At 44.0% G+C, this 144,179-nt stretch overlaps 1 long non-coding RNA gene and 2 other non-coding genes across 3 annotated transcripts; 1 reads left to right on the forward strand and 2 right to left on the reverse strand.

Annotated features, from left to right (window-relative positions):
• Positions 1-43,091: 43,091 nt before the first annotated feature.
• LOC116279565 (uncharacterized) lies at positions 43,092-91,695 on the reverse strand. Its single transcript, XR_012077794.1, has 4 exons — positions 91,527-91,695; positions 80,326-80,520; positions 62,707-62,841; positions 43,092-43,336 (listed from the first exon to the last, which is right to left on the reverse strand). It is a non-coding gene; the product is annotated as an uncharacterized lncRNA (long non-coding RNA).
• TRNAD-AUC (transfer RNA aspartic acid (anticodon AUC)) lies at positions 43,672-43,743 on the forward strand. The gene has a single exon. It is a non-coding gene; the product is annotated as a tRNA-Asp (tRNA).
• An 11,966-nt stretch (positions 91,696-103,661) lies between the features above and the next one.
• On the reverse strand, positions 103,662-103,734 carry TRNAP-AGG (transfer RNA proline (anticodon AGG)). The gene has a single exon. It is a non-coding gene; the product is annotated as a tRNA-Pro (tRNA).
• Positions 103,735-144,179: the final 40,445 nt, after the last annotated feature.

The following is a 144,179-nucleotide window of genomic DNA, read 5'->3' on the forward strand; positions in this document are numbered from 1 at the left end:
GATAAGTGTGTGTGAAAGCCGTCCTTCACCTAGCTTGAAGGGAACACAAAGTTTCTTTTCAGTTGCCAACTCCACTCCATACATATATATGGGGAGGTACAAGCTCCAACTCGGTTTTACAGTGAAAACGGGAGGCACTTCCAACCGGCACTAGGAAACAGACTGAGAAACCAGAGTAAGTGTTTCTCCTCCAAACCGTTCCCTTTGTGCTGGATGAACGAACGTCTCTCCACATGCTCAGTTCTGAGAGATAATTGTGTGTGAAAGCCGTCCTTCACCTAGCTTGAAGGGAACACAAAGTTTCTTTTCAGTTGCCAACTCCACTCCATACATATATATGGGGAGGTACAAGCTCCAACTCGGTGTTACAGTGAAAACGGCAGGCACTTCAAACCGGCACTAGGAAACAGACTGCGAAACCAGAGTAAGTGTTTCTCCTGCAACCCTTTCCCTTTTTGTTGGATGAATGAACTTCTATCCACATGCTCAGTTCTGAGAGATAAGTGTGTGTGAAAGCCGTCCTTCACCTAGCTTGAAGGGAACACAAATGTTTCTTTTCAGTTGCCAACTCCACTCCATACATATATATGGGGAGGTACAAGCTCCAACTCGGTGTTACAGTGAAAACGGCAGGCACTTCAAACCGGCACTAGGGAAGAGAATGATAAACCAGAGCAAGTGTTTCTCCTGCAACCCGTTCCCTTTGTGCTGGATGAACGAACGTCTCTCCACATGCTCAGTTCTGAGAGATAAGTGTGTGTGAAAGCCGTCCTTCACCTAGCTTGAAGGGAACACAAAGTTTCTTTTCAGTTGCCAACTCCAATCCATACATATATATGGAGAGGTACAAGCTCAAACTCGGTGTTACAGTGAAAACGGCAGGCACTTCAAACCGGCACTATGAAACAGACTGAGAATCCAGAGTAAGTGTTTCTCCTGCAACCCGTTCCCTTTGTGCTGGATGAACGAACGTCTCTCCACATGCTCAGTTCTGAGAGATAAGTGTGTGTGAAAGCCGTCCTTCACCTAGCTTGAAGGGAACACAAAGTTTCTTTTCAGTTGCCAACTCCAATCCATACATATATATGGAGAGGTACAAGCTCAAACTCGGTGTTACAGTGAAAACGGCAGGCACTTCAAACCGGCACTAGGAAACAGACTGAGAAACCAGAGTAAGTGTTTCTCCTGCAACCCGTTCCCTTGGTGCTGGATGAACGAACGTCTCTCCACATGCTCAGTTCTGAGAGATAAGTGTGTGTGAAAGCCGTCCTTCACCTAGCTTGAAGGGAACACAAAGTTTCTTTTCAGTTGCCAACTCCACTCCATACATATATATGGGGAGGTACAAGCTCCAACTCGGTTTTACAGTGAAAACGGCAGGCACTTCCAACCGGCACTAGGAAACAGACTGAGAAACCAGAGTAAGAGTTTCTCCTGCAACCCGTTCCCTTTGTGCTGGATGAACGAACGTCTCTCCACATGCTCAGTTCTGAGAGATAAGTGTGTGTGAAAGCCGTCCTTCACCTAGCTTGAAGGGAACACAAAGTTTCTTTTCAGTTGCCAACTCCACTCCATACATATATATGGGGAGGTAAAAGTTCTAACTCGGTTTTACAGTGAAAACGGCAGGCACTTCCACCGGTACTAGGAAACAGACAGAGAAACCAGAGTAAGTGTTTCTCCTGCAACCCGTTCCCTTTGTGCTGGATGAACGAACGTCTCTCCACATGCTCAGTTCTGAGAGATAAGTGTGTGTGAAAGCCGTCCTTCACCTAGCTTGAAGGGAACACCAAGTTTCTTTTCAGTTGCCAGCTCCATTCCATACATATATATGGGGAGGTACAAGCTCCAACTCGGTTTTACATTGAAAACGGCAGGCACTTCAAACCGGCACTAGGAAACAGACTGAGAAACCAGAGTAAGTGTTTCTCCTGCAACCCGTTCCCTTTGTGCTGGATGAACGAACGTCTCTCCACATGCTCAGTTCTGAGAGATAAGTGTGTGTGAAAGCCGTCCTTCACCTAGCTTGAAGGGAACACAAAGTTTCTTTTCAGTTGCCAACTCCACTCCATACATATATATAGGGCTGTACAAGCCCCAACTCGGTTTTACAGTGAAAACGGCAGGCACTTCAAACCGGCACTAGGAAACAGACTGAGAAACCAGAGTAAGTGTTTCTCCTGCAACCCGTTCCCTTTGTGCTGGATGAACGAACGTCTCTCCACATGCTCAGTTCTGAGAGATAAGTGTGTGTGAAAGCTGTCCTTCACCTAGCTTGAAGGGAACACAAAGTTTCTTTTCAGTTGCCAACTCCACTCCATACATATATATGGGGAGGTACAAGCTCCAACTCGGTGTTACAGTGAAAACGGCAGGCACTTCAAACCAGCACTAGGAAACAGACTGAGAAACCAGAGTAAGTGTTTCTCCTGCAACCCTTTCCCTTTTTGTTGGATGAATGAACGTCTATCCACATGCTCAGTTCTGAGAGATAAGTGTGTGTGAAAGCCGTCCTTCACCTAGCTTGAAGGGAACACAAAGTTTCTTTTCAGTTGCCAACTCCACTCCATACATATATATGGGGCTGTACAAGCCCCAACTCTGTGTTACAGTGAAAACGGCAGGCACTTCAAACCGGCACTAGGAAACAGACTGAGAAACCAGAGGAAGTATTTCTCCTACAACCCGTTTCCTTTGTGCTGGATGAATGAACGTCTCTCCACATGCTCAGTTCTGAGAGATAAGTGTGTGTGAAAGCCGTCCTTCACCTAGCTTGAAGGGAACACAAAGTTTCTTTTCAGTTGCCAACTCCACTTCATACATATATATCGGGAGGTACAAGCTCCAACTGGGTTTTACAGGGAAAACGGCAGGCACTTCAAACCGGCACTAGGAAACAGACTGAGAAACCAGAGTAAGTGTTTCTCCTGCAACCCGTTCCCTTTGTGCTGGATGAACGAACGTCTCTCCACATGCTCAGTTCTGAGAGATAAGTGTGTGTGAAAGCCGTCCTTCACCTAGCTTGAAGGGAACACAAAGTTTCTTTTCAGTTGCCAACTCCACTCCATACATATATATGGGGAGGTACAAGCTCCAACTCGGTTTTACAGTGAAAACGGGAGGCACTTCCAACCGGCACTAGGAAACAGACTGAGAAACCAGAGTAAGTGTTTCTCCTGCAACCCGTTCCCTTTGTGCTGGATGAACGAACGTCTCTCCACATGCTCAGTTCTGAGAGATAAGTGTGTGTGAAAGCTGTCCTTCACCTAGCTTGAAGGGAACACAAAGTTTCTTTTCAGTTGCCAACTCCACTCCATACATATATATGGGGCTGTACAAGCCCCAACTCGGTTTTACAGTGAAAAAGGCAGGCACTTCATACCGGCACAAGGAAACAGACTGAGAAACCAGAGTAAGTGTTTCTCCTGCAACCAGTTCCCTTTGTGCTGGATGAACGAACGTCTCTCCACATGCTCAGTTCTGAGAGACAAGTGTGTGTGAAAGCCGTCCTTCACCTAGCTTGAAGGGAACACAAATTTTCTTTTCAGTTGCCAACTCCACTCCATACATATATATGGGGAGGTACAAGCTCCAACTCGGTGTTACAGTGAAAACGGCAGGCACTTCAAACCGGCACTAGGAAACAGACTGAGAAACCAGAGTAAGTGTTTCTCCTGCAACCCTTTCCCTTTTTGTTGGATGAATGAACTTCTATCCACATGCTCAGTTCTGAGAGATAAGTGTGTGTGAAAGCCGTCCTTCACCTAGCTTGAAGGGAACACAAAAGTTTCTTTTCAGTTGCCAACTCCACTCCATACATATATATGGGGAGGTACAAGATCCAACTCGGTGTTACAGTGAAAACGGCAGGCAATTCAAACCGGCACTAGGGAAGAGAATGATAAACCAGAGCAAGTGTTTCTCCTGCAACCCGTTCCCTTTGTGCTGGATGAACGAACGTCTCTTCACATGCTCAGTTCTGAGAGATAAGTGTGTGTGAAAGCCGTCCTTCACCTAGCTTGAAGGGAACACAAAGTTTCTTTTCAGTTGCCAACTCCAATCCATACATATATATGGAGAGGTACAAGCTCAAACTCGGTGTTACAGTGAAAACGGCAGGCACTTCAAACCGGCACTAGGAAACAGACTGAGAAACCAGAGTAACTGTTTCTCCTGCAACCCGTTCCCTTGGTGCTGGATGAACGAACGTCTCTCCACATGCTCAGTTCTGAGAGATAAGTGTGTGTGAAAGCCGTCCTTCACCTAGCTTGAAGGGAACACAAAGTTTCTTTTCAGTTGCCAAATCCACTCCATACATATAAATGGGGAGGTACAAGCTCCAACTCGGTTTTACAGTGAAAACGGCAGGCACTTCCAACCGGCACTAGGAAACAGACTGAGAAACCAGAGTAAGTGTTTCTCCTGCAACCCGTTCCCTTTGTGCTGGATGAACGAACGTCTCTCCACATGCTCAGTTCTGAGAGATAAGTGTGTGTGAAAGCCGTCCTTCACCTAGCTTGAAGGGAACACAAAGTTTCTTTTCAGTTGCCAACTCCACTCCATACATATATATGGGGAGGTACAAGCTCCAACTCGGTTTTACAGTGAAAACGGGAGGCACTTCCAACCGGCACTAGGAAACAGACTGAGAAACCAGAGTAAGTGTTTCTCCTCCAAACCGTTCCCTTTGTGCTGGATGAACGAACGTCTCTCCACATGCTCAGTTCTGAGAGATAATTGTGTGTGAAAGCCGTCCTTCACCTAGCTTGAAGGGAACACAAAGTTTCTTTTCAGTTGCCAACTCCACTCCATACATATATATGGGGAGGTACAAGCTCCAACTCGGTGTTACAGTGAAAACGGCAGGCACTTCAAACCGGCACTAGGAAACAGACTGCGAAACCAGAGTAAGTGTTTCTCCTGCAACCCTTTCCCTTTTTGTTGGATGAATGAACTTCTATCCACATGCCCAGTTCTGAGAGATAAGTGTGTGTGAAAGCCGTCCTTCACCTAGCTTGAAGGGAACACAAAAGTTTCTTTTCAGTTGCCAACTCCACTCCATACATATATATGGGGAGGTACAAGCTCCAACTCGGTGTTACAGTGAAAACGGCAGGCACTTCAAACCGGCACTAGGGAAGAGAATGATAAACCAGAGCAAGTGTTTCTCCTGCAACCCGTTCCCTTTGTGCTGGATGAACGAACGTCTCTCCACATGCTCAGTTCTGAGAGATAAGTGTGTGTGAAAGCCGTCCTTCACCTAGCTTGAAGGGAACACAAAGTTTCTTTTCAGTTGCCAACTCCACTCCATACATATATATGGAGAGGTACAAGCTCAAACTCGGTGTTACAGTGAAAACGGCAGGCACTTCAAACCGGCACTAGGAAACAGACTGAGAAACCAGAGTAAGAGTTTCTCCTGCAACCCGTTCCCTTTGTGCTGGATGAACGAACGTCTCTCCACATGCTCAGTTCTGAGAGATAAGTGTGTGTGAAAGCCGTCCTTCACCTAGCTTGAAGGGAACACAAAGTTTCTTTTCAGTTGCCAACTCCACTCCATACATATAAATGGGGAGGTACAAGCTCCAACTCGGTTTTACAGTGAAAACGGGAGGCACTTCCAACCGGCACTAGGAAACAGACTGAGAAACCAGAGTAAGTGTTTCTCCTGCAAACCGTTCCCTTTGTGCTGGATGAACGAACGTCTCTCCACATGCTCAGTTCTGAGAGATAATTGTGTGTGAAAGCCGTCCTTCACCTAGCTTGAAGGGAACACAAAGTTTCTTTTCAGTTGCCAACTCCACTCCATACATATATATGGGGAGGTAAAAGTTCTAACTCGGTTTTACAGTGAAAACGGCAGGCACTTCCACCGGTACTAGGAAACAGACAGAGAAACCAGAGTAAGTGTTTCTCCTGCAACCCGTTCCCTTTGTGCTGGATGAACGAACGTCTCTCCACATGCTCAGTTCTGAGAGATAAGTGTGTGTGAAAGCCGTCCTTCACCTAGCTTGAAGGGAACACAAAGTTTCTTTTCAGTTGCCAGCTCCATTCCATACATATATATGGGGAGGTACAAGCTCCAACTCGGTTTTACATTGAAAACGGCAGGCACTTCAAACCGGCACTAGGAAACAGACTGAGAAACCAGAGTAAGTGTTTCTCCTGCAACCCGTTCCCTTTGTGCTGGATGAACGAACGTCTCTCCACATGCTCAGTTCTGAGAGATATGTGTGTGTGAAAGCCGTCCTTCACCTAGCTTGAAGGGAACACAAAGTTTCTTTTCAGTTGCCAACTCCACTCCATACATATATATAGGGCTGTACAAGCCCCAACTCGGTTTTACAGTGAAAACGGCAGGCACTTCAAACCGGCACTAGGAAACAGACTGAGAAACCAGAGTAAGTGTTTCTCCTGCAACCCGTTCCCTTTGTGCTGGATGAACGAACGTCTCTCCACATGCTCAGTTCTGAGAGATAAGTGTGTGTGAAAGCTGTCCTTCACCTAGCTTGAAGGGAACACAAAGTTTCTTTTCAGTTGCCAACTCCACTCCATACATATATATGGGGCTGTACAAGCCCCAACTCGGTTTTACAGTGAAAACGGCAGGCACTTCAAACCGGCACAAGGAAACAGACTGAGAAACCAGAGTAAGTGTTTCTCCTGCAACCAGTTCCCTTTGTGCTGTATGAACGAACGTCTCTCCACATGCTCAGTTCTGAGAGACAAGTGTGTGTGAAAGCCGTCCTTCACCTAGCTTGAAGGGAACACAAATTTTCTTTTCAGTTGCCAACTCCACTCCATACATATATATGGGGAGGTACAAGCTCCAACTCGGTGTTACAGTGAAAACGGCAGGCACTTCAAACCAGCACTAGGAAACAGACTGAGAAACCAGAGTAAGTGTTTCTCCTGCAACCCTTTCCCTTTTTGTTGGATGAATGAACGTCTATCCACATGCTCAGTTCTGAGAGATAAGTGTGTGTGAAAGCCGTCCTTCACCTAGCTTGAAGGGAACACAAAGTTTCTTTTCAGTTGCCAACTCCCCTCCATACATATATATGGGGAGGTACAAGCTCCAACTCGGTGTTACAGTGAAAACGGCAGGCACTTCAAACCGGCACTAGGGAAGAGAATGATAAACCAGAGCAAGTGTTTCTCCTGCAACCCGTTCCCTTTGTGCTGGATGAACGAACGTCTCTCCACATGCTCAGTTCTGAGAGATAAGTGTGTGTGAAAGCCGTCCTTCACCTAGCTTGAAGGGAACACAAAGTTTCTTTTCAGTTGCCAACTCCAATCCATACATATATATGGAGAGGTACAAGCTCAAACTCGGTGTTACAGTGAAAACGGCAGGCACTTCAAACCGGCAGTAGGAAACAGACTGAGAAACCAGAGTAAGTGTTTCTCCTGCAACCCGTTCCCTTGGTGCTGGATGAACGAACGTCTCTCCACATGCTCAGTTCTGAGAGATAAGTGTGTGTGAAAGCCGTCCTTCACCTAGCTTGAAGGGAACACAAAGTTTCTTTTCAGTTGCCAACTCCACTCCATACATATATATGGGGAGGTACAAGCTCCAACTCGGTTTTACAGTGAAAACGGCAGGCACTTCCAACCGGCACTAGGAAACAGACTGAGAAACCAGAGTAAGTGTTTCTCCTGCAACCCGTTCCTTTTGTGCTGGATGAACGAACGTCTCTCCACATGCTCATTTCTGAGAGATAAGTGTGTGTGAAAGCCGTCTTTCACCTAGCTTGAAGGGAACACAAAGTTTCTTTTCAGTTGCCAACTCCTCTCCATAAATATATATGGGGAGGTACAAACCCCAACTCGGTTTTACAGTGAAAACGGCAGGCACTTCAAACCGGCACTAGTAAACAGACTGAGAAACCAGAGTAAGTGTTTCTCCTGCCACCCGTTCCCTTTGTTCTGGATGAACGAACGTCTCTCCACATGCTCAGTTCTGAGAGATTTGTGTGTGTGAAAGCTGTCCTTCACCTAGCTTGAAGGGAACACAAAGTTTTTTTCAGTTGCCAACTCCACTCCATACATATATATGGGGAGGTACAAGCTCCAACTCGGTTTTACAGTGAAAACGGTACGCTCTTCCAACCGGCACTAGGAAACAGACTGAGAAACCAGAGTAAGTGTTTCCCCTGCAACCCTTTCCCTTTGTGCTGGATGAACGAACGTCTCTCCACATGCTCAGTTCTGAGAGATAAGTGTGTGTGAAAGCCGTCCTTCACCTAGCTTGAAGGGAACACAAAGTTTATTTTCAGTAGCCAACTCCACTCCATACATATATATGGGGAGGTACAAGTTCCAAATCGGTTTTACAGTGAAAACGGCAGGCACTTCAAACCGGCACTAGGAAACAGACTGAGAAACCAGAGTAAGTGTTTCTCCTGAAACCCGTTCCCTTTGTGCTGGATGAACGAACGTCTCTCCACATGCTCAGTTCTGAGAGATAAGTGTGTGTGAAATCCGTCCTTCACCTAGCTTGAAGGGAACACAAAGTTTCTTTTCAGTTGCCAACTCCACTCCATACATATATATGGGGCTGTACAAGCCCCAACTCGGTTTTACAGTGAAAACGGCAGGCACTTCAAACCGGCACTAGGAAACAGACTGAGAAACCAGAGTAAGTGTTTCTCCTGCAACCAGTTCCCTTTGTGCTGGATGAATGAACGTCTCTCCACATGCTCAGTTCTGAGAGATAAGTGTGTGTGAAAGCCGTCCTTCACCTAGTTTGAAGGGAACACAAAGTTTCTTTTCAGTTGTCAACTCCACTCCATACATATATATGGGGAGGTACAAGCTACAACTCGGTTTTACAGTGAAAACTGCAGGCACTTCCAACCGGCACTAGGAAACAGACTGAGAAACCAGAGAAAGTGTTCCTCCTGCAACCCGTTCCCTTTGTGCTGGATGAACGAACGTCTCTCCACATGCTCAGTTCTGAAAGATAAGTGTGTGTGAAAGCCGTCCTTCACCTAGCTTGAAGGGAACACAAAGTTTCTTTTCAGTTGCCAACTCCATTCCATACATATATATGGGGAGGTACAAGCTCCAACTCGGTTTTACAGTGAAAACGGCAGGCACTTCAAACCGGCACTAGGAAAGAGACTGAGAAACCAGAGTAAGTGTTTCTCCTGCAACCCGTTCCATTTGTCCTGGATGAACGTACGTCTATCCACAAGCTCAGATCTGAGAGATAAGTGTGTGTGAAAGCCGTCCTTCACCTAGCTTGAAGAGAACACAAAGTTTCTTTTTAGTTGACAACTCCACTCCATACATATATATGGGGAGGTACAAGCTCCAACTCGTTTATACAGTGAAAAGGGCAGGCACTTCAAAACGGTACTAGGAAACAGACTGAGAAACCAGAGTAAATGTTTCTCCTGCAACCCGTTCCCTTTGTGCTGGATGAACGAACATCTCTCCAAATGCTCAGTTCTGAGAGATAAGTGTGTGTGAAAGCCGTCCTTCACCTAGCTTGAAGGGAACACAAAGTTTCTTTTCATATATATGGGGAGGTACAAGCTCCAACTCGGTTTTACAGTGAAAACGGTAGGCACTTCAAACCGGCACTAGGAAACAGACTGAGAAACCAGATTAAATGTTTCTCCTGCAACCCGTTCCCTTTGTGCTGGATGAACGAACGTTTCTCCACATGTTCAGTTCTGAGAGATAAGTGTGTGTGAAAGCCGTCCTTCACCGAGCTTGAAGGGAACACAAAGTTTCTTTTCAGTTGCCAACTCCACTCCATACATATATATGGGGTGGTACAAGCTCCAACTCGGTTTTACAGTGAAACGGCAGGCACTTCCAACCGGCACTAGGAAACAGACTGAGAAACCAGAATAAGTGTTTCTCCTACAACCCGTTCCCTTGGTGCTGGATGAACGAACGTCTCTCCACATGCTCAGTTCTGAGAGATAAGTGTGTGTGAAAGCCATCCTTCTCCTAAGTTCCTGGGAACAGAAAATTTCTTTTGAGTTGACAGAAACACTATATAGTTATATATGGGGAAGTAGTAGGCCCAGTATGGTTTTGCAGTTAAAACTTCAGGAACTTAATTCCGGCACAGGAAATAGACTGAGGAACCAGAGTATTTGTTTCTCCTGCATTCCGTCCCGATTGTGCTAGATGAGCGATCGTCTCTCCACATGCTCAGTTCAGAGAGATAAGTGTGTGTGAATGCCGTCCTTCACCTAGCTTGTTGGCAACACAAAGTTTCTTTTGAATTGGAAATTACACTACATACATATGTATGAGGAGGTACTGGCTCCAACTCGTGTTTACAGTGAAAATTGCAGGAACATCTAACCGGCACTAGGAACCCGAATGAAAAACTAGAGAAAGTGTTTCTCCTGCAAACCGTTCCCTTTGTGTTAGATGAACGGACGTCTCTCCACATGCTTACCTCTGAGTTATAATTGTGTGTGAAAAAGCACTTCTGCTAGCTTGTTGGGAACACAAAATTTCTTTTCGGTTGGAAACTACACTACATGCATATATATGGGGTGGTAATAAATCCAAATCGGTTTACACTGAAAACTGCAGGGACTTAAACTCGGCACTAGGAAACACACTAAAAATCAGACTAAGTGTTTTTCCTGCAAACAATTCCCTTTTTTCAAGATGCTCTCTTCTTAGACATAATTGTGTGTGAAAGCCTTCCTTCAACTAGCTTGTTGGGAACACAAATATTCTTTTCAGTTGGCAGCTAAACTACATATATATATATATGGTGGAATACTAACTCCAAGTCGGTTTTACACTGAAAACTTCAGGGACTTGAAAGCGGCACTAGGAAACAGACTTAGAAACCAGAGTATTTGTTTGTCCTGCAACCCATTGCCTTTGGGCTAGATGAACGAATATCTATTCACATGCTCAGTTTTGAGGGATATATGTGTGTGAAAGCCTTCCTTCACCTAGCTTTTTGGGAACACAAAGTTTCTTTTCAGTTGGAAATTACACTACATACATATATATGGGGAAGTACTAGATCCAACTAGATTTATAGTGAAAACTGCAGGAACTTCAAACCGACACTAGGAAACAGACTGTGAAACCAGAGATGTGTTTCTCCTCCAAATAGTTCCCTTTGTTTTGGATGAACGAACGTCTCCCCACATGCTCAGTTCTGAGATATATGTGTGTGTGAAACCGTCCTTCACCTAGCTTGTTGGAAACACAAAGCTATTTTTCATTTAGGAGGTAAACTACATACATATATATGGGAATGACCTTGCTCCACCTAGGTTTTAAAGTGAAATCTGCTGGAACTTCAAACCCTCACTAGGAAACAAACTGAGAAACCAGAGTAAATATTTCTACTGCAAACCATTCCATTTATGCTAGATGAACGAATGTCTCTCCACATGTTCAACCCTGAGTGTTACGTGTGTGTGACATCCGTCTATCACCTTGCGTTTTGTTAAGACACAGATTTTTTCAGTGGAAACTGCACTACTTATCCTTTTTTCTTAGTATATTTAATAGTTCCTGTTTGAAGTTCATGCAGTTTTCATAGTTAAAAGTTTTGGGGCTTGTACCTCTGCATATATATTTATGTAGTTTTGTTGCCTACTGAGATCAAACTGGGTGTTTCCAGCAAGCAAGGTGATTGACAGCTTTCACACACACTTGACTCTAAGAACTGAAAATGTGGAGAGACATTAGTTCATCTAGCATTAAGGGAATGGTTTGTAGTAGAAACTCTTACTCTGGTTTCTCAGTATATTTCTTAGTGCCGGAATGACGTTCATGTAGTTTTTACAGTAAAAGAGTTTTGGAGCAATTACCCCCATTGTATATGTATGTAGTGTAATTTTCCGCTCAATATAACTGTGTTTTCCCATCAAGCTAGGTGATTGTCGCCTTTCACACAATCTTAACTCTCAGAATTGAGCATTTGGCGAGACGATTGTTCATCTAGCAAATAGGGAATGGCTTGCTCTATAAGCAGCTACTCTGCTTTCTCCTAATTTTTCCTAGTGCTTGTTTGAAGTTCATGCCGTTTTCACTGTAAAACCGAGTTTTAGCTAGTAAATCCTCATGTATATTTAAGTAGTGTACTTTCCGACTGAACACAAACTGTGTGTTCCCAACAAGCTAGATGATTGACGGCTTTCATACACACTTAAATCTAGAATTGAACATGTGGAGAGACACTCTTTCATTTAGCAGAAACGGAATGTGATGCAGTAGAAACAGTTACTCTTGTTTCTGAGTATATTTCCTAGTGCCGGTTGGATGTTCATGCTGTTTTCACTGTAAAACGTTGTTGGATCTACTACCTCCCCATATGTATATATAGAGAGAAGTTTCTCACTTAAAAGAAACTGTGTGCTCCCAAGGAGCTAGGTGATTGACGGCTTTCACACACACTGAACACTCAGATTTGAGCATGTAGAGAGACGTTCTTTCATCTAGCAGAAATGGAATGGTTTGAAGTAAAAGCTGTTACTCTGATTTCTCAGTATGTTTCCTGGTGCCTGTTTGAATTCCATGCAGCTTTCACTGTAAAGCCGAGTTGGAGCTAGTTCTTCCCCATATATATATATGTAGTGTAATGTCCCACTGAAAAGAATCTGTGTGTTTCCAACATGCTGGGTGATTGGTGGCTTTCACTCGCATTTAACACTCAGAAATGAGCACGTGGACAGAGTTTCGTTCATCTTGCATAAAGCTAATGGATTGCAATAAAAACGCTTACTGTGGTTTCTCAGTATTTTTCCTAGCGCCGGTTTGATTTTCATGCAATTTTTCCTCTAAAACTGAGTTGGAGCTCATACATCCCCAGGTATATGTAAGTAGTGTAGTTTCCCAGTGAAAAGAATCTGTGTGATCCCAACAAGCTAGGTGATTGACGGCTTTCACACACACTTAAATCTCAGAATTTAGCATGTGAAGGGATGTTTGTTCATCTAGCAAAGATGGAATGGTTTGCATTTGAAACACTTACTCTGGTTTCTCACTATTTTTCTTAGTGCTGGGTTTTAAGTTCTTGCAGTTTTCTATGTAACAACGAGTTGGGGCTAGTGCCACCCCACATATATGTATGTAATGTTTTTCCCACTGAAAGGAAACTGGGTGTTCCCAACAAACTAGGTGATTGACGGCATTCACACACACATAACACTCAGAATTGAGCATGTGCAAAGACGTTCGTTCATCTACCATATAGAAAATGGTTTGTAGTAGTAACATTTACTCAGGGTTCTCAGTATGTTTCCTAGTGCCAGTTTGAAGTTCATGCAGTTTTTACTGGAAAACCAATTTGGAGCTAGAATCTCCCCCTTATATATGTATGTAGTGTTATATACCATTGCAAAGAATTTGTGTGTTCCCCACTAGCAACCATAATGTCCACTTTCCCACACACTTATCTCTTAGAATCGAGCATGTGGAGTGATGTTCGTTCATCTAGCATAAAGGGAAAGGTTTGAAATTTAAACAATGCTCTGGTTTCTCAGTGTGTTTCCTTGTGCCGGTTTGAATCTCATGCAGATTTCACTGTAAAACAGAGTTGGAACTAGTACCTACCCATATATATGTATGTAGTGTATTTTCCCACTGAAAAGAATCTGTGTGTTCCGAACAAGATAGGTGATTGAAGACTTTCACACACACTTCATCTCAGAATTGAGCATGTGGAGAGACGTTCATTCATCTAGCATAAAGAGGATAGTTAGCACTGAAAATCCTTCCACTGCTTTCTCAGTATATTTTCTAGTGCCAGATTGAAGTTCATCTAGTTGTCACTGTAAAACCGACTTGGAGTCAGTACCTCCCCTTATATATGTATGTAGTGCAGTTTTTCTCTCAAAACAACAGTGTGTTCCAAATAAGCTAAGTGAAAGTTGGCTTTCACACACATTCATCTCTCAGATATGAGCATGTGGAGAGACGTTCGTTCATCTAGCACACAGGGAACGGATTGCAGGAGAAACACTGACTCTGCTTTCTAAGTTTATTTCCTACTGCCGGTTTGAAGTTCATGCCATTTTCACGGTAAAACCGAATTGGAGCTAGTCCCTCCCCATATAAAGTTATGTAGTCTATTTTCCCAATGTAAAGAAATTGTGTGTTCCCTACAAGCTAAATGATTGCCAGAAATCACACACACTTAACTCTCAGAATTAAACATGTGTAGAGACGTTTGTTCATCTAGCTTGAAGAGAATGGTTAGCACTACAAACACTTACTCTATTTTCTAAGTTTGTTTGCTTGTGCCAGTTAGAAGTTCATGCAGATTTCACTGTAAAACTTAGTTGGAGCTAGAACCTCCCCATATATATCTATGTAGTGTAGTATACAATTGAAAAGAAATTGTGTGATCCCAACAAGCTTCCAGAATGACTGCTTCCACACACAGTTAACTCTCAGAAATGTACATGTGGAGATACGTTCGTTCATCCAGCATAAAGGGAATGGTTTACGGTAGATACACTTACTCTGGTTTCTCAGGATGTTTCCTAGTGCCGGTCTGAAGTTCCTGCAGTTTTCACTGTAAAATAGTGTAGGAGCTAGTACCTCCCCATATATTTGTATGTCGTGTATTTACCCACTCAAAAAAACTGTGTGTTCCCTACATGCTAACTGATAGTTGGCTTTTGCGCACATTCAACATTCAAAACATACCATGCATAGAGGCGTTTGTTCATCAAGCATAAAGGGAATGGGATGAATTTGAAACACTTACTCTGGTTTCTCAGTATTTTTCTTGATGCTGGTTTGAAGTTCATGCAGTTTTCACTGTTAAATCGTGTTGGAGGTAGTACATCCCCATATGTATATTATTATTGTTTTTCCCACTGATAAGAAATTGTGTTTTCCCAATAAGCTATGTGATTGAGGTCTTTCACACACGCCTCTCAGAATTGAACATGTGGAGGGACATTTATTCATATAGCATAAACAGAACAGGTAGAACTAGAAACACTTACACTGGTTTCTCAGTATGTTTAATAATGCCAGTTTGAAGTTCTTGCAGTGTTCACTGTAAAAATTGGTTGGAGATATTACCTCCCCATATATATGTATGTAGTGTATTTTCCCACAGAAAATAAAATGTGAATCCCAACAAGCTAGGTTATTGACGTCTTTCACACATTTAACTCTCAGTATTAAGCACATGGAGAGACGTTCGTTCATCTAGCATAAATGGAATGGGTTGCTGTTGAAACACTTACTCTGGTTTCTCCGTATGTTTCCTAGCCGGTTTTAAGTTCATGACGTTTTCAGTGTAAAACCTAGTTGGAGCTAGTACCTCCCTATATATATATATATATGTAGTGTATCTCCCCACTCAAAAGAAACTGTGTGTTCCCTACAAGCTGAGTGATATATGGCTTTTGCACACATTCACTCTCAGAACTGAGCATGTGGAGAAGCGTTCGTTCATCTAGCATAAAGGGAATGAGTTGCAGTAGAAACACTTACTCTGGTTTCTCAGTTCCTTTCCTAGTGCCGGTTTGAATTTGATGCAGTTTTCACTGTAAAATCGAGTTGGAAATAATACCTTCACATATATATTCATGTAGTGTAGTTTCCAACTGAGAAGAAATGTGTGTTCCCAACAAGCTAGGTGATTGTCGGCTTTCACACACATTCAACCCTCCAATGTGCGCGTGTGTAGAGGCGTTCGTTCATGTAGTATAAAGAGAATGGGTAGCAGTAGAAACACCTACTGTGATTTCTCAATATGTTTCCTAGTACCAGGTTGCTGTTCATGCAGTTTTCACTGTAAAACCGAGTTGGAGTTAGTACCACCACATATATATGTATGTTGTGTATTTCTTCACCTAAAAGAAACTGTTTTTTCCCGACAAGATTAGTGATTGATGGCTATCACACACATTCAACTCTCCGAACTAAGAATATTCAGAGGCGTTCATTCATCTGGCATACAGGGTATGGTTAGCAGTGAAAAGACTTACTGTGATTTCTCAGTATGTTTCCTAGTGCGGGTATAAAACTCATGCAGTTTTCTATGTAAAACCGTTTGAAGCTAGTATCTCGCCATATATATGTATGTAGTGTATTTTTCCACTGAAAAGAAACTGTGTGTTCCCAACAATTTAGGTGATTGACGGCTTTCACACACATTCAACTCTCAGAATTGAGCATGTGTAGAGGCGTTCGTTCATCTAGCATAAAGGGAATGTGAAAGCAGTGGTCATGGCCTATGCTGGTAGGAAAACAGTAAAGGGAGTATTAATTTAGAACCTTTAAAGTTATGGTCAGCAGACATGACAGAATTTCATTTTCAGCAGTAGATTACTTTATTTAAAGTTCAGAAATCTTAATTGTTTCCTGTAACTGGATATATATAATGAATGTCTTAAAGTCGTTGAGCAACTACTTTAAAGTAGAATAATTACTTTGATTTTGATCTTTAACCTAAGGGAATATCCAGAATTCCAGTGACAGTTCAAAAGCAAGGGCCTGTACCTTGCCTATTACATTTTTTAAGTACAGTAAGAATAATTGAAGACTAGAGTACTGTGGATAACTGAAGAGCTGCTTGGATATGTTATATGTAAGATATATTTTCAAAAATTATAAATATCATGAAAAACAATCAACATTGGAGATCTATTTGGTATAATTTAATCTTTAATAATGTAGATTTAGACTGCCATTTTGTTTATGTAACATTTATGAAAATAAGTTGGCTTTATATAAATCCTTTGTAGATAAATGATTTAAAAATTTTTTTTATCATTTGCTTGTTAAAAATAGGATATTAATTTCACAATATGTAGTTTCCTTCAAGTTCATACTTTTTTCCCTATACTATCTTGACTTGTTTAGATAAGCTAAACAATAGTCTGATTTATTTTAAAAACTCAGTATGTGCTTCTGTCTGTTGCTTTGTTAGAGAGCAAGAATTATTTATTGTTTTTAATAAAATATACTTGCAGGAAACTATACTGGGATTCTTTCATTCACAGAGTCAAGCAATGATACCTGTTTTGTTAGATCAAGCGTCTAAGCCTCTCAACTTCCAAAAGATAACATGGACAAAGTTAAAAACGTCATAAATGATCAACTAACAAATTTATTGTGTTCCTTGATTAAAGGTATAAGTATGGGTCAGTCTTAAATTCGGATGTAAAGCTCTAATGTATTACATGAGTCTTCTGCAAAATTCTTTAATTTGGGGTTTTAAACCTCCAGGCAAAATACTGGTTTGAAGGAAGAAGAAAGTCGAGAATAGATTCAATCCAAATTCTATGGGAATAAACAAAGCTAAATGTTTCAGTCATTTTTTGAAGCTGAACAGATATGTTTTCTGCACCATATGATTTTAATAGTATTCATCTGAACATACGGTTTTGACACCATGAGACCACAGCCAACAAACAAGATCTCAGGCAAAGCAAGAAAAACAACTGAGGGGATTTTCTACTGCAAAATTTCCCCTAACTAGAACTGTAATAGAGAACAAATCTGACGCCATATTGGATCTGTTCCTTCAGTTTGAAGCACTGTGCCCTGTTTTCCAGGCTTAATCTTGCTGGCTCTGCATCTTTTGTAAAACAACATTGTCTTTATCGAAAAAACCTACAGGAAAGCCTATTCTCGGGGCTCTGACCTTTAAGGATGTTAGCACTTCTGCACTTATGCAGAGATGGCAAGTTGCAAAATAGAGAATAACCTTTGTTTTGTTGGAGGTTTACAGGGACACCATAGCCTGACCCACATGGACGACTGCAAGAACAAAGAATGCCTGCAGCAAGAAGTTTGTACAGTCAACCTCACCCCCTCCCCTCTTCAGTTTAAAAGGAGCCTGAATTCTGACTTGGGCAACATGATTCTCCAGAACATTTGTCTCCCAACTTCTTGGTCTGCCAGCTTTCTTAATAAACTTACTATTCCTTGCCCCAAAACCTTGACTCCTGATTTATTTATTTATCACTGTTGTGCCGTGAGCAGAACAAGTTTGGCCTTGGTAATAGAGCCAGCTTTGCATTCCCTCTGATGTGAAATCTCTTTGGGTGTACACGTGCTTGCCTGGTGATGGTGGTGGTGGTGGTGGTGGTGGTGGTAGGCAAAAATATTTCACTTCTCCTGATTTCAATAGGCTAAAATTTTCTGTTATTTAAGTCAACTCAAGAATTTTACAGAATCACCTGCAGATGTGCTTCTGGAAGCTACAAAAATTCCAACAATGAAAATAATTCTACTGTCTCCAGACAAGATACTTTTCCTCAAAACTGAGCAGCTCTGAGACACACTTCAGGAGTACAGATAGATGCAGTGTGCTTCATTTCCCATGCTGTTCCAACACAATTTTCCACTTATATCAAAGTAAATTAAAATCGGTCTTCAATAGCAGATGCTCTGGCATGATACAACAATGTCAATTCCACTTATTTATTGAGCCAGAGCAGCTTTAGAGTAAATGATTTTATACCAAACTCCTGCTTGATGTCCTGTCTTCTCCCTGGTGGCTACTTCCTTCTTCTTTCTTCCTAAAAGTTCTCCTGTTATGGGAAGTTAGCCTTTTCTGTGCACGTTCAATTGGGAAGACACAAATTAAATATGTGAGGGGATGACATGCATATTTAATTCTTACTTATACATATGTACAAGCACACAGGACCTGTGTCTTGGAAGACGTCACTTCCAAATGTGGGCAAAAGGATGGTCTATAGTTCAATCAATGATCTAAAAGCAGTTTTCTAGGGTATAATAAAGCAATGCTTGAGTTATAAGACAGAACAACTCCTGGATATGAATCAGTGGCACCAATCAGTGGGGGCACATGTGTGTATACACACGTCCATGCACACGGAGCAGCCTTGGAGACACTCCATCTGTGCTGATGGAGCAAAGTCATGCTGGGGAGATGAGGAAAAAGTGCCTAATGCAATCAAACCAGGACACCTGAGTAATGGGGAATAGGAGTCAATTGAATTTTCCCGTTAGCTGAAGGTCAAACCAAAACACTTTTAGTTTCAAACGTCATTGCTAAAAGTTTCCTTAAAGCACACGAGCCTGTTTTCCTGCCTTGCTTAGTGTCATATGGCATATTAAACATGACAGATTCATACTTCTCTGACTGTGGAACGGGAAAGGCCTTGCTGTCATATTCTGAACATTAGTCTATGTTTTGCAGCACAGTGGATACTGAAAATGGGGCAATTTGAGTGAATAAGAATGGACATAACCTAGCAGTCATTGACTGTGTGTGATTTGCCAACTTTCTCCAAAAAGTAGTGGAAGGAAGAAAATCAGATAAATTGAGGGTTCTTGGGGTGGGGAGTCGGGTGGGCTGACAGCTGGGTGGTCCCAGGTAGCTTGTTTTACTGTGTAAAATTGTGACTATGATCCAGAGAGTGACACATTGTCAAATTCTTGTGCCTGTAGCTTTGACACCTGGCCAAGTCTGTGCAGCCAATTTTATCAATGGAGCATAATGAAGATAACTAACATTCCGTGAGGACCAGGTTGTGTGAGTTCCATGCATTGACTCACTGAATTCCCTAAGCACACTTTGTGGTACATAACTGTCTTAAAATATGCAGCAGGGAATTATTCTGTTTGCAGGTGATAAAATGAAGCTCTGAACTGTTGAAGTCTGGCCCGAAATCATGCAGACGGGAAGACGCCGTGCTGGGAGCTAAGCTCGGGCCAGACTACAGAACCTGAAGGGCCCAGCAAGTCCCCTCACCCAGGAAACTGGCCCACAGCCACTGCCAGGCCCTGTTCTGTTTCTATGAGTGCTCATAGGAAAATGCCAAGTAATCAGGGTCAATGTGACTTGATTAAGAAATTCAAACTGGGATAGTCTTTTGTTGGGGACTGTAACCAGGGAGTGAAACTGGCAGTGAATTAAGGGAGGAAACAGCCCTGGTTGTAAGAATATTTCTAGGGAAGGAGGCTCCCTGATGGGCTGGCATGGGAATCGCTGTGGTTGTGAGCCCCCTGTTGCCCTGTGGGGGTGTGGGCAGGGTAGGAGAGAGACTGTTCAGACTGGTCATAGTCAATACAGTTTGTAAACAGCTGAGTTCTGTTCCCTCACAGCACAGACACATGCAGGACATAAGGATGCTTAGCTAATGACCAACAGTGGGTAGCAAAGTCCAAGAGTGGGGTGGGGAGGAGAGATGGGACCACCTTCTGGAAGAACCTCTGCCCCAGGGGACCAGGAAGGTAATGAATGATTGGGGATGCACAAATGGTTTATATGGCCTCATCAGGTAGTTCCTACTTTAAACTGATAGTTAGGAATATATGGTAAAATACGATGGAATGACTGCTCTTATTTTATGTTCTACAAACTCATAAAGGGATAAATTTCTATCTCCATTATACAAGCACTGCTGGATAACCTTTATAGTCATATGAGGATCAAAAGAGTGAGTACTGATTAATACTATTATCATGCTTCAACTGAATTAACACTTCAGCAACTGTATAATGGCCATGCTTCTTAACAACTGCCTCTGTAAGAGCTCTTGTAAGTCACAAATAATAAGTATAAAGAAAATATATTAAAAATAATAACAAATTACAGTTGCAACAACTATGTTGTTTATAACAATGATAGTGTTAGCATCTCTCTCTCATATTAATCAATACCCAACACTGGATTCCTTAGGAAGCAACGCCAATGCATTTTTGGACTCTTCAAGGTCTTCACCCTTTGAAGCCTTTTTACTCACATTGGTCAACCACAGCCAGAATTGTTGTTCCTTGCATGGTGGGCTGCCATGCTGTGATGTCCTGGGCTTTTTCTGGCACCATGTGTCTATACTGGGTAGTCAAGCTTCCACGTAATCACTCTGGTTTCCAATATATTGTTCTCCAGAGCCAACAGAGGGGCCACTGGAAAGAGGCCACAAATAAGGTGGTGAACCCAAACTGAATACCTGTTGAAGGAATGAACACACAAAATGGAGTGGTGGATGGATGGGAGGACAACATAAATTCCTTTACTCCTGTAAATAGAGAGGGGCAAACGGTGAACTAAATCCCAAAGAGAAAAGACATTTATGGTAATAATATGTTCAACAGTGAAAGAATCCAAACAAAAGGCAAATATAAAATCTCTGGGAAGAAGACTAATTACAACTTGTTCCTTTCACGTATATACCCTTAGTAGGAATAACATACTTAAAAATCTTTAACAAACCATAGTTATTTGCTGATAATAAACTTGGGAATTTTGAAGCATATTATTCACTCTCAGTGTTGAAATAATACAATCTTGGAAGATGATTTGTAATTGAGGATTAAAAAGAGAATATTGTGGATGTATCTAACAATTTAAATAGAAATAAGAAATGTGTCTTTGGGAAAGCTATGCATAGTGAACGTTGGAGGAAATACACTGAAAATAGACAAGCGAGAAAGCTCCCTTGAGTCTGGGAAGGTGAGTGCAGCATATTCAAAGGGTCTATGAAGTTATTACAAGTCACAGAAAGGTATGCAATTAAAGTGTATTCATAAGCAAAATATCCTTCTTCAGGAATTTTTATCTTGATATTTCTATGGTCTGTGTGGTCACAGGAACTCAAAGTTATGGTGGTGGCTTAGAAGTCCTTTTCTCACTGTCTGTAATTTACAGGGCGTTGCTACAGATGGGGCAGCAGAGATCTGTGGTAAGATGTTCCATGGGGTGGGGGAGTGGTTAGAAATGATAAGGCCAGAGATCTAAAAGACTTTTAGACCCTCCCCTCCTAACTGGCAGACCTTTAAAGTAAACTAGTACAGGTATGTAACTAAGACAGTGGATGAGAGGCAAAGTTATAGTCCCTTAGGTGTTACTGCTCAGTCAAGGGTTAGGGACCACTCTGGCCAGGAACGGCAAGACCGTGGATGGGGTGGATGGGTAGGAAGTACTTACATTTGCTTCTGACCTGAGAGGCAGGGGTGTGTTGCAGAAAAGCCGACAGTGCTGGACAGATGCAGCAGGTCCACAGCCCAAAAGGATCTGTCATATTCAGGGAGGTCAGAGAGCAAGAACCAGAGAAAGAGATGCCACAGAGTCAGCAGCATGGCAGCTGTGATGTCAGTATCTGTGTCAAAAACCCACCTAAGCCTACATGAACTCATCTGCCTACAGGGGGCATGTAAGTAGCAGAAATGTGTGGAGTGGGTGCAGCCACTGGCAAATTGGCAAGTGGACATGCTAATGAAACGCACTGCTCACAGTCACCATATTCGAAAGAGGGCCCCACACTGTCAGATCTCCTTCTTATTCAAGAGAAGCCAGAAATTAAGAGTTTATTAGCAATCAACGCAGTTCAAAACCCAGAAAAGATATCATTTAAAATGACAAAAAAGGCACAGACTATTCAGAAATAAATTGATGAAAAATGTTAAGATGATTCTGATAAATGACTTAAAAAAAGAAAAAAAATGATGATTGAATGGACATTAGAATGCACCATACTCTTCAGTGGGCAGACTAAAGTTTCGGGGACATACAACATTTTTTTCTCCAAAATAAATTTAGAATCTGAATGCAAATTTAGTTAATAATCCCAAATGGATTTAAGAAAAAATCTGAAAGGTGATCCTATAGTTCTTCCAGAAATATACACAAATATACAAATAAAATAATGAGGAGGGATGTTTGAATTTGTAGTATTAGGGACATTCTGGTAAAGGATAAAATAGGACCAACTCTAGGAGGTATTATTCTATGATCAAGGAAACAGTGTAGAAATAGTGTACTGAGAGTATGAATGAAATACAATTCATTTCAAGAATAGACGTGGATATTTTTGGGATATTAGTAATATTATAAAACTTACACTTCAAATCAGAGGGTTCAAGTACTGGAGTAATTAGCTAAATCACTGGAAGACCTGGCACAGTGTCCTCACTTTTGACATTAAAATAAATTCCAGATAATTTTTTAATTAAAAAATAAAACACCAGAAATAACCCAACATGGTTTAATCTGTTCAGATGTTCAAGCAAGAAGTACTCTCTAAAAAGCTTTTGGAACAAAGACCAACAAAAGCAAAGGCCTAGCAACTCAGCAAGGCCAGAAACGCCCACTGTAAAACAAAAGTAACCCTCGCCCAACCCTCTCTCACGGCCCTGTATTGCCCTCTGATAATTTCTACACTTTCTTCTTCCCTTTAAAGTTCAGTTTCTTGGAGAAGTACCTGCGCTGATGACTCCTCCAGGGCTCAGAGCCCTGCATCCCCCACGGACCTCACAGCGGCACTGAGACAGGATTTGCACTGACAGTGGCTGCGTGTTTCAAACCAGTGGGCATTTTCAGCTCCTGTTTATTTGATTACCAGGTAGCTTTTGCCATGGACAAATATTTTCCTCTCAGTGGAATGTTTTCCCCCCTTAATTTTTGTTTTACTTAAATAAATTTAAAAGGCCCAGGCAGAAAATTTTGTGTGCACATATGCACACACACAGATACACACAGATCTGTTTTTTAAAGGCTACCTAAGTATAGTCCTCCTCCTCCTTTTCCCCAGTCTCGGCAATTAAAGGTGGGCTTTAGCCCTTGCTTTTTTGCCCCACACACCCCCGTTTCTCACTATGCTTCTTTCAGTCAGTCTTTAAATCCCTCTTAAGCCAGGTTACAGCCTTCTCTGTGTTGCCTCAGCTAGTTTTCTCCCAACTGCTCTTCTATTCTTCTTTCTCTTGGTGGATTTCTCTTCTCCCATTTGCCATGTACATGGCCCTTTTCCCCAGGGCCTAGTCTTCAATCCTCCACTTGGCAGGACTGAATTGCCCCCACGGCCTCACCCACAGCTCCTCTGAGCTCCTGACTGGTGAATCCAGCTTAACAACGGACATCACCCCTCAGATGTCCCATAGACACTTCGCACTCAAAATGCCACACACAGATCCATCTCCTCGAAACCAGCTCCTCCCCTTACACTCCACCTACAGATCTGCTCTCCGGATGGGTCACTGGAAAGTAACCTCAGCAGCTCTGTGGCCCACTGCCCAGTCCCTGCAGTCACCTCTGCAGCAGTCACCACTTTTGCAGCCCAAGTCTCTATCCCTCTGCCCAGGGCCACTCTGCAGGCTTGGGCCACTTGTTGTCTGGGTTACCTGGGGTGGTCCCCAAAATATCCTTTCACTCCAAAATATGGGCCTCCCCCCAGAAATAGTATCTTCCTTTCTGCTGCCAGTATAACCAGATCTTCTTCAACATAAATATTATGCAGTTCTCTTGCTTACAAATATTCCCATATATCCCTGTTTCTTCAAGGATATATTCAAGTGTAAGCACACAAGACCCATCATGACAGAGGCCTTGTGCACCATATATTCCCACCTTGGATACTTTGTTCTAGCCCTACTTGTTGTTCTTCAGTCTGGCCAAGCTGCTTCATGCCGTGTACACTTATATGTCTCTACCTCTCTGCATGAAGTGTCCACTCCCTCTACCACATATTAGAGAGCTAACTTCCTTTCACCTTTCAAAATTCAGCTCAAATATTTTCAGCTCTAGGAAGTCCAACTTGTGTTCACCTGCTTAGCAAGCCATCAACTACTCTCCAAGTCTCGTCTGGCCTAGGGAGTGCAGACACCAAGTCTTACTGTTACAGAAATGACAGGCCAGCCAAGAAACAAGCACCACTCGGAGGGTTGGAGTACTCAGATTTATTTCACCGGCGGGCTCAGAGGGGCTTCTGCTCTGAAGCTCTGAGCACCTCCAAGATGTGCACATGAGGTTGTATAGTGTTAATTACAAGTATGGGCTATTAGCCAATAAGGCTCAAACAACAAAAAGCAAGGAATCAGTACACTGAAGCTTATCAATTCGGAACAGATCACATTACTGACACTTGTTGAGCTTGGATTTATGAGTTAGCTTGTTAGTCCAGTAAACTGACATTAAACTTCAGATTTATGAGTTAACCCAGCAGAACTTATATCAGTAAACTGACACTTATCACTCTTAGATTTGTGATTTAGCTCGTTCGCCCAATAGACTGACACTAAACTTCAGATTTATGAGTTAGCCCAGCAGAACTCAGATCAGTAATCCGACACTTGTTGCACTTAGATTTGTGACTTAGCTTGTTAGCCCAGCTGGGCTTTTCCTTCATATTACCTGTCTTGTCTCCCCAGCAGTTGATACAGTGTTTGGCATAGCAGGTGTTCAGTGTTTGTTGGATGGATAAATGAATAAATCAGTAAAGATATGAGAGGTTTACAATCCCCCCCAGTTACTCAGCTGCCATTTTGGAAAGTTCATTTTCTGGAGTTAAGGAAATGTCAATGCAGTTGGTGGGCAGACAGAACAGAGGTGAGGGCGTGGGGGAGACAGGCCTGGTCCTGGAAAGCGCAGGAAAGGCGTGGGTGGGACAGCACTGGAGAGAAAGGGAATGGAGGGGTGGGTGCAAGGAGATATTGAAGAACAACTAATATTAACTGCAGTAAATTAAATGGAGAACATAGTATATGAAGGGAAGATCAAGTTAACACAGCAAGGGTGGAAAAGGCAGTACCAGAGACAAAGAGCTGTCACTTCATCACACACTGCATTTCACTAATGGCACCCCCCCCTCTGGGAAGGCAGCGCCAAATTCTTGAGAGACTTGTGTTTGTGCTGTGGGTGCTCTAAGTACAAAACGGTATCATATGGCTTCCAGATTTTAAGACTGATAGATAATTTCTCTTATGTCCCATGTCTGAGTTCTCAGAAAGCAGGATCTTTCGCTGGTGGGGGGAGAGCTATTGTGGTTTACAACTCAGGGTTACTCTAATAATCTCAGAGGACAGTGGGGAATTCACTAAAACAAATAAAAGAGAAATTTCACTCAGAAAAATCATATGCCATATAGAACCTTTTGGGGGCCTTGGGGGCAATGTTACCGCCAACTCATCTAACAGTTGTATGTGAGTGTGTTGAAACTCCAAGCTCAAGTCACCTAAACACGTATGAGAACCAGGGTCCAGGCTGTGGTGCTCCTGACATGGACGGGAGGATGAAAAGCCTGACTACTGCCTCCGACAGGATCAGTCCAGCCGGGGAGCACAATGGACATGGACACGACCACGCACCATCAAGACAAGAATCAAGTGCAATTCATGCCTAAAGAGGAGAGCAGAAAATCTCTAAAATGTGGAGGGATTCCTGCCAAGGCTTGGCAAGAGCCCTAACAGGCAGAAAAGCAGAGAAAGACACTTCAGGTGAAAGAGACTAGGGATGGTGGCTGGGTGCGAAGCCTAACGAAGCACGGGTGGAGGGTTCCAGGGTCATCTGTCAGAAGGTGTTCCCTTTCAGCAGCTAAGAGGCATAATTAAAAAGGCAGGTGGGGTGTCATTAATGATTATGGGGAAATTGGTAGGAGGAAACTGAGATCAGGAGATCACAACCAAAGGCACTTTGTTTTAGAGGAACAAAAATAATTCTAAAAGCACTTGGAAATTCTATCTCCCATGAACGAAAAGAACACAAAATATGTTTCACTCCAGCGTTGAATACAGAATAACTGACTGCCTACTCTCAGAAATGGATTGAATTTTCTAATTCGTTAGGTATTATTTAGACAATAGGAAAATGAATAAATCTGAATAATCTTTCTAGAATAGCTGTTACTCCATCCTGTTTTGCAGGGCAGGGGGAGGCTGAATTATTTACCTCATATTTTAATGAGACTATAAAGTTCTTAAAGTCCTATCAATTTCTCCCAAAAGCATGCAACTTTTCCTTTCAATGACTTTATTTGACTTAACTAGAACAATAACTATTTTCCAAGGCTTTTTTCGTGTGTGTTAAAATACAAAATGATATGCTGCCCTCAGAATGTTGTTGTTATTATTAATGCTGATAATAGACCCAATAAGACATATTTACAATTATGACTCATTTTGGAATAACAAGTCATTGGCTTAAAGTCCTTTTTAAAATAAGCAGAATAAATGAACATAATTTCTACACCAGGGACAGCAGCTGCACCCTTAATGGAACCTGGTCACTAAACACAACAAAAGCAAAGATGAAACTCAAATCAGACACCAGGCCACAAAGAATAGCTGAATGAAGATGCCACAAAATTACCTTTCATTCACCGAGGGAACCAGATGCGTTTCCATGTATAATATATAATTTTAAAATCAATTATTTTATATATAGAATGTAATTTTGGAAAAAGAAAACTCCCACTATCTGTAGACTTATAAACAGGAAGGAAAAAGGGGTGCCTTTGCAGACATGAACCCGCATATAGAAATGCAAAGCCTATTGACCAAAATCCTTTCCTGTCTGCTAAGCTTAAAAAAATAAAAAATTAATTCAAGGCAGTGGTGAGCTGAAAAGGCTCAGATACAAAACGTGCACATCATCAGCCTTCTAGTAGACAAAAGTGTGCCATGCATAATAGAAAAGATATTTCCTATGGAAATCTATTTTGAGATGCAACCATTTAAAGGCAACCGAGAGCTCAAAACCAAGTTCAACCAAAGAGAAACAGAGCCCAGACAAATGTACAGAAATGGACAAAGACATTGGAGAAGGAGGGGATCTGTGCTCAACCGATATTCCAAGTCATCAAATTCATCCTAAATTCAAGCCAGTGATGAGCCAGGAGGTCATTCAAGGAACCAGGAAGAAACCATCGGTGAGAAGAAATAGGAAAAATGTGAAAGGCTGGTGTGAAATGTGGAAGGGGTGACCCTGTGAACCTTGCTGCCATAAGGCAGAATGCTCTTGTGGGCATTCTGCACAGTCTGGCTGGCTCACATGACTCTGTTTAGAAGGATATCAGCCAACAGCTGTGCCACATGGGCTACAGCCCGAGCTGAGTCACGTCTAGTAACGGTTCTGAGTTCATCCTTAGAAGACATGACCAGAAGGATCTGAGAATCAATGGTGGAGACGTACCTGAATGAGTATTCCATTTCATTCCTTGGCAGTAAATCTTCAGCTTTGTACAACATAAATATTGACAAAGATACACATGCACCCTGTTTGAAAGCCTGACTGCATAAATGCATCTAATTGAGAAAAGCGGGCTCCGTTTCGGTATGGTAGCTCATTGTTTGGCTCGGTAACCGATGCTTCTGAGACCCAAAACATACTCTAGTATAACCGAAAACACAGAAAGCTCCACTGATGACTTACTCATTTCAGGGTATTCATAAAATAACCCCAGTTTGCCCATGGGATACGGATGGTTGTCCCGTTCCCATCGTGGGGTGGTCTGTTCTGCTCCCGAAACTGTGGCACCATTAGATTCATGACCCAGCTGCCAAACAGATCAAATTACAAGGCAGGATATTATCAGACCAAGGTCATAAAGGTATTACTGACATTTTAAGATGAACACATCATCTTCCCAAGAATTCAATTTCTTGTTTTCAGGATAAATTTCTTTTTATTGCTGCCTCCCTACCCCCAAATAATGTGAAAACTAGTCCTGACTACGTACCTTGTGTTTACCAAAACTGTAACGACTACTGCTAATTTATCTCCCACCTCCTTTTCAGGTGGGCATTTTAGCTTTTAGAAGATAGCTTTCCTCAGTTGTCTTTTTTACCCCCATTTCTCTGCTACTATCCACCATGGCCTTTTCAGTCTGAAAATCGTCAGAGAAAATAAGTAAAAGAAAGTAATACAGGGTCTGTGAGTTGGTGATAAGTGCTGCGGAGGAAAATAAAGGAGGGAGAGGAATGTGTGTAGGGAGGAGTGGGGCTGGGGCAGTGACCTCTGAATAAGACAAAGATGGAGGCAAAGGGGTGGGCAGAGGGGGGGCAGAGGGAACAGTGGTCACAGGCCTGGAGGTCCCTCACGCTGGACAGACAGCATGGAGATTGGTGTGGGCCAGAGTGAATAGGAAATAAGTGGTGATTTGGGGGCTGGAGCCTAAGAGGCTGCAGTGAGGATGTGGGTATTTTTCCCTCTGAAGGATTTGCGGAGTCATGGAGGGTCACCGAGCAGAAAGTGATACTCTAACGTTGGATCAAACAGGTCCAAGACCCTAATTTAAGCTGAACAAATCAAGGGATGAAGAAGTGACATGCCACCTCACAGTCAGTGCAGAGCTTGAAAGAAACACATCCTCGACTAAGCCCAGTGCTCTGCCTGCTCCTGGATGCTGTCCCACAGAACTGTCTCTAAAGTTATATTTTTTCCTCACTCAGAGGCTTGTGGAAAAACTGAATGCTTCCCCCTTTTTCAAATGGTAATTTGTCCTGAAGGGAAATTGGAGTTGGCAGTGAAACAAGGCATGGACCTGTAGCCTACAGAGCTGTTGTCCCTGAAAGCAAGAGCTGGCTCATGGTTTACTCGTGGAGTTCAGTAGAAGAGACAGAGCAACAACAGACAACTTAGAGTCTGGCTGAGCTTCGTCTGACTGCACTGCACGTTTGGATGGATTTCAAATTTGGACAGTTAGGCGGCTTCACACGAAAGGCAGGTGTATACATCATATATGCCCACACGTCTTTATGCGTACACACGTGGGCACTCACAGAGTATATGATGTGACTTGTAAAGAGCTGTCCCTGCTTGGTTTCCCACTGCCTCTGATCTCAGCGTTAACCTTTCACTGGCCATGCTCCCAGGTTTGCTACGAGATTTCTTTGCAATGGAACATGCCCTTCGGTTCACAAACTTTCCCCACTTCTTTCAATGACATTAGGGGAAGAGAAGGGAGCTCTGGGAAGTGGTGGGGATATGAACTCAAGATACTCCTGAATCTGAATCCACACTTCAAGGCTTATTTGGTATTTAACTTTATTTACATTCAAAATGCAATTGTTGAAGATCTCAGAAGATGATTTACACTCACTGCTATGGCAGAATGTTGTGGTTAGTAGACCCACCAATGGATCCTCTTATTCAACACGTTCTTCCAATGATTCAGATACTAGTGTAACACAAATGCTGATTTCTATATTTTGATATCTGCTTTTCAGTATAATTATCTTCCTTCTTTATTCTCTAAATCTTATGATTATGAAACATTTTTCTGAGAAGTGGTCCAGAGGCTCTTTACTTATGATAGGTTGATAAAGAGATCCCGGAGATCAAAACCACATTTAAATCCTGAGATAAACTCAACTCTGTCATATACATGGCTAGGTTTGGTCTACAAATAGTTTGTTTAGTAATTTTTGCATCAAATAACAAGGTCCTACTGTATAGCACAGGGTACTACATTCAATAACTTTTAATAACCTATAGTGAAAAAGAATATGACAAGGAATATACATATATGTATGTATAACTGAATCACTATGCTGTACACCAAGAATTAACACAATATTGTAAACCAACTATACTTTCAACAAAAAAAGTTGAAATAAAATTGGGAGATGAAACTTCCACTGCCCAGGCTGCTGCCAGGATGAAAAGATTCAAAGCAGGCCAGTTATTAGCAACACCCCTGACACACCAAAGCCTCATGTGGGGCCTTCCTTTTGAGCAGCACAGGCTAAACGGCTGTGGTCACCTGTAAATAGGGTTGAAGTCAATTAGACCCTTGGCTTGGGAACACCGTGGCCACAGGGGTGGGGGTCACTGCAGCACCTACGAGAATTACGGGGACAGCCTGCTGCTGAAGCTGCTCCTCAGGCCACAGCCCAGAGCGCTGCAGGCAGGTCTGAGGTCCGGCAGGGGGCGCACAGCTCCACAGCCCCTCGGAGCCCTGTGGTGCGAGTGGCGGTGGGACCGCGCTCGTCCATCACCCTTCCTGGCACCCAGGCTCGGGAGTCTTCTGGGGGAATTTTTCTCTGCCTCATACTTCCTGTCTCAGCCTCTTGTGGAATCCGGTCCATGTCCCAGGGAAGCAGGTCTTTAACCCTCCAGGACCAAAATCCATCACGGTTTGGATCCAGGATGAAACTTGCATGTTAACTCAACTGGCGCTCACTTCTTGTGCTGAACTGCCCTCCTCCTGTCGATGGCATTAGGTCGTATTAGAAGTCTCAACTTGCTTGTCCTTAGCTAAGACTCTGAGCCTCTTGCTCAGTCTTCCTGAGTGGAACCACTCATCTGAGGCAGAAAAGTTTGGGCTGTAGTCAACCCATCATTGTCCTCGGTCTTTTGGGTTTTCTGTTGGGTTATGGTTCTCGTGCAGGGATATCAATTTTCACACGAGAAGCACCTGTAGACATTTTAAAAAATACAGACACTGGATCCCTCCCCCTCCCCAGCCAAGGCTGGAAGCTTTCTCCCTCTAGCAGGGGTCACGCAATCATTTGCTTGGGAATTGACCACACATATTGGCATAATCATAGTAAATTGCCTTTTACTCAGTGCTTGCCACGTGGCATTTTCTACTTCAAGTTGTCTTTGTACCTTCATTATCACATTTAATCCCTGAATTATAGATTATCACCATGTCTGTTGAGGACACTCCTTCTTGTTATTCTTGAATATAATATCTTTGATTCTCTTAATCTATTTCATTCCTGAGTTTCCTGTTCCTGAATTTAAAGAATGAATTATGGACACATGTATTTAAGATTGTCTTATTATTTGTTTCTGACCCATCATCTACCCAAATCATATCTGGAGATGAGAGATTTTCTGTTTTAAACATTTGCTTTTTCTTATTGTATAGTGGTGCATACACATGGTGGAAAATGTGGAAAACATATAATGTAAGAAAATTACAGCCATACATCATCTAAACACCAAAGGACAATACTATGTCATTTTGGGCATTTAACTATTTTTCTTAATATTTTATCATAAAATTTCCCTAGGGCAAGTTGCTTAACCCTGGAATTGTACTAGTCTTTTGTCAAGTACAGAATAACATTCCCAGAAATGACCCCAACATCAAAATAGTATATGAGGCTTCGAAGGCCACAGGGCACTCAACTTATTCTCTGAGTCCTACAAAGAATGCTGTTAATTCACTGATGTTACGCATTCGATGCCTGTGAGTCACTCACTCACTCAGCTGGCTCGCACTGAGACCTAATTTATACCAGGTGCCGATCCAAGTGCTGGGGAGACCCCAGAAGGAGCATGGATCACAGCATCATTGTCCTTCTTCATATGCTCCCAGAACCCTACTCAAGAAACCCACATGGGATTGTGGGAGTGGAGGCAGGTGAGATATGGTGAAATTCATTTCATTATGTTCCTTTAGACATATTTAAATAGCATGAAAATAGTTGCTAACTTTGATAAGTTTTCTTTTCCCTTCCTATGTATTTTTGAGGATGGGTATAGTTTTGGTGCACCAAGAGTAACTGATAGATCTTTGGTATGTTAGGATTTTATATGAAATAATAAGAAGGAAACTGGCACATTATACAAAGAGAAGAGGCAGTGAGGAAAACACAAGCCACCCTCAAACTTGGCTACAATTCAGCGTTCCTGGTTTTCAAACAAGGGAAACATAATTCAAAATATAATCCCTAAATATTTTAGCCCATAGTAGAAATACATGGAGGCAAAGTTCAGCTCACTGGAACCTACAACAATGTGTTTACTTAAGTGAACGTTTAAACAGGCCACAGATAGTGTAATGCATCCTTTACTTTATACTAGTTCATGTGAGCAAGTTTCATTTCACCTGAATTGCTCAGTAACTATTTAGGAAATATATCCTTCTCCTTGATTGTTAAAAGTACCTCACTGATAACCAGATTCAACAAAATTTAGTGTTAAATAATTTACCTATTTCCTTCAGGAAATGCTTTTGAGTAATCTGTGTTAAGTATTTCCTCTATCTGATCTATTTCTTTTCACAGAGAAAAGTAGTATTATTTACACATGAGCTACTTTTACTCCTCTGGAAATATCTGACTGTGAGCTCAGTGTAAGAGTTGTCTACTGCACAGTATGGAAAAAAAAAGATTAATTTCACAGCAGAAATCAGAATTTTTTTTTTGAGCAGCATGGTGAGCTGGGGGACAAGGGAAATGCCTTTGTTTAGAGACAGACCCCAGTAATCCATACTGAAGCTGAAAGATGAAGCCCTTGTGAAGAAATGTGGAAGGACACACTGACACCCAAAGGTGTTCACTTTACAAAAACAGAAAGAAAGAAAGAAAGAAAGAATAATTTAACTGCCCTATAAAGAGAATGAACATAAACTTGGTAATAAGGGAGAGAGAAGGAAGGTTAGGGAAGGGAGGAGAAACAATGAAAGGGGACTTGGATGCGGTGGGCAGAAGATCAGGTTTCTGGAGCCTACAATGAAGGATGATAAGAAAAAAAAGTAAAGTTTAAAAAAGTTACAAAGTTTAAAATAGTTTAAAAATTAAAAATCGAAGTTAAAAAAATAAATTTTTTTAAAGTGGCATGGAATATTTTAAAATGATGGAGGTTTTTTATTTCAAAATTGAAGTTGTTTGAGTTTCTCCTCCATGCTCCAAATGACGGTAAGACCTGCTTGTGTAAGTGGTTTTGGGGGACACCACAGAGAGCGGCAAGCTCTGCAGTTAGGTTGGCCAGGAGCAGAATGCTGGTGTGGAAGGCAAGACAGAAGAGAGATCAACAGTTTCATGAGAACAGAAACTCAAAGCTAGAAATTATCTTAAAAAGGTTAGTGTGGTAGGCAGAAAAATGTTCCCCCAAATATGTCTATGTCCTTATCCCCAGAACATAGGAAGAGGTCAGATTCCCTGGCAAAAGGGGCCTATGGTTGCACATACGGTTAAGGTTGCTAGCCAGTCAACTCTAAGAGATACGAGCTGGATTATAGAGGTGGGCCCAGTGTAATCACCAGCGTCGTTAAAGGAGGAAAAGGGAGGCAGAAGAGGGGAGAGAGGAGAGGAGATGTGACCACAAGATCAGAGTCAGAGGCACACTACCATGCTGACCTTGAGAGAGAGAAAAGAAGTCACATGCCAAGAGACACAGGTGGCCTCTGGAAGCCAGAAAAGTCAAAGATACAGTTTCCCCTGAGAACTTCAGAAACAGCCGTGCCAATACTTTGACTTCAGCAGTCTTCTGTGTTCAAAAACCCTACAAGGTTACATTTGTGTTGTTTAGTGGAGACTTTTTCTTTTTTTCCTACTACCATGACGTTTGGGGATACTTGTTACAACAGCAACAGAAAGCGAATACAGTAAGCTCCTTGAAATGTTCAGAAATTGCAGATAACACTGGACTGTCCTCTTTGACATGGGATTGGGCTTATGTGAAAATCAAAAGGACAGTGTGACCTTTGCTAACATCTGTTTTTCTCTTTTTTAGGAAGAGAACAGTAAGTCAAAATCTCTGTAGTTATTATTTTAGACACGTGTCTCTTAAAATATTATGTAACGATGTGCCTTAGAAACCCAAGAGAGTCTCTGTTCTTAGAAGAACATGGATTCTGTGAGATAGGGTCTTACATCTGAGTCCCACAGTGGTCTCTTATAGGCAATGAGAGCTTGGGCAAATCATTTACCCTCTTTAAGCCACAGGATCTTCATTTGCAAAAGGAAGATAAGAATAAGAATTGTTTGGGTGATTAAATTGTACACACACACACAGACACACATTCACACACACATATACGTACAACATATAATACAGTGACTAGCACACAAAAGGCACTCAACAAATTCCTGTCATGGATCTTTAAATGCATGTATAAAAGGAGGAGAAAGTTGTGGGAAGTTGTGGGAAAACCTAGTTCACGGCCCCAGAAGGGGCCATCTCTCAAAGAGCTCTGATCATTCAGTCCCCAGTGATGGGCTAATAAGCAGGAACTATAGCACTTGAGGATTTAAGTTAAACATAAAAAGGAAGGTATTTAAGCATAATTATTAAACAGCAGTTACGTTTACACTGTTGGCTGGATCATCTTATCTGGAAAGCTTTAATAAGCAGAGAATCTCCCCTGTTGTAGAGATGGGTACGCAGGAAAATGACGTGGATGGGTGGGCCATTCTCACCTCAAGATCACATGACTTAGTACTCACGGAATTAACACCTCTTGTATGTTATTCCAGATGGACTGTCCTCCAGTTACTATTGTCAGCTGTGTCATCAACTCAAGGAGACAGCCACCTGGGTCACACTGGAATATTGGAAAGAAAATCTCATTTAAATTTTAGATAGCTCTAACATGAAATAAAGTCATTATTTTATGCCTAAAAAATCTAAGGAAAAGAGATTAAAGACACTCTTCATTGGGCAACTAAGAAAACCTGACACAGGTTAGACTGTCAGAACACAAAGCTGTATTCACACGTCTTCATTTCTGTATTTTCACAGCCAATACACCAGATCTCCCAGATAAGTCACAAATATGCCCTTAAAGAATGTGATGTAGAAACACGAGGAGGAGTAGTTGACAACCTGGAACAAGAACACCTTCATGGCTGGGTTGTTCTCATAGTCAGTCTGGTCCTTGGGAGCTCTGCAGCTGGAATAACAAAAGTTAAGTCTGTAAAACTGCGAACGGCTTTCAGACCCTAATCAAAGCCACGGACACATGAGTTAACATGCTAAATATGTATGTATATATATTATATATATATATATATTATATATATATATAAACAATTCACACTGTTTTCATATAAGCTGTTTTGAATTACTTAACATAGCTAGTATGTTAATTCCAAGTGTACACACTGTTGTAAGGGTTCCTCCCACTATGAACTCAATATCCCACAAGGCCAAAAAAAAAAGTCACCCGTTCCTTAAAATTTATAAGCACAACAGTATCCAATGGGCAAGAACTATCCTCTGTGAGGTGTAAGTTGACAGAAAGCTACTTCTAAACATCCTGCTAAATGATATTCTCTTGCCTCCCTGAACGGCAGAAAGGTAGGACTATTGAAGAAAACAAACAAAACACGGGGCAACTTGCTAGAAGCATTTGGGGAACATAAAACGGGTCATCCTCCAAGTACAGAATTTGAATTGGCCTTAGTGTTTTCAGAAGATGACCACTGAGCAGACCACTGGGAGAACCACCCAGCCACATGCAGCGTGTGGGAAGCACTTAACTTGGGCCACTAAGCCGCTGGCTGGGATACAAGCCAGAGAGAAGAAACATTTATTATAGAAGCCACAGCTGATGAGAATAGAGCTACACTAACAGGAACAGCATGGGGGGAAGACACAAAACAGTGTGATTAATTGTCCTCTCCGTAACACACAAGCAAATCTGCCACTGGAACCATGACCCTCTTCCACTTATTTGCAATACAGAGACTATTTACTTTCAACAATAGGGTACATGATCTAATGTAATTGAAATTATTATTAAGCACTGACAAGTTTACACAGGGCTTGGACATTCTAAAGCTTCCTTTGTCTTTTACTATTTGTCTTTTACTAATGCAAAACTGGAGCTAATTCACTTCTCATATAGGCTAGAGAAAATAAGTTCACACTTGAAGTTTCCTAAAGACTGTAATGTACTGAAATTGAAGTGTCTAAAAGATAGTCTCTGTTTTGACCTGGTTCTAAAACTGGTGTAGGAATGATCTCAGCTGCAGTAGGAGCTTACCAGAGTCATTCATCTTGATTGCCACTTTCTCATATATGGTGTTCAGGGTCACAATAATGATAAAACTGATGAGGGAAGCAGTGATGGGCGTGGCTCACCTGCACAGTCAGGTACTTCTGGATTGGGTCTCTTCCATTCAGGTTCTTGGGAAATTTTGCAGAAAATACAATGAACACTGAAAGTCCGTAGACAATGATCCCAATAACTCAAGCAATGGTCAACTGGACCTGACAACCCAAAAACCCAGCAGCATGAGACTCACTAATGATCGTATTTTTACACAGAAAAATTGCCCGCAACCCACGCTTAAACAGACAACATGCATGTGCTGTAAACCTCACATAAACGTGAGAAGTGATGTAAATCACATGTAAATATCACAACAGACGTGAATATCAGGCATATTAAACTTTAGGGGAGGAGGAATGAAGGATGTCAAAAAGAATGGGTGCATCCACTAATGTAACATGCTGACAGCAGGAGCAGCTGTGTGCAGGGCATAAGGAATATATGGGAACTCCAATTTCTGTGAATTTTTCTGTAAACCTAAAACTGTACTAAAGAAGGAAGCCTGTTAAGTATATCTTTAAATGGGTGAAAATGGAGTAACTGATGGCATGTTCTTTTGGAGAGAAGTCTGTGATAGCAGAACCAATGAAAATATCCCTTCTACATCTATAGAATTACTTAGGTTATGAACTAGTCATAACCAATGAAGGGGATATGCTTCCTTTCAATGGAGAACCTATCACTGATTCAGGGGTGAGCAGGTGCTAGCTGTCATCTTCATTCTCAATAGGACCAGTGAAGCTGTGGACATGCCCTGAGGGAAATAGTGGAAGTGACAGCAGGTCTCTGCTGATGAAAGCTTCACATGTTTTTCATACTCCTTGAGATCTTAAAATGTCAGGTATTCATACTCCCTGCATTTGCAAAAGTTTCATGTCCCTGATCCATTGTAGTTCTGATTGTGTCGACCCAAGGACAACGGGGGTGTCTGAAGCATAATTTTCACGTGGCTGATAGGGTTTCAGTTCCTCACTAGGCAGGTTTTTTTCTGGCCACTGAAGAATGCACATTAAAGATCCCATTTTTAAACTGTTTTCCTTCCATCTACCTTCTTGGACATAGTCCAGAAGCATGTACTCAGTGTCCCTGGCTGCTCCTCTTGGCTGCCCCAGAGAGAAAGCTACAAAGAATGTGAATTTTAAGACTAAATGAACCATATCATGTTATTTACAGTAATAGCGGGAGGCTGGCTTACACCTGCAGGGGAGAGCAGAGGGAGTGTTTACAAGCCCCTCCAGGAGCCAGACTCCTGCATCTGGATCCCAGCTCCAATGCTAGCTGTGGGGCCTTGTGCAAATTTCTTAACCTCTAGGGGCTTCAATCTCCTCACCCATATAATGGGGGATAATGGTAGCTATTTATAGGACTATTGTGATGAGTCAATGATTTACTAATTGTGAAGAAAATTAGAACATTAACCACAGGCATGTGAAAACCTCTACCAAAGTACTAGCAATGAATATGGTGACCAAAGTCTTAAAAAGGTGTTTTTCTTAGTTTTTAAGCCATCAGTTTGTAGAGAAATCATTTTATTTTCTCCTCTACTCTCTTTCATCATCCTTTTCTTCACAGTTAAGGCTTCATGCTTGTGAAAGGAATAACTTTTTGGTGTGTGTGTGATTAAATGTGAAAATTAGTTAATGCTGAGAAAAATGTATTATAGAAGGTATATTAATCCTTCCTCTCTTGTACAGCACATATAGGCCATTTAAATAGTATGCATTTTTTAAAAGTCTGCATAATATTTTTTAATTATGTATTAAGTAATCATAATACTTAAGACTCTTTAAATGCTTACTATTGCTTCAGCACACATCTACTTTTCTAAATCCTCACAATCACCCTGTGGGGAAGGTAATATTATCTCTCTTTTACAGATGAGGAAATAGAGCCACGTGGAGATGATGCAATTTGCCCCAAATGAAGCCACTTTTAAGTGAAAGAACTGAAACACTCAAAGAGCCTAAAGACACACTAACTGTATAGCACTGTCTCCTACATGGTCTGTGAAATCAATTCTAATTCATTTTAGAACTTTTACAAACTTGACACATTTCCATTTATCTTCCAAGCACTTAATGGGTTCAATATTTCTTAAGAAACAGGAAAGCTTTCCATTCTCCTTCCTCAAGTTTCTTCTTATTTATCATCTTTTCTGATCATAACTTTAATATTTTCTCATTAAAGAAAATTTGAAAGTACTCAGTAGTGGACAGAATTGCTGTCCTGGATCTGTCCCCAGTCTTAGAAGAGGACCCAGAATTTGCTTTAGGATAAATAACCTCCCTTCTGTTTTTAGTTCTGTGATTTAAGCTCGATTGACCCACTCTTTCTGTAGTACCAGAGGCAGATTTCATTTGGTTTTAGACAAATAATACCCCTTATGCTATTCGCTTCGCACATGACTTGAGAATTGGCAAATAACCCAGGAGGAGCCAATATTATGTAAGGAGATACGTGCTGGTGCCCATGTGAATGATAAGCTTCCTCTATCAAGAGAGGAAACTGCCAAAAGAGACCTCTCTTGGTTTGGATGGATGTGTGATCTGGGATGCTGAGTGCCTAGAAGCAGCATGCTGGGACATCTTTGGACACAGAATGAATACAGGACAAAACAAGCCCATGACATCATCTGGGCTACAGTATCTCTCCTTGACTGAAGCCAGACCTCAGACCTGAGATTTTAATTTACAGGAACCAATAATCCCAATGCATCCCCATTTCTTGGTTGTTGTTTAAACATATTGGAGATTGATTTAGTCACCTACAATCAAAAGACTTCAATTCTGAAAATGAATAAAAAATAAAATAAGAAAAATGCTTCTACCTTTAGACATAATCCCTTCAGAATGGTGCATTGTTTGTATATTACAAATCATTTTATATATTAATTTATTCTCAAGCCTATCATAAGCATGACACTTTGACATGTCATAAAATATTTTCATGGACACACTTTTTCATGGCTGCATACTATTCTACTTTGTGAAGGATTGGAAGAATATTTTGGCTGAGATTTTATATATATATATATACATATAAAAGTATGTCTGTGACTTGCATCCATACTGACTTTCCCTTCCATTTTGAAATACTTCCTGATTAAAAGTTTTTCAAAGCTGAATTAGTGGATTAAAGCATATGAATATTATTGACTCTTGATATGAACTGCCAGACTGCTTTCTAAAAAGGTTTGTGGAGTACTCCAGTAATTAACACAGCATTGTAAATCAACCATAATTCACAAAAAATATCCAGTAACCTAGGCATGGGATTGGTGATCACTGGCATTTCATCCTCATAAACAGAGCTGTGTCACTTGAGAGGTGGAAAACTATTTCATTTTCATGTGCACTGAGTGAATTACCATTGGAGTATGGCATCAATATTTTTCCTTTGTGAATGTGTGTTCATCTTCTCTGCTTTCTACGCTCCTGAGATTTTTTGATGTTACCTTTCAAGTGATCTGAATTCTCTATATCTTGAAGGAATTAGCCCCTTGTCAGATTTGTAAACAAATAACATCCTCTGGTGTTTTGTTTAAAATTAGGATGCTTCTGATGCATGGAAATCTTTGTATACTTTCCTCTGAAACTTATTGCTCATCTAGAGGTTGTATACTCATCCATATTTACTTCTAGTTTTTTCTAATTTTGTTACATTTTAAATGTTTCTGGAATTTATCACAATATATGGTTCACTGTATGATTTCAATCTTTTCTTTTCCCCCCAAGTAGCTAACAATTTTTCCATTCACTGAATAACCTTTATTTATCTCCCTGATTTGTAATGCCTTCCATCACTTATATTAAATTATTGATATCAGAGCCCATATCTGGACTTCCTGTCCTATTTTCTAATCTGGCTATTCTTGAAATAGTAAAACTCTCACTAACATATGAATTATTATATTACTAATATGATTTTATTCACAAAAAACCCAAGTCAATATTATAAATTCTGATATTTTGGAGATATGATCTTTTAACCTAGAATCATGTGATTAAAGCATCTTTTATATCTTTCAGTAGTTTTACTTTTATTTTTTGATAGTTCCTACTTTCCTTTTGTTAGGATATTCTTAGATATTTTACCCTGGTTTTTACACTTGGAAAATTTTAGAATTCTTAATGACTCCATCTGATCTCTTAATCAGACCCTGGAGAATCCTCAACCACTGATCTGATTTGAACAAATGAGGTGAAAAGAATTGGGGGAATCACTGTGAGCAGAAGAGACTGTGGAACCTCCAGAGTGGCGCCCTGCATTGGCTCAGATGTTCTCTGGAAAAAGTTTTCTCTATGAGACTACATAGTTCCCAGCTTAACTTTCAGTTTTCTCAGCATTTCACATTAGATTTTAAAAGTCTGTGGCAGGTTCTTACCCAGAAAAAGAGCACTTGCACAATGGGCTATATGTATACACTTTCCCCAGATGGTAAATGGAACACATTCTTCTTCCTAATTAAAAAAACAAGTTTAGTCAATCAAGGGATTACACCAATGAAATGATTTTTCTCCTAACTGGTCACTAAATCCTAAACATAGTTTAAAAAATAATAATTTTCAGACATAGCCTCCTTATTTGTAACTGCATGGGTTTTTTCCTGTTTTTTTTTTTCCTTTCTTTTCGTTAATGATGTCAAACACACAACAAAATACATACAGTGTTCATTTCTATACTATTTTTTGAAAATGCACATGTGAACAGTAAACTGTTTCCCTGCCATGGTCTGAGATTAGGGGTCTAGTACCTGACAAGTCCAAGCTGTAAAGCTCTATTCCTGAGCTTGCCTTAGATTTCAGAAGTGATGTTATTGACAGCTTTGAGTTTGTGCAGTACAGAATGTATCACAGGGGTCTGCAGCTACCTGGTCTCCACTGTGTGTTTCTTGGTTGAGCTTTATGTGTTAATTAGCTGCAACTATGAAGTTTTACAGTTTCCATTTTAGAGTTTATATTTAGAATTTTTTTTAGAGATGAAATCATTAATACTCAAGAATTACCTGGATTATAAAAGCAGATAAAGTATAATAATAGCTGTAACTAAGTACATGGTCCTTCCTCTGTGCCAGGAAGTCTTCCCAGTAGATTCTGTACATTACTTTGACCCATCCTTACCACAGTCATGAAGAAGCAACTCTCTTATTCTTATTTTATAGGAAACTATGGCACAGAGAAGTTAAGTTGTCCAAGATCACTCAAGAAGCCAGCTGCTGTGTTCAAATATGAATTTAGGCAAGTTCATTCCCAAGGTCTCACTACCACAATGCTGGCCTCTCTAAATAATGAAGCATGCTTTCACAAGTAAAGTAAAATGCTTCAATTAAAAAACTAAAAAAAAAAATAGGTAATATTTTAAATAAGGAAGAATGATAAAGTGAAATGAATCTTCATCTTCAATTTTTCATTAAGCATGTTCCAATGAAAATTTAAAATTATTAGCTGGCAATTTTAAATTTAAAATTGGCAGTTTAAATGACCAAAATTTTTTTCTTCAGTTTTTTTTTTTGAATGCTGCCAATATGATACGTTTTTGTTTTTCAGGACTCAAAGGCATTATGAACATCTAATTTTGTCTAAGTTTCAGCTTTCATCTCTGAATGTGCAGTCTTTCAACAACATATGCTTTTACCCCCATCTTCAGTTGTAAACAATGGGAAATATTCATAATGGGGGTTATTAGAAGCTTATTACATTGTAAAAGACAAATGTCACTTTCTATTGGTAGCTGAACCTCATTTTTTTACATTTATATAAAGAGGAGTTTGACCTGCTCCCTCCAGAGCTTTTCAGTGCCAACATTCTGTACATCTGTGATTCAATTTATTAAATCTATATTTGGAGACATTTTCAGACGCTCCTAGTAAAAGCATTATCTTTCCAAGAGTTATTCAAGCTCACAGCCTACTGTCCTGCTTCTGCTGACTGCAAGAATCATCAGCTCTAAATTATCTCAGCTGATGGAAAGAAGCAATATTACAGATGACTCAAAAAATCATCTTTTCATAGCTCTGGAATGTTGATACCAAGATATATAGTTTCTTTTTTTTTAATTTTGCATCAGTAGTGGCAGCAATAAATTTCTATTTCCAATTATGTAAAATGCCAAGATCAAACACTGCTCAAACACTGATGGTACCTCAACAAAGGTTTCCCTGCTTCTTCTACCCTTTCTCTGATTTTAGGATGAGAGCCATACTGCTTTGTGCACATCCCAACCGGAAGGGGGAGCAGTGACCGGGACTTAGTTCAAGACACAGGGGCACCTAGTCTACGACGAAAAGGAGGCCGCAATAATGAAGGCACATATGAAAAAATGGGAGTCAACTATACGAACCAATGTGTCTTTCCTTCTACATCTATGTCATAGCAGCTAATTTATATTTTTCATTTATTTATTGGTGTTGTGAAATGATACAAATCAAGGCCTCTTTTCTTATACGCTTATACCAGTCTTTTACTTTTCCCCTTTTTACTGTTATTATGAAGGAAGGACCAGACTTCTCTTCTGTGTCCACCATTCCAGGCAGTGCTCCTTCACCTTGGCTGCACATTAGGATAATCAGAGGAGCTTTAAAACTTCCCTATGCCGAATTCACCCCAGGCCACTAAGTACCATCAGAGTTTGCAGTGACGGAATCCAGGCACCAATATTGTTTAAGGTCCCCTGGTGATTCAAACATGCAGCCAAAGCTGAAAAGTCCAGAATTTAACAGACTGATGTGCATCTAAACAGCGCCCGCTTTTCCTGGGTAATCTCATCTATCTCCACGTGGGGACACGGCGCCTCCTATTCCGGCCAGACTTGTTCTTGCTGCTCAAACGTGTCCCATTTGTACTCAAGTTCTTCCTGGCGCCGCTTCCAGAACTCAAGAATTAAGGTGACTAACAGAGAGAGAGAACAGCAGAAAGTGGATCTTCAGTGATGACTGATGCTTCAGAAATCTGTACTTAATATTTATTACCCTTAACACTTTGATAAATGGTTAATAAAATCACATTTTATTTATAGACGATACTAAAGAGAAACATGAGTTAATGCTTTTTTTTAAGAAAAAAGAAAATGTAGATAACTTATTGAACTTTTGGAAACAGACTAGCTCTCTAGCTCAGGGGAAAGGTATTAATGTGATGGTCAGAGGCAGGTGACTGTGTCTGATGCTAAAGTATCTGCTACCAGCGCATTATGCCCTCTAAAAACACAAATATCGGGGGGAAGTGTGGGTATAGCTCAGTGATAGAGCACGTGCTTATCATGTACAAGGTCCTGGGTTCAAGCCCCAGTACCTCCATTAAAAAAGAAAGTAAAGAAAACAGAAGAAACTGTCACAATTTAAAAGAAGTTCACGGTCCACCCTCCAAGCCTTCTACTCACATCCCACTCTCTTCTGTCCAAAGGAACTGAGGGTGGGAGGGGGTGAGAATGTAAACCCTCCATTTATATTTTCCACCACCCCAGTCACACAAAATTAAAATAATATTCTTAAATATGGAAAATTGCCATTTTCCTCAATCTTCGATAAAGTAATTTTTAGAAAGCTTCATTCTGTTTTAAGACTCGTAACTTCAAATAGTAGACAAAAACAGCATGAAATGTTAATTGGAAATGTGGCTTCAGGGTAAATCCCCTAAGGCCTTCTTCCAACCAGACAGTTACCCCTAGGCCCCAACTCTAGAGAAATTCCAGAATAACCACTGTTCTCTCTACCATTATACCTGAGTCTCTACCGTGCTCTGAGAATAAAGAGAATAAAGACACAGTCCCTGCTTCCGGGAGCTCCTAGGTGCACAGGACTCATCGTGAAATGATGGCTGAGGAGGTGTGTTAAGAGGGCTTGGAAAACAGTCAGCAGATGGTGCTCGGGGCAGAGAGCCGGAATTGTAGCCAAGGCTCTCCCAGAGGAGGGAAACACTGTGGTGAGTTCTGAGATGCCCTAGAAGTGATCAGGTGAAGGTATAATGTTAAGGCCATTTCTCCCTGGAGAGCTGCACATACAAAGGAGGGAGGCCAAAGAGAGTCAGGTCCCTTCCAGGAACTGCAAATAGTCTAGAAGTGAGCACAGGGTGTGGGAGGCAGGTGAGGCAACCAGGTGGAGAGATCACAGGTTCACATCACAAAGGACTCTGTGTGCCTCCAAGGTACAGGAGACATGCAAAGTGATCTAGAAAGAGACAAGATAGTGTCAGGGAGGACTATTGGCAGGTTCATGTGAAGGCCTGCTGAGGCTCCGCCAAGAGGAGAGAGAAGAAAATATTTCAGCAGGTGGACGGATAGGCCACAGGTTTGATGGAAGGACAGGAAGAGGTCAAAGTTGCCGGCCAGCTTTCTGGCTTTGGCAGTGTCCTAAATTAGAGTGCCATTCCCTGAAATAAGAAGGGCAGGAAGAGGACCAAGTCGTGAGAGGAGACAACTGATTCAGTTCTGGCTGGGTGCCTGTGGGCTCCAGGAGAGATGTCCAGTAGGTAAGTAAAAGTCTAGAAATAAGGAGAAAGTTCTAGGCTGAGCCAAGTAGTTTTCCTGTTTCAAGAGGCTAATGAGTGTGAGTGGACAAGCTCACGAGAAGAGGTGTAGAGGCGTAGCTCTCACCCTTCTGCACATGGGAAGCATCTGGGAGCCTTTAAAACTTAGTGTGTCCTAGCCTGGAGTGGGGCCTTTGTACTCTTTATTGTTTTTTAAATACTTCTTTCCATTTTGTGGGGGGTAGTTAGCTTTATTTATTTTAATGTAGGTACTGGGAATCGAACCCAGGACCTCTTGCATGCTAAGCACGTGCTCTACCACTGAGCCGTACCCGCCCCACGTTTTTTTGTTTTTAGACATTAGCTCTACTGAGCAGTCAGGGTTGAGAATCAACCTGTAGAGAGCAGAGAGCCTTGGGGTAGAAATCAAGGAGAAGCTGCCCAGAGCCCTGCAGACCCCACCAGGGGCAGCCGGAGACGCAGGGAGCCTCGGACGGGCTGCAGGAACGTGAACTCAACACTCCACAGTGACGAAGACGAAAACATATTTCAAGCACCCACTTCCCAGCAGTGTTTGTTCTGACTTTACTAGTTTTCCAGTAATACTGAGTGAGAATAGAAATAATCTGGACACAGGGATCATATTCAAATGGTGGTCCTGACCATTCTTAGCTGCGTGATTACTGATTAAAAGGTTACTCGTCTGCCACGTGTAAAATGGGGGACCTAGAACTGTGCTCGTGGGCTGCTGTGAGCGTAATGAAATGACATCTCTAAAGGCCCTCCTGACTCTCAGAAGTAATTGCTACTATTGTCCCCATTTGGGACACCAAGAAACAGAGGCACAGAAAGCTTCAAACATTTGCCCAAGATGAGGGTTGGGGTCAGGAATCAAGCCAATTACTTCGTGGACACAGAGCCCAGGATCTTCTTACGAACAACACGGCACTGCCCAGATTCCCTACAAATCCCGCCTCCCTTTGGCTCAGTTCCATGGCGCCTGTGCTGCACAGATGTCATCACTGTCTGTCTGCCCGACCGGTGTCTGATCCTGGCACTCCTCACTGCGTCCCACACAGTGCTTCCTTGGGCACACCAACCCTCACGAGGCCATTGCTGTGGCTACTCGGATGTTTACATGGAAACGCAGGTGGCAGCCCAGCTTTTTGCTATATATGCCACTGTCAGTGGAGGCAAAGAGCTCACAGTTGATGCGGGAGGCCACTTCTGGTCTCCTCCATGGCTGGAGAGCTGGATGAAATCCAGTTTCCCTCTGCAACTTAGACATCCAGCATGAGAGATATGTAAGGCCATCTGGCCTCTCATGATAGAAATGATGCCCCCGCTGTCATACTTAACATTGTAATCTCCTGGATCCACCAGGGAGCAGAGGCCATGGCCTGTTGTCCACCAAGTTTTGTTTCCTTGCACGACAGCTACAATGGGGTAAGTTAACACTGGACCAGAAAATCTGCAAAGCTCTTGAGTACTATTTCCTGACAATTGCAGGTCATCCAAATACCCCAGATCCTCCAAGTAAACAACTAGAAAGAGGAACTGAGCTGGCTCGTCTGTCAGACCCCTGATGGCAGGACTGATTTGGCCTCTCCTGCTCTCGGGATGATCCGTTCACCTTCTGTGTGCCCTTCCCCGAGTGAAAGAGACTGTTCTTTGTTTATGGGCTAGGGAGTATTTGTGGCTGTCTGACCAGAACCTTCAAAAGTAGAGCTCTTGGTGAGAATGGAAGCATGGCACCCACGTCTCATGAGCTCAGCCTCATCAAGCCAAGAATGTGGCCAAGGCCAGGGGTCCATGCTTTTGAGTGTTGGGTCTGTAGAGCAATGCCTCTACCATTGAAATGCTGCCCCACCACTTGTGCCCTTGTCCCCATACAGGGGGAGGTGATGCATCCATGGGATGAAAGCCTTGAGGGTACTAGGTGACTGTGGACCAAGCTGGGACTGGCCGTTCCTGTCCCCCATGTGACACATGATAGACTCACATGAAGAAAATCCCCAAAGAGACCCCTGCTTGAGTGAGTGGGTCACATATAAGCCAACTGTCCTCAGGCTGCCTAAGAAGCAACACAGTATACACAGTGAGCCACCCACTGACTGAGGTCCCCAAGGCTCACAGCTCCCTAATGTGACACCAGGCAACCCCAGCAAACAGAAGACCCTTACTTTATAATTGACTTGAGAATTCTACTGCCAACACTGCCTTCCACTTTCCACTTATGAAGTTATTTCCACTCTGTCCCCTGCTCTGCAATTGTGCAATCAGTCCAGAGCTCCTTCATGAGACAGGAGGGAAGGGGGCCGGGCATAGCCTTTAAAAGAGTGACACAGCCATTAGCAACAAGACAGTGGAAAAGTCAACTCCCAGTAGATCTTAAGCTTCAATACACACTCACTGAAATACAGCAGGATGCTAAATGGCACTCCCAGAGTTGCCAGGACAGGTTCAAGCCTGACCATAAAAGGTCAAAGGGTGAGTGTTGGCCCAATTTCTGGGAATCCCAACACCTTCCCCAAAGCGGTTGGAATATTCCTCCCACTTATCAGCATATGAAGATACTGAAGGCATAAAAACTAACAACACTACACCTCGTGGCTGCTCTCTCTGCTGAGGGAGACAGCCCACACTCTGTCTGTGGAGTGTGTATCTACTTTTACTTTAAACTGGAGCACCCAACCCCCATGCCTCATGGCCTTTCTCTTGCCTTCAGAAACAGCCCACTGTGTCTATGAAGTATATATCTCTCTGAATAAATCTACCTTTACTGAACTGTGGCTCTCTCTTGAATTCCTTCCTGTGCAAACAAAGGACCCACACTTCGCAATGTGCATCGCAGGGACCCAAATAAGAACTGGGATACGGCCATCCACTCCCCCACCTTTTCCTGTATCATACATTCCTTCCCAAAAGATCTCACCTTGTGCACTCCAAAGTAGACAGCACTCATGTGTCCTGACCTGGATCTGCTTCTGCGTGTTTCATTTCTTATGTCCACTAGAACGTCACCTTCATGAGGACAGGGATTTGGTTCTATTCACAAAGGAAGCACCAGCACATCACAGGTGCTGGAGAAGTATAAGCTGAATAAATGAGCTGTGGGAAGTCCTGGGAATTCCACCTGGAACTCCTAGCCACTTGGGTCCCAGCTGACTCAAGTTGCTCCCTGCTACTCATGGCTGACCTCTTGCCACCACTCTCTGCTCTGCCATCACCTGAGCCGGGATGAGCTGAGATGAGCACACACCCCGGAAAGCATGGCAATTGGTTTATCTCATTGTGACACACTCGCCCTTTGACTGCCAGGGGTTACTTAGGATGGACAAACTGAAGGCAGCACCATTTGCACCGCCCTAAACCCCAACTCACTTGAAGCACCAGGACTTCACACAGGGGAAACGCTGGCCCTTTCCAACCTAAGGAAAGGGACTATGGGTGAGAAGAGTGTCTCTGTCAACTAACAGTCTCTTTACAAGCCCACTCTTTGAAAAGATCTTTAAAGATACTTTTGGTATCTTCCTTGTGTTTCTGTAATCCCTCTAGATTTTGTCATTTTAATCTATGCATCAGAAATACAGATGCGCTTGAAATCTCTATTGATTTTCAATAAAGAATATCCTCAAATTCCTTCTGTGTTAAGAAAATTACTGCAATTTATACATAAAAAAACCCAGCAGTTTCCTTTCATGAGTTTCTATCTTCAAACACCTAATTTCACAAGAATCACTGAAGCAGGACATGAAAATCATACTGTGCTTCATCACCGACAGGTAGGCAGGGATGAAATGAATGAGTACAGATCTCATGAGACGGGAAGGCTGGGGCTGTCCTATTCCTGCTACTAATGGCAGGGTCCAAATCTGTGAGGGTGAGGAAGGACCAAGAATGAGAAACCAGCATTTTCTAACCCATTTCTCTTTTTCAGAGTCCCAGACAAAGCACTGTGATGTTATCAACAAAACAAGAACATCTGCACCCTTCTAAAAGCACGCTACAACTTTACTACTACACACGGCACTCGGTCAGTGAGCTCAAGGCTGATGACAGCCAGGAAATTTGCAGGGACATTATTCTGTGCTCATCCCTTTTTGTCTTTGAAACCTCAGGAAATTTGCCTCTTCTCCCTGAGTGTCATTTTCCTCATCCTTCAAATGGGAGTGTAACAGTCATTCATTTGCTCAGCGTCTATTCGACAACAGGAGACGGCTTATGAAAACAACAACAAAAAAAAGCAAAACAGCAATTTTTATCTGTGCTGTCTTCCTCCTCCTCCCTGAACATGAACTTACAGGGTAAAATGGTATCTTTCACTAAATCCCGAACTTAAGGAGTAGTTCTGATAAGGAAGACACAGGACTGCCATGTAACTGAGAAATGACCTGGTGAAAAAGAATGAGTTGTCAGCAAATCCTCAAAATCCGTAAGGGTGCAAACACTGGGAGCTACAGGCATGGGTGTGAGTTCCTTAGTTCCCCATTTCACAAAGCCGAGAACTTTGCAGGGTCCATGAAAGACACAGCCCAGTACAAGCACACCATGTTTTGGAGTACACCGGGGCCACATCGCTGCTGACATGTACTTCTTTGTGTCCCAGAGCAAGAGCACTGGGCGGGGGTGACTGTGTTTGAGGCTGGACAAGAACTTCCTGTTCTGTCTCTTTTGCTCTCTCTCTTCCTGCAATAAAATAACTGGTAGGACTCTGGTCGGTAGCACTGCACCCATATTCTCTGGCAAACCACACACTAGGCAGCTCTAGCTGATCTGAGAGAGGACTCTTCAATGAACATATATACACCAAAGTCAGGCAGAAGGCTGCCTGTGACCTTGGGAATCCAAACCAGCTTCTCCTGTTAATCAGGATATTACACATCTAAAGAGAGTGTGCAACAGATGAGACGATGCCTTAGACAGTGTTGGTGGTTATGTCCAGCAGTGTTTAAGGACAAGCCATGCTCTGGTAGATGGGAGCATTTTGGTTGCTTTAAGTATGCTACTGAAGGGCTGGGACATTTATTTGGGCCTTGAAACTCCAGACCTCTTTACCCCCAAAGGCAGACAACTTTGGTGAGCCAGCTCAGCCTTTATTCCAACTTCCTATCCAAAAGCCGATGAGGTTGAAAATATATTTCTCAGACTCTTCTGCAGCAAGGGTTCCAGATGTGGCTTTAAAAATGCCCATCAGAGATTGATATTTGCAAATATTAACTACTATTTATAAAAATAGCTAACAAAACTAAATTTCTTCTGTATAGCACAGGGAACTTTATTTAATATCTTGTAATAACCTATAACGAAAGAGAATATGAAAAGGAGTTAATACATATATATATGTGTATATGAATGACTGGAACAATTTGCTGTACATTAGAAATTGACATATTGTAACTGACAATACTTAAATTAAAAAAAAAATATATATATATATATATATATATATATATATATATATATATATATATATATATATAATGCCCAACAGCAACATCTGAGTGTCACTGAAAGCAGAAACCCAGATGAATGGAGGCAGAGGGTTTGGAGGATCTACGTTATTTTGCTGGGGTGGATGCAGCCAGCATGGCAGAGATCTAGAAGGAATGCTCACAACAGCCACTCACTGATCTGCAAGTGAGCTAGGGTAACAGCTTCCTGAAATCCTTCCCTCCCCTCCTGATGAGCCAGGTGTCTGGTGTTCCTCTAGAAATCACTAGGCACAGCCTGGAACTCAAAGGTAAAAATTAAAAACTACAGTCAGGCAGCAAAGAGACTGGCAGGACGCATTGGACAAAAGTAGGTCAGAATCAACAAGGAATGGGGAGGGGATAGAACGTGTGCTGAGGACCCTGTCATCAGTGGTGGATTGTCTGTGTTGAGGACTCTCAGTAAGTATGAGTAGATGGATTGGTGTGGACTAAAATGTTGGCCATTGTTTAGATAAGTGTGTGATTTGGACTATATTTATTAGAGGAGGGTTTTTTTTTTTCCCTTTCAACATTGATCATTTCTTGGGAGCAGAAAAATATTCTGCCACAGAATATCTAAGTGCAAAAGAGATGCTAAGGGATGATGGTGGTATGAAAAATTTCAGTTCTGCAGGTCCAAGGTTTCCTTAATGAGGTTCAGAGCAGTTGGTACTTAAAATAAAATTAGGTGCTTATAATAAAGACATCATCATATGTACATATCCTTAAAGATACACATATGGTGCTATAAGTGGGCCTGAAATGTGTTCTGCATTCTATAGTCCGATGAAATAAAATCAGTAGCTCAATATGCCTGTCGGCACTATAAACATGATGTAGCTAATGATCACAGAAAGCAAGATCAGCTAGGAAATTTGAGATTGTCTTTTCCAGTGTCAAAGTTATTATTTTTTGCTTTACTTAAAAAGCATTTTTTTTAATTAGGGCTGGTCAGCATCCATTGGTATACGGGGTTAAGTAGATGTGTTCAGATGTTCTAGAAAGTGAATCAGAGCAAAGACTGAGGTTTAGACAGTAGTTAAATGTCCCACCTGTGTGATCAGCATCCACATACTGCTGTACTGAAAATCCTTAAAAGTGAGAACTTCATTAAAGCAATGAAAAGAGAGGGAAAATAATAGCCACAGCTTAGTGGAAGTTTTGTAACATGTGAAAATGACAAAGGGCTATTCATGAGCATATTTTTAAAAACCCCTACACTTTAATAAGGAAAACAACAAACAGACAACAGGTTGCACTCTGTTCCCTGTAGGAGAAGCCATGCAGATGGACTCTTATGTGAATGGGGCTGGAGCTGTAGAATTAGTTAGTCTTGCAAGTAACTCAGTTAAAAACAAATGCAAATGGGATACACTTCTAGAATATCTAAGTAAAAGTCTTGGAAAACTTACTCCTCGATGAAACAATGACAATGGCAAAATTTGTCAAAATTAACCTCTGCAGAACTCTGGAAATTAAACCAAGGCTTCCACCAACTCGGGGAGTGTTTATTTGAGAAAAAAAAACACCTAAATCTCTATAAAGATAGTGAGTTTTGTGGCATTGTAACTTGATCTACCCCCATCCCCGTATCCTCACCTAAATGGTGGCCTTTAAAAGCAACAGTCTCACAATCAAAGTAGGGGCAGAAGTGATTTGAAGTTACCCAAAAAATCCGCCCCCAGAGAGCTGTCACTATTTGCCCTATCTCAAACTCATCCTTGTGCAAACAGCCTGTCCCCAGAGTGTTTGTGGAAAGCAATCAGCAGTGAGTATTTAATATTAAAACTGCCTGAGGCAGTGGTACCAATAGAGGCTAACTAGATGCTGACTAGGAAACTTAGAAGGCAATATTGGGTAATGAGACGTTCTGGGGGTGAAGGTAGGGTTAAAAAGCTCCAAAAAATTCTGAGAATTGTAGAAGGCCGTACACATGTGTGGCACATGGCAAGGAAAGATCTGAAAAAGTCTTAAGCCTTCAACTCTGGCTCAACTTGAGTTTCTGCATAAGCAATAACTAAAGGCTATGGAAGAGTTGCAGACTGCCTGCCGGTGCTGAGGGCATCCCTCAGCACGCAGACACGCAGCCACCTGGCAACAGCTCAAACGATTAGCTCCAGGCATTGAAAGAAATCACTGTCCAATCATTATTACAGTGATGACAACTAGGCTTTCTGCACACACACTGATCTCATGGCCATGCATGATAAAGAATACAGACTTTACAGAATTTGTTCAGGAAAGTAACTAAATAAATTGATGCAGCAGCAATGACAATGGAAGCAACGATAAACCCTGGAGATGAGGAAAATCTGGCTTTCAGATCTGCCACATTGTAATATTTTATATGTCCAGTTTTCAACAGAAAATTAGAAGATGTACAAAGAAACAGAAAATTTGGCCATAACAGAGGGGAAAATGTAGTCAATACAAACTCCCTGAGGGAGCCCAGATACTGAACTTACTAGACAAAGACATAAATAAACAATTACACATATGTTCAAAAAGCTAACAGAAACCAAGCCTAAATAATTAAATTATGTGAACATCTCATTGTATAGAGAATATCAATAGATAAAATTTATATTAAATACCAACTAGAATTTCTAGAGATACAAATATACTGACTAAAATGAAAACTTGAATAAGAGGTTTCTTTGTAGATATGAACTTTTTCAAGAAAAGTCAGTTAACTTAAAACTACTGAGATTATCCATTCTGTGGAACAGAAAGAAAAAGGAATAAAAAAAAGAACACTGTGTCAGAGATCGGTGGGACACCATCAACAATACCAATGTACACATAATAGGAGCGCCAGAAGGAAGGAGAGGAAAAAAGGGGTAGAAAGAATATATAAAGAAATAATGGCTGAAAACTTCCCGATCTTGATGAAAACATTAATTTTTACATCCCAGCAGCTCAACAAACTCCACGTGGTATAAACGTAGAGACATCTAAAATAGGCACATCAGACTCAGTGTGTCAAAAGACAAGAACAAAGGATTTTGACAGCAGAAAGAGAAAAGTGGCTCAACATATACAAAGGCTCCTCAGTAAGACAGTTGATTTCTCATCAAAAACAATGGAGACCAGAAGGCATTTGGATGGTATCGTCAAAGTGATAAAAGGAAAAGACTGTCATCAAGTATTTTATAGCCAGCAAAACGATTCTTAAAAAAAATTAAAGGAGAAATTAAGACACTCCTACAAAAACAAAATCTGAAAGAATCCATTGCTAGCAGGCCTGCCCTACAAGAAATACTAAGGATAGTCCAGCAGGTGTAAATGAAAGGACACTCACCTGAAAAATAAAGAGCACTACTACATGAGTAAAAAAATAAAACATTACAAATAGAGTATTACATGTAAATGTTTTGTTCTATTTGATGTAAAGGACAACTGCGAAAAACAATACTTATGAAACTGTGTAGATGTGCTTATAAATGCATAAAGGTGTATTTATATGACAGTGACAGCATGAGGAGGGGGAGGGAAAAGATAGATAACAAAGCAAGGTTTTTGTGTACAATTGAAATTAAGTTGGCATTCAAGTGAACTAGATTGCTTTAAAACAAGATGTTAATTATAATCTCCAGGGCAATGGAGGAGAAGGACGAGGAGGAAGAGGAGGAGGAGAAGAAAAAGATAAAAAAAAAACAAATTAAAATGGCACACTTGAAAATGCCTACTTTTTACAAAAAAAGTGTAGTAATAGAGGAATGGGGAAAAAAAGACATATAGAAAGCAGATAGCAGATGTAAGTTTAACCTGATAAGAAATTACATTTATGTAAATGAATTAAACATTCTAATCAAAATACTAAAGGCAGAAATAAATGGAATAGAGAATAGATGAACAACAGGGAATAATCAACAAAAAGAAATGTTGGTTCTTTGAAAAGATCAGCAAAATTGACAAATGTTTAACTAGTACTGAAAAAAAAGAGAAGATTCAAATTAATAAAATGAGAAATAAAAGGAAGGATGTCACTACTGCCTTTAAAAAAACACAAGGAATATAAGGGAATACCATGAATAATTATATAGCCAATAAATGAGACAATCTAGATGAAATGGATAAATTCCTAGAAGGACATAAATGACTGAAGCTAATTCAAGGAGAAATAGAAAACTCAAATAATCCTACAGTAAGTAGCGACTGAAATAGTAATCCAAAACATTCCCACAAGGAAATGCTAGGCCCGTATGGCTTTGCTGGTGAATTCCATCAACTACTTAAAGAAAAAACAAAAACAAAAACAAACAAAAAAAGAAAACAATGCTTCACAAACTCGTCTAAAAATAAATAGGTGGGAACACTTCCCAATTCATTCAATGAGACTAGTATCACACTTTTACCAAAACCAGACAAAGGCATCACAAGAAAACTAAAGACTATCTCTTATGAATATAAAAGCAAAAATCCTCAACAGAATACAAGCAAATCCAATCCAGTAACATACAAAATAGACCACAATTAAGTGGGATGTATCCAGGTATGCGAAGGCAGTTCAACAAACAAAATTCAATTCATGAAATACACCATATTAATAGAATAATAGATAAAAACTAGGAATAGAAGAGAATTTCCTAAACTTGACAGAGAACATCTATGAAAAACCTGGAGCAAAGATCATACATAATGTTGAAAGACTGAGTTATTTCCTCCCAAAATCAACATTGTACTAGAGGTTCTAGTCAAAGCAACCAGACAAAGAAAATAAATCTTCTAGATTAGAAAGAAAGAAAGAAAACTGTTTCGATTCCAGATGACATGATATTACATATTGAAATCACAAGGAATCCACAAAGAAAAAAACAGAGAGAAAAGAAAAAAATATCCTATTAGAATTAATAACCCAGTCTGGCCAAAATTATGACACAAATCAATACATAAAAAAGTAATTATATTTCCATACTACAGCAGTAAATAATCTAAAAATAAAATGAAGGAAACGTTTTCATTTACAATAGCATCAAAAAGAATAAAATACTTAGAAATATTAAGAAAAATATGTGGAATACTGAGAAAAATGTCTGAAACTTGCATATAGAAAACTAAAATACTACTGATAGAAGTTAAAAATGACCTAAAATAAATGGAAAGCTCTTCTCTGTTCATGGATCAGAAGCCTTATTATTGTTAGGATGGCCATTGTCCTCAAAATGACCTACAGATGCAATGCAACTCCTGCTTTTTGGCAGAAATGAACAAGCTGACCCTAAAACTAATATGGAAATGTAAGTTACCCAGAATAGTCAAAACAATCTTGAAAAAAAACAAAGTTTTGATGTTTCCAAATTCAAAAGTCACTAACAAAACTGTAATCCATACAGTGTGGTACTTGCATAAAGGACAGACAAATAGATTGACAGAAAAGAACTGAGAGTCCTTACAAACAAACTCTTACACATAGCCAGTTAAATTTTGACAAAGGTGCCATGACAATCCTATGGGGAAAAAATAATCTTTACAAAAATGATGCTGGGACTCCTGAACATACACCTGGAAAGAAAGAAAACTGAACTTTTATCTTAACACCATTTATGGAAATTAACTCAAAATAAATCAAAGACCTGAAACTATAAAACTTTTAGAAAATGAACAATGAGAAAATCTTCAGGACTTTGGATTACAAATACTTCTAATGTATGACACCAAAAGCACAAACAACAAAAGAAAAAAAATCAAGTAAACTGGACTTCAGTAAAATTAAAAACTTCTGTGCTTCAAAGGACTTCATCAAGAAAGTAAGAAGACAATCCACAGGATGGATGAAATTATTTCCAATATTTTCCAATAAAAGGGGCTTTTTTTCCAGAATAGACAAAGATGACTTAAAATGTGACAATACAAAGACAAATACAATTAAAATGGGCAAAAAATTTGAGTAGATGTTTCTCCAAAGAAGACATACGAATGGGAAATAAGCACATAAAAAGATGTTCAACATCAGTAGGCATTAGGGAAACAGAAATCAAAAGCACAATGACATGCCACTTCATACCAACTAGGATGACAAATATATATGATATATGATATATGAATATGTATCTATAAACCTAGTAATAAAAAGTGTTGATGAGGATGTGGAGAAACTTGACTCCTCATACATTACTACTGGAAATATAAAATGGTGCAGTCACTTTAAAAACTACTTTAGCAATTCCTCAAAATGTTAAAAGTAGAATACATCCCAGCAATTCCATTTTTTGATATATCCTCAAGAGAACTGATAATCTGTGTTCACACAAAAACTTGTCCATGAGCATTCACAGCAGAATTATTCATCATCAACTGATGGATGGATAAGCAATGTGGTATATTTAAACAATGGCATATTATTTGAACACAAAAAGGAATTTGGGTACTGATATATGCTACACCATGGATGAGCCTTGACAACGTCACACTAAATGAAAGATGACAATCAAAAAAGGCAGCATACTGTATGGTTCTGCTTATATGAAATGCCCAGAACAGGCAAATCCGTAGAGGCAGAAAGTAGAGTGGTGGCTGCTGGGGGCTAAGGGAAAGGAAGGTTAGGGAGTGACTTACTAAAGGGTACTGGTTCCTTTTGGGGGTGATGGCTACAAAGCCCTGAAATGTACTTAAAACCCTAACGCACACTTTCAAAGGCTGCATTTTATGGTATTTGAATTATATCTCCATAAAGCTGTTATTCTTGAAGCTGAGCCCACCTATGGAGAAACTGGCACAGCACTGACTGCGGCATCCAGAGGGGGAGTGACCCACCTGCCCACTGTGAAGGAGAGCAGCACCTGACCCAGTGATGGAGGGGCGCAATCTTCTTGCCGACGGACACTGTGAGTAGCACAGACAAGGGGGCCAACAGAGCAAGCTGAGTTAGTGAAACAGGGCAAAGACACAGAGACCTCTCAATAAAACCATTAAGAGTGCACAGTCTCTAGGAGAACACATCTTTGTTTTTTAAATATTTTATATCCTTTTTTTCTACTACCTTTTTAATCTTTACTTTTTAAACAGCTCTATATGTTTACAGTTCTCATTTCATTTTTAATTCTCTTGGTTTTGATCTGTTATTGATTATTCACAGGTTTCAAATATTGTGTTTTGATTTTTTTCTTCTTTTTATTAAGGTTTTTTAAAGACATCTCAATTCGATTGTTATTCTGCTTCAACTTGTTCTTCTATTATTGATTATACAGTGTTTTCAAATCTTCTTTTCCTCCATTCTTTTAAAATTCTCTCTCTCATTTTTAAGTTTTATTTCCACATAGGCTTTAGATAGATAAATAAATAAACTCCTTTAAGGACCACAATAGATAACTGATACTCCTTAAACCATAGTGCCAGAGCGATATGAGCAGTATGAAAAAGCAGAGGAAGTATTCCCAATTAAAAGAGCAAGAGAAATCCCCTGAAAGAACCATCAATGAAATAGACATTGATGACCTACGAGATCAAGATTTCAAAAAAGAAGTGATCAAATTATTGAAGGAACTAAGAGAAAGTGTTTAGAGACATAAAATATGTCAAAACAAAATAGAAACTATAAAGAAGAGTCAAGTAGAATTGGTAAATTCATTGGCTGAAATGAGATCTGACCTAAAGGCTGTACAAATCAGGCTAGATAATGCAGAGGAACTAATAAGTGACCTAGAAGACAGGACAACAGAAAGCACCCAATCAGAACAGCTGAGAAATAAACAAATAAAAAACCATGAAAACAATATAAGGAACCTATGGTATAATATAAAGGATGCCAATCTATGCATAATAGGAGTTCCAGAAGGGGAAGAAAGAACAAAGTGGATGGAAAAGGTATTTAAAGAAATCATGACTGAAAACTTCCCAAACCTAAAGAAGGAATCAGACACCCAAGCACAGGGGGCTCAGAGGTTCCCAAACAGGAAGGGCCTAAAGAGACCCACACCAAGATATATCATAATCAAGATGGCCAGACTGAAGGATAAAGTAATGATTCTAAAGGCAGCAAGAGGAAAACAAAGATTGAGTTACAAGAGAAGGCTCTCAGATGATTTCTCTACAGAAACACTACAGGCCAGAAGGGAGTGGCAAGATACATTCAAAGTCCTGAATGGAAAAACAGATGCAGCCTAGGATACTTTCTGCAGCAAGGCTATCCTTTAGGATAGAATGAGAGATATAGATTTTCACAGAGAAGCAAAAACTAAAAGAATTTAGCAACACTAAACTCATGCTAAAAGAAATATTGAAAGGTCTACTCTAAATAGAAAACAAGCAGGATGCTACAGAAATGAGAACTCATAACTGGAAAGGTGATAACTACCATAAATTACAAATAGAATAAACATGAAATTGTAAAAGAAGACATCTAAATCATTGAGTGGGAGAGGGAAGCAAGAAAATGTAGAGTATTTTTTCTTTCTTCTATTTTTTTAAATTTTTTGTTCTCAGTAGGATAGGTTTGAGATTACATTACTATCTGTTAAGTACACACAGTTAGAGTAATTGGTTAACAGACTTACAAAAAAGTGTAACTACAAGCCAAAAACTTACAAGTGAGTCACAAAAACTAAATACAATCCAAGATAATACAAAGGAAAATTACCATACCACAAAAGTAAGAAGAAAGGAACAAAGAAGAAATACCAAATCAACTGCAAAAATAAGTTCAAAATAACAATAAACACTCATCTATCATTAATTACTGTAAATGTTAATGGACTAAATGCTCCAGTCAAAAGACAGAGTGGCAGACTGAATAATAAAGCAAGAACCTTCAATAAACTGCATACAAGGGACACACTTTAGGGAGAAGGACACATATAGATTGAGAGTGAATGGACGGAAAAGGATATTCCATGAAAATGGAAATGCCAAAAAAGCAGGTGCAGCAGTACTGATTTCAGACAAAATAGATTTTAAAACAAAGGCCATAGAGAAAGATAAATAAAGACATTTTATAACGATTAAAGGAGAATACAAGATGAGGATATTACAATCATTAATATATATGCACCCAACATGAGCACCTAAGTACATAAAACAACTACCAACAGAGATAAAGAGGGAAATTGATGGGAACACAATGTCAGAAATTTTAACACCACATTAACATCAATAGACAGATCTTCCAGACAGAAAATAAATAAGGCAACAGAGAAATTAAATGATACAAGAGAAAAATTAGATTTAGTGGATATTTTCAGAGCATTGCAACCACCCAAAATAAGATATACATTATTTTCAAGTGCACATGGAACATTTTCTAGGATTGATCATGTACTTGGTCACAAAAGAAGCCTCAACAATTTTACGAAGATAGAAATTATCTCAAGCATCTTTATTGACCACAATGCCATTGAAACTAGAAATCAACTACAGAGAAACAAAGGAGAAATAAAGGAAAGCATAGAGATTAAACAACATGCTATTAAAAAACCAATGGGTCAATGATGAAATCAAAGTTGAAATTAAAGAATACCTTGAGACAAATGAAAATGAAAACACAACCACACAAAACCTATGGGATGCAGCAAAAGCAGTGCTAAGAGGAAAGTTTAGGGCAATACAGGCCTTCCTCAAAATAGAAGAACAATATCAAATAAACAATCTAACCCACCAGCAAAAAGAACTAGATATAGAAGAGCAAAAACACCCAAAAGTCAGCAGAAGGAAGGAAATAATAAAGATCAGGGAGGAAATAAATAAAAGAGATTAAAAAATAAAGAAAATAATCAATCATACTAAAAGCTAGTTTTTTTAAAGAGTAAATAAAATCAACAAACCTCAGGCCAAACTCACAAAGAAGAAAAAAGAGAGAGCACAAATTTGCAAAATAAGAAAGGAAAATGGAGAAATTACAACAAATAACATGGAAATACAAAATATCATATGAGAATATCATGAAAAACTACATGGAAGAAAAAGGATAACCTAGAGGAGATGGACAAGTTTCTGGAAACATACAGTCCACCAAGACTGTATCATGAAGAAACTGACCACTTGAACAAACCGATCACTAGGAATGAAATCGAATTAACAATAAAAACCCTCCCTAAAAATAAAAGCACAGGACTGGACAGCTTCACCGGGGAATTCTACCACACATACAAAGAAGAACTCATACCAGTCCTTCTCAAACTCTTCCAGACGATTGAAAAGAAGGAATATTCCCAAACTCATTCTATGAAGCCAACATCACCCTGATAACAAAACCAGGCAAAGACACCACCAAAAAAGAGAATTACAGACCAATATCACTAATGAACACAGATGCAAAAAGTCCTTACCGAAATACTAGCAAATAGAATCCAACAGCACATAAAAAAGATTACACATCATGCTCAAATGGGGTTCACCTCAGGGACACAAGGGTGATTCAACATATGCAAATCAATGTAATACTTCACAACAACAAGAGAAAGGACAAAAACAACATGATCATCTCAATAGATGCAGAAAAGCTTTTGATAAAATTCAACACCCATTTATGATAAAAATTCTCACCAAAGTGGGTATTGAGGGAACATATCTCAATATCATAAAAGCTATATATGACAAGCCTACAGCCAGCATAGCACTTGATGGTGAAAAATTCAAAATCTTCCCACTAAAATGTGGGACAAGACAAGGATGCCCACTATCACCACTCCTATTCAACATAGACTTGGAAGTCCTGGCCACAGCAATCAGGCAAGTAAGAGAAGTAAAAGGGGTCTAAATTGGAAAAGAAGAGGTAAAAGTGTCACTATATGCAGATGACACGATACTATATATAGAAAACCCTAAAAGGTCCACACAGAAACTACTAAAGCTATTTGAGGAATTTAGCCATGTAGCGGGTTACAAGATTAATGTTCAAATATCAGTTGCAATTCTTTACAATAATGATGAATCAACAGAAAAAGAAAGTAAAGAAACAATCCCCTTTAAAATAGCACCCAAAGTAATAAAATATCTAGGAATAAATCTAAACACAGATGTGAAAGAATTATACACAGAAAATCATAAACCATTGGTAAAGGAAATTAAAGAAGACTTTAAAAAATGGAAAGGTATCCTATGCTCTTGGATTGCAAGAATCAATACTGTTAAAATGATCACACTGCCCAAGGCAATCTACAGATTGAATGCAATCCCTATCAAATTACCCCGGACATATTTCATAGAACTAGAACAAATCACAATAAAATTTATATGGAACCATCAAAGACATAGAATTTCCAGTGCATTACTGAAGAAAAAAAAAAAGAGCCTGGAGGAATAACTCTCCCAGACTTCAGACAATGCTGTAGAGTTACAGTCATCAAGACAGCATGGTATTGGTACAGAAACAGACATGTAGACCAATGGAACAGATTAGAGAGCCCAGAAATGAACCCACAAAATTTTGGTCAACTAATCTTCGACAAAGGAGGCAAAAATATACAATGGAATTAAGACAGTCTCTTCAGCAAGATAAACATAAGACAAGATACAATAAACCTCCTAGAAGAAAATACAGGCAAAGTATCTGACATACATCTCAGAAATGTTCCCCTAGGGCAGTCTACCCAAGCAATAGAAATAGAAGAATGAATAAACAAATGGGACCTAATGAAACTTACAAGCTTCTGCACAGCAAAGGACACCATAAGAGAAACAAAAAGACAACCTACAGAATGGGAGAACATTTTTGCAAATGAAACTGACAAAGGTTTGATCTCCAGAATATATATGCAGCTCATATTACTTAATAAGAAACAATCAAATAAACCAACCCAAAAATAGGCAGAAGACCTAAACAAGCAATTCTCCAAGGAAGACATACAAATGATCTATGGGCACATGAAGAAATGCTCAGTATCACTAATTATCAGAGAAATGCAAATCAAAACTACAATGAGGTATCACCTCACACCAGTCAGAATGGCCATCATTCAAAAATCCACAAATGACAAATGCTAGAGAGGCTGTGGAGAAAGGGGAACCTCCTACACTTCTGGTGGGAATGCAGTTTGGTGCAGCCACTGTGGAAAACAGTATTGAGTTTCCTCAAAAGACTAGGAATAGACTTGCCATATGACTCAGGAATCCTGCTCCTGGGCATATATACTGAAGGAACACGACTTCAGGATGACACCTGAACCACAGTGCCCATAGCAGCACTATTTACAATAGCCAAGATATGGAGACAGCCTAAATGTCCATCAATGGATGACTGGCTAAAGAAGTGGTATATTTATACAATGGAATACTACTCGGCCATAAAAACTGACAATATAGGGCCATTTGCAGCAACATGGATGCTTCTGGAGAATGTCATTCGAAGTTAAGTAAGCACGGTAACAAGGAATAAAGAGAAGTTACCTCCAGGCACAGTTATTTTGATTAAAATATCCATACAGAAAGCAAGTCACCCCCACGACTGCTGCCAGGAGGAGCATCTGAGTGTACTAGCCCAGCCAAGCAAAGTAGATTCCGACCTTCTCTCTGTAGAATTTCCTGCAGAAAAACAGAAGATAGTTTCAGAAGACACACATAATCACTCTGTAGCTTCATCCTCATGTTAATTTCTTTTTTCTTTTTTGGGGGGCATAATTAGGTTTATTTATTTGTTTTTTAAATGGAGGCATTGGGGATTGAACCCAGGACCTCACGCATGCTAGACATGCACTCTATCACTGAGCTATACCCTCCCTCCATCATATTAATTTCTGATTCTAAATCAAGGGGGCTTTAAGTTTAAACCTCTGATTCAATTCACACTTTAAACATAGGCGTTTTCATAGCAGCCCCAAAATTCTACCTTGAAATAAGAAGTATTTTACGTATCATAGAAGTACAGATCACTGGTTCACCTGCTGAAGAGAGATAAATGAGAACAGAGCAAAGGAGGGGACGAGGCCGACTCCGGAGCAGATGCAGGGGGTCATCACCACTCACTGGACAGTCTGGCACATTCAACAAATCCCCCCAAAGATCATTCTTAACAGGCTTGACACAAGTGGACATCAACAACTGGCTCAGTCACCTGCTCCTGCCTTATCTCGGGAACGTCCCTGGAGCAAATGCATCGTAAACCACAGATAATAAGGAAATGGCTGATAATGTTAATAACTGGGAGTGCAATGTCTCTCAGACAAAATATTTATAAAACCCATTGTGGGAATTGGAGAGGGCAGGAGGGATGGGACTGAGGAAGGCACTGCCCTGTATTCTTTGTATCTAGCACGTCTGTTGTTCACAGGTTTTAAAAACTCTTCAATGTTTCTCAGTTAATCTGGAGTAGATGGAACAGACCAGGGAGGCAAGATTAGAAGAAAGGAGGCAGGGCATGAAGCGGTGCCAGTCTGATCCTGAAAGGGAGACAGACACAGACAGGCAGACACAGAGGGTTTAGAGATGAGGCGGAACAATGAGACGGCTGCTCAGGTGAGTCTTGCTGTTGCTGATACTTCCTTCAACTGGCTCACTGCTGACTCGGCAGTGCTGGGTAAAACCTGTGGATTTCCTCAGCTCTGAGTTCTCTCTGAGGCTTCCAGCTCAGTCTGGAGCTGAGATGAGCTCCGTGGGCTTAGCCTAGGGGGGACTCATCTCTGAGAACATCCTGGAGTCCTTGGAAACTTCACGCAGGAACCCCCTTGGGCTGGACCAGCGCTCACAGGGCTGCTGTGAGACCAGCTCCATTGTCAGAGACCTGGGCGTGGACCATTCCATGGGGAAAAGGGCTGAGCCCGATGCCAAATCAGATAGGAGGGACAAAGTGTGTTCATTCTCATGTGACTGGGCTTTGTGGCTTGGCTCACGGGATGGCAAGCTCAGGATGGTGTCTGGCAGAGAAAACCCTGGCAATGGGTTTGAGATGTCTTGGACTCTTTCTTTTTAAGCTATTTGTAATATATTTTTATCAACTATCCGTCCTGAAAATGCCAAATTCAAAACTGAAAGAATGTTAGAAGTTGCCTGCTCCAACTGGCCAATGGTAAACACACCCTGCTACAGTTACAGAGCTGGTCAGGCAGCCTCTGCCTGGATATTTACAGTGATGGGGAGTTCATTACTTCCAAAGTTTACATGTCGGCAAGAAGGTCAGAAAGAATTTTTGAACCTTAAACAGATGTCTGCCCCCTAGTCCTTGCTGAAAGGCTAGAAATAATGAGAATCCCTTCAAAAGCAGTTTTGTCTGATTGTTATCTCTCTCTGTCAAAAACACCCCAATTCTTAACATCAATTTTTTAAAATTCAGCTTTGATTTCTTTTTATCAAACTTATACCATACATTCAATAAAGAGTCAAACAGTTCTCGAACACCGATTGTAAAAAGGAGCAGTTCCCAACAACCGCCCCATTTCCTGGCCAGAAGCAACCGCGTTCAGCTCCAACTGCTTACTCTTGGAATAATTACTCCCTTTCTCTGACTAATATCCTTGTATCACAGCCTACTGAGTTTTTCAGCTTTATGTATCACCTATTTAACTTTCTATTTTGGAAAATGAAGATTAAGCTCTCTTTCAAACCCCATCTCATCTGCACACCCAAACCTTCATTCTTCCAACCTTTTGATACAATTACATTATAATTTTCATCAGCTCGGTATCCTTGCTTTCCATTATTAGGACTCTGTAAAGACTGTTCACAGCTGTAGCAAGTTGTCTGCTAGACTTACTTTTTTCTTCCCTACTTTGTTTTTCCTGGAGTTAATAACTGTCTTGGTGGTTCATAGCTTATATTTCTGTGCACTTAACAATTCAACCCCAGACCTCTTAATGAATAACTTTCTCAATACTTTCCAATACATTGTCTACAAATTTCATCTCCTTGAATAAATCTCTTCAGATCTCCTTCAACCTGGATTAACGACATGCTAGTCTTGTCACAGAGCTCAAGGGGCCACTAGTGGGAAGCAACAAGGGAATACATGGACCAGGAGCAGGGAAAAGATCAACATAATTTCCTTAGCAAAACATACTTCAAATAGTGGGAAAATTGCTTTCTTTACAAACACAAACACACACACAAACCCCAAAAGCCCATAAAGAATGATTAAAGAGCCATCAAACCCATTGCCCTGCCTTCAAATTATGTATAACATAAAACAAAAATAACAGAAAGAAAATATCATATAAATATGAATCTCAAGGGTGATGGGGTACACTCAGTGGCAGAGTGTGTGCTCAGCATGCATAAGGTCCTAGATTCAATCTTCAGTAACTCCATTAGAAAAAAAATTAAAAAGAAAAGAAAAATGTATCAACTTTAAATATTTACATATTTACAAAATATCCTCTTTTAAAGCTGTGTTCTACAGGATAACGTGGGTTAATGAGACAGTGCCTCTTCATAACTGTGATCCTGCTGATAACTGAGGGAGGAAATTGGAGTATGACCACATGAAATAAAATCCGTTATGAAATAATAATCCCGGGTGACAATAATTATTTGCTGCTGTCATCACAAAAAAGAGAGTCAACTGGACATTATGTACCTTATGACAGAAGTACAAAACTTCACATAACAAGTATTCTTGCACAAAGTTGAACCTCAGTCAGATCAAGCTTTTAGGGGAGGATCAAATCACTTAGCTAAAGCAAATACATACGATGGAGAAACAAGTCTAACACCACAGGGGAGAATGAAATCAGCCAAACAGGAAATAAAGAAACCCCTCAGCAATTTCAAGGAAAATGAGACACAGGAAAATTATAGATTAGAACCCATTTGAGAGATATGCTAGCTGCAATGTCTGAACCTAGTCTGGATCTTGATTTCAACCACAAAACTACTTAAAAGTGTATTTTTGTGACAATCAGGGAATTATTTTGTACTTCTTTACATGTTTGAATCTTTCCATAAAGTGTGAAACAAACAAAAACACTTCAGCGTTTTAAAACCCTCACTATGAAGGTTAAGAGGTTTGCCCAAGTAGGTGGGCACCAGCATGGGGCACTGAGATTAGAAAGAACAGGCACCTGGCTCCAGGACGACCTGGGGCTACCTTGACCTTCCTCTTCTCCTCACCGTCCACAGCCAGCCCATAATTGCATCCTGTCAGCTCCACTCCCCAAACACATTCCTCCCTGGCTCCCACCATCTCTCATCTGGCCCACTCCAAGAGCCTCCGACCCGGTCTCCCTGCTTCCTGGGTCCCTGCAATTCATTCTCCACATTATCTTTGCAAAATGTGAGAGAAAATTAATTTAGTGCTTAAACTATCATGACTGCTTCTCACTGCACTTAGAGTCTACACTCCTTTCCGTGCTCCTGATGCCCTTCTAAACATCGCGTCTCATCACTCTCACCAGCTCTGGCTCCAGTATCTCCTCAAACCTGCTGAGCACATTTGTGCCTCGGGGCCAATGGACAAGCTGCCTCTATACCTGGGGTGACTTTTCCCAGATCCTCAAAGTCCAGCCTCCTTATCGCCATCTCAGCTCATATGTAACCTACTCAAAGATAGCTTTCTTGACCCATTTACCCCCAGTCTCCCATCTTGACACTGTTATTTCCTTCATTTCAATCTGACATTGTTTCCTTATTCGCCCGGTTATTTTTGTTTGCTCGGTTGTCCTTGGCCTCCCTCCCCCCAGCAGCCTTGCCCAAACAGCATAAGCTCCCGGGGAGCAGCCGGCACTGGTGCTCTGAGAAGACACATGCTGAGTGCGACATTACAGTCACGTGGTGCAGAGAAATGGTGTCGAACAGCAGATACAGCAAAGCAGTGAAAATTTCTCTCTTATTTTATAATTTAAGCGAAATCTAACATTTACTCCTGTTTAATGAAGAATTTGGTAGGTCTTTGTTCCCAGTTCCTGGACGGCAACCACTAAAGCCTTGAAATTTCCCAAGATAGGAGTGTCTTTGCTATTCATGGTGGAACCTTGGATGGCTTGTGTTCATAAGATGACTCAGGATGGGGACTGGCCAGCCAGAGACAGCAACCATGTGATTAGAAGCGTGGGGCTTTGAGCTTTGTGACAAGTGAGTGACCACCAGTAGAGGAAGGGGCTCAACGGTTAGGGCTAAGGAAAGGTTTGACTTACAGTTAGGGTTTGGGTTAGCCATGTCGGTAGTGACCCAATAAATCATGGCTTTGTAATAAAGCCTGCAGTAAAAACTTGAGGCAACAAAGCTCAGAGCTCCTGTGAGCTTCCTGGTTGCTAACACTCTTGGAGGACTGTCACACTCACATGCCATGAGGACAAGTCTAAGTGCTTCCCACTGGAGTGCTCTCCACAACAGCTCACCTGATGAGATCTAAGGGCTGCTTCTTGTCTATGCTTCGAGGAGGAGCCCATTCCCTGTACAGAAGGCCCTGTTCACTGGGGTAGCTGAGGTCCTCTGACAGAGGCTGAAGTTGCACTGGGAAGCAGAAGCAGACAGCTGAGCATCACTGTCACCACGTGTTCACATGTTCTGTTGATAAAATGTGGTGGTAACACTTCGTTGTCATTTGTAAATAAGGGGCCCTCAGTTGCCAGCAGGGATTGAGGTACCATATAATTTTTCATAATTCTCACCCAGGTTTAATATTGACCCCTTGAGGGTCACTTGCAAATGTGGGTGGAAAGGAACGCTTGGATGTTACAGTCCTAAGACCACCGTGGGTACCTGGTGAGAGCCTTGCAGATGCTTAATGTCCTACAACCAGGCCAGTCTTCCACAGCAAAAAAACTGGGCCACCCAAGTGCCCAAACTACTGCAGTGGAGGTTCACCTGATGGTCCAGCCCCCTCCTTGGACACCCAGAGGAACCTGGACTCTGGCAGGTTAGGGGCAGGGTCAATTCTAAAACCCAGGCTTATTGTCCTCACAATTCAGTAGTTATTAGGTGACAGCACATGGAATATAAACAACAAAGAACTTGACATGATGTTATATTTTTAGCTTACTCAAGAAACAAAATTTAAATCTAGTCATTCTCCTTCCCAACTGACCTACTTTCCTTTCTCCTGTACTAGAAGCAGATTATTACCCACCCAGCCTTAACATGGGTCCTGACTCCACTTACCTCCTCCCAAACACCACATGAGATTATTCTTCAGCCTGGATGTGGGACCAGCAATTACAAGAGGCTTTAGTGGAAAAGAACTTCTTATGTGCAGATGCCCACTAAACACTGTAGAATCCTGGTGTCCCACATTAGTAAACATGACAGCTGTTTGCAAGTGTCCCCAAAGTTCATTTCAGACTCTCACTGCTAATTTTGCTGGGACATAATATGAAACATGTGGACTGCTGGGCTGGACTGCTATGCTGGGTCTCTGATCCAGGTAGCTCAGTGTCTGCTCCCTGCACCCAGCTCCCTGTTGTGTTCATCCATGTGCATCAAGCAGCTTTTTAGTGTCCATTTTAATGTCTTAAACAGTGCATTTCAGTATTGTCTTCATCCACAAATACGTGTACTGCAGAGTAGTAATGTTCAATCTCAGTCTTTGCTTTCTTTGGTCTTTGAGAGTCAGATAAATGGATAGCAAAGATAACAAAGTCATACAGCACTATAACATAGTATTTCATTTATTTCAATGACAGGATCTATTTAAAGAGCTTAGATAAAACATCCTTGCATTTATGGCATCATTAAGCGTCTGAAGCTGTTACATTTTAAAAACTTCATTTCAGGCGAGATGTTATCAGTTAGAGAAGCGCTTCTGAATTTGAGGGGTTGCTGTCATCTCAGACGGAGTCCCTAAAATATGTCAGCACTGCAGTATTGCCATCATGACAAGAACCCAGACAGATGAAATTTGGAAAGTCCTGTGGCTTTCTAGTGCACAGACAGAAAATGGTATTTCAGAGGGAAAAGCCTGAATTACAGAAAATGATAAATGGAATGGTCTAACATGCATTTCCCTTTCAAAGAACTAATGCTTCTTTGGTCGATAATAACATCTGTCAGTAATTATGAAGAGAGCTGACAGATGCATAGTACTTAATATTAGGCAGGGCTGTTCTAACATTGACACAGATTCATTAATCCCCATAGCAACTCTACAAGGTGGGTACTACAATTATCCCCATTTTATGGATGAGGAACTTGATAAACACAGAGGCTAAATGACATTTACAAGGTCGACAGTGAGAAAGCAGCACAGGTTTTCCAGCTTGAGTCTACGCTCTCGGCCACTTCTCTTTTTTTTTTTTTTTTTTTTTGGTGGCGGGGAGACGATAAGGTAATTCTGGTGAGGGGTGGGGAGGTAATTAGGGTTATTGGTCTATTTTAGAGGAGATGTTGGGGGCTGAACCCAGGACCTTATGTGTGCTAAGCATGCACCCCATCACTTGAGCAGTACCCTCCCCTCTCGAGTCTATGCTCTTAGCTGCTAATCCTCACTGTCCCACATGGTAAATCTGGGGGAACTACAGTTCATTCATTCACTCGTTAAACTCAGCCTTCCCGGTGCCTGGGATTCAGCAGTGAACAGGACAACATGGTTCCTGCCTTAAATGAGCTTGTCGCCTCTTGACATATTATCTTCATTTTACCAAGGAAGAAACAAGGTCAAGAAGTTTAGCCTTTTCCTGTTAACACCAGAGGAGATATGAGGTGCTTTATTTCATTTCTGCCATTTGACTTACACCATGGGGAGTTGTGAGCTGGTGTTGAGATGAGTTAAGTCCGTGGGACCCAAGGCCATGATCGGAGCATTGAGATGAGTTACAGCTGTGGGACCGAAGGCCACGATTGGAGCATTAAAATGAGTTAAGGCCATGGGACCCAAGGCCACGATCAGAGCATGTTTGTAGTATGCAATAAATATTTGCTCCACGCATTGGTCAATTATATAAGATTTAGAACAAAGAAAATAGAAGTACACATGTGCTAGAGATATTCTGTAAGCCTAATGAACAAAGAAACTCAGACCACGCATATGCTGACAGAAAACAGATAAAAGCAGGACAGGTGCATCATAGGGCCCACCTCCCTGTGGCAATAAAGTGTTGTTAACCCCATGGTGTCTCTGGCTGAAGTCTGTCCAGCAGTATGGCAACTCCTTGTGCATTTTTTTCATTTGGGCCGCTCACCTCCTAGAACCCCACATCAGCCTCCCTCGGCTGACACTTGGCGTAGTCGGCAGGATGAGGTGAGTGCCCCTTCTGAACCCCTGCCCCTGACGGGGATGCTCTGATGGAAGCAAAGTGGCCCCCTACCTCTGTATGGTACCCGGTGGCAGACTATTTGCTGACGTGGGCTTAACCTGAGGATTGGGACACAGTGGTGCCCCAGCCATATGATGTCCGGAGGGCATTGGAGCTGTTAGAAAATATTGTCCCTTTAGTCCACCGAGAGGCAGCCGGGAGGGTGGCCTGGATGATCTTATCTGTTTTTCGGCATGCTAGCCAAGACATGAGAGATTTACGGATGCAAGTGGAGGAGTTGCAGTGCAAAGAAGAGGCGCTTAAGCAGAGACCCAGCACAGCAGAAAGATGTCTGTGTGGTCCTAGCTCTACTGCCTCTGAGAGCAGCTATGCCTGTGTAGCTCCGGTTCCACCGCCCCTGGGAGCGGTAAGCCCGACCACTCCCCCCATTCCACTGCGTCTACGGCCAGTGGTGAGGCAGCAGATGGAAATGGAGGAGCCCATGGCTCAGGGAGGAACTCCTGCGGGACCATGGCGAGTGACATACGAGTAAATGGACCACGTATTTGGACTTGGCGCTAGTTATCCGGGAAATGGGCATGCGTCACATGATGTTTTCTTTGCATTTCCGTAGTCCAGATGATGAGCTCCTTACAGCTCGAATGAAAGATTTGATTTTGGGTAATGGCCCAACGTGAACGTTTTGGACTATGGCGGCACTACTAGCACTGTATGTAGACCGCCCCATTCATGAAGTAACTGAGGCTCTGGTTCATCTGTGGGACATAGAGGTGGGCCGAAAGAGGGTACGTGCTGCCAAGACTCAAGGTGAGTCCAAGACCCCCTCCTCCCGTGCAGTGACACAGAAAGTGAAGTCCACACCAAGGAGGAAAAAGGGGAGTGCTCCAATTTTAGGAGGGCCCCAAAAGCTAGATCACCGGCAGATATGGTGTGATTTACTGGCAGCTGGCCTGGACCGTGTAAAATTAGATGGCCAGCTGTTGGAGGTGCTGATGGCCTTACGGAAGAAATTACGGCCTGAGCAACAATATACTCCATTGCCAACCTCCCATCAGGCCCAAGAGGTGGCCTTTGCTGATTTCCTCCCAGACTAGGAGGAAGGCCAAGGTGTTCGGGACTTGGGGCACCCCGATGACTGGAGGCCACATGTTGAGCTGACTATTCACTGGTCGCCCATGAATAAACAGCGAGTGCTGGCACTAGTAGACACAGGAGCTGAAATTACATTGGTGCATGGAAATCCGGAGCATTTTCAGGGACCATGGGTTGATATAGAAGAATATGGAAACAAATAAATGTGTGTTAAACGAGTGGCTCTGATTTTGGGCATTGGCCGTCTGCTCCCTGCTGCATATGAAGTGCATATATCCCCAGTAGCTGAATACATTCTGGGGATAGACATTTTGCAAGGATTGCAAATACAGATGACTCAAGGGGAATTTTGCCTGAGAGTCCGTGTGGTGAAAACAGTTATATGGGGGCATCCACATCATGCACCTTTGATTTTGCCACAGGCCACACGAATGGTGAATGTCCGGCAATATCGATTGCCTAGAGGCCATGAGAAAATAGGACAGACTATTCTGAAGCTTGAGGAAGCCGGTATAATTCGGGCTACGCATAGCCCATATAACTCTCCAGTATGGCCGGTGCGGAAGCCAGACGGCTCCTGGAGGATGACAGTGGACTATCGGGAACTGAATAAAGTCACTCCCCCCATGCATGCAGCTGTGACGAATATAACAGATTTGATGGACCAACTGTCCCATGAACTGGGTACTTGTCAATATGTGGTTGACCTGGCTAAAGCATTCTTCTCAATAGACATAGCCCCTGAGAGCCAAGAACAGTTTGCCTTCACCTGGGAAGGCAGACAATGGACATTTGTTGTGTTGCCGCATGGATATCTGCACAGCCCTACACTGTGTCATGGCCTGGTGGCCCAGGACCTGGCTACATGGAGCAAACCAGATACCATTCACTTGTTCCATTATATTGATGACATAATGCTAACCTCTGATTCTCTTTCAGATTTGGAAACCAGTGCCACAGCGCTGCGAGAAGCCCTGGCGGGCTGGGGGTGGGCCATAAACGAGGACAAAGTGCAAGGACCTGGATATTCTGTCAAATTCTTGAGTGTTGTCTGATTGGGTAAGACAAAAGTGCTGCCTGAAGCAGTAATAGACAAAATCCAGGCATATTCCTGCCCTAAAACAGTTAAAGAGTTACAGACTTATTTAGGTCTTTTGGGATTCTGGCGGGTGTTTATTCCTCATTTGGCCCAAATAGCCAAACCCCTGTATAAACGGATTAAAAAGGGAAAAGTCTGGAATTGGTGTGATGAGACCGAATGTGTATTTGTTAAAACTAAAAGGGCAGTGGCCCAAGCACAAGCACTGAGCACTATAGATCCAGACATCCCTTTCTGGTTGACAGTCCATGTGGACAATGATGGATATGGCTGGGGCTTATGGCAGAAACATGGGCAGCGGAAAGTGCCCATAGGGTTCTGGTCTCAGTTGTGGAAAGGGGCTGAATGTCGTTATTCTTTGAGAAACAGTTGCTAGCAACTTATGCATGCTTGATTGCCACTGAATCCCTGACGGGGAGGCAAGAGGTCCAAGTGCGCACCACATACCCCATTGAAGGATGGGTGCAGACATGGGCAAAGCAACCCCGATCGGGAACTGCCCAAACCCCAACTCTGACGAAGTGGGGTGCTTATTTGGAACAGAGAGCCCAGTACACCACTAGCCCCTTGGCTGCAGAGTTGCAACAGGTGTTAGGGCCTATGAAATTTGTTGCACCTGATGTACAGACGGTCCCACAACAAGGGGTGGACCCTGTGCCCCGTCCCTTTCATGAAGGGAAAGGGCCACCCCTGGGAACTGCTTGGTATACTGATGGATCTTGTAAGGGCAGTCTGCCCACTTGGATTGCAGTAGCACTGCACCCTGCCACTGAAGCCTTCTGGTATGAGACCGGAGAAGCCCAATCCAGCCAATGGGCTGAGTTATGGGCAGTATGGCTGTTATTGATGAATGAACCTAGCCCCTTGCAGATTTGTAGATAGTTGGGCTGTATATCGAGGCCTTACATTGTGGATACCCCAATGGTCCCTGCAAGACTGGATGATTGGGCACCGGCCCCTGTGGGGACAACAGATGTGGAAACAGTTATGGGACAAAGGCCAAGAAGTCCAGTATACTGTTTATCACATACCAGGGCACCGCCCAGCCCTGGCACCGGGCAATGATGCTGCTAACGTGCTAGCCCAACTCCGCCCTGTACAGGCTATGGTCCCAGGACCCAATATAAGTCCCTGGCTCTATAAAAAACTTGGTCACATTGGCTTATACACAATAAGGCAGGTAGCTGAACGGTGGGGCCTGCACCTGAGCCACAGTGAAGCCAAAGATGCCGTGCGGCAATGTCCATGGTGTGCTAAGCACCACCCGCACCGACGGCGATGGCCCCAACAGATGGGGAAGATTGCACGGGGAATTCAGCCATTGCAGCTATGGCAAATAGATTACGTAGGCCCCTTTGCTCTGAGTACGGGCTTGCGGTACCTGCTGACAGCGGTAGACACCGCTACTGGTCTAGGTTTTGCTCACCATGTGCCCCGAGCTACACAAGACGCTACTATTAGAGCACTGGAAGTTTTAAGGGCCTTCTATGGGACTCCCTTAGAAATACAAAGTGATAGAGGGACCCCTTTCACTGCCCAACAGATACAGGTATGAGCCCACTGGAAAAGTTATTGCAAGGGACTATTCGGAGGCTCAGAGTTGGGCCTGTGCAGGATGCCTCCGATGTCTCAATAGTGGGGCATGCGTTAATATTACGCACCCCCAGGGTGTTAAACTCAGAAAAACAGGACACCTGGACATGAAAGAATCAGGTCCAGACTGAAGGCCCCTGGCTAGCCCTTTTGGAACCGTGGGGCAATGGGCTAGAGAAAGCCCTGCAGGTAACCCTACGAGTGGGGGAACGGCCTTTTGATGTGCAGGTTACTTTAGGGAAAACAGGAGTGTCCCTACTTAAAGGAGCAGAAGCCCTACGGCTTTGGGCAATTCCACTGATAGCTCTTGAAGCTCTCCCAGAGTGTAATCAAACTAGTGTGGGCGGGTTGGTATGGTAACACCGCCCAGGGCGAACAGCCCTTCCTGCCACTGTACTCTCACAGGATGAGAAAGTGGCTTGCATCCTCCCAGAAGGGAAAGATTTGCCAATCATGTTGTCCACCTCTGCCCTGTCCTTCCGTCCAGGGTAACAGCAAATACCAAGTTCTCCTGGGCACACACATTCGCGTGAGTCCACAACGTCTCTCACTGTTGGGTCTGTACTGAACTTCCTGTAGACACAGGAGATGGACTGCCGTGGCACCTCCACCACGCGTCCAGAGCTAATTGGAGCACCTTGATTCAATAGAATGCCAACCGGACAGCGAGATCGCCCTGGGACTTGCGGCGGCAGACTATTGAAGAAATATTCCGACGTGAGCGGGGCAATGCCCCCCCCACCTGGAAGGACTGTATGGAATGGGTGGGAACGGATGAATAGTATTCATGTGAACGTGAGGAATTTAAGCCCCCTCTGTATTGAGCAGCGGTTTGAACATGAGGCTCCAAACCGCACAGTGGGGTGGCTCCCAGAAGAGCTGTGTGCCAAAATCACTTATAATGTAAATGCCTCCACCTGGTGGGATGGACGACCTCTAATTGGCACAAAGCCCACTGATTTCCTGCCACCAGGGTATCTGTGGGTATGTCGCACCTACGGATGGTCTTATCTCCCAGCTAAATGGACAGGGCGCTGTACTTGGGGTAGAACTTACTTGCCCGGACATATCCGGCCCACTTTAACAGAGGGCCCCACAAATTGGGATCCACTGTACACACAGTGGCACCGGGGGAAGCATGCAGCTTGGTGGTTTTATCCCATGGCCCTGTTCCTGCCTGGTGCTAGGACCATCATTGTTGAATTGCAGGTAGAAGCTTTAGCTCAGCACATATCTGCTGTACTGAATGTTACTAGAAAAGCTATAGAGGAATTGTTAGATGAGACTACCCAGATGCGAAAGGTAGTCTTACAAAATAGAATGGCATTAGATATTCTCACTGCAAGCCAGGGTGGCACATGTGCTATGTTACATATTGAATGTTGTATCTATATGCCAGATCACCAGAAGTAAGTAGTTAAGGCACTGCATGAAATAGATGAGGAATTGGATCGCATAGATCATGTAACTCAAGACCCCCTTAAGAATTGTTGGTCACCCTTGACGTCCTCCTGGAGATGGAGCCTAACTGTCCTGGCTATTGTTGCTGTTTGTGTATTGGTAGGATGCTGTATTCTGTATTGTTGTTGTGGTCTTTGGGCACAATGCTCCGTCCTGTGGGCTAAGGTTCCTACGACCTAGGGGGTGGAATGTGAGCTGGTGTTGAGATGAGTTAAGGCTGTGGGACCCAAGGCCACGATCAGAGCATGTTTGTAGTATGCAATAAATATTTGCTCCACGCATTGGTCAATTATATAAGATTTAGAACAAAGAAAATAGAAGTACACATGTGCTAGAGATATTCTGTAAGCCTAATGAACAAAGAAACTCAGACCACGCATGTGCTGACAGAAAACAGATAAAAGCAGGAAAGGTGCATCATAGGGCGCACCTCCCTGTGGCAATAAAGTGTTGCTAACCCCATGGTGTCTCCGGCTGAAGTCTGTCCAGCAGTATGGCAACTCCTTGTGCATTTTTTCGTTTGGGCCACTCACCTCCTAGAACCCCACATCAGCCTCCCTCGGCTGACACTCATGTATAACTGAAAAATTGTGCTCTACACTGAAAATTGATACAACATTGTAAACTGACTATAACTCAAAAAAAAAATTTAGAAAATGAAAGAAAGAAGAATCAGATAACTGAAAGCTTATCTAGCACATACTGAATTCTACTTCGGGGAAGAGTGTGGTACTCAGCATTTAATGTGAAATTGATAATACTCCTGAATATAAACAAAAGACACAGGCATATGGAAACGCATCTTAAAAGAGGAAAGAATCCAGTCCAGCCTCTTCATTTTACAAGAAGGGAGACTGAGACCTGGGATCTGTCTTCCTGGCAATCAGCAGCAAAGCTCACCTAGTCCTCATGTCTTGCACTATGTCAAATGCCAACAGATCTGTACTAGGCCTATATTCATAAAAGTCACTTCTGCATTTTTCCAACAGTAGGTAATCTAAGTGTCTTGCAAAATAGTCTTCCCAAAGAGTCAGGAAATCATATCATTTTGTTGAAATGCAAAAAGATTAATTTTTGTATTAAAACAGCTTGAGCTTTATTCTCTCCATTTAAAAAGTGACATGTCAAATCAATGTTTTGATATTTTAAAACCTATTAAGAGTACAGAAAAAAATTAAAATTTTCTTCAATCACAACAGAGATAAGCTTATTTCCTGAAAATATTTAATGTTGATTTTTCTAAATTAATGATTCTGGTCATATTCCTACAAATTTAAAAATTCTAGTGGATGGTTACATGGCGATATGAATTCTGAGTTGTAACAATATGCATTCTGTGTAAATAATCTTCAAGGTCGTCTGCTTAAGGCAATTTAACGAGTCCCTATCTTACAAGAATGACATTGATTTCATCAAAACTTCATACTGCACTAAAAAACAACTGAATCCTTATTACTGCAAATCAAATTCATATATATCATATATATATACATATCGAATATGTATCAGAAATAAGCCATCCTCTTTAGTATTCAGAGCTGATTCTCCTAAGCTGTCATTGTGAAAGCACATTTTTTTTATTGAACACCTCTTGGGTGCTTTGTATACAAGGCGTCTAACTCTCACAGTCAAGACAATTTAAAAAACTACTCAAATTTCACAAATGAGGAAATGTCCTTAAGCCATTAATGGCAACTTACATATTCATCATCAGGAAAGAAAAGAGTCAAGATTTTAGTTTCATTATTCACTGACAATTTTTTCTTCCGTACTAAAACTACATAAAACCAATTCAGACTTTTTAAATTTTTCTCTCAATAAGCACCACTAGAGAAAAACAAGCAATGAGTCATTAGCAGTGGTTGGACTTTCAAAACTCACTTTTCTTTTGCATTATAATCATTTTTAATATTTTGTTTTTACTGCTTGCAGAACACTAGAATAAATAACAATAACTTTTTAAGTCATTAGCCGAGAATAAAACATTTGTGAAAATGTACAATTTTAATTTATGCCACTCTGTCTCACATTCTCACTGGTGTCTCACCTTTGAAGGCCTCATCAGGCTAAGATCATTAACATCGGTCATTTATGGACTCACAGGAGTTTGAGAAACCACTCAATAAGAGGCTGATTAAAGGAGCAATTAAGAATGCATCCTGTGCAGCCTGGGTTCCATCCCTGAGCCTGCCACCGCCAGCTGTGTGTGATTTGGGACAAGCCGCCCCATCTCTCAATCCCTCAGCTGCAGAAAAGGAGACACTGATACCTACCCTCAAACACGTGCTATGAAGTAAAACATGAGGAAAGCATTTTAGTCATTGGTCGGTGCCCATTCAGGGCGAATTTGGTCATTATGATGATGAGGATGGCTGTTAATGAATTAAGCTAGACCAAAAAGTAGAAATCACCATAAAGAAGAAACATTTTAAGTCAATAAGCTTTTCCTTTTGGATGGACTTCAGAATATTTTATTGATTTTTTTAATAAGCCAAGTATTGCCCATTATTTATAGACTTCCAGGTTCATGAACAAGTCTCAAGAAAAAGAATTAGAGGCCTTTAACCTCTGAATACTAAGAAAGTAAAGTTAAAAAAATAGGGGGGAGATTATACCTCAATTGGGAGAGCACGTGTTTAGCATGCATGAAGTCCTCAGTTCAGTCCCCAGTAACTCCATTTAAAAACGTTTTTTGAAGAAATGGAGAATTAAAGCACAAAGATGGAGGACTACAGAATTCTTTTGCAGACTCAACTCAGATTTAAGTTGGGGAAAAAGATACCCTTTTCTCAGAGGAAATCTTGAAAACTTTGTAAACTGGATCTGAGATGTCAGGTCTTTCAACATTATTCATGAATTCATATTACCAAGTCTTAAAACTACCTGATAACCCACAGTGGTGATACTGATCATAATCACAGCTGCCAACACGGTTCGAGCTCTGGCTGGGACTGCTCTGTTCTGACATCTCTGCCACTGAGGCCTCACCAGGCTGAGATCATTAAATCCAGTCATTCATGAGCATCTTGTGTAAGTCCTCCATTTGTGCTTCTAACTCCCCCCTCACCAGCCACTCTGAGGGAAGCACTGTTATCATTTTCTCTACCCACAGATAAGGCCACTGATGCACAGAGACTAAACCTGCTTCAGGTCACATCGGCATAAAAGGATGTCTGTATTTCTGCTGTTTTGATATTGACAAAGGAATCTAAGATATCAACTCATGAGAGACTGTTAAATAATCAAGTCTGTCTGGTCTTCACCTCAAAGACCAGATACTATAAATTCCTGATGTAGGATGAGGCTGCCGCCACAAACTGACTCAGCTTGTAATTAATATCCAAGACTGAAGCAGTGGATACACGTAAATATTCACGAGTGTCAACTCCGTTCACGTGTCTGGGCCCTTCACTGACTGAGCGGGGGTGAAATCCCCACCCGTGTCAGGGAGGGAAGCGCGGCTCTTCCGGTTCTCACCCAGGCTTCACGGGCTATTTCCCCCCACAGACTGTCCTCAACGATTAAAAAGCTCTCAAGACTTTTACACCATGCAAAACTAAAAGATATTTCTGCAGATGGAGCACTTTCTCAGGCTTAAACCTTTTTTGCCTACACTTAGCAAGGGGGAGAAAGAAGTATGACTCTGTAAAGTCTCTGAGTCTCACCACTCACACGAGTAGAACGGCCTCAGCACAAGATGACCCTTCACATTGCAGGGTGAGAACAAAATAAAGCTGCCCCAACAACAGGCACTCCCAGAGACAGCGCTAAGCAGTCTTCTGCACACTCACGGTTGTGCAGCCCTCACCACCATCTATTTCCAGAACACACCATCATCCCAAAAGAAACCCCCTGTCCACTAGTAGTCACTCCCCATCCCCCCTCCACCCAGATCCTTGCAACCAACACCTGCTCTCTGCCTCTGCATGTGCCTATTCTGGGCATTTCAAATCACTGAAATCAACAATATGTGGCCGTTTGTGTCTAGTTCCTTTCACTTAACATGCTGTTATCAAAGCTTTTCCATGTTGAAAAGGTATCAGCATCTTTTTTTTTTTTGAAAATGTTAAATTTTATCAGAAGGTGGTAAGTACTATCAAAAAGAGTAGAGTGGAGTATAAGGGGTGGGGATTCAAAAGGAAAAGGGCGGGTTGAGCAGTCAGGGTGGAGTTCCAAGAGCAGGTGGCCGTTTTCACCTTCCCCCCTTTTTTCCTTTTCACTTTTTTCATTCTTATATCTGAATAATATTCCACTATATGGAGATACTACCTTCTGTTCATCAATTTAGCAGCTATATATGGATGAGGTCCGGAATAATATGCATCAGAAGTGACTAACAGTGATGTCATTTAAGCAAAGGGCAAGATGTGCTTTTAAAAAAGGCCAACAAACAGAAGCACAAGGAAATTCAGTGTATTTCTGAGAAAGTGCATGCTTGTTTCAGAAGGGCTGCTGTGCAGGGATGTGAGGAAGTGTGACAGGATACACAGTGAGGGAGTCATCTGAGAAGTTTCCCCACTGCAGGAAGCTCAGACAATTCTCCTCCCTCATCCAGTATTTTAGAGCCATTTTTATGGGTTTCCTCTTATTTCAAGTAACAGCACTTTAAATACACATCTGATCATCTGCATCAGATCAACTTACCTCCAAGCCACAGAAAGTCATTCACTGTCTGGAACAGCTCCAGGACAAATGGTGATGGACCAGGGAGTCCTACAGCATCCCGGCCAGGTGACGTCCAGAAAGTAAAATGGACAGAAATGTCTCACTGCTGGTGCACGACGTCTGCCCCAAAATTGCCCCGAAAGCATGCTGGCAAAGCACTACTCAACCCTCTCACTACAAAAAAAAAAAAAAAAAAGCAAAGAAGGCAAATTTAGGCTCTGCCATTGAAAACCAGCAACCATCACTGTCAGTAACTGAGCTGGAATGGTCCTGACTTTGAAAAACACTGTGTAGTTATTTTTCAAACATGAAAGGCATATATGTATTTCACATACATAATATTACTGTAGGATTTTTCTTTCCAAAATTTCCAGTGACAACATTAGCACAAGTATGTTTATGTTTCAGCTTTTAAAAAAAAATCAATTATGTTCCAGTTTCTTAATTTTGAGCCTTTTGTTATTTTATAAAGAGAGCTATGCTGCATATTATAAACCAACTGTTTGGATTCTGCAAACAAGACCTTTATGACCTCATTATTTCAGAGCAAGCTTTAGTGATGCTTTGAGAGGTGGAGCCTGAGGCACTCACTAACAGCTCTTTAAATACTGACAAGAATGTGTTATTAAGTAATGCAAAGGCTCTAAATCCACATTAACTCAGAAACCAAAGAAATTACACCAAAGCCTTACTTTATCATTTTTAAATATTCCTATTCTTTTGAATATTAAATTAATTTAAAGATAAGATTTTGTTTTTGAGAAAATCAGTAGCTGTATTCAGTTTCCTCTCACCAAGAAAGCAATTTTTATCAAGAATATAAACACCTATGGAAATCCAAAGACAGGGCATTTCTAGCTAAGTGAACGTGCAGATCTCAACACACACATAAATCCTATCAGATCTCACTCAAACGAGCTCAACAAACTCCTGGCTACCCTGGAACTTAGCTCTTCTGTTCCAAATGTTGGCTGAGCAAAGATCATCACACAAGGCAGGGAAGGAGAGAAGAGGAAAGTCCACCTGGCGGCCTCCATCTGTTTTCTTTCAGCCACAAGGCGCCGCTAGGGCGGCCCCGCTAACAAGCCCTCCCCATAAGGAGATACTGCATCTGCACTGCCCCTGCCGTCCCCAGGCATCCCCAATGCCCCTCTCCCACTGGTCACCTCCCAGGCTGTCAATTGTATTCTAATGACCCTCTCACTTGGTGGCACCCTCCCCTTGTACCCAACTGCACACAAACACACACACACACACAGCCAGAGCATCCTTCCCAAAACACAAATTTGATTACATCACTCCACTGCTTCAAGCCCTTCAGGGGTTCCCTAGTAGAGTTCTAGCCCCACCCCCACCCCTGCCCCTAATTGCCCAGCCTCACTGCAGTACCCAGGTCCCCAGTGACCTCAGGGGCCCCCTGACCACCTGCTACTTCCCATTCGCCTCCAGGCTCATTTTCACTATATCTAAAGAAAGCCTTCCCTGCCTTCAACGCCCATACTTTTAGTTAGGTGCCCCTGCTGTGTTCCTAGAACATTCTATGCTGGGTCAACTTCTGAAACTGCTAAGCTCGCAAGAGGCAAGTATGATTTGCTTACTACTGTGGATCTATCCCTCTCCCCTACACACTCAGAAGTGCACGTGTTATGAATAAATGAATGAAGGGGTGGGTCTCAAAGGGACAGACAGACCTGCTATCGCCCGTCCCGACCCCTTCTTTCTGTAGAACATCAGAAGCAAAACCAGGAGTACCTGTCTTGTGGGTCACTTCCTGCTGACACCCTTCACTGCCTCCTGTGTCAGTTCTAGTAAAACCCAAGCTCTTCCAAAGCCCTCCACCCCAGGCCATCTCCAGTGTCCTCCACAGCAGGGCACCCTCCACCCTGGGCCACAGAGGGCAGTCTCCCCGAGTCCCTACCTACAAGCCTCCAGGCCTCTGCCCGGCTGCTCCTGCCACCTGAGCCACCCTCTTGATTCTTTCTCCTGGCTGACACTTACTCTGCCCTCACAACTGAATGTAGAGCCCATTTCTTCCAGGAAGTCCTCTCTGATAATGTCCTTTAGGTCTTGGCTGGGCTCACTCTACAGCAGCACTGCATGGTGTGCAACTGGGTGTTTGCCTGCTCCATTGAGACCACGACCTCTTGGGGGCCACGTGGGAAGAAGTGAGAGATTACAAGAGGGGTGGGAGAAGCAAAAAGCAAAAATCACAGCCCAAGTTCCAAATTCAAGGATTCTTTCTGAGAAAAAATAATTAAATATTTCACACGTGTGCAATTTGGCTACTATTTTTGTGGCTTGTGGACAGCCAGAGCTTGGTGTTCTTGTCCAAAACCCAGGTTACATGCAAAGAAATGTATATATTCATATCCAAAGGAAACCAGAGCTGCTCAACAACAGTTTGCAGTTAGAATTGAAAGGAACTTTGATAAAGGCAATCTCTCTCTCTCTCTTCTTTCTTTTCTGGCATCATATAATTTTAGAAGTATTTGCGTGACTAAGAGATGGCTACAGCCCGTGATTCTGCACTGGAGTGTTTGGGGCTGAGGAAGCCCAGATTACATTCACTGTGTAAATGCAATCACACCAACACACTGACAGGCGCCCTGGTGGTGGAGCTGATGTTCCAAAGCAGGCAGCCTTATGCTGTAAGAGAACTGTAAAAAGAAAGGAAGAAATGCAGTGTTCTGTATTCAATTTCATTTGCTATATGGGCCATTAACTGATAATATATCTTGTCTAATGAAACCCAAAAATAAATTGTCAACGTCTACTTTCTTCATCTGACTTTTTATGCTAACTTTGGATATCAAACCCTCACTCCATACGGAAAGCTCAGGCCTACGCTGCAGCACAGTTACATCCCGTGGAAGAAAACCGATCAAGGGAGAACTGGAGAGTTTCCCTTCAGAAGCTGCTAAGTCTGGTTTTGCACCTGTACGTCATTTGCAACCACGTCATCATCAAATGAGTATGACCTTACCTCTGTGGGGCGTAAAGCACTGCGGTGCTTCCGAACCATCAAAGAACACTGAGCTTTGTGAAACAGTCCTGAGGCACTTAAATCGCACTTTTTCTGAAAGTCTCCAAAACTGACCCACTTCACCATTCCAGGCACAACAGGGAGGTAACGGAATTAGTAGAGAAAACATGCCCTTGAAGTCTGACAAGGCCCTGCTTGAATCCTGCTACAGCATTTACTAGCCGCTAATGGACCAATACCATAACCCCTCTGAGAAGGCTTCCCAATCTGCAAAAGGGGCTGCCACCGCCCACCTGGGAGGCATGGATGTGAATGCAACACGCAAGTATGGCAGCCGACTGGTACCTGACACGGGGCCTGGCTATTTTCCCTCCGCTGCCCTTCTCCCCCTTTAAACTTGCACTGTTCCCCCTGGTAAGGGTCAAGACCCCGGAACAGACTGCCCAATTCTTCTGTGTATCCACGGATACATTACTTACCCTTAGGAGGCCAGAAAAACAACTGCCTCCACCCTAGTCACTATCAATTTTCTTAAGAGTCTGAGGTTTTTTAACTCAGTTTTGCAGGGAGACTATACCAGAATTATCCAAGCATCATTCTCCAGGTTGGCTCCTCTCCCATCTCCCATCCCTTCTCACCTCAGATCCTCTGATTGCCTTCTGTTCATGGGAGAGTCCGATAGGGTGGAGACTCCCTAGGCCTCCCTCCCTCCCTCACAGGTGAGTGTGTCTAACTTCTCCCCACACCCCACTCCAACTCTAGCTTCTGAAGAGTCTCCACTCCCGGAACCTGCAGCCTCTGCATCGTCCCAAGATGTGCACACGTGGCCACAGCCTTCCCTTCAGATTTCTTCCTGGGTGACCCTCCCCACACCCCGGCCCCTTAAGGATAAATGGCATTGCTCTGAAAATCGCAAACGCCGCTGTCTGACACACCAAAGCTGCGTGGTCTGGGCTTTCCTCCAACACATGCATAGCCCTGTCCCCCCTCAGCCTTAGTCTGCACCTCTTGAGATAAGCTCATTCACCTACAGGGCTGTGAACACCAGCTAAGATTGACGACTCCCTACGTGTATCTCTACTCCGGCTCCTTCACCTGAGCCCCAGGTTCATAGACCAAAGTGCCTCTTTGAAGTCCTAACTTGGATGAAAAATGGCATCTTAAAAATGCCTCGTGTCCACAATTTAGTCTGGAATTCGATTCCTGGCAGGTAGCTCCCAGGCTCCCCATTTTAGTAACAGCCCCAGCACCCACCTAGGTGTTTGAGGTCACATTCAATTTCCCCTGTTCCCTCCCCCTAGCCCTGCCCTGGAATCTGTCTTGTCATTTCCATCGCTAAGCCCATCTCAAGTCTGGTTCTGCAGGGACCACGGCCGGAACCCCACAAACTCACAGCATGGTGCAGTGACTCACAGTCCTCCGAAGGGTGCTCCCTGAAGTGGGAGGTATCTCCTGGCATGGGTCACCTCAGAAGGCACTGGATTCTCATAAAGGAGGCCCAGGAGAAGTGACTCAATGTTCTCCCGTGGTCTGAACTTTGAAGGGCCTGAGGTCTGGGGAGCTTCTGGTTAACAGACACACATGCCAGTGAGCAGATGAGGATGGAGGAACCCAGGCAAGGCTGTTCTCACTCCGACCCCTGGGCTCTTGGGAGCCACGGGAAAGGCCTGTGTCCAGGGCACAGCCCAGCCATCACAGATCCCAGCCTGCTTTTTCCAACTCGGACAGCCTAGATTCCTTCTACTTGTGACACTTAACTTCTGTTCTGTTCCCTCCCAGACTGTGATGGACTCTTTCAGAATGTCTGGCCTGTCTGAAGCGAGACCAAGTCAGTAAAGGATGAAGTGTCCACATTTGAACCAGAGCATGAAAGGAGAAACAAGGTCTCATGACCAGCATGAAGGTGGTGGTCAAACCCTTCCCCCAGGTGAGATGAACCAGCTTGGGGTGTGAAAATGCAAGGTCCTAGGTGGGTCAAAGCATCTACCTCCACGGCTGACTTGGATATTGGTGTCTCACTACCGCAAACTAACGACACGGCCGTCAGTGGTGGACGTCAGCTGCAACAGACACGGAGTCAGCTATTTACTGCCAAAATGAGTTAAAAGTAAAGGCCGATGCAGGGAAGCCTGCACGGCTGCTGAGGCAAACCACAGACCTGGCTCTGAATGTCCACTGGCTGAAGCAGAGAGAAAGCTACTGTCCCCTTTAGTGGTCCCTGTGTCCACCAGATCCAGGTGAGCCAGCTACTTAACTGAAGGCCACATTGTCCTGATACTCTGAGAAACCAGCCTCATAAAGGCAGTAAAATAGTGACATGGATTTTAGACCCGCTTCTGCCCCTTTACGAGGACAAAGTAAAGTAAATGGCATGGGGAAGGCAAAAGAAAAAGAAAACCCAGTGACTGCTTCCTCCAACAGCGTCCCCTGCAGCTGCTCACCCCCTAGCCCACCATTTCCTCACCAGTGACCGCCGGCCAGGCAGCGCCGTCATGCATGTCACACAGCGACAGCCAGGAACCGCATGCCGAGCACGTTTGTGTAAAAGCCAGAATCACGCAAGGTGCTGCAGACTTTGACTTTCCAAGTGAAAATGCCCATGAAAAACATCCCTCAGAAGCCGCTTAAATCAGTTCACATCTCACCTCTTCAAAACAAACAAAATTAATAAGAGCTAATTTTTCACCAAATGTAAGGAGGACCAAACATGTTTCTCAAAGCAAGGATTCTACCAGGTATCAAACACCAGCAGGTTATATGTTAACAAAGCAAAAATTCCAAAAATTTAGAAGATAAATTCATGACTGAGATAATACATGAATCAAGCAATCTCGCTATTTCCAATGCACGGTGTGCACAGATCACATTTTCAAACCCAACAACATGCTCACAGGGTGATCCGAGAAAAACGGAAAAAAGAGAAAAAGAGGAACAAGCAAAAATTAGAAACCCACAGTGCTCCTAGCATCAGTGGCTGTAGCTACTCTATTGGACAGCAACTCCAGGGGTTCCACCAGGGGTCCTGGCTGAAAAGGGAGAGTAAGTGTCCACTCTAACCCTAAAAGGATCTCTCTGAAACAAAGGCGGATTCACTTTTAAATGTCTGAAGACTGGCGGGCTGCTCCTCCCTCCCCCCTTGGCTACAAGATAGCCCTCCTCCTTGCCAATCCCTTTCTGGATGTAGGGAAGCAACCCGGCACACAGCCAGGGTAGCCGGCCTCCAGGTAGGCTTATCTGCTGTCTGTGTCCAGTCCCACCAAGTCCTCCTTCTCAAACGGGATGCAGGGGTGGGGGATCTTCTCCCTAGAATTGTTGGGGGCCCCGTCCAGGCTCTTGGACACGAGCATGATGAAGACTGAATCAATGATGTCCTCGACCCTCTTCTCCACCACTCTGCAGGCCTTATAGGTTGAAGGCCACATCAGTGGGCGGCTGCTTGACCACTTCCCAATGAAGCCCAAAGGCAACGAGCTGATTGTCGTAGAATGTGGTGCCATACAGCTCCTCTGCACTTGAAGCTTCTCGAATGTCTTGTCCAAGAGGCAGTCGGTGATGGTGACAAGGCCCACGACCTTGCGGTGAGTCTGGAAGTCACTCCACCCATTCTTGGGCCCGTAGTGGTGCCTGTAGTGGATACAGAGTGCCCACTGGGAGTCGCATGGGCTGATCTGGCTCACCGAGGAGATTCACTTATAGATGCAAAAGAAATTCTCCTCTGAGACGATTCGCAACAAGTTGGACCACGACGGGGAGGTTCTGGTTGTCCTCAGCACACTGCACATATTAGGGATGCTCATGTTGCAGGCCCTGCTGAGAGGGGAGAGGATACTGAGGTACACACTCTGCTGTGGGCTGCAGGCCCTTCTGGGATGCTGTGACCTGGTGTGTAGCAGCCGTAAGGCCAGGAAGCCCAAGCAAAGCCAGGGGTACAGTTTGTCCTCAGTGTCTGCACATGGCTACCGTAGCTCGGATCACATTACCCAGCTTTTGGTCTAGGCTTCCAGCCCCTACAGAAAAGGGTCATTTCTTGTTTTCAGTTTCCAACACCTAGCCAGGCCCTGATGCAAAGTCAGTGCTCAAAAATTCTGAATAAATGAATGAACAAAGGAAATGCTTTCCCGACCCCCCTTCAGCAGAATATAAAGAAAAGAACCACAGTGGGATCAAAAGATCTGTTTCAACTCCAATTGACTTGATCTCCTAACCTGCAGAATAATGGATAAGAAAACTTTCCTTGGGGAGGAGGGTACATTTCTGTTGCAGAGCCCATGCTAAGCATGTATGAGGTCCTGGGTTCAATCTCCAGTACCTCCATTAAAAAAAAATGAAACAAATAAATAAACCTAATTGCCCCATGTCAAATATTAATTTTTTAATTCAAAATTCAAAAAAAGACCTTGCAATTGACACATTTTAAACTTGTCTATCCTTAAATTAAAAAAAATCCCTGCCTTACAAGAATATATCTGGATTATGGAAGTTTGCAAATGTAAAATGCCTAGGGTACAATCTGCATAAAAAGTGGGGGACTGTAAACATTTACTATCCCTCCTTTATGAGCTATATTTCCTTTGCGGGGGGTTATAATCTCTCAGAGCTAAATTTCTCAGATTAAAAAAAGAAAACATTTCCTGATTCTCAGTAATGCTGAAGAATTAGATAACCCTATGAAAGCATCTAACCCACAGAGGTTACTCAATAAATGTTTGTTGAATGAATGAATAAACACACAAGTGAATGCTGCCCCTGCCATAGACCATCACAATGGTACTGACTGGAAATCCTTAACCCACTTTCCACCCGACTCTACACTAAACATGTGGGTGACCTGGGCAGGCCTGTGTGCTTCTCTAAAGCCCAGTTTATTCATGAAAAGAAATGGGAGTAATAACACAATCCTCAAAGGATTAGTGAGTCAATAACAAATTGTACAACAATTTTGCAAGATGGAATCATGAAAGAAAATTGGGCAAAGAGTCCATAGGCTCTCTCCATATTATCTCTTACAACTGCATGGGAATCTACTTTAAATCTCAAAATAAAAATTCCAATTTTATTAAAGAGGCTATTGAGATTAAATGAGCTCACAGTCTTAAATAAGGAACACACAGTACAAATAGGACAATGCACAGCCCATGAGATACACTCAGTAAACTTTCCCACCAAGCCCACTGGCCCCTCCAACTCCAGAGCAAAAGGATGGGTCCTCATGGCCAGAGGCCACTGAACCTGAAGCTAACAAAGCTAATGGTCCCCACTTCCAAGAGCCCCTGCCTCCACCCTAGGTCTAATTTTGTATTTGTAACTTTCTTTTCTTATACTTAAATAGGAATACCCAATTGCATAGCCTTCAGGTCACCAAATCCTGACCACGGAAATCATGACAGCAGCCCTCCCCAGTGAAACAATAAAATTAAAAGCCATATCCACAAGAAGTCTGTGTAATTCTAATGGCAGGAACTTCATCCTGGACTGAGAGGAAGAGGACTGGGGAGGAGGAGGAAACTGAGGCCCCTAGACCCAGGGGCCACCTGTCCCATGATGAAATTTAGTCTCAACCCACACACTCCAGGAAATTAAAATTACACATAGACAGAGTACTATGGACAAGATTTTTTTTTCTTTTAAAGAAACCCCTGATTCTCTAACAAGTCAGGTTTCTACTGAGACACAAATGGCTTATGTGTATATTGTTTCACGAAAACCTAAAATAATATCACTCCAACTTGGCACATGAAGAAACGGAGGAAAAGAGGTTTATCACATTGTGCAAGATTAGAGAGAGGCCACGTCAGAGGCTGTATTTAAATACAAGCCCCTGCTCCAGTTCTCACACTAGAAAGTGTGACATACTGCCCCCTACTGCCCCCTCCCTGCAATAAATCTCTTAAGTCTTTTCTGTGCTACCTGGAAAGAACCAAAGTCACATTAACTTTCCACAAAGAGCTGTGTCACCCCTTGGAGGACGTATCAAAATCTGAAGAATTAGAGTTGGAGCAGAGATTTGAGTTCTCTGTTTCTTAAAAGACAAGGGTTTAAAAGAAACCAAAAAGCACTTATCTAGTCTAGGCCCTCATTGTGCAGAGAAGGAAACGGAGGCTCAGAAGAGATGAGGAAAGGGTCTTATTTACAAATCTTGCCTCAGCGCAGCACGAAGCCAGCCCTGGGCACTGCTGGGGAAGGATGTGGGAGGCACAGGAGAATGAGTGTTAGAAAGAGGAAAGAGAAGAAGCATATCTCTCTGCACCGTCGTAGCATGCAGTTCCACCAAATTATCCAGTATGGGAGCCACCAACATTAAGGTGGGCTAAACAGCTTATAGAAACCTGAAAGTCTCAACCACAGTGGAAATTCCAACTTTTATATGGTTTTTCCCAGTTCAAGCATGAGCTCAGCGGGATCTCCGTGCCAGGCACTACACGAGGCCTGGAGTTCTCCCAAATAAAGATCTCTATGAACACGGGTGCAAACCACATACAGGCCCACCAGAAGAAAAACGCCCACAGATAAGATGGAATTACTAAAATGAAGGCAGCAAACCAGCATATATTACTAGCAAAAAGGACGTTGCTAGAAATACTCATGGACATAGCAAACTGTGGTTAGCAAGTGGGAAAGGAGGACGGACAGTTTAGGAGTTTAGTATGATTAGAAACACATTACTATATTTAAAATAAATAAATGACCTACTGTATAGCACAGGGAACTATATTCAATTTCTTGTAATGAGTTGTACTGAAAACAATCTGAAAAATATACATGTACATATGCATATATATAACTGAAACTCTGCTGTACACCTGAAACTAATATTGTAAACTGATTACACTTAAATAAAAAATAAGAATTTTAAAAATAAATAAATAAATAAAAGAACACTGTAATCCCCTTAGCTGTAGGTGGTGAACAATGGTTGCAACCATCAAGTCTACTTGATCACTCCAGCAATGGCTGTCACTCTTTCTGACAATCAGGGAGTCAATTGGCTTCACTGAGGTTACTTTTCTCTTTCGTGAAAAGCTACAGTTGCAACCAATGACATATGTAATCTCATTATTCACAGACCAAACAAATTAGTGAAGACTTTCCATAGGCCAGGCTCTGGACAGATGAAAAGATAGGGTCCCAGATACATTTATGGGTAGAAAAAAGTTTATGCCATAAAGACATTAATTCAATGCACATAGTAGGGATGCTCATGATAGATTCAAAACAATTCTGATTAGAATTCCTACCAGATTTTTTATGGAATGTAACAAGTTAATTTAGGGTCAGGAACAGCCAGGAAACTTCTTTAGAACCACCACTGGGGAGGGGTGGATTGATCATTCATTTCCACTGTTCTTTCTGAAGTGATGAAAACGTTCAGTAATATTAATGGTTGCACCACTGTGAATATACTAAAAGCCGCTGAATTGTACCATTTAAATGGGTGGACTGCACAGTGTGTGAACAATATCGCAATAAAGCTGTTCTACGAAAAAATATTTCTGGATCACTATTTTCCCCTCTATATTATTAGTCTGCCCCACAATTTTAGAAAAACAAAAAAACAAAACAAAACAAAAATTTGCCAGGAGATCTTTAGGACTTCAATATTCCTGGGTCTCCAAAATGCCTCTGATGTTCTGCTCCTGTTAACACACACTAGTTTGGCTGGACTAGTTAAGGACTATATCTTTATAAAATCAACGGTCACATGTTTCACCCTGGAAGAGGGGAGGATGGAGAATGTCACAGCCTCATGCCCTCATCTCTTTTTTTTGAGTAGAGAAAGTTTTTACTGCAGGGTCAAACAAGGAGAACAGTGGCTCGTGCTCAAAAACCCTGAACTCTCTGATGGATTTTGAGGTGAATTTTTTTCTTTTATTTTTATTTGGGTAAAGTTTTAATAGGCAAAATGAGGCTTGAGGGCTTCCAGGTGTGTGACTTTCTTTTGACTAGTTGGTGGTAGGTAATAGGGCCAAGTTCCAGGAATCTCGTGCTCAGCCTGAACTTACCATCCCCCACCTGGGTGGGGGCCTTAACTCCTGCAGAACAACTCAAACATATTAAGTATAGCCCTGCCCCTACTCCTCAGCTCATTTTTAAGTGAACCAAGCCCTGCTTTCAACACTGTGATCACGCTCACTATAAAACACGTGACATCAACAAGTACCCCCAACCTAACACCAGAAAAAGTATTAAGGGTATTTACCTGGGGCAGAAACACTGAGGGAGGAGAAAGAAGCATGCTCAGCGTTGGCGCTTTCTTTTCCCAAGTCTCTGCCAGGAGAAGCTGGGCTTTACAGCCAGAGGATCTCAGCCCCAGGGAACAGCGTCCACGCCGCTGAGCTGAACTTCGGGGGACAGGGAGAGGGAGAGGATTGCAGTCTAGGGGTCACGGGGCAGGGAAAGCGGCGGGGGCCACGGGCTGCAGCCCCGCTCGGAGGTCAGCCCCACCCACTGTCCCCGCCCCCGCACGGCTTCGCAGATCCCGCCAGCCTGGGACACAGCCCGCCCAGGGGCGGGGTGGGGTCTGCGGCCGAGGAGAGGAAACCCGGGAGGAGGGGACTCGCGGCGGGAGAGCGGAATGTGGCTCCGGCCGCGGACTGAGGGGAGCCTGGCTTGGGCGAGAGGTAGAAGATGCGGGCCGCAGTATGGACGGGGGTGGCCATGTCCCCGGCAGGTGTGTGCCCGGCCCTGGACAGGTGTAGCCTGGGCGCCGGGGCAGGTGGCGCAGGCAGAGGGGGCTATCGCGAGCCCCTCAGCTGGACACTCCCTGACTCGGGCCCTCGCAGGCTGTGACACGCGGACCCCCTTCCCCAGAGCCCCCAACCTTCCACTTACACAGCCGGAGGCCCCGATTAGGGGCAGGGGCCAAAGGTCTACCGGGCGACAGAGCCGAGCAGCCACTGGGGCTGATCCCTGGCTCGGAGCTGGAGCTTCGGACCCGCGGTCCAGTTGGCATCCAACCGTGGGCATGCGCGGGAGGGCCAGCGATCCGCTCTGGGCTCTGGGTTCTGCGAGATACACTGGGGAATCGAGGGAGGAGGAATATGGGAGGGGGAGAAGATGGGAGGAGTAGGAGCGGAAGCGAAAAGTGGAGGGAGAGAGATGGACAGAGGAGTAGCAAGGAGAAGCGAGAGATCTAGAGGGAGAAGGGGGAGGGGAGTAGCAGAGATGAAGAGAAAAAGCTTTACCTTCAAGGGCACCCCGAAGGAGGCGCCAGTCCTCCCTCCATGCCTTTCTGTAGCCCCTCAAGGCCAGAAGCTCAAATTTCACTTCCCTGGTCAAGCCGTCTGAGATTTTCCAAATATTTCATGCACATTTCAACCTATGTGTGTAAATTTCTTTAAAGTTTTACTTATTTTTAACCAAAAAGGATTTAAATCCTCAAGTGACTTCTGCCTCGATAATAGCAAAGAACAAATCAGATTCCGTATTAGATCTGTTCCTTTGACTTTAACCCTGTGCTCTGTTTCCAAGGCTTAGTCTTGTTGGTTCTGCACCTTTTATAAAACAATGTTGCCTAGAGCCTGAAATATATTAGAGAAACTCTTCTCAAGGCTTTGACCTTTAAGGATATTAACACTTTTCCATTCTTATAAAGATAACATGTTGTAGAACAGAAAATAACACTTTTTTTGTTGGAGGTTTACAGGGATCTGACCCAGGTGTACAGCTGCAACAACAAAGGATTCTAACAACAAAGGATTCCTACACCAAGATGTTCCCAACAACCAAGCACACCCCCTTCCCCTTTTTAATATAAAAGGAGCCTGAATTGTGACTAGGGGAAGATGGTTCTCCAGGACAATTACTCTGCCATCTCCTCAGTCAGCTGGCTTTCCAATTAAAGACGCTATTTCTTGCCACAAAACCTGGTCTTCCAATTTATTGGCCTGTTTTGCAGTGAGCAGAATGAGTTTGGACTCAGTAACACAACCAAATATTGAAAGTATTCATTTGGTATATTAAATTACTTGCTTCTGCTGGTCTTTCTTCCTGACTTTTTCTTTTCTTGACCACTGCTGCTATGTTTATGAATAATCTGTCTGTCTGCTCTTGTGGACACATTTACATCTCTAGCCACTACCCTTCCAGATAAGAACTGATGTCCCCAAAATTGCTAAGAGATATTACATGGTCAGAAAAGACCAGAAGTGTGTACTGGCTGATGTTCAGGAGCAGGCTGGGACACTTGACAAGATGTCATAAGCATGGATAGACAGCTGGGCACCAAAGGAGAAGCTTCTAAGCCTCCATGAAGGACTTGCTGGATAAGAAGGAAAAGTCCCAGATTGTAGATCTGATTTCACCATGAGCTTCCTGGGTGAGGCTCGGCAAGTCATTTAAGTTCTCTAGGCCTGTGCTGTCCAACATGTGAGCCACCAGCCACATGCAGAATTATGAAGTTATTCTGTAGCCAGGCAGAATTATAAATAAACATTTTACAGCAAAGGCTCAGAATGTATGATGTTTAGAAACACTAGTGGTTTTCTTGCCCTAACTGGTTATTTTTATATGTCTAGCTTTCTGTGGTTTGTAACGCCTGTGACTAATGATTCCCTTATACTGAGGTATTTTGAAGTTATAAGTTACTGGACACAGTACCGTCATATCACAGTTGGAAAAAAGATCCACATAAGCCAGGCCATTTGATTTATTTGTTATGAGCAGTGTCTCGTGGGCCATCCTGCCTGAGTATAAATTCTCACTCTGCCTCTGGGGGATTCTGTGTGAATCTTGGGGAAATTTTTTATTATTATTTTTGTTGATGTTGATATTATTTTATTATTTGTGCCTCTTTTTCCTCTTAATGGTGAGGAATATGTAGACTCTATCTCCTACTGTGCTGGCAGAATTAAGTGATTTAACGTCTGTGCTGCCTACTTCCCTGGGTTTCAGCATTCTCCAGGCAATCAGTTTCAAACCTGGAAGCATTCTCCATGGTCTTAGTCAGTCTGGGATGCTGTAAAAAATTACCATGGGTCAGGTGGCTTAAACAACCAGCATATTCCTCAAGTTTTGGAGGCTGAGACATTCAAGATCAAGGTATCTGGGAGAGGATTGCCTTCATGGCTTGAAGATGGCTGTCTTCCCACTATCTTCATGGGGTGGAGAGCTGAGAGAAGCAAGCACTCTGGGGCCCCTTATAAGTGCCCTAATCCCATTCATGAGGGCTCTACTCTCTTGACCTCATTTTATCCTACTAATCACCCTCCAAAGGCCCCGCCTCCCAATACCATCACCCTGGGAGATGGGGTTTCGACATATGGATTTTGAGGGGATGCAAACATTCAGTCCACACATCAGCTAACTCTCCTCAACATACAGTCATCAAACCTGTAGCTAATTTCAAAGTAATGTTTATATCTCTCGGCCCATTTCCATTCCTACATCCACTAACACTGAAGCCCTGTTATATTTTATTCCTTATTTTTCTGGTAGAGATTTAATTGATTCCTCTACTCCAATGCTCTCCTTACTCCAAACAGTCTGCTTAACAGCCCTGCCAGGTAGGTCTTCCTGAAAACACCTTCCCACTTCGCCTGGTTGTTTTTTAGGTGTAAATGTCAGAATCCTCTCCAAACCCCATCCTAGACCTTTAATCCCTTACATTACCACTCAGTATGTTATTTTTCTATTACCACTGTAACAAATTTCCATAAGCTTAATAGCTTAAACCAGCACAGATTTATCACCTTATGGCTTTGGAGGTCAGAGATCCAACACAATACTCATTGGGCTAAATTCAAGTTACCAGCAGGGTGCCTTCATTCTAGATGGTCTAGAAGAAAATGTTTCCTTGTTTGTTTTTTTCCAGTTTCCAGCAGTCACCCACCGCCTTAGCTTGTGCCCCACGACTTCCTTCATCTTCATGGCTAGCAGCCTTTATGAACATCACTCCATGGCTGCACCTCCCTCTGATACTAAACTCAGATGGGAAATGTCCTATGCTTGTAAAGATCCCTGTGATTACACTGGGCCCACCTGGAAATTCCAGGTTACTCTCTCTATCACCTCATCTCAGGATCCCCTTGTCCCACCCCACTGAGGCATTATGTATGTGGCTGTGACACTCACCTTGGGTAATATTTCCTCTCATGAGCAATTAAATGTTCAAGACACTTGTGAACGGCTTTTTGTTTGTCTTCCTTAGTCTTTCCACATTCAGTACGTCTGGTGAGATTATACAAATCCTGTTTATTTGTAACCTGGCACTAATCTTTAACAGCATATTATGGGTTTAAAAGGCTAATAGCCAATTTAGAAGTAAAATCCTCTAAGATTTTTTAAGATTTTTGTCCTAAAATGCATGTCATCCCTTTTAATGTCTACAGTAACATGTCACAGGTGGCCTCCCTGTGGGGGTGTGGGACATATTGTTCTGCCACCACAGTCCCTTCATTCACACCAACGTGCTGGTTTCCTAACAGAGGATCTATGCTCCCAGCTTTGCTCACTTCCTCCTCCTTTCCATTGACCATCCTGTTCCCACCGCTTCCTTCGTTCACCACATCAGGATTTCATGACCACATTCTTCTCTAAATGGAATGGATATTGTGCATCTAACGTCTAATAATTGTTCTCAGTGTATTCGCATACACTCACCTACGTGTCTCCCCATCCATCTCTTTATATTCCTTGAATCTTCCAGAGGAATCCATTCCATCATGATGATGATGATGATGATACTGACAGTGATGACAGGGGACTCAAGGACTCTGATAAAGAGAGAATCAATGAAGAGAGGGAATCATTGCAAAATTGCCCCAGAAACAGGTTAAAGGTAAATAACAATTATAGTGTTTAATGAAATCGACTAAAATTTAACTATTTTTAAAACTTTATATCACTGTATTTTAAATTTTAAGGGTAATTTTCATTCACCACTAACCAAGATTTGAATTTAGGACCAAAATCTAAGAGGACTTCTATCTTCTAACAAATTGTCCACTAGCCTTTTAAACACATTATTCTTAAAAAAAAAAAAAGTTAGTGCTGGTATGCAATTAAGTAGGATTCATATAATTTCACCAGACACACTGAATGTGGAAAGACTAAGGAAAAAAACAAAAAGCCATTCCTAATGTCTTCAAACTTACGTTGAACACAGGAGAACATGTTAGCCAAGGTGAGTGTCACATCAACATGAAGTCTGAGTGGGATGGGGAAGCTCATCTTCCTCATCAGATATTTATGCTGATTTGTTAGGTGCCAACACAGTTTCCTCATTGGATTTGCTTCTAATAATTATGGAACAGTTTAGGCTCTACCGAAAGCAGACTAAACATTTTCCCCTGCCACCAAATCTATTTCCCCAAAAGAGGGAAATTATTATATTTCACAGGAAAATCTTCTGGATAAACAACAGGCTTTTTGTGGGCAGAACTACTGGTTCCCCAGGGAGGGATGGAGGAGGGATCGAGGGGACACTGGAAATACAGAAGGAGTCAGTTCAGATAGTGCTGCTCAAGTAGCCAAAGACATCCTACCAAAAGTTTCGTGAGTGAAGGAGCCTGTGAACACTGAGCAGATTGTTAAGACACAGCAGTACATAACTAGCATCACAAGTCAATTGTAGCATGTTTTGATATTTGGAAAATAATTAGCCCATTGCTCCTTGAAAATGCAGCATTAGCAATAGAAATAATAAACACTGAGCTGTCTTGGAGATAACAAACAATAAAATCTAAATCTGCAGGATTCCTTGATAATATGCAAGCGATGAGCTAGATGTGTGCTGCAGATACCTCTTACTGCAGGGCTCACTCCTGCAAGGCACAGAACTAGTTTTCTCAGCAGACAGAGGGAACCAAGTCAAGATTTCTAATCTTGAGAGGTTTACTACATGGTAGGAAAGATCAGACAAATAAATACAGCTAAATATGAATAAATGCAATCAAATATTATGAAGTGTATATAGAGCACAGAAGAAGAAAAATTCCTTTCACCTGGGATCTAGAGAAACTTCTTCAGAAAATGTAGATTTGAAGATGACCGTAGACATGGGTGGAAATTTGGCAGAACAGGACGTAAGGAATTTAGAAACTAATTCTAAAATTCATATGAAAATGCAAAAAATCACAAATATCCAAAACAATTTTGAACAAGAAAAATTTTGAAGACTTACACTATCTGATTTTCAGACTTTTTAAAATAAAGCTACAGTAATCAGAAAGTATGGTATTGTTGTAAAACAGGAAAATAGAATAATGGAACAGAATATAATGTTCTGAACTAAATCAACACTTAGATGGACAACTGAATCTCAATAAGGATTCAGTGGAGAAAGGATCTTTTCAACAAGTCGTGCTGGAACAATTAGATATCCATATGCAAAAAGAGAAAAATGAACTTTGACCCATACCTCACAAAATACAGAAAAATTAATTCAAAATGGATCATAGATCTTAACAGGAAATCCAAAACTATAAAACAGCTAGGAGGAAAAGCATAGGCTTAAGCAATATGACCTTGGGTTTGGCAAACATTTCTTTGCTATGACACCAAAAGTATAATTTATTTTAAAAAGTAACTGATATAGTGAACTTTATCAAAATGAAGACACTTCAAAGCTCTTCAAAACACTGTTAAGCAAATGAAAAGACAAGCCATAGAGAGAAACTATTTGCGCCAGCTTACCCTCACCCTGACCGAACGGCGCCCGCCCCCCAGCAGCAAGATCACCTGAAGACGGGCGTCCGGCTTCTTGGGCAGCAGAGGACGCTCCCAGGCCACGCCGTGGGGTGGAGCGGAGCAAACTGCCGGCTCCCGGGTGGCGGGCCCCCTACCCACATTGCCCCCGCACCCTAATTGCACAGCCCCGCTCTCCTCCTCAGCTAACTGAGAGGGACAGATGTGTCAGGCGACATGGGGCAGCAGAGGCCCTTCCCAGGCCCGGCCCCCGCGGAGACGGGAGATAATCCACCAGCTCGCCAGGTGCAGTGCTACTCCCCTCCTCTGCCGCTGCCTCTGCCTCTGCCGCTGCGGCCACCCCTGACCGAACCGCCCCGCCACCCAGGAGCAAGCTTACCTGGAGTCCGTATTCCGGGGAATCTCCTGCGGCCAAGGCGGCCTCCAGGCCAAGCTGAGGGGAAGAGAAGCAAACAACCCGCTTACCTGGGCAGCTTCCTCCCGCTGCCGCCACCCCAAACGCACCACACCCGCCTCCAGGGGTCAGGCTGACTGCAAGCATGTGCACCAGCCTTCTCAATCTGGCCAGAAACCTGAAAACCTCCCTGCACAACTACACCCCTGCAACCCCTGCAGCCCCTGCACTGCATGCACTCTTGAACCTCTGCACTCCCTGCACTCCTGCATCCCTGCACTCCCTGCACCCCAGAACGGCCTGCACCCTCCACAGCCCGGGCACCATTGACACAATTTTCACCTTGCACGACCTACACCTCTGCACCCCTGCATGTCCCACACATCACCTCTTGGGCATGTGGCAGAGCCTCTGCTGTTGCACCAGCGTGCAGGTACTCATATCCTTGCCAGTACATGATGCATCAGTGGACCTCTGGGGTTGCCTGCCAGAAAGTATATGTTTCCTGCCACTAATCTGGAACACTAGGGTGATCTCTGTGAGGTCACCTAGGATGGGCTCAGAGATGATGTTCTCTGGGAAGAGAGGACTTGAAACCGCTCTTGAGGGCAGAGCTGTGCTCACCAGGCCGTCCACGCTTCATGTTTTACACAGGACTTCACGGAACTGAAATGGACCCGACCAAGTAAGACCTGCTGTGAGCCCAACTCAGTCCTGGGCTCTGAGGCAGACCGACTGGCTCCCACCCTCAGGGCCCAGTTTGGGCACCTGAATGGTCCCTTGGAGGCATCTCATCAGTTCTCAGGAAGAAGTCTGGCTGCTTCCAACCCATGGCCCTCCCTCCCACTGTGCTGGCCTGAGGAAGTTTCCTTATTTGTGGAAGAAGGTAGCCCACCCCCTACCCCACACCTCACCGTGCTTTCACCCAGGCTGGTGCTCTCTCTGCCCGTCAGAGCCTGGAAAGCCATCCCTCTTCAGTTATGTCTCTTCTGAGATGGACTTGCTTCCATTAAATACTAGGCGAGGATGCAACGTGGGATGCCCTGGATAAGAGAACCAAGATAAATAGTTTCTTCTGTAAGGTTTTCTGTTTATCTGCTGGGACTGGGCTGTGTGTAGTTTGCTACAGCTATTGGTGTGAGAGGCTAAAGCCACCTGTGTGCCCTTGTTTTCATCTCCCTGCTGTCTTTGGGTTTTCCCTAGACACTCCTGAGACATTTACTTCTTTTAGTTTTATTCCTGTTATTTCACAGGGGCCCTACTGACATGGAGGTAAGGCGATGGGGTGGTGGGACAGTGGGGAGCATCTGCAGTCTTGTGATTAGTTCTCATTGAGCCTGTGACCTGAGCTGTGACCTCCACAATTGTGTCTCTTTCCCCCAGCCCAATTTGGGTGACTCAGAAGGGATTTCCCTTCCCCCAGTTTGGTTAGGCTATGGTAAAATAATTTCTCATTAAAAAAAATAAACAGAAAACAACTTCCCCCAATGAAACAGAACTTTCTGGGTGTATTTCAACAGAGTTATTTTCTCCTTTCCAGGCAGGAAGCATGAGGGGTTTTTCTCTGACCTTCATTCTGAGAACAGGGCATGGTCCTGGAGGTAAAATGCATGAAAAAGAGCATGGGGACCCTCTGACTGGCCCCCTGGAGTTGTCACACTCAGATTTCCCCACGCTGAGCGTCCCGCTGGATTCAGGGACCTGTTAAATCTGCCTGCCCCCGGGGTTCTTACAAAAGCAGGTTCTGCCCTGGGAGCTGTGACTCCACAAGCCTGCCCGGCTGCCTCTCTGGGTTGGGAGCAGCTTTTCCCCTCAGTTTTCTTGTGGATCTAAGAAGAGCAGTGGGTTTTCAGCTCCCTCAGCTCTGATATTGTTTTCAGGACAGGAGGCGCAACTTCTGAGCTCCTCACAAGCTGGACCAGAGGCTGGAAGCCTCCCCTTCTCTGCCTCCGTGCAATCAGTGGCTGTGGTTCTAGCCGAGTTTTTGAAGATGTGGATTTAAACACACACATCCCAGCCCATACAGGAGCACACAGTCCCATAAATCCCCCCAGTTTCCACTGATAATTACGAAGCCGATGGGGACACGGGTTTCGGGACCACAGAGGCCTGAATGCACGACTTGCTCCGTGGCCTATTAACGTGGTTGCTCTGGGCCTTGTCTGAAGTGGCTTGCTTACCGCACCTGGTACGTGGGAAACACAAAATAAGTACTAGAACCTTCACTTTTTCTCCCTCCAGTGCCTTCAAACATAGAAAGTAATAAGTGAACTCAGACAGCCTAGTCACCACAATAAGGTCCGTCCAGCCTGGCTCTCCTGAGTGATGGGCACTGACTTGCACCTTAACTTGGAACAGTAGGGGATCCGCCTTCCTCTAACTGGGCCTCTCCCCACACCAGGCATGCCCTCAGCTGAGACGGGGCCAACTCCCCCACTGAGGTGTGTGCTGGTGGCTTCAGTGTGACCTGGCCCTGCAGGGACATGAACCTGCAGTGAGTGAGGTGGAGGGTCGGGTGGAGGGGGTCCCTTCTGGGGTGGCAGGGGGCCCGGTAGCACCCCACCCAACCTGGTGCCTTAGGCTCCCTAAAACTTCCTACAGCTCCTGGGTTGGCTCTGGTCCTGGCCACTCCACACACCCTCCCAGTATCTTTCCATTAATTCCCTCTTTTGCTTTTATCAGCGAGAAGTGGCTTCTGTTGCTTGTTCAGTGAAACAGTACATCGGGAAACCAGACTATTTCTAACATCAGTAAAATACCAACCTCGGTCAGCTCGCCGGGCAGACCGTACAGCACAAAGGCCTGCACAGGGCTGTGCTAACGGCTTAAGTGAAGGGTCCTCATCATCTGTCTTCAGAGATACAGAAGCTGGTGGTTCAGTAAAAGCTCAGGGAGGGATTGAGGAATCCAAAGCTGGTTGGTTTCAAAGGCTAACTTGTCAGACTAGACCCCTGAGCTGTGGTTAGAAGCCTGGCTCAACATCACGCAGACTCAGCGCCCTAAGTGCTGGGTGGGGCCGGTGGTGTTCCCTTTACAGGCTCTCGTTGGGGAGTCACTATAGCCCCTTAAATGCAGCAGATTCCAGCCCCCTTAGCCCCCACCCTAAGTGTTACATGACACATATCCCGGGAGTGTTTAATTTTCATCTTTGTTTAGGAGGATGAATGTGGGGCAAGAGGAGACATAAATTCATACTGACTGACACAAGGTCACAGCCAGTACTTCCTCCTCGGAGAGCTATGTTCTCCCACAGTGGTGGCTGGGGGGCTGGGCAGAGACCCTCGGCTGGTCCCAGAGGGACTCACTCCTCTGGCCACAACTGGGTTGGACAACAGATCCAGAGGGAGACACAACATCTTTCCTGGGAATTTGGAACTGACACACAGAAATCAAGTTCACTCATCTGGGGATTGGCGAGGGAGAGGCGCAGTGGTTGGAAATCAAATGAAACCAGAGCATGAGAGAAAATTAGAAGTGAAAGAGAGAGAGACAGAGAGACTGAGCTTGTGAGAGAAAATAGTCAGAAAGAAGGAAAACAATCTGGGGGCAGAGGAATTCCAGCTCCTGACTGTCTTGTCTGTCCCAGCCCATCAACGACCCTGCGGGATGGTTAATATCATTCCAGTTTTGCAGATTAGGAAAAAGGCTGAAAGAGGCGGGGACTGGGTTTGGGAGCACAGCTAATTTAAATGCCGCTGGACCCCTCACTTCCCATTGCCTGAAGGCACCATAGTCTTCACTGGGACCCTTGTGGCCCACTGACAGCCTAGCACCCTGATCAAAGGGCCCCTGCGGAAGTGGGAACCCCTCTGAGTGTGGAGAGTTCCCTGCACCGAGATTCCATGCATCAGCAGACTCCCGCTAACCCCAGGTTAACATTTCCCCAGCTGTGCAGTCTCCTGACCCGCTTGCCTCCCTGCCAGGCACCCCCATCCTTACCACCAACTGTACTGCAGGAATTCAGGCACAGGGATGCCCAAAGTAGCACGAGCCCACCGGCTATACAAACAGCAGTCTCCCAGCCCCACCTGGGTTTCGAGGGGACAGTAGGCATCCTCAACTTTCATGTGTCTAAGACAATCTTCTTCTTCAGCTGGAGGTTATAGAGAAAAATAAAAGGTACAAAACATAGTTCGGTGAGGAATTCCTCCAAGGACCTGACTCCAGAGTCTACAACCAGGTGTACCTACCCCCCGTACTTGGGGTGAAGGTGGATTATTGATCAGCACAACCCCTGGTGGCCCAGCTCCTCGGCTTGGCTGCCCAGAGGGGGCTGGGGAATGGGTAAGGCCAGGGCACTCAGGAAGAGCACAGAGGACCTAACATCTCCCCTCCGCACTGGTAAACCCTTGCCCAAATCTCAAGGCATCGGACAGAGAGCAGCCACCACAATAAGGAGATGCTCCCATCTCTTCACTCACTCCTGTCGGTTCACTTATGTGCTGAGCATCCACTGGGTCCCAGGACATGACACAAAGTATGGCCAATGGGACAGGCTTAGTTCTTTCCCCTGGACCCTGTTCAATCTGATGGAAGAATGATCACTCATAAAGAGTTTCTCAAAATTATACAGAGACCAAAGAGAAACTGCAGAGTGAATCAAATTTAATAATATATATGAAGATTCCCCTGTCTCCCCGCCTAAGGTTAACAGCATAAAGCAAAAATATCTTGCCTTTGATCACCAAGGAAGTTGTCACACCCTCTCAGGTGGAAAGGAGAGTTATTATTTGAGCAGGACACAGAAGTGCTCCATCGGATTGGTCCAGGGCCTCTACATTCATTCAGCAAATGTGTATAAGCTCCTACTACGTACAGGAATCTCCTAACTAGACCCGTTCCCAAGGCTCTCGGGCTTTATCAGTGAACAAAATATACATGACTCCCCATCACTGGAGGCTCAGAGTTTTAGCAGAGGAAACAGGCAGCATGTTGTGGGTAGCAAGAGCTTGGAAAAATTAAAAAAAAAAGTGATATGAGCAAATTCGGGTGATGGCGGTGAGGTGGGAGGCAGGCAGGGGGGAATAAGGCAATCCTGGCAGATCTCATGGAGTAATGAACTTGAAGCAGAATAGACCCGGAGGAAGAAGGAAGAGCCTGAACCAGAGGCCCCCAGAGTGTTGGGGAGAGTGTGGGCGGAGAGGCAGAGCCCGCTGGGTCCTGAGGCCTTTGTGATGGCTTTGCTTCCTAATGATATGGTGACTCGTTTAGTGAGTTTTGTGGGGAGGGGTGATGTAGTCCAACTTACGCTTTTGTGTTCGTGTTTTTTGGGGGTAGGTAATTTATTTATTTTAATGAAGATGCTGGGGATTGAACCCAGGATCTCATGCATCCTAAGCATGCGCCCTACCACTGAGCTATACCCACCCACTCAATGTATGCTTTTACAGGCTCCCTCTGACTCTGTGTGGATGAGAGATTGTAGGAAAGCAAAGATGGAAACAGGAGGCTATTGGTGCCCAGGAAGGGCTGAAGGCTCTTAGGAAGGCAGGGAGCAGGGAGCAGGTGGTTAATGAAGACAGAGTACCCAGAATTTTCTAACAAGCTGGATTTGCTGTCTGCGTGTGTAAGAGAGAGAGAGAAAAAAGACATGGTTCTAACATCTGGACCTGGACAATGGGAAGGATGTCCTCTCCATCCACAGGTTATGGGACAAGGTGGGGCTGAGCAGGTGGAAAGGGGCTGGTATCAGGTCAGTTCTTCAATGTCATGGTTAAGTGGTATATTACATATTGCCACAGAAATGCCTAATAGGTAGAGGAGTCTGTTTTCTTTTTCTTTTTAACATTTAAAAAATATAATTTAAATGTATTAATTGTATTATGTGAATGATTTGGGAATTTTGTTTCATGCCAAGTTATATGTTATATATAGCCAAATGGAAAATATATCAGAAAAGGAGAGAAATGAGGGCTTTCACATAAACTGTCTATAACATAGGTAAAATTTCAATAAAACCAGTCTTCAGCGCATAAACCTCATCTCGGTGTTAAATAAAAATAAATGAAAAAGGTCTATGTTGATGTATCATTATTTCATGTTACATAATAGTCCCAAACAAACACACTGTTTAACTATGAGGCTTGTAGAAATACTATTCGCTTTATTCACATAAATACAGAAATGCAGAAATGTTCTAAGGTAGCATAAGCATCTTAGTGGAAATAATATAGATTTGAGCATTTTACATGATATATATGTACTGACTCAAAATTTGGAAAAGTAATTACATAGTAGAACATATGTATGAATGTGAAAGCAAGATGAATGAAAGAAAAAGAATGTGAGTCTCAGGGATAAAGGTTCAGATGGAAAGGGCAAATCAGGGAGTTTTGGAGAAATCGAGAAATTGATGGCATGCCAATTTCCAAGGCTGGGTTGCTTCCACAAAGGAATAGCAGGGAGAGAGAGGAGAGGCCCAGGAACCAACACTGGGGCACACCCACAGTATATGTTTGGAAAAAAGAGGTGACATTGGCAAAGGACCAGCCAGTAGACCAAAAACAGAAAGCAGACAGAGCGATGGGCTGGAGGTTGAGTGAAGCAGGAACACGGGGGAGGAGGGATCGAAGAGCTGGGTCAAATGCTGCCGAGGGGCCAAGCATGATGAGGACTGAAAATTGACCGCTATATTTAGCAACGTGGGGTCACTGATGGCCTTGACAGGGCAGTTTCCATAGAGTGACGGATCAGGGGAAAACTAGAGTGGGTGTAAAAGGGGATGGCTCAAGAGTAGATGCAGACAGTGAGTTTAAACAAGTCCTTAAAAATTTGCTGCAAAGACACAGAGTGGCAATTTGTGGGGGTGATTTAGGGTCAAGGAGTGCTGTTTGTTTCTTTTAAGAGGATGGACGTTTATATACTGATAGGAGCCAACTAGCAGGAGAACAAAATAGATGAGGCAGTGAAAGAGATTATGGTTTTGGGAGTGACAACCCAGAGAAGATGGGAGGGATGGGGCCCCAGGGACTTTTGGAGGATCTGGCTTTCAATGTCACTTGTAATAAGAGGCGGGGCAGAGAGAGTGAGGTCACAGACATCAGAAGGCGAGAGGATGTGCCGGGAGTTGCATGTGAAATTTCTCTTCTGTTGGCTTGTTTGCTTGTTCAAAGTAGAAAAGTAACTTTACCAGCTGCGGAACGACGAGGAAGAAAGTGTTACTGAAGCCATGATCAGAAGATAAGAAAGAGCCTTCCAGGGAGAAAGGGACAGTGAAAAGAGCAGGGGGATACGGGGGAGTGCGCTCCCAGAAAGTTACATTTTCTTTTTGACGTCCCCAAATGTGTGATGTGTGATTACCCTTCCTGCTGTCTATGAAATAAAAATTAAGTATCATTCAGAGAAAATGCTATTTCATTCTAAGAGGCTGCCTGTTTCTCAGGAATGGTCATTTTAAACTGCAAACATTATAAAAAATTTTGAAAAGATGAAACTGTGTACCTAAAATCCCCTATTTTCTATTAATCTGGTTACTATTTAGTTCCCCTATCAATATACATAACCAATACTGTCATGATGGAGGTACATCGATGGTTAAAAAGAAATGAGATCTGTATCCTTTTCCTAAATTCCATGGCTTCCTTAATATGCAGTTCCCCTTAGAATTTAGGAATGTCTGGTATAAGAAGTGAGAAACAGTTTGAGAAAATCCCGGCTCAGAATTACACAGCACAACCGCATCTCAGAAGTATATGCAGCCGTAAAAAATTTTAGAAGCAAAACTCTGTAACTTTTCTTAAAAACTTTTGCAAACCTGGGCCTGCCCAGATGTTTCCAAACTGGAAAGGGACTCCAATCACTTGCCTGGTACCAGCACCAGAGGCTGACCAGCCTTTTCTGTAAAAGCGAGAGAGTAAATATTTTCAGTTTTGCAGATCATTTTGTTGTAACCATTCAGGTCTGCAATAAGAAAGCTAAGAGCACTGGGAGACAGGAAACAAATGGGCATGACCACACCCTCCCTTCCACTCAGGGCAGCTTCTCTGTGGTGGGGAGATTTGCCACAATCACTTGCTTCTTTGTTTCCATTGGTTTTTTTTTCCACCTTACTGCTCAAGCTCAGAACTTCAGGTGGGCCTTGTCCTTCAGCATCCATTCAGAGAGAAGGCTGAGCGGGGGTGGGAACCCCACCTGATGGAGAAGAAAGATTGCTGGGAGGGACACTGCGGTGGCCACCATGACACGAGACATTCACACCTTCGGGGTGAAAGGGAAAAAAGACAAGGGAGGGACACAGCAGTGGGTCTCCTAGGTCGCCTGCCAGGCTTGCTCTCCCTCCACAGCCACCCTGGGGGCCTGCAGGACGTTGGGCTTCAGCTACTGTGGTTAGGCTGGAGGAACTCAAGATAAAGGACACTCCACCTCCTCACTAGGTTCCAAGCACAGCCCCTCTAAGTCCACCATCTGAGTTTCTGGAACTCAGCTGGAAGAATACATGATCAGGCCAGACCCAGAGCCCAAGCCAAACACGACAGGGGTCACGTGGGGTTGTAACCTCGTGCTCAGTGGTAGGGGAATCCTTGCAAATCTGCAGAAATCCCTGTTCTGCCTCATTCCTGGGAGAAACCCCAGATTTACTCCTGCTCTCTCTGTTCTTCTCTTGAGGCTATTGTCCTGGAGGGATGCAGAGTCCTTGAACCTGGCCCTCCAAATCTACATAAGCAGCCTGCTCAATAAAGCAGATTATGCACTTTTTCACATTTGTCAGTTTTTTGATTCCAGAAAGGCTGTGGGACTCATTCTCACAGTCTCCTGTGCCCCCACCACTTGGTGGCCCTCTACTCATGGAAACACAATTTCCCACAACTGAAACCTGCCTCCCAGCTGGTCAGAGGAGAGTGTCCCACAAAGACACAGGTGTTTATGAGGATCCTGTCCCCCAGCAGAAAGAATACTCCTGGAGCCACGGTCAGGAATCTGGCCTCCTGAGCCGCTCAGCTCTAATTCAAAGCCTAAAGTGGGGACCCCGAACATTGCTGAATGACTTTCTGAGTCACCTGGACTGGAGGGGCCTGATTTTTCTTTCCAGGAATGGATTTAGCACAGCCTCCATTTTCAGGGCTGACATTGATGATGGATCTAGTCCCCCCCCCCCCACTGCACCACAGGAAGGAGAGGCCCTTACATCCCACAGCTTGGAAACCCAGCCCAGGGAAGTTCTGAAGCATTGCATCGCTGCCAGGTCCAGCATCCCTGCAGAGTGGCCTCTGCCCCTGAATGAACCCCTTCCCTGAGCCTTTCCTGCCCCAACACGACCACAACCCAGGCTGTGCCAGAGCTCTGGGGCTCTGCATGTCCAGGGCACACAGGTGGGACCTGAGCCAGGTGTCCTCTGGGCCTCAAGGGGGAGAGGTCTGCCTCTGCATCAGGGGAAGGTGACCCCACATGGCTGGCAGGACACTCAATATGGACCTCCAGGAGCTCTGGGAGCAGTTTCCCTGCAGGTGTTAGGAGCCATCATCAGGAGGGCAGGCCCCTCTTTGTGCAGACCATCCCACAGTGCTGGGCCCACGTGCTGACCACAGAAATCTACATGCCCCCAGGGTACCCCAGGCAACCTCACAACTTCATCACTTGGTGACCTGGGTACCACGGGCTCCTTGGCCATCCCATGAGGGTGGTCCTTGCAGGCATGGTCTCCAGGTGCTCCCATTAAGAAATCCCCCTGGGTTTCTGTGGTCACAGAGCCCACACCAGAAGATTCTATTCCTGCAGTGACCCCCACAGCAGTCTGCTCCCCTGTGCATGTCCAGGGACAAATGACAGTAATTTATTGCCAGGAACCATGATGAACAAGGAGGTGGAATTCCATACAAAGTTCAGGATCCTGATAACTCACTCTGCACCCCAAAATGCATCCATGAGAAATGTGTGTATTGGGATATCTGTGCCCCTAGAATTGCTGTTCCTGAGGGCTCCTGGGACCCTCCAGCCCTTCTCAAGGTTCTCAGAGCCTGGGTTTAAATTTCTGTCTCCCTCTTTGGTGTACGACAACCTGTGTCTCGTGGTCACGGGTCACTTTATTGCATGACTTGGCATGTTCTTAGTGCTCGTCCTCCACCCCTGCACTAGACTCCCAAGATGTTCCCACTAACCCTTGGCTCCCTGTGTGGGTCAGGGGGCCCTAAGTCTGCACCCTTCACTCTCCTCCTCTACCCCCACCACTGGGGCCACCTCTAGGTGGACTGGGAGGTGTTTGTAAATGAGTCTTACACAAGGACATGACTGGACAAAGCAGTACCCACCCCCGGAAAGCACACCTGCTCCCTTCTCTGAAGAGGACCCCACAGCCCCACATTGCCTCCCAGGGGTCTACTCAGGACACAGTCCCCCAGATCTGGCAAGGCATCTCTCTGGAATCCTTGCTTCCAGGAAGAGTCTCTCTGTCCTTCTTCATAGTTTAGAGTTGTTCCCATGTCCCTGACCACCAAGGTGCCCAGCACAGACCCTTTAGTGTCCTGGAGAGACAAGGAAGATATGTGGCCACAGATCTCACAGGACACACCTGCTGGGACTCTAGGCCAAAGGGCCATCCTTCTGCCTTCTCAGGTGTGGATCCCGTGGTACCTTTTTGCAGGGGGTCCAAACGGGGAGTGGGGCCCAAAGCAGTTTATGGGGCTCTCTGGGCAGGGAAGACTTGGGCCAGGCGATCTTGCCTGGTTTCCCTGCTGGGCCACTCTGAAAACCCCCGCTCTTCTGGCTGTGGCTGGAGGCCCCCCAAACCTCAGGGCGGGGCCGTTTCTCTCAGCCTCCACTGCCTCCAAAGCCACGCTGGTGCTGGCGTGGGGAAAGAGCTTTCTTGCCCTCTTGTGGCCAATTTGCCACAGGTGGATGCTGCGGGGAGCTGGAGAGAGAGGTAGCACTTGCTCAGATGTGAGTGGCTAGGCAACTTGACACCCTGTCATCTAGCCTTAAACATTGGAAAGAGGACTTCCCCGGGAAAGCTGGAAGTTACTTTCAGTAATTTGTCTAAAGATTTCTTTTTTTTTTCCCCCTTAAAGACTCATAAAACCTCTCCCAGGTCATTCCTGGTATGGATCATTCAGGAAATGCAGGAGGAGAGGGGTGGGGGTGCGGGAGAGGGGAGGGGAGATCAGAGCCCACGGAGAGGAGATGCCCCTCCCAGGAGCCACACACTGGGCACTGGCTGTTGACATCCAGCTCTCCTGTTCTCAGGCCCATTTCATCTGCGGGGTGCTTCAAAAAGAAACAATGGTGGAAGGGCCATGGAGGACACCTAGGCCTCCCAGAATAGACAGGGGGAGTAGAGTCACCATGCTGGCCCTGGGCTTGGAGACAGACCTGCAGTGGAGACCACAGGTGTTCTGAGAAGCCAGTTTCAAAATAAAGGCAGTATGCGCTGGAATACCCAGTTCGAGCGAGTGCTTCATCATAGACATGTAATTTACATAGTTCTTCTCACCACGAAACTCTGTGTTCCCAACATGCTATGTGAATGACGGATTCGACACACATTCATTTCTGAGATGTGAACAAGTGTAGAGCCGCTATTTCATCCAGCATAATGGGCATGGTTACACCTAGGAACACTTAACAATGATTTCTCAGCAAGAGCCAATTGTGAAATAAAGGCAGTTTGCGCAGGAAAAGCCTGTTGGAGTGAGGGCTTCCCCATAAACATGTAAGTTATATAGTTCCCCTCACCATGAAACTCTGTTCCCAACACGCTACATGCATGAAGGCTTCGACACATATTCAGTTCTAAGATGTTAGCACGTGGAGAACCGCTCTTTCATTCAGCATAAAAGGCATGGTTACACCCAGGAAGATTTACCCAGATTTCTCAGCTGGTTCCTTCACCCAGATTCAAAATAAAGGCAATTTGTGCTGGGAAAACCTGTTGGATCATGTTTAGAGCTGTTTCGGGCTCTGTCACAGCTGGAGGGTGCAAACCCCAACCTCCAGAAAGAGGGACCAGGCCCCCCACACCCGCCAGGTGGTGTTGCCTTTGTTGGGGAACAGTGATCTTTGGGTTAGATATTTTGCGGCTCTCTCTAAAAACTGCTTTGACTTAAGTTTGCATCCTAGTAACCAGTTCCAGGGCAACAGAAAAAGCATACCCTACATCCATTTGCACTCAAATCTTCCCAAAAGAGCAAATATTTGCCCATGAAAATACGAGCTGCTCTTCTAAGGTCCCCTAAATACCCAGCAGTGTGGGCGGTGCACTCTTGATCAGGGACAGGAGGAGAGGGAACAGCTGTCCTCCGGCAGGCTTGGCCTGGTGTGGCAGTTGTGCTGTGGGTGCGTGGTGGGGAGGGAATGCAGGGAATCCTGTTTGAGGGGCCTCTGTGCACGTCTGCATTATGGTCTGAGGTTTCATACAAAGGGTCCAGGCATCCTAACTGGTCAGATACAGCCCCCATCCTCGGGTTGGAACCACCAGGAGCTCAGTACCTGTAACAGGGAGAGTGCCCAGTGTGGGGAGAGGTAGGTCATGGGACACTCCGGGGGCAGGTCCAGTGGTGCTGGGGAAGGCAGGGGATGCAGTGAAGGGTGGAGGGAGCAGGGTCCCTTGCTTGGGGGTGAGAGTTCTTGGGGAGACCACAGAGCATGGCACACACCATCCTCACCCCATATCCCAAATTCCTAGCCCCGCCAACACAGGGGCCGCTCTGCGCCCTCTCACAGTGGCTCTCCTGTGAGACTGCACCCAACCCGGCATCTGGCACCCCTGCCCTACCTCCCCTCTTGGGACAGACAGTGTCTTCTTGGAAACTGCCCAGCAGCGCGAACTCAAGGCAGGCAGCAGGCCTGGCGGATCTGCACTTCAGGTGCCCTAACTGGCCAGCCGTGCGTGTCTGGGCACAATCCTCTATCTTGCCCACCGGCAGCCTTGGTCCACATCCGGTGCAAGCGGAGGCCGCGGAGCCCAGGCTGAGCCCCGCACACGGACAGGTGAGGGTGCCCCCGAACCGCTGACCCCTGCACCGCTGCCCCGCTACCCCGCTACCCCGCCCACTGGTGGCAGCACCGCCCCAACTTCCGGCAGGCGCCACCTGCAGGTCAGGATGTCGGCGTGGCCACGCCCTCCCCGGCCGCGCACAGCTGTCCCATAAGCCTCCACACCACCCCCCGTCCTGGCCGCGCCCTGGCTCCCATTGGCTCCGCAAGTTCTGCCCTCGCACGTCTAGCCTCGGGAGGACGCAGACGCAACCCCTAGAGGAGGGCCCCGCTGCGTTGCCATGGCTACAGGCGCCGAGCTCCGCACGGGCCGGCGTGCGCTTCTGGGGCGGGCAGCGGGGTCCGAAATTGTACAGCTGCCCGGGACCATGGCGGTGCTTGCTGCTGAGGATGGCGGCTTGCTTCGCCTGGCGACTAGTTTTGGCCTGGTCAGTCGGCGGCCGACATCTGGGGCGGCGTCCCATAGACGGTAAACGTAAGGCCACGCTGTTGGAGGGGCCAGTGGACATGGACGGGGGTGGGATCCGGGTTGGTGTGGCTGCCGGGCAGGGGCTATGGTGCCGGGTAGTGGGTTGGGGTGGGGGGGGACAGGGCTGGGGCACAGCCTCGGGCTTTGCTCCCCCTCGGGCTCTGGAGCTGGGACCGCGAGTCCGGGTAGCCCTGCGTGGCCATGGCCTCCCAGAACCCCACGGGAAGGGCAGGTGGAGGACCCGTCTTTTATGAAGAGGGGCCTTACCCGGGTTTTGAAGAGCCCCAGAATCAGATGTTGGAATGGGGTGGTTTATCAGCCTTGTTTATCTGCAGGGAAATTTCAGTTCCATCCAGATGTTGGCTCCTTCAATAAACCTCAGGAATAAGACAAGGGTCAGTGCCGATTAGCAGTTATCTAGGGTTTGACTCAAAATAGACTGTGCTGGGTGTAGGGATGGTAGATGGTCCCTCCCTCTCAAGGTTGACAGTCTTCTGGGATTAGAAGCCCCTTTTGAGGATTGCATCCTCATCTGCAGTAATGGAGGTTGTGGGAAACATTAACACAGAAAAGGGAGGGGTGTGGCTGCAGTAATTCATTAAAGAAGCCAGGACCCTTGCTTGGCTCTTGTGTAGGAGAGTCTCGCCTAGGGTAGGGCAGCAGTTATCAAAGTGTGTCCAAAGCCCCTGAGATGAAAGACTATTTTCGTAGAAACGCCTGCCTTTTGCACACTCTTGCACTCCCGAGATTCCTGTGGGGTTTTCCAGGGAAAACCTGGTCTGTGATATCACAAAACAGGGAATGTAGAGGCAGATAGAATTCAGCTCTCACCAGTGCAAAAGAGATTTGCAGAAATTAAAATCACTGCTATTCTTCTCATTAATGATTTTTGTTTAGAAAAATATACTTATTTTTTGCTTAAGAGTATTAATGGTAACAGGTAGTAGGTTATTATTTTTAAATGAACTCATAAGCATTTTTCAAAGTTCTTATTTAACTTCTAACACAGGAACTATTGATAGATTTAACCCACATAAACAGCAGCCTTTTGAAGTCCTCAGTAATTAAGAGTGTACAGGGGTATGTAGAACAAGAATCTTGAGAGACCCTGGAGAACGGGTGCTCAGGTACTAGTCAGGTGCTTAGCTTTGTTAGACAGATGCCAAGATGTCTTCTGAATGTGCTTCCGGACTTGAAGTAATTGGCCACATGGAGATGGGTGGGCAGTGCCTCCACTATACAGACCAGAAGCTGCTGAACGTGTCTTGAATCTAGGCCATGTGCTGTGCAGGGATTCCCATTGTATCTGTTCTATCTAAGCCGGGATTCCTGTGCAGAGGCCTGGCCCTGAAGACCCGCTCTCCTTTGCTCCCTACCAAGTACCTTCTGTGTGACGTCAACCCTCCAGAGGGCTTCAGCCTCCGTAGGGGCGTCTGTAAACACATCGCCTTCCTCCTGAAGACCCTGCTGAAAATGGAGGAGTCGGTGCTGGTGCTACCCCCTTGGGGCCGCCTCTACCATTGGCAGAGCCTTGACATCCACCAGGTCCGGATTCCCTGGTCTGACTTTTTTGATCTCTCAAGTCTCAACAGAAACATCCCTGACACTGAGTATGAACAGTTCATTGCAGGTGAGATGGTGATCGTTTAACTGGGGCCAGACGGTTGTTGTTCTGGTTCTGATGTGAACGTCGGGCCGTCTTGCTTTGGGCTTGTCGGTCTGATTAGGGGCCCTGCTCATGTTTCCCGCACTGCAGGTGAATTAGTTCTTTCTATAGTTTTTCTCAGGAAATAGATCTGAAGTGTATGAGTTCTGTGTTCCCTCCCCTCTGAAAACCCTGGCCTCCTGGTGAGATGGAGCAGTGACAAGGAGGCCACTGCCACAGAGGCCTTGTCCCAGCAGGACTCGCTCCCTGGGCAGTAAGGGCCATTCTTACCTGAAGGAAACCATAATGTGTGTGTAGCATGGGACACGTGCTGGAGAAGGTACGTAACCTCTCATTCAGTATAATTTGGTCCTGCTCAAGCTTCCCATTTTACTTTTTGTAAGAGGTAAGAGTTGAAGATTTTCTTTGAATAAAGGTATTTAGAGCTTATCTTTATTTTTAATTGAAATGTGGTTGATTTACAATGTTTTGCTAGTTTCAGATATACAGCTGTTTTGTTAGTTTCAGGTATACAGCATAGTGATTCAGTTGTACATATACATAGTCTATTCTTTTTCAGGTTCTTTTCCATTATAGGTTGCAAGATACTGAATATTTTCCCCTGTGTTCTACAGTGAATCCTTGTTGTTTGTCTGCTTTACATATAGTAGTTTGTAATTGTTAATCCCAAACTCCTAAGTTTGTTTTCTAAGTCTGTGAGTCTGTTTTTGTTCTGTAAATAAGTTCATTTGTATCATTTTTAAAAATTCCACATATAAGTGATACCATATGATACTTGTCTTTCTCTGTCAGAGTTATTTAACTTTAGTGTGATAATCTCAAGGTCCATCCATGTTGCTGTAAGTGGCATTATTTCCTTCTTTGTTATGGCTGAGTAATATTCTTTTATACCTAAATACTACATCTTTATCCAGTCATCTGTCAGTGGGCATTTAGGTTGCTTCTATGTCTTGGCAATTGTAAACAATGCTGCTGTGAACATTGGGGTGCAGTTATCTTTTGGAATTAAGGTTCCCTCTGGATATATGCCCAGGAGTGGGATTGCTGGATCAAATGATAAGTCTTTTATCAGTCTTTTGAGGAATCTCCATACTGTTTCCCACAGTGGCTGCACCAAACTACATTCCCACCAAAAATGCAGGAGGGTTCCCTTTTCTCCACAGCCTCTCCAGCATTTATGGTTTGTGGATTTTTGAATGGTGGCCATTCTGATTAGTATGAGATGATAACTTACTGTAGTTTTCATTTGCATTTCTCTGATAATTAGCGATATTGAGCCTTTTTTCATATGCCTATTGGCCATTTGTATATCTTCATTGGAGAATTGCTTGTTTAGTTGTTCTGCCCATTTTTGGATTGGGTTGTTTATTTTTTTTCTTATTAAGTTGTATGAACTATTTATATAGTCTAGAAGTTAAGCCATGTTCAGTCTCACCTTTTGCAAATATTTTCTCCCATTCCATAGGTTGTCTTTTTGCTTTGCTTATGGTTTCTATTGCTGTGAAAAAGCTGATAGGTTTAATTAGGTCCCATTTGTTTATTTTGGCTTTTATTTCTGTTGCTTGGGTGGATTGCCCTAGGAAAACATTGCTGAGATGTATGTCAAATAATGTTTTGCCTATTTTTTTCTGAGAGGTTTATAGTGTCTTGTCTAATGTTTAACTCTTTAAGCCATATTCAGTTTGTTTCTTTTTGGGTTTGTTTTTTTTTTTTTTTTGCGACTCTATTGTTTGCTTTTTATTTGTAGTTACCTTATTTTTCAAGTATATAAACCCATTACTATATCTATTTCCTATACACTGATAATCACGTAGGCTCCAACACATGCTAAGAATAATGAGAAGAAAAAAAAAGAGAGAAAAAAATCAATCTTTTCTTGCTACCGTCTCCCATTCCCACCATTTTGTATTTTGATGTACTTTTTCTTTTTTACATCTTCATGTTTATTCTCTTGTAACACGTTGTTGCATTTCCAACAAATATTTTCCCATTTCTATAGCATCCTGCTTCCTTTCTGTTTAGAGTAGAACCTTTTAATGTTTCTATTTGGTTCAATAATGCTGAATTATCTCTCCACCCCCCACCCCGCGCCTCTGAATACTCAGTCCAGGGAAGCCAAACCATCCTAGCCTTCATCGGTTCTGGGAAAGCAATCTTCAGAGTGGGAAAAAAAACATTGAAAAATAATATTCTGTGTGTTGCTTTCTACCCTTGCCCAGAGAGAGAGAATCACCTCTGAAGGCGGAGGAAAAAAGTTGGATTTGCGGGGCACAAAGACTTTTCTCCGTTTGCTACTGAAAAAAATGATTGCTTTTGTAATTATTGATGATGCCCTTTAAATTGGTAAGATCGAGATTCCACAGCTACAGTGCCTGTGAATAACTAGCCGGGAGAAAGCTCTCCAGGGCCCCTGCAGTGGGAAAGGCAGCCCCTCTGAGCACCTGTTGTTCTTTATTCTTCCTGCCTCCACACGGGTTCGCTAGGCACCGTGCAGGATGATGCAGTTACCAGAGGTGGAGGACGGGGAGACCCCTGCTGGGTGGTGAGCCACAGGAGCCCACACTTGAAGGACAAAGTGAAGAGTAGTGAGGCGGGCGTAGGAACAGAGGATGGTTGAGACCCAGGATGGTGTCCTGGAGTCCAGCAGGCGAGGCTGGCAGGGCAGATGGAGCCCTGGGACATGGGCAGGCCTTGAGGGATCTGAAGCAAAGATATGAACCAAGAGACTGGATTCGTGTTGGGGTACAGCATCCCCTGGATGCCGAGGGGCAGTGCAGCGAGCCCAGGAGGAGCGAGCACTTCCCCAAAGTTGGGTTGACAGGTCACAACCAACTCACTGGGGACCGAGAGGTACCGAGATATTGTTAACTTTTTGTTCCTCTTCCTGGAAAAGAAACTGTTTACTGTTGAATAGCCTGTGTCGTTAGTGAGAATTAAAGACGTGAAGCAACATTTCCTTGAAAGTCGTTGATTGTGTAGTTGCTAATAAGGGTCAAATGCAAACTTGAATAGATTAAATCAAACATTCATCATCGGATTTTAAAATCTTTTAAAATAAAAATTCTTGCTGTCTTTGTTCTTCATTTCAGGGTTCACTTGGTGATAATAATAGTAACCAAAGCAACAGCAAACCCTTACAGAACTCTGTCCTGCTGTTCCAGGGACTCTGTGTTCACGACAACCCAATGAGGTAGCATTTTACATGAAGGACAGTCATCAATCACACAGCTAGTAAATGGCAGAGCTGGGACTTGAACCCAAGCTGTCTGGCCCCAGAGCACCCTCTCAGGCCCTTCACTGCAGCTCATCACTTTGGCATGCCTGACACAGAACAACATTTATGAGCAGCGTGACCTTGGCCAAGGCTGCTTCACCACTTGGTCTCTGTTTCCTCATCTGCAGAATGGGGGTGTGGGAAGTGAACTCTGTGTGCTCAGTGGTCACTTCCTCCAGCTCTGTTATTCTATTGCTTTGAGTTAATTTAGTAAGTATCCGAGCCTCTGAATTGCCCAAACATAGGCTGGTGCTTTGCTAGGCCCTGGGTTACGGAGACAAGTAAGATCCACCTGCTACACCGAGGAGCCTGTGTCCGTCTACGGGAAGCAGCTGCGAGGCCCAGGCTCCCTCGCTGGTGGTCGGGGGCTGGGCAGAAAAGTCTGATAGAAGATGGAGGCAGAGCCTCTCAAGGAACAGTGGTGGCCACACAGCTCTCAGGAGCGGGAGGGTCTTCCCAGGCTGCTGAGAGGGGAGTCCTCATGAGGCCAGTAGCCCCCCCAAACTGAGCCCTCAGGACAAAGACCCAGCCATCCCTTCAGTGTCACCATAGAGCCAGTCCATCCTCATCACTGTGCCTCTGTGCTCCTTTGTCCTGGGGCCTCTCTTCCCGCTACACCCAGAAGACTCTTCTCCCTCTCTTCTCTGAGTGTCCCCTCACTTCACCCTTGGTCCCTGCTTCCTGGGCCACCATGTCTGGAGTTGACACTTTGCCGCCTCACAGCCCTAGTTTGATCAGGAGCCTGGGTTGACCTCCTTGTGCTCACTTTCCACCTTCAGATCATTGCTCCTCCTCTCTTGGGAGCACCTGGAAAACCCAGATATATTCCTAGCAGTGCCTGCCACCCTGGCCTCCCTGCTCATCTGCCTCAGTCAGGAGAACCTGGACCACCAGCTCTGTATTGTCTCACCACCTACCATCAAGACGTCAAAGTTCATTCTCCCTCCACCACCCAGTATGGTCATTTTAGGGTCTTCTTCTCCATCAGCCAGAGCCAGCCACCCCCTATTCACCCTACCCCCTGGATCATACTCGGGCGTGTCTCCACCCCAGGTCCAGCCTGTCTCCTTTAAGTGCCCAACTCTAGCCATCCAGCTGCTTCTCCACCAGCCTCCCTGGCCCTCCTTCACCCTCACTGGGGTGCTGCCTCCTCTGCTTTCCTGCCTGTCCACGTTCCTCTTACTTCCACTTCCCCACCTTCCAGCTCTGCATCCACAGTCAGCACTCTCTTTATGACAAACAAAACTCCCTTGACCCTTGATCTTTTCAGTTCCTCACAGGACGACTTCCATCTCGGTTCACGCAGCTCTATTTGTTCTGAGCCTGCAGGCAGCAGGCTCTCCCAGCACAGATTTCTAAGACTATACATCAATGCCCACCATGTTGCCCCTGCCAGGCAATCCTCCAGGATTTCTCTAGTGAGCACATTTCCCCACTTATCACTCAGTGGTGTCAACATTCTCTGCTCTCCGCACACCTCTAAGCTTCCCTCTGTCTCTTCCCTGACTCCCAGCAGATAGCCTTGCCTTCTGCTTCAGAGAGAATGACATGTTACTGGAAAGGAATTCACTCACATGCAGCAAATATGCTCACCTCACCTTTTATCTGTCCCTCTCCCACCTGGACTCTAGCTGTAGTTGTTCTTAATTTAGTGAGTTTAGTTGACATATATATACAAATTTAAAAGCATAGAACACTATAGGCTACCTTCTAGGGCTTACTTTTTCAATTTAACATAGAGTGTTTGATTCATCCATTTGGTTGCATGTACCTGCAGTTCATTTGTTTTAACTGATCTTAAATGTTGTGTATGTGAAAGTAACACAAGGCAAGGGTAAGCCAGGAATCAGGATGCTGGTTACTTCCTGTGAGAAGAGGCCAAGAGCAGGATAGGACACAGTATGTCACTGTCAATAGTCCTGTTCTGATGCTGGGTGATAGGTTCATAACTGTGTCTTATAATATTAATTTTAACACATAAATACGTCTGACAGGCACCTAAGGTGAGAATGTGTCATGAACCAAGACATACAATGGGTAATATTACATCATTATTGTTATGTAATCTTGTTATAAAATATATTAATCATAATCCTACATTGTTATGTGTTATATATTATATAGATGCATGAATTATATATTATGTGGGTAAATACCTACATATGTACTCTATACTATCTGATATTAAATAAACAGAGCATAATATGCTAGTATATCTACTATTATGTATTATTTAATAAATAATAACATACTGTATCCTGTTATATGACATGGAACATAATCTTTAATCAAATAAAAATATGTCAGTATATGTAATGGTAATTAATAAAATTAAATAAAAATGCCTGCAGCTTTTAATGCCGACACCGCTCCAGCTGTCACTGTCTTTTCTCTTCCCTTTCATGGTCGAGGTCCTCACAGTGCTATCCGTTCCCCCTTTCATCTCCTTATCCTGAACCTTCCTCCTCCTCCCATCCCATGCTGCCTTCTTTCCCGTGGCCCCTCTAGTCACCAGCAGCCTCTGGGGCACTGATTTGTGGGCACTGTCTCAGGCCCCAGCTCACCTGCCTGTCCGCCGCCTCTGCCACTGCTGGTGGGGGCGGGACAGGGGGCAGAGTGCACCTCTTGTCCTGGAAGAGAACACAGCACAGACTCAGTGACAAGCAGCAGGAGTGGCCGGGACCTGCAGGACTGGGGGGAGAGCCAGACTGTCTGCAACCAGACCTGGTGCACTTGGAGTGTGAAGAAGCCCAGTCCTCACTGCCCCTGAAGTGAGGAAAACACCCTCAGGTGAGTTAAAGTGCTTATGACCTAGGTTTGTTGGCTGGAAAGAACAAACAGGCCCCTAAGGATAGGGTGGTTGATGTTCCAGGCCCCACGAAAGCCCTAAGGGTTGTCGGGGAACCAGGTTGGACGCTCCACTGGACCCAGTGGCCCCTCGGGGGTGGGGCCTTTGGGAACAAGCAGAAAGCCCTCGGTCTCTAGGGAGAACGGTGCAGTGTGGGAGCATCCCTGCAGCGAGTCAAGTGAAGTCAGGGCCTGTGGGATCCCTTTTTATGGCCACATCGAGCCTCAGCAGAAGCCACAGAAGGAGTGGATTCCTGTCTCTCCAGCTGTCATCCTTGTGTCTGAGTGCCAGGCTTCAGACCCAATCCCCTGGGGCGCTAGGACAGTTATAGACAGAGGCGGCTTGGGGAGACCTCAAGGGGGCGGTACTGGCCTTCCTGCCGACACGATTACACAAAGATCAAGCAATCAATTGATGGGAAGAAAGTAAGAACCATGGTCACATCTGGACCCCAAGCTTAGACGTGGTGCATGGGTGACATTTATCGACAATCCAGCAAGGTTCTGCCAGAGATAGACGCCAGGGCAGCAAGACGGGAGTGGCACTAAGGAGCAACGTGGTTCAGAGGCTGGACTAGGGGTCTGCAGGCTCCTCCCAGGAGAAGCCTCAGTGTTTGGGAATTAGCTAACATGCCTCCTTCGTGTCACCAGCAAGTGATGCCACCTGTGGAAAATCAGCTATAATCCTGAGCCAGGTCAGCCCTGGGTGATGTGATAAAGGCTCCTACAAGAGGGGGCGCCAGATGGACAGTGAACCAACCAACAGGCTGATGAGTTTCTGGCCTGTGTTTATCGTGCTTTCATAGCTAAGAATGAGGAGAGAGTTGAATAGCTCACCATGAAGATTTTAACAACTTAAGAGGGTTCCGTGTCTCACTGCATTTCAGTGTCACCCAGAGGAATTCAGGAGGTGTTTAGACCCAGTGGAGACTAACAGCCTCTTGGTTCCTCATCAACCTGGCAAACCCACCAGCCCTCTATGGCCAGACCTTGGCAATTGCCTTCCCTTGTTCTAACAAAACCCTTTCCACCCACGCCTGTGGTAAGCTTTTATTTTTTTTAATTAATGGGAATGAAGATATCTTACAGCCTCCTCAGAAATTTCCTTAGGGCTTCTGCCCTTACTTCCCGGCAAGGGGGCACGCTGCCCTGGGTCCTGCACTACAGAGGGTCCCTCTGGCCCTGACACTTCTTCTGGTCATGCCCTCCATGTGGTGGAGTCAGCAGGGCCAAGGGGACATGGTCATTGGCTCCATCCCGTACTCTAGAAACCCAGGATCCCAAATGCCCTGCCTCAGCAGCCCCTGACCCATTTCTAGTGCCTGCACCGGCTCTCCCCGGTGTTCAGATTCCCAGGACTCACAGAGAGGCCAAAGGGCAGCTGTTTGCATGGAGGATATGAGCAGAGCCTGGACGTGAGTTCTGAGTGTCCCTCTGGGCAAATCCAAGACTCCTTGTGGCAAGGGATGGACCCAGCATTGGGAAGAAAAGGGTCAGGCTTGTGATCAGACACTGAAAATCAGCTCTCCCCACACACTCACTTTCTTTGCAGGACTCCCCTGTGTCTGGGAATTCTAAATTTGAACCTGGCCTTCCCCCTTATAATGAATGTATATTTGTAAAGTCAGGAGTTTAGAACCTACTGCATTTAACATGTTTACATGTATAGGATGTGAGCTCCCATGTATGCTCTGGCCCTGCACTTCCAAAGGTCCAGGGCAATTATGTTGTCTCTACTGAGACTGTAAGTGGTAAAGACCATCTCCAGAGAGGAGGGTCTCCTGCTTCACGCTCCAAAGTCAGGATCTTCTGAGTGGATAAAACAATGGACACTGAGACCCTCAATTGTAAATTGATTTAGAATAACGCCAAAGTGTGTATGGCGTGTGTGCACGCTCACGCGTGCCTGGGGATGTATGTGGTTCTGTATGTTATGTGTGTCTGTGTGCCTGAGGACATGTGTTGTTGTGTGTATGGTATGTGTGTTTGCTACAGGACTCCATGTGTGTGCGTGCGTGGGGATGTATGTGGAGCAGAGCCAGTGTGTCTGCATGTATGTTTGTGTGTACGTGCATGCATTAGTTTTAATAGTAGAAGCTGTCCTTTAGAATTATGAAGTAGTAAAAATTGTATGATGTCCTTTGCTGTATAATTCAAAATTAAAATAATCTTCAATCACCAGAAATTTAGTCCCCCTCAGATTCTGATTTTTTTTTCCATATTGATTATGTCTTCATTTTACTGATGAGGAAACTGTAGCTTCGAGATGTTAACTGACTCAACCAAAGGCATGAAGATCACGAGCCCAGGACCAGGACACAGTCCAAGCCGTGCTGCTCCAGAGGCCCCTGCTCACGATCACGCGTGGCCTCTTAGCGGGGGAACAGATTCTGATGGGCTGTGGCCAGCGTGCAGGCTGCCCAAGCCGGGGACTCGGGAAGCCGGGTGAAGAGTACCAGACAGCAGACAAGAGTGAAGGACTGCTCAGAAGTCAGATAGGTTCCTAGGTCTTGGATGAGGAAGGAGGCTCATTGCTCATCCTTGTTCCCTTTGCTGGTGGCGAAAAGGGACAAAGGCCCACGAGAGCACTTCTGGGAGCTACCTGCCAAAACCTGGAAAAGGACTGCTCAGGACTGGCTCTGCAGTATGAGTAGAGGAAGGAAATGCCTCCTCCTGGTGGACATCCTTGGTGATGGCAGTAGGAGGCCTAAGCAGCCTTGGTATAGAGGTGGCAGGACAAGGTCCTAGTGGATGATCATTTTCACGTGTCTGAAAAATCATTGCTTCATATATTTTATCCATTTTGTGGTTTATTTTAGGATAGTAAATATGGTCTTTGTTACTCCATATTACTTGGATTGATTAATTTTTTTATTCTTAATTTTCTCTTCAGTGATTTGGAAGCTATATTGCCTCTTAATGAAAATTCTCTCTAAATTTTTATAAATCATTTCTAAGTTCATAACTTTATATGCAATTGGACCAATATTCCTGTAAGAGTCTCAAAAATGAAATAATCTATTAGATCCTGTTCCTCAATAATGATGAATTTAGCATATTTTACCTCTCTGCTGTTCAAAATTGTGTTTGTGTTTGCGTGTGTGAGTTTTTGTGCTCCAGTTACTACTTTTTAAACAGTTGCTTTAAGTTTGTTACATTAACAACATAAATATAGGTATAAACATCTTGGAATACATTGCTCACTATCACTATTTAATCCCATGTCTTTCCCACTTTTGAGTTACTTACTTATCGAGATTTCCCAAACAACTGGACACATGATTGACTAATTTTTTTTGATCGGTGGACTTGGAACATTTACATATCTGTATGCAGATTTATGTTCTCCTCATCAACAACTCTCAGCATGTTGTTGATGTCCCAACACTTGTTTTAAAATAAGGCATTGTTTTTCATCACCAAACAAAATAAAATTTCTTAATTTAAGGTGCTGTCTTTTTACGGCTGGCTAGTCTTGTATGATGAATGGATATTAATAGAGATTTCCTTAACCTTCCTCCTTCTTTTTGCCATAACTTGAATTCATTGAGAAGCATGTTTTTACCATTTCTCAGATGGGCTTCCGCTTTGACTTCAGCTTTAAACAATCACCCTACTCTTTTTCTCCATGCTTATTCCTGAAAAAGTGAGCTCTCTATCGGATTAAATGTGGTTCCCGTCAGAGATGTGTGGCTCCCTATCCAAAGGTCCAAAGGAAGAGGAAAGGAAAGATTCCTGTTTCTGATAGTTACACTTTGTCATCTTAGAGATCTAGTTATCCGTGTGGCTGCGGTGGAATCTGCAATATCTTGACTCAGTGTTTCCTTTTTCTGGCTTACTAGGGGAGCCGCATTAGCTGGAGTCACAGCGCTGTGGCCGTTGTCAGGATCCAGGGGCTGAGGCAGCCCCTCTCCCCCCTTGTTATTTTGATCTTGCAAACTGGATCCCAGCTATGTGAACCCCTCCCCTGGTGGCCAGAATAGCACCCCAAGTGACGTGTCCCCAGTTCCTTGGCGTCCCTCACTGCTATCAGCTAGCTCCAATAAGGGTACGAGCTGGCTTCCACTGTGGTCCTTCCTCCTTCCTCTCCAGGCAGGCCCTCCTTTCCCACTAGTTGTCCATAAGCCTTCTCTCCTGCACTACATAAGCTGAAGGAATTCCTCAGGGTTTCCAGCAGGTAGATGGCGCTCTTCTATGTTTGGACCACTTCAGTGATTGCAGTGGAAGTTTAGGAGGTGGAAAGGAAGAGCTTGGGGGTTCTCTGTATCTAGGGGCTCCTTATCCAGTAGATTCAACTAACTGTGGATTTAAAATATTCGGGAAAAAACAGAAAGTTTCAAAAAGCAACACTTGAATATGCCATTAACTGGCAAATACTTACATAGCATTCATGTTGTATTAGATACCATGAGTAATCTAGAGATAATTTGAAGTACACAGGACACAGTGAAAGAGAAAGTGACAACAAATATATGTGTATTTTCATGTATAACTGAAAATTTGTGCTGTATGCTGGAATTTGATACAGCATTGTAAAATGACTATAACTCAATAAAAAATGTTTGTATATATAAAAAAAAGTACATGGGAGGATGTACATGAGTTCCATGCAAGTCCTATGTCATTTTATACAAGAGGCGTCAGCGTCCATGGACGTTGACGTCTGGGGGGAAGTCCTGGAAACAGTGCCCCATGGTTACCAAGGGATGACTGGAAGTCCAGGCTCCTTATCCCAGCCTGTCAGGTCCCCACGTGGTCTGAATTCTACCTGTATCACACTTCCCTTGTCACTCTCCTCCAGCCCTGGCAGACTGCCTTTTGAATCTCGAACAGACCACACTCACTGCATTTCATGTCTGGCCCCTAGAAATACACGTTACTTTCTGATCATGGCTCTGCTTTCACAAAATGGGCTGCATTGTCACTAGAGAAGACAGTGTGGAATTTCCTTTAAAAACTGAACAAAGACTTAACTCATGATCCAGCCTTCCCACTCCTGGGCATATGTCAGAAGAAAACTCTAATTCAAAACGTCATATGCACCTCAATGCTCACAGCAGCACTATTTATAATAGCCAAGACATGGCAACAACCCAAATATCCATCGACAGCTGACTGGATAAAGAAGTAGTAATATATTTATACAATGGAATACTACTCAGCTGTGAGAAAAACAAAATAATGTCATTTGCAGGAACATGGATGGACGTAGAGATAGTCATCCTAAGTGAAGTAAGCCAGAAAAAGAGAAAAATGCCAAATGATATCACTTATATGTGGAATCTAAAAAAGGACACAAATGAACTTAACTACAAAATAGAAACAGACCCACAGACATAGAGAAACAAACTTACGGTTACCAGGGAGAGAAGGGGATGGGAAGGGATAAATATGGGAATTCAAAAAGTGCCCCTCTTGGGGAGTGATGGAAATGTTAGCTATCTTGATGGTGGTGACAGTTTTCTGGGTGTAGACATTTATCAAATTCATCAAATAGAACATGTGAAATATGTGTATTTTATTGTACAGGAATCATACCACAATAAAGGTGTCTGTAAAAAAAGAAGAAAAGATTGGCGGCATTGTGTCCTACGTTTTTATGTGTCTTCAGTGAGTGGGTCTTCAATTTTCTGGTCTGCCATATTATCTGAACCAGAAGTGTCCTCCTTCCCTTTTCTTTCGTAAACTGTCAGTGGGTGGCATTTATTTCCTTGGCTTCAACTGCTCTCTGTCCAATGATTAACTGTCAAATCTTTTCCAGCATAGACATCTCAGTTCAGTCCCAGAAATATACTTATAATTGACAAGTAGATATTGCCACTTGATTAGCCCATAAAAATCTCAAGCTCTGTGTGTTTGCATTTACGCTCGCTCAGAACAAGGTTTACCTCTTCAAATAATGGCATCACTATCCCATCTGTTTTCCGTGCCATACATCTGGGGGTTCTTCTTTACTTTCCCACTCCCTCACCCCTGTCAGTACTACAATTCTATTCCTTAATGTCCCCAAACTAAGACCCTGCTCCTCACTCCCCACTGCATTAATTCACACCCCTTGCTAGTCTCCACAGTGCTGTTCTTTAGAGTGAACAATCCACTTTGCTCACTTTCAATGACTAATCTGTGTCACTCTCCTCCTTAAAATCCCAAAGAATTCCCCGCTGCGTATGTGAGGAATTCCAAGCTCCCTGATTTAACGTCACACCTTCTCATCAACTAGTTGCTGCTTTTTTTCAGCCTCAGCTTTCGTTAGTTCCTCACAGCCTCTAGCCTCACTGATCTTCCTTCCCTAAGTGCAAAGTGCTCTTAGACACGACCAGACCTCTGCACTAGACACTCAAGCTGCCGAGAATCCCATCCCCAGCAAGCACTCTCTTGGTCTAGAGATTTGCTGGAATCCTTCAGATGTCAGTGCAGAAAGCATTTCCTCTCGACACCTTCCCTACTTTCTAAAACCCAGCCCCAGGCAATGCATGAGCCCCTCTGTACATACAGTACACATGATGCCAAGTGACTCTTACCACATTGTTTTGAAAACCTATTTAAATTTGTCTCTTCCACGACACACTGTGATCTCCTTGAAGAATGGGGACTGTGAAGTATTTGTCTAGACAGCTAATGTCTGGCACAGACCCTGGGCCATCGGAAACAGCCTGCTGACTCATCAAGAAGAATTGTCGTCTTTGCGACTTAAGAAAGACTACATGATTTCTGATCTTACACCATCCGTCAAGGGTCAAAATAATTTCACATAGAACTACACAGGCAAAATATGTGCATTCTTTTCTGCTTTGTGAGCCCGAGATCATAGGCATCCTGGAACGTAGGTGTCACTCTAAGCTGTCTGTCCCCTAGGCTGTCACGTCCAGCTTCAACATATTTGTTAGAAATTGTAGGGATACGTATACATCATCCCATCTTAGAGCAAATGGTGCTTCAGCCTGACCCAGTTTAATGTCCATATGAAATTCAGAAATCTTCCAAACTGAAGCTTGAAGAAATATTTCCCATCTCTCCTTCCAGTATGCCTGCCATCTGAATCCCACATCCTCACTGCTCATCTGCGTCAGGCCACCTTCTTTCTGGAAACATTTTCGGTGGGACACTTGGATTAGAACTAATTACAGCAGTCATGAAAATGTTCCCATGAACATAGGCTCTGCATAAGGATGCTTTGACGGGAGGCCTCAGCTGTGGCCTGCAGGGTCTGTTCACGTTTTCTGCCTGGCTTCCCTGCAGATGTTGTGCAGAAAATCAAGCCTGCAGTTAAAGTCATAGAAGGCCCAAGAAATCCAGAAAAATGGAGTGAGATTCATCTCCTTGGGAATATTTGTGAAAACCATCCAGTAATAGGAAGAAGAGCTTTAAGAGGTTCGTTTCAGAGCAGATGATGTCCAATTACAGATGGGTCAGTTTTGTCACTGTTGCTTGCTAGTTGGCTTTCTGCTGCTTCTAACACGCCTCTGTTTAGAGAAGTGGCCTGAGTCGGCCCTCAGAGCAGAAAGGTTAGCTGGGCCTGGTGACAGCCAAGCTCTTCTGCTGTGTAGTAACCCGCTGAGAAAGAAGGGATGGCCCAGGGCTTCCTCTGACTCTCTCTCTCAGTTATAAACTCTATGAAGGAAAAATGGAACAAAAAAATCTTAATTCAATATGGTATTTTGAAAGTATACAAATAATTGTCTTTGGAGAGGGTGGTATAGTTCAAGGGTTAGAGTACGTGCTGGGTTCAATTCGCAGTACCTAAATTTAAAAACCAGTAAGAAAAGTTCTTTAAAAAAAAGAAAAAGGACAAAGAAGAAAAGAGATTTAAAACAACCCAAGTTTAAAAAGAAAAAAATGTCTTTTAAAAATAGTAATCAACTAGGCCTTTTGTTAGATTAGGAGTTTGGGATTAACAGATACACACTACTATGTATAAAATAAATAACCAACTCCCAGGTCCTTAATAACCTAGTTCAACCTGAATCCTTTCTCTTTTTTCCCCTAAGCAACCTGTGGAAGCCTCTAAAATTCTCATCTTATAAAAGAATTCATTTAAAGGCGGTTTGAACGTTACTGGTTAAAACAGTTATTTGTGGTTCCATGAATATAGTTCTAGAAAGAATGATAGACAACAAACAAGTAAGCAAATAAATATATTATGTACTGCCAGGTACTAATAATTGCCACAAAGAAACATAAAGCATATTAGGAGAGAAAATGATTGAATAGGGAATATGTGCATGCTATCTTAAATAATCTGGTCAGATAAGTCCTCTCTGAGGGTAAAATAATTTGAACAAAGTCCTGAATGAAGCAAAAGAATAAGCCACGTAGGTAACAGACAAGAAAAGCCTCCCAGGCCTGGAGAAGTGTAAGTACGAGACTTGGAGTTACAAACACAGCTGTCCTGGTGGGGACCATCTGGGCGGTGAAGATGGGCTGGAACAGAACGGTGAGACCTGAGGCTGCAGAGACGGGTGAGGGACCGGATCACACAGGGCCTTGGTAGGGACTCTGGATATCCTTCTGAATACAATGGAAAATCACGAGAGTATTTTGGAAAGCGGAACAACTTGATGTGATTCATAATTTAATAAGACCGATGTGGGTAAAACATGGGGAATAAGCAATGGAAACAGGGCAAGGTAAGCTGATGGGAAGCCAGTGGGAAGAGTGCTGCTGACCTGGAGAGAGACACCGAGGTTGGACTGGGATGATGGCGGGAGACGGGCAGAAAGGGGGACACGATTTAACAGTAACGGTCACAGGCCTAAATGCTCGAGTTGGACACAGACACAGAGTGGTTCAGGGTGATGGGTATGTGATATTTGGGGCTGAGTCACAGTTTTTGTGCAGAGACCTGACAGGAGAATAAAGTGGGGACGTTGACTTCGGTAAGAACTGCTGGTTGGGTGTTGAATACCCCCTAGAGCAGCGTCTCTGTTTCTCTGTAGGTGAAGTCAGCAGAGCAGGGATGGGTGTTCCTACTTCTGCAGAGAATTGCTTGTCCCCCTCATCGACAAATTCGAGAGGCCGACCTGCCCATCCAATTGCAACATCTTGAATCTGCTTCTTTCTATCCAGGAGGAGATTTCCAACTAAGATGCCAATCAAAAATTCCCGTGTACAGAGTTAGAGCTGTGTGCCTTTGGGATGATCTCAGAGATGACGCCACAGAGGCTCGGTGTGCACTCTCTCCCTCAGAGCACACCGTTCCCTTCAGTCCGGTGGGTCTCAGCAGAGAAGATTTCACATATAGCCCCTCTCAGGCCCTGGGGACCAACCTCCCTCTTGGCCGAGCTCTGAAAATGAGCACGAGTTCCGGACAAAGGGCCTTCTCCAGGGCGCCATCTGGCAGATTACATGAGGACAGTGTATAAAAGAGTGGGAGGGTTGATGGTATAAATGGATTTTAATTTTTGCTCTGAGTATGATTCTGTCCTTCCTTTTTGTTAAGGAAGTGTTCTTAGGCCAAACGTGATTCTCCTTTTTTATTTCTATATGATCATCCAAGAGGTTTAGATAGGGTATTTGTTTTAGGGTAAGAATGTTTAGAAAGAAAACATTGCAAATAGCATCTTGTTAGGCACTTGGACAAGACAACGAGTAAATTCTCCCAGCAGTATTGAACCCCCTTGTACCTCCAGGGGACCTCCAAAGGTATACATGTTCCAAATCTGACCCAAAATCAATGAGCCATTTCTTATTTTTAAGCACTTCACCATGGACAAAAGATGTCACTAAAGAAGGTGAGAAAAGAGCAGGTCCCCATCATCCAGAGTCTCTCCCAAAGAGCCCACAGAAGTAAAGAGGAGATGAACGAGAGAAACAGTTTATTTATACACACGCACGAGCCAACCACAAAAGTAACTACCATGTTAAATGGTGAAAGATAAAGGCTTTTTTATCAACCTAACTTAATAGGGCAAAGGGAAAGGAGAGAATTGGCTTCCATGACAGGTTTTCTTCTACATCTATTGAAACTCAGGTATCTTCAGCTTAAAGTGCTTTTTTATTAACCGTGGGTTCCATCTGACTTTCCATTCCTCGAACTTTGTTCTTCTTTTTCAAGATTCACTCATGTATTCTGAGCCTCTGGAATTTCCACGTGAATTTTAGATTTATTATCAATTCCAGCAAAACACCATCTGGGATTTGGGTAGGCATTATTTGAATCCTTAGATCTATTCGTGGACTACTGCCATCTTAGTAGAATGAAGCCTTCTGCTCCATGGATATGGGATTATTCTCTGTGAATGTAGGTCTTAATTTCTCTCAACAGAATCTCTAATCTATTGCAGTCTTCAGTGTCCAAGTCTGGTACATCTTCCTCACCTCTATTGGATGCTGATTCAGAAGAGACACGACCTCCTGGAGAACCACTACTGCCACGGAGCTGGCATGGACCTGAGTCCTGAAAAGGCTTTAAATTCTTTTAAAAATAGGATTAATGTACTTTAATTACTCCATAGACGAGTAATGAATGGGTCACATTAACATAGGATTTTAATCCTTTTAGAATTAGTAGAGTAATACAGACACATTACAAAAAATTGAAATATTGCCTAAAAGAGAAGAGATTTGTAATTCCCACTCACAGAAGTGACTGTCATGAATGATTTGGTGTTTATGTCTCAGTCTCTGTGTCTCTCAGTATGTCTCTCTCCATCTCTGTCTCTCACACACTCACAATCAGATTAATTTACATCTGTATTGATTTCACACATATGTGGTCGTGCAGATGGGACCCTAGTTTCAGACAGCGGGTCTGCATACTTCCACCCTGAGGCCTCCTTTGACATTGGGTTGAGACCAGGCACCCACTTTTCCAACTGCACAGCATTCATTCATCTACATGAACTAGAACGAGTGGACCCCATCCCCTCTCCATCAACATTAGTGTTGCTTTATTTCCGGCTGTTTCAACCAGTGCTGTGATGAACACCCTTGAAAAGGCATCTTTGAATGGGTGTGTAAGAATTTTAGTGGGATGAACTGCAAGGATCAGAACTTCGGGGGAAGAAATGCATCTGTGGCCCTTTGATGTGTCCTGCACCCTCTTCTGCTGAAGAGGAGCGTCCCTTCACTCTTCCCTCCAGGGGATCTGCTGGAGCCTCTGCCTGCTTACATTGTCACCAGGGCTGGTTGTCAACTGACTAAAGACCTGCCAGTTTGATGGTGACCGATGCTCTCTCTGCAGTGTTTCCCTCTGCCTGTGTTCTCACCTGAGAGGTCAAGCATCTCTAACACACTGGCTACCTGCATTGCCTCTCATTGGAACTGACCATGTCTGTTCTGTTTCTGTTTAGAACACTGGGTTTTGAAAGACTTTTGGACTACAGGGATGGGAAACCTTTCTCCAACCTTGGGTAATGAGGAATGTTTTTTCCAGTTTGTGGTTTGTCTTTCAAGCAGTATTTCTGGGCTTTTGCTAATTTTTTTGATTTGTTTGGTTTTGTTTTTGCCACAGGAAGAGCTAAGCATCTCCATTCTGTATTCTAGCTGTGGTGTCACAGGGGAAACAGCAGTGTCTACCATGAGATTATGCACAGAGTTACTAAAAGGGCTTCATTTTGGACATCACATCTTTAATCTCCCTGTATATCCCCTTAAAATAATAAAAATGCTGTTTCAAGTGAAAACAAAAATCACCAGCCCCATCTGAAAACATGTGGGCAGGCCCAAAAAGCCAACTATCATAAAGTTTCATTGAAAGGGAACACCCAGGGAAGGTAAAGACATGCAGAGAGAAAGAGGACTTGGGGTTGTCAGGGGCTGGGTGAGGAGGGATGGGAGTGCGCTCTCTGGATCCATGGTTTCACTTTGAGGAAAGAAATAGTGTGAAACTCGATGGTAGTGATGGTTGCACAACATTGTGAATGCCCCTAATTCTCCTGAATTGCACAATTTAAAAGGGGGAAAAGTCTATATTTTATTACATGAAACTCTAAAAAGAAAAATAAAGGATGCCATAAATGATGTGAAACAAACAAAGGAAACTAAAGAAAACCAAACAAAAACATCTCCAGCGGAAGGGACGTCAAGATTGGGGGGGGGCTGACGGTGAGATTTTGGAGAACATTTTGGAGAAGATGGTGTGGGTGGGTGCAGAGGGGTCTCTGCCCCAGGTGGTGGTGATGCCTGAACTAGTTCTCCGTTGCCCAGCAGTCCAGGTGCAGATGCAGTTTCAGGAGGAGCTGCAGGAGCGGCAGGAGGGAGCTCGGGGTCTCCTGCGGGATCCAGATCGTCCTTTTATTGGTATCTGACATCTTCTCATGCCCCTGCCTCCTCTGTAGCTATTGGATGTGGAGAGAGTTTTAAGTCTTGTGGAAGAGCTTATGCTGAGAGAGAGGAAAAATTTATCCACCTGCCTCCTTTTCCAGGTGCCTCTTGAAAGACAGAAACCTTCCCAGAACTTTCCAGATAGCTCCCACCCAGAAAGTGCCCACAGGATGTGTTCTGTGACTGAGTTTTTCCAGACAGGTGGTCTGAGGACATTCTTTGCTCTGGTCCCAACAGTTGCCTCTGGGGACACCTCCGTGTGTGGCCCAGCCCTCACCCCTCCCTCACCTTCACACAGGCACCAGCCCTGCTTTTCTGAATTTCGGGCTCTGCTTCGGGGTCTCCTGGTCCTCCACCTGACTTGCAGAGAGTTGGGCACAGTGCTCCAGGTCAAAGCCGGTGTGCTGAGCTACCCGTCAGCCCCGAGCATGTCCTTGGGAGAGCCCTGGGTGATGTCTGGGACGGAGGCCTGCCCCACTGATTTCTGGGCCATGGTGGTGGGACCCCTCACTATCCAGACCCACCTGGAGCCTGCACTGGCCCTCAGAAGAGTAGCACACCAGCCCTGCACTTGGGGAGGGGGCGTTGGTGTTCTTATTCATCACCTTCTGTTTAATATGTGGTATCTGGCACTGCAATGACAGTGACCAGCAGCTGACCCGGCCTGGAAGTCTCAGAGCCCTGCCCGGCCAGAAACACTCCTGTTTCTGTCCACTTGACCCTCTGCTGCCAGATCAGACGGGGACCTTATTCAGCTCAGACACCCGGGAGGGAAAAGACATACCCAGAGAGCATGGGCTCCACCTCGGGCAGCAGGACCCTTCCCCGGCTCTCCACATCCCAGCCAGCCAGCTTTGACCTGGGCTGTGGATGTGACCGGGCCCCCAGGCCTCTGACCTGCTCTTGCTTGAGGCAGAAACCCATCCCCAACATGACTGCTCCACCTCCACCAGCCAGGAAGGGGCTGTGGGTCTACCTGGGTGGGATCTGAGTCTTGGCCTCCCTGTGTTACCTTTGGGTCTCTCTGGCCAAAAGGCCAGATGCGCCTTGAGTGAGACCTGACCCAGCGCCGGCAGCGTTGGTACAGCCCCTCACTGCGGGCTTTCCGTGGGCTGCGGCCTCAGGATAATGGGATGCAGCGGAACATGCCTCTGTCTCCAACCAGGTGAGCTGAGTAGGGACTTCTCTAGAGAGTGGGTGCCTGGTGACTTCGGTTCCAAGTTCTGTTGGGCTCTATTGCCAGGGAAGTGAGGTCACTTACTGGGGTCCACTTATCCAAGCTTCCTCCTGACACAAAGCTCCCCAAGGGCCTTTCTTGGCTGCCGATCTCTCATTTCTCACTCCATGCTATGTTCACACACAGTGACACCAACTTAGCCGCCCCATAGCCCTGGGGAGGCCTGGATGCAGCCAGTACCGCAGCTCTGAAGACACAGCTGGGTTCAGACCTGGCTCTCCCCACTCAGCAGTACTATCACCCTCGACAAGCCACGTGCCTCTCAGGGTCTCCCCAATCCCCCATTGGCACAGTGGATATCATTCTGGCCCCTGCTGTCTAGAGACAGAAGCCATCCTGTCTCTAGACCAAGAAACACCTACTGCATCTATCACCCCCACGGTCTGGCATCACAGGGAGCTCGTGCACAGACTCAGCAAAGGAAGGACCCCACAGAGGGCTGGCGGAGCGCAGAGCAGATGCCACAAAGGCCGGGGTCTGCCCTGGGGTCTGGAGAAAGTCACTTTCCTTGCTACTTGATTCCCAGCTCCCAGTCGTGGGAGTGAAATTTAATACATCTCTGACATCGTCCGCTCTGGCATACAACCTCCTAGGGCATTCTGTCATGTTGACATACAAGTCCAGTGTCTCATCTCGGTCTCTGTGGTGGGCTGCCCCACAATGTCTTCCTATTTTTGCCTTCTGTTCCCACGCCATTGTGTGATCCCCACACCCTCCCCTGGAAGGTGGATGGTCTTTGGGACCAGGTTCTGACATGTAGACTGACTTGTGAAAATGTGCATGAGTTCCACTCATTACCAGCTCCAGTGTTCCTTCTCTCTGTATCTGTCTTTCAGTGCCTCTCTCTGTCTTGTCTCTCTCTCTGTTTCTCTGTCTCCCCCTGCTTCTCTGTATTTCAGTCTGTCTGTCTCTTTTCCTGTATGTATGTGTATTTATATTTATGTGAATATGTGTGTATTTATGTGTGTGTATTTTTCCGGCCCATGGTAGGTCACTTCTGAAAATCCCTTGATGAAATATTGATTATTTTGAATTCATGTTACTTAAGAAAAATTATCTTTGAAAATTGTGCAAGAACTTTGGTGGGATCTTCTCTAAGGATCAGCACTGCTAGGGAAGGGATGCACCTGAGGCACTTTGATGTATCCTGCTCCTTGTTCTGCTGGAGAAGAGCGTCCATTTGCTCTTCCGTCCAGGGGACCTCCTGGGGCCTCTGCCTGCTCACGTTGTCACCAGGGCTGGTTGTCACCGGGCTAAAGACCTGTCAGTGTGATGGTGGCCAATGCTGTCTCTGCAGTCTGTCCGTCTGCCTGTGTCCTCACCTGAGAGGTCGAACATCTCTAGCAGACACTGGCCACCTGCACTGCCTCTCGTTGGAACTGCCTGTGTGTTTTGTTTCTTTTCAGAACACTGGACTTCAAGATGTTTTTAGACCACAGGGATGTGAAGCTTTTCTCCAACCTTGGGTCATGAGGAAAGGTTTTTCCAGGCTGTGGTTTGTCTTTCCATCTGTCTTTCTTGGCCTTTGTTTTTTGTTTTTGTTTGCTTTTATTTTGCCACAAGAAGAGCTAAGCATCTCCCTTCTGGCTCTGGTTTCACACTTAGAACAGCAGTGCCTACACTGAAATTATTCCAGAATTACTAAAAGGGCTTAATTTGGTACGTCTCATCTTTAATCCATCTGGATTATCCTCTCAAAATACAAAAATGCTAATTCACATGAAAACAAAGAAACAAAAATTCACCCGTCCCTACTTAAGATATGTGGGCAGACAAAAATAAAAGCCACCTTTTATATGATTTCATTGATAGGGAACCTCCAGGATAGGTAAAGACATTGAGAGGGAAAGGGGATTAGGGCTTGTCATGGGCTGGGGAAGGTAGGATGTGCGGTGCATTTTGTATACAAGCTTTTACTTTGAGGAAGGAAATAGTCTGAAACCAGTGGTGTTGGTCTGACAGCATTGTGAAAGCACTTAATTCTCCTGAAAACTGCACAATTCAAAATGGGAAAAGGATAAATTTTATTCTTATAAACTTAAAACAAAAATAGAATACATTATAATAGAAAAGAAAAAAAATCTGACTCCATAGAAAATCTGTTTTTTGGCTTTAATCCTGTGCCCTCTTTTCTAGGCTTAATCTTACTAGCTCTGCACATTTTGTAAAACAATGTTGCCTTTAGCCTGAAATGTACAGGAGAGCCAATTTTCAAGGCTCTGATCTTTAAGGATATTAGCACTTTTGCACTTATATAAAGACAACAAGTTGCAGAATAGAAAATAACTTCTGTTTTGTTAGAGGTTTTGCAGAGGCACTATGACCTGGTCTACATAGACAGCTGCAGACCAAGATAATGGCAAACTTGGAGAACCATCTTCCCCAAGTCAGACTTCAGGCTCCTTTTCTACTAAAAAGGGGAGGGGCTGTGGTTGGTTGTTGCAAACTTCTTGGTGTAGGATTTCCTTGTTCTTGAGCGGCCCACGTGGGTCAGATCATGGTGTTCCTGTAAAACCTGCAACAAAAACTTTTTCAATTCTGCAACTTGTTATCTTTATAGGAGTGTAAAAGTGTTAATATCCTTAAAGTTCAGAGCCCTGAGTATAGGCTTATCCTGTTTATTTCAGGATAAAGGCAACATTGTTTTACAAAAGAAGCAGAGCCAGCAAGACTAAGCCTAGAAACACGGCAGAGGGTTAAAGGAAACTGAACAGATCGAATATGGAGTCAGATTTGTTGTTCTCTATTACAGTGCCTTTTGGTGAGAGCTAAGAGGATGATTCCTGGGTGGGTCCTCCACTGTCCCAGGCTGGAGTTCAGGCAGGATCACTGCCAGATTCCCCGTGACTTTGGACCTGATCTCCCGCAGAGAAAGTGACAATTATTGGATTAAAATTACCTGTCAAAATCCCTTCAATTGCCTTTAAACTATAGCACAGCAGGGGATGTCTCATTCACCAGTCAACTGCCAGTCTCCCCTGATGCAAGGGACCAGCGTTGCGGCAGGATCCATGGTGGCCTGGACAGTGCACCTTCCTACTTTGCTCTCCAGCCTTGGATTCCTAACTTTGATGCTTTAAAGGCTCCCGTCCCTCTTCCCTCTGGCCTGGTGTGAATGAACAAGATCCCTGCACCCACCTGGGCTGAGCCCAGGCCATGCACACAGCCACATGCACACAGACCACAATCTGCTATCTAACCCTGGGCTCAAGTGGACCCTCTGAACTCCTGTACCCCAAAGGTCCGCGTGCCCAGTGCCTCCGCCCTAGGGGTCCAGATCACCATCAGAACCATCAACCACCCAAGGCCCACAGGCCAGTGGCTGGCAGCCTGGGATCACCCTGACCCATCAGGCCAGATGAGACACAGGGTGCGGGGATCAGGGTGCCAGGGCGGGAATTGGAACCGCCTTCAGCCCAGCCTGCCTCGCCTTGTAGCCTCAGACATTAACTATGCAGGTTCACACTAGGCTGGATCCACCACTGGTGGCAGTAGTCATTACTGGAGCCCGGATTTCCCCACCCCAACCACAGGGTGAGGGGTAAGGGTGTGAGCTCAGGGTAGGGGTGCATTCAGAGTGAAGGGGATCCCATGGTGAGGGGGTATAGGTTGAGGAGTGTGGGGCCCGCTCAGAGTGGAACTGACCTGGCTGAGAGGTGAGGGGGACAGTTTCAGGATGTTGGGGTCCTGTGGTGAGGCATGAGGATGTAGGGGCCATAGGTTAGGACCTAGCAGGACGGAGTGTCAGGGTACAGACCTCGGTGTGAGGAGAAGAAGCCGTGTCTTCAAGGTCTGGTGGGAAACTGGGCCTGGCCAGGGGCGGGAGGGTAGTAACAGAGAGGGGAAGGTGAGCAGGGGAAGTGGGGCTGGCGGGATGTGGCCTGGCCCAGGACAGTCGTGGTTCTAGTTCAGTGCCAAGACCCAGTCGGTGGCGGAGTGATGGCTCTGGGGATGGAGACCCGGCGGGACGAGCAGGAGTGGCCCCACCTGGCTCCTCCCAGCCCCAGTGACCAGGCTCGGTAAAGCAGGAGACCCACCCGAGCTGTTTGCGCTGCAGGCAGGAGGAGGATGGGCGCGCACGTGCAGATGGACAGATGGGCAGAAGCTGGAGCCCGCCCAGAACGCGTGGAAGCAGGCGGCAGCCGGTTGCTCCTGGACCAGCTCCTGGAAGAGGAACACAGCCTGGGGTCTGGGCCGCCGCTTGCCCGCGGCTCAGCTGCCGCTGCCGGGCAGTCAAGGGGGCGCTGTTGGAGGAGCGCTGCTCGGGGAGCCGGCGGGTGACGCCTGGGCTGTGCAGCTGGGGAGGCGCACAGAGGTGAGGTCCCGGCCGCACGTCCCATTAGGACCATGAGGCGGGTCCCAGCCGCCTCTGTGGTTCGCGGTAACCCCGCTATTAAGTAGTTCCTGAACTCCGCGTTTTTGCCGCCGCTTATACCCGAGTTTAGGACAGCAAGTACAGCCCCGGGAGGTGGGAGGGCGTCGGATGGCTCCGGAGCATCTCCGACTGGCCCTCAGACCATGGCCTGCTCCTGGGAGGCGGGTGCGGTGCGGTCGCGGGGCCTCAGATGGAATGGAGGCTGCCCCATGAGAGCCCCTAGATTTGCTCCTATCTTCCCCGAGGCCTGATCTTGGGGGAGGCCTCTAAAGCCCCAGGTTCGTGGGACTCAGGTTACATGTCAGTATGCTCCTGGGAGGTGGATGCGGTGCGATCAGTGTGCTGGGATGGCTGCAACAGCAGCGGGAAATGGTCACAACCCCTGCGCTCTCACAGGGCAGCCCCAATCCCGCCATCGCAGCCGCCGCCATTCCCTGACAGCACAGCACCCGCCTTCCAGGAGCAGGCTGACCTTTAACCTGAGTTCCACGAACCTGGGGCAGCAGAGGCCAAGCTCAGGCCATGCGCTGGGGAGTTTGAAGCAAATCCATGGGCTCCCATGTGCAGACCCCATAACACGCCACTGCCTTCAACCACACCGTGCCCTCCTCCCGGAAGCAGGCTGACCTGCGGAATGTGCCTAGAGCAGCAGTGGCCGAGCCCTGGACAGGCCGTGGGGGAGATGGGGGCAAGTCGACCAGCTTGCCAGGGCGCTGCCCATCTCCCTGTCACTGCCCCAGGTTCGTGGATCACTTGTTTTCAAGTCAGTGGGTTCCTGAGAGGCAGGCGTGGTGCAGTCAGGTGGCGGGGGCTGCGGGGAAGGGTGCTGCCCCAAGGGGAGCAGGTGGACTTGCTCCCATCTCCCCCAGGGCCAGACCTGGGGATGGCGTCTGCTGCCCCAGATTTGCAGGACGCATGTCATGTTAGCCTGTCCCTGGGAGGAGGGCTCAGAATAATCGGGGCAGCCTCAGTGGCTGACAAGGATTTTAGAAGTGGGCTCTAGCCCAGCGTAACTAACTCTCCTTTCTTCTCTTGCTTCCTCAGTTGGTGGCTCTATCAGCTTTTTCATTATAAGTTATTGCTGGATAATGAACATAGATTTCTGTGCTATACAGAAGAGACTTTATTTAAAATCTCTTTTTATATATAGTGGCTAACATTTGTAAATTTCAAACTCCCAAATTTATCCCTTCCCATCCCCTTTTACTGGTAACCTTAAGATTCTTTACTAAGTCTGCAAGTCTGTTTCTGTTTTGTAGATGAGTTTACAGTGTCTTTTTCTCTCTTTTTTTAGATTGCACACATGAGTGTTATCATTTGGTATTTTTGTTTCTGGCTGCTTTCACTTAGAATGACTATCTCTAGCTCCATCCATGTTGCTGCAAATGGTTTTATTTTGTCCTATTCATGGTAGAGTAGTATTCCAGTGTATAAATATGCCACAACTTCTTTATGCAGTCATCTGTTGCTACATTTAGCTTGCCTCCAAGTCTCGGCTATTGTATACAGTGGTGCTATGAATACTGGGGTGCAGGTATCTTTTCACATTGGAGTTCTTTCCAGTTATATACCCAGATGTGGGATTGCTGGGTCATAGGGTAAGTCTACTTTTAGTTTTTTGAGGGATTTCCATGCTTTCCATAATGACTACACCAAACTGGATTCCCACCAGCAGTGTAAGAGGGTACCCTTCCCTCTACAGCCTCTCTAGCATTTATCATTCATGAACTTCTGAGCGATGGCCATTCTGACTGGTGTGAGCTGATACTTCATTGTAGTTTTGATTTGAATTTCTCTGTTTATTAGTGATATCCAGCATTTTTCCATGTGCCTATTGGCCATATGTGTCTTCACTGGAGAAACGCTTGTTTAGGTCTTCTGCCTATTTTTGGATTGAGTTGTTTGTTTTTTTGTTATTAAGTTGTATGAGTTGTTTATATATTCTGAAAATTAAGGCTTTGTTAGTCGTATCATTTGCAAATATTTTCTCCCATTATTAGGTTGTTGTTTCCTTTTGTTTTCCTTATGGTTGTCTTTGCTGTGAAGAAATTTATGAGTTTAATTACGTCCCTTTTCTTTATTTTTTTTCTCTTATTTCCATTGCCTGGGTAGATTGCCCTAGGAGAACTTTGCTAAGATTTATGTCAGATAATGTTTTGCCTATGTTTTTTTTTAGGAGATTTATCACGTCTTGTCCATCTGCATCTTAAGCCTGTACTCTACATCTGTGCTTCAGTTTTGAATTTTGAGCTTCTTAGAGAACACCTACTCTTAGCTCATATGTCAGATTCAACATTGTCTAAAGCTGATTTCATAATCTTTTTTCTTGCAGCGTCTCCACTTATTCAGTGGGATAATCATTCTTCTGGTCTTGAATACCCAAATGCTTGGAATGGTCTTTGATTTAAATTTCTCTCACCACCCTCTACATATTGTCGGCTTCTGGAACTGTATGTTTTTGGTTTCAAGTGTCTATTCTGATTGCTGATACTCTGATGAAGAGCATTCATCCCTGATACATGAATTTTTCCTTCTGCTGAATTCTTGGATTTTCTCTCCCCCGCCTTTCAGTCAACCTACAGTTTTGATGCTCCAACATCTAGAGCCAAGTCAAAGACTTACCACAACCAGATCTCAGCCAGGTAGTCTTGACCCTCCATCATTTTGGACTTCTCTTATGTGTTCCAATCATTATGTAACTTAGCCTCCTAGGGTAACCTGTGCCTTCTTAAAAACCAGGAGTCACCAGTCTTTTCCTATCCAGTCCTCAGTTAAAACAGCTTAGAATTTCCCTGAAAACTAGTTGGATCCCCATCCCCTTCATAGAGTCTTCCCTATTTACTCCAAAAACTTCTGGGTCTTCTTTGTATTCCTGTACTATTTATGATTTGTAGCCTGTAATCTTGGCTTTGAGTACTGACTTGGTACCATTCCCGGGTGGTTTCCAATGTGTCTCCTCACTTAGCTGGTAACTGGAGAAGACTCCCTTGTTCAGCCTCCTTTATACCCCTCACCCTGCTTAGCATCAGGCAATAGCAGCCATCCAGACAGTGCTTACCTACTTTATTTATTCGCAGGTGTGGTGGTGTGGATTATAGCTAATAACTATTAATTCAGTATTGCAATTAAAAAAGAAAGCCAAGAAAATCCATAAAACTTTATCTCCATGTTCAGCTTAGCGCTTCACCACTATAGTTTTCTTAACTCTGTGTTTACATTCACATAGTGTTCAGTGCTTGTACAGTTCCCTGAGGCAAGCAGTGAGATGACATTATATTCGACTTTCACGTTACATTTCATATTGGATATATTTGTGCAATGACAAAACCTTCTTTTATAAGTAAACAGCCGGAAGCCCAGAGAGACTAAGAGCCAAACCCAGGGTCACCTGGTTAGTGTTTGGCACAGGCCAGGACCGCGGTTCACATCTTCCAGCTGATCCACTTCCAGTGCGTTTGCATTCCAGTGCTGGGAATTATAGCCCTATCAGCCAAACAGCCAAGTCACATTGCTGCCCCTTTACCTGCCAGTGATGGCAGAGCTACAAAAAGTGGCAAAGGAAAGGTCAGAAATAGGAGTGATAAAAGACATGGAAGTGCTGGAAATGGATCCTCAACCTCCTCCTCCCTATTTGAGCGCCTCCCATGTGTCCCACTCTGACAGTGCTGTTCATTGTTTATAACATAGTCTTTAAATTCAGACTGATCTATTATAGGACATGCTTTTATCCTGGTCCCTTTCCTGCTAGTAGTCACCGTCATGGGCAGAAAGTGCCTGACTGTGCTCTGTTTGTCACGTAGGTGGGAGGAAAATTGGGAGAGGGAGCGGGTTGAACTGAAGCCCAGCTTTTTACAGCTCTGTTGTTCTAGGACCAGAGCAGTTCCACTCTTGCTTTCATCCTCTCCACCTCCGAGTCCCAGCCACCCACTCTTGCCTGCTTCCCCACATGCCACGTCCTGGGGGAGGACAGGGTGGTGGGCAATGCCCCCTCTGCCCTCCGCTCTGGGAGGTGCAGGAGTCTGCTTTAACTTTTGAGCTGTTTTGGTAATTGGGCTTTTCCAGCTTTTCTAGACATCTCCTTTCCACCTCCAAGAAATTGGAGATGTAACTTAAGCATACATGGACTATACTAATGTATTCAGTGGCATTAGTGTGATGTTGTCTGTAAGGTGTTCTGTGACTGGATAGGAGGTTTTTAACTCACAGGATGCTTCACATCCAATTCTAAAGGCCTACAGGATGCAGGTGTAATTCAAGTTCTTACATGTCTGTAAGACAGACATGAACTTTATTTGATAATATGACCATATGTTCATAGATTATGGTTAGTCCACTGGCTCTGTAGCTAATAAAAGTTTAAATTCCAAACACTTGAAAAAAATTTGCGTACCATGTCTTTTTGCCTGTAACTAGTTGCAAAAACTGAAATCACAACTCTACCAAAATCCACAGTGTTTCCCAGTAGAGAAAGCCCTCTACTTTTACAACCTCTAAGTAATGTGGTGGTTCTTTGGGTGAGATGAGGATGCCAGAGTATTTTGTTGGGACACTAGAGAGGTATGACAAGTATTCTGGGACTGGTTACAGTTGAATCTCTACTTTCTATATCCTGGACTGATTACAGAGGCAATATTAGTGCGGTAACCAGCTCCTGAATGCAAGTGTAGCTAGGAAGACCACAGAGAAAATAGAAGTGATATAAATTAATAGAGGGACTTCAGAGCAGTACAAATGGTGACTTTGACACCACCAGCTGCTGACGTGAACTTGGCAGGAATTTGTGAGAAGTGGTGGGTGTCATTGCAAGCAGGAGGGTCCTGCTGCTTTTGGGGTGAACAGGCAAAGGGGAGAGCAGATATGATGGCCACCCAGGGGCTATTTGTGTCCTGAATGTGAAAATGTCTGGTCCCCTGTTCAATTTTGCAGCCACAACTCCACATGACTCAGGGCATTATTTCCACCAGAAAACCATAAAAACATAAACAACCACTGTTTCCCAAAGTGTTCTCGATCTGAGATGATTGTCCTGTGGTGGGAGGCAAGTGGGCGATGGGGCCTATTACATCACCGCCTTTCACTTGAAGTCTGCCTCGCTGCTTTTCACCCTACTCCTAGAGGTGCTGTCATTCTGTTACACCTAGGCCTGTAAGACGGGCTTGCCTGAATCCTCACGTGAAGAGGGATGGTTATGTGCAGTTTTAAAAAATTGCTTGGGTCATGTGGCCCTTTGTTCCCTCCGTTGGAAATCACTATTCCAGAGCAAATAGTATGCATCTATAGAAACTATATTGTTTGTAAAATGTCTTCAGAAGTTTTGCATTAGGTTTAAATATTTGCTTGGTAATGGCATCTTGACTGTTTGAAGGAGGCAACCCTCACTAGGGGCATTGTGTGCTTCCTGTCTGAGAGTTCCTTTACTGGCAGTAGAATGTTCCTAGGCAGATTTAGAAAGTTACCTGGTCTGAGAAGCCGGATGTGCCCGCAGCTGGGAACTGGCAGAAGAGTCAGTTATGGAAGGGAGGATTTAGGACTATCTGGTAGCAGAATTCTGGGATCCAAACCCTGGGAAACCTCAGCTTTTGTAGAGTGTATTCTGTAACAATAGGCTATTTGATAATTTTAACACTTGTTATGGGATGTAGAGTTGAGGAAAGACTTAAAAGTAAAAGAACCTTAAAAAAGAATCTCCAAATATTTTAAAGAAGAGAGTTCGCAGAATGAGAGCTTTTCTGGAAAAGACTAGTTCTTCACCTCACAGGAGAAGCAGGAAGCAGGTGTAACTGCACTTACGGTAACTTAAAAGGTAAACCTTACCCTCCCACTTAGCTGTTTCCTGGTGTACGTTCATCTTCCACATCTGTAGTTTTAGACATGATGTGCCAATTTCTGGTACTCCATTGTGCTTCTGAGTGAGAGACTGACACAAAGTCAAATAGAAATTGAAAAATTGCGCAAAGGATTTTATTGTTAAAAATGTAGACCTGTGGCAGGGTGCTGCGTTTGCAAGTGACTTTCAGTACAGAGAACACTTAAAAGAATGCAGTTTTATATCTTTTTTATTCCTTTAAGCCTTTGAATAGAAGGTTTTCTTTGCAGAGTTTCTGGAGTACATCCGAACAAGCAGGAACTAAAAATAGCTTTAAGAAAGCACCAGTATAGACGTTGCTTATAGTATGGTACCTGTCTTAAATTAATTCTTTAAAGCAGGAATTTGTAACTCTCAATTTCTTAAGCAAATATAAACATTCTTAACCCTTAATGACATTCTTTGTGGGGTGAAGCTGCTTTTGCTTCCATTCTGAGCATTGAAAGGCCTTCTGTGATCCTTCTGCCAGTCCTCAATATTTTATTTTCCCTCTGTTGTGAACTTGTTATTAAACTTGAAGCAGATATAAATATCATTAACTTGCTACATATGTAGATATTCAGTGTTACATAGTCAGAAAGTTTGTGTGCATCACACGTATCTACATAATTCCCCCCTTTCCAACTGTGTTCCTGATGAAAGGATGGTGGGAAATGTCATTATGGGAATATGTCTTACAATACACAGTGTTTCCCCTGTTCCCTCTACCAGATCTGGATATTCTTTCATCTTTCGGCTTCTAGACTTACTAGCTCTTTTTCTTATGCCAGGTGTATCTCATCCCCCTGTGCACACACACATGTGTGCACACACACACACACACACACACACACACACATTCTGCCATGGGGAGTATTGTGCACCATCCCATTCTCCCACTCCAGCTCTGGA

The sequence above is a fragment of the Vicugna pacos genome, chromosome 11, assembly GCF_048564905.1.
Source record: "Vicugna pacos chromosome 11, VicPac4, whole genome shotgun sequence".
Lineage (NCBI taxonomy): Eukaryota > Metazoa > Chordata > Mammalia > Artiodactyla > Camelidae > Vicugna > Vicugna pacos.